Genomic DNA, 144,179 nt, shown 5'->3' with positions numbered 1-144,179 from the left:
ACAATTTAAATGCATATTAAGTAGTAGTCGACTTTCACACAACCTGAAGGCGTGTTCCCATACAACAACCAGATAATGTTCCAGAGATTACACGCTCTCTCCAAATGCTACACTAATTTTAAGCAACAGAATTCTACGTAAAGAACTTCCGATGCACACAAGCCGTTTTTAAAAGCGCACACATCTCCCACCTTTTCAGAGCAGCTTGTTTGGTGGGGTAGGAGTAGTTGAAATCGCTGTTGGAACTATAGCTGCTGCTGTCCTCATCTGGGGAAATATTGAACCTTCCCATTTCAGCTTTCTTCATGTTGGGCAGCGGGAGGAATCGGACGCTGAGAGTAGTGCTGGGTTCCTTTTGTCCTTGGAGACGCACAAGCCCGCGCGGCTGCCTGTGAAGGTAGAGGCGGCGCGTCAGGACTGCAGAGCCCGCCCTGGTCACGTGACACCGCCGGGAGGCGCAGCGCGGCTGATTCATCCCCCGCCAGGCGAGTGGAAAAGTACCAGCCGAGCGCGAGGGGCGGGGGAGCGCGCCGAGGGGCGGGGGAGCGCGCCGAGGGGCGGGGGAGCGCGCCGAGGGGCGGAAAAGTACAGACCGCGGAGCCGCCGAGAACAAAGATGGTCCCACCGCAACGCTGCGCCCGCTGAGACCCGCGCCCCCCGGGACCCTAAGGACCCTCTCCCGCGCAATTTAACGTTTTGCCCTCTCTATTAGCCCAAGTTTTACGAAAGGGACGTGGGGGGAGCTCTGTATCGCTTTTCCCGCAGCCTCCTTGGTCGTGCACAGGCACGCAGGGCACACATCCCACCCAGATATTTGGCTAGGTGTGCACTGCATGTAGCCCAGGCACACAGCTCCCCGTTTCCAGCATTTACAATAGCAATGCCGCGTAATCCTTTTACGCCTGGAGCCCCCAGATGGGGAAATGCCTCTGCGGCAGACAGACTCGAAGGGGGCGTTAGGGCGGACACTAGTTTTCTCCCGAGAAGAGGAGCAGAGGGCGCGCAGAGCGCCGAGGGTTTGTTTACACGCGCACGCCCGTGCCCTCGAGCACACCCGTCCACTGGCATTTGACTCGCAAGCTCTTCGCCCGGCCGGCCCCTCCTATGCCCGGAAAGGAAACTGATGCAATATCGATCGCCGATTGTCAAACGTTCCCGGTATGTCTTCCCCAATCGTGGCCTCTGCTACATTAAAAGCTCGAACCCACATCCGCCCTCCCCCAAATTCCAAGACCCATGGATTTAATTTTTATTAACTCAAATCAGTCACCAGACTTGTCGCAGTGGAACCGCGAGCCTGGCTGGCTTCCCCTCCCCCTAACGGGAAGATGCGGCTCCGATCTCGGCGGGCACACGGCCCCCGCGCCGCGCCCCTCCCCCGCCCATAAGAAGACAGTGACCCCCGCTGCAGGCCGGGATAGAAGTCTGGCCAGCAAACCGAAAACGCCCTCCCCGGGAAGAAACGACATCCTCAGCTGCCTTCCCGCCGCGGCCCCTCCCGGAGGCCCCTCCCCCACTCCCGCCCGGTCCCCGCGGCTTTTGCACAGACGCCCCCGCGCGCGTTACCTTGGTGGTCTGGGCTCCTGTATCCCGGAAACAACACGCAAAAGACTTCGGTGAGTTTTTCTCAGTCAACAAAAATCATAAAGAAAAACAGAACAAAACGAAAACCCCAACAAGAAGCAGGAAAATAATTTTAATTAAACAAGGAAATGGCAAGTTGCCGCCCCAATCGTCCGGCGTCCGCCGTCTGAAGGGAAAGGCGCGAGTGTGCGGAGCGCGTGGTCGGGCTGCTGGCGGCGGTGCGAGAAAAGCGCTCCGGGACGGCAGCGACGCGCGGCTCTGGAGCAGCGGGGCGAGCGGTGGGTTTTAGCGGGAGGACGCGTCAATGGGCGGGGCCCCAGCCTCCGGAGCTTGCTTTTTTGTATATCAACACCACCTGGGCTCCGCCCCCGGCCAGCCGGGGCCCGCGAGGCCCCGCCCAGCACCCGCCCCGCCCCTTGCCCCCCTGCCTCCCTGCCCCCCCGCGCCCCTCCCGGGTGGCGGAATCAGGCAGCCCAGCCCCGCCTGCTTCCTCCCCCGCTCCTTCCAGGCTAACTCCACTTTGCCGACTCTGGTCAGCCTGAAAGACCCCCTCCCCTCGCCCGTGCTTTCCCCTATCTGTCCCTTTCAGCCCAGACTGGTGCCAAATATGCTCTTTCTCCAAATATGCTCGTGTCCGAGTTACCAGCAGGCTTTCCTTTCTCCTCTAGGCTCTTTGGGGACACATCCCGCCCATCCAATGCTTTTCTGCATGTTATTTTTATGATTTACAGGGGGATTTTCTCTCGCACTCTTGGGCCAACGGAGCAATGTAGTCTCCGTGGTAGGTTTCTGTTCTCGTTCTTTCTTCTCGTTCCTAGACCTGCTTTCACTCTTCAGAACTAGCCTGATTAGGTCGGTTGGCAGCTCCATATCGGGATATCCTTTTTGTACGGACACGGAACACCCTATGAAGTGTAAAGCGACATCCTGCCCAGCAAGCCAGACTCTTTGCAAGGGTCCCCAGTGGGGGACTCGGCTCCTCCGAGGGGGTATAGGATCCCGTTTTTCCTTCCTGGACACGTTTCGCTCATTCCACCACCCCAAATGAAGAGCTCTCCTCGCCCTCCTCGCCTTTCTCTCCTATTTACAGAGGCACTGCCTCCGTTGGAATGCCGGTGCTCCCCTTCCAGTGTGGATGTGTTCTTGCTGAGCCAGGCAACTAGGGGGACCCTTCGCTGTGGAATACTCGGTGCTGCCGGAAAGGCTGGAAACAAAGGCCTCTTAGGAGAGAGAATTGTTGGTTGAATGAATGAATAAACAAACGACCTGACCTACTGCTCTCTTCCTTTTGGAGACGTGGGAGAGACTGAGCAGGGTTGGGTGTGATCACAATTTTTGCTTTCTGTGTTTTCCTGAGGAAATCTGTACAACTGTCTGTTTCCATGACACGTGAGGCTGCGGGTGCCCTTGGCCTGCACCAGTGTGTATGATTGACATGGGAGGACCCAATTCCACTTTACACTCCTTTCTTCCCAACCCCTTCAACTGGTCAGACCAGTCTCACCTAAACAATACTCTTACTTTAGTACCCAACTTCCCATCGCCGTCACTCAGGGCTTAGTCACTGAGCCTCTGGAAGGCTTCCTTCCTCAGCCCTCTTATTGCAAGGACTGTTTTCTAAACCGTGTGGTGAAAACGTTTTAGAACCTATGCTGTCTTGTACCCAAAATTGTTCAGGTTTGTGGTCTTGTCCTACCAAGGAGACTGTGAGCACGCCAGGGCAAGTTTGGCATTTGATACACAATTGTGACTTTCACACAAATTCCCCGATAACACTGATCAACTCTTCTAGACTGGACAGCAATCTTAATAGTGGGTTAGGGAGGACTCCTTGAAAGTTCCTTACTGTCAAGTTTCAACTGACGAAAATCAAAAGGTCTTCAGTCACTTCTTCATCCAGTTCAGTCCCCTGCATAGTCTGAAGTGACTGTGGTTGGCAAGTCCTACTCTCAGACCAGTTCTCTTGTCAGTTGAATTTTTTGGTGGCATGTATTATAGTGCAGGGGCTTCCTTTGGTGGCTCAAACAGTAAAGAGATGGCTCAAAAGGTAAAGTGGGGGCTCAAAAGGGCTCCAATGCGGGAGACCCGGGGTTCAATCCCTGGGTCGGAAGACCCTCTGGGGAAGGAAATGGCCACCCTTTCCAGTATTCTTGCCTGGAGAATTCAATGGACAGAGGAGCCTGGTAAGCTATAGTCCATGAGATTGCAGAGTAGAACGTGACTGAGTGACTAATTTTCACTTTCATTATAGTGCATGCTTAAGGGAACCTTTAAATTTGACTCGTGTCTGTGTGTGTGTGTGTGTATGTGTGTGTGTGTGTGTGTGTGTGTTGGGGGGAGGGCTGTAATCTTGTTTTGATTTCTCTATGACAAGAACCTGAACAGTAAATGACAAAAAAAGAGTTGGAGGTGTTGAAACATCGATTTTTCCATTGGCAAGTTTGATTCATGTTTTCAAAGGCCAGTCTGAAGCATATCTGATCGCTCAAGTGGCTTCCAAGTGAGGCCTCATGTGTTTGAGATTTTGCCCTAACACTCTGGGCTAGAGTGCATGGGACATAGTACCCTGACCCAATTTCTGGGAAACTAAACTGCCAAATTCTTGTTGGTCAGAAGTGCTACGATTTTGCTCTGTTCCTAAGCGAATGTTTAGCAGAACAGTGCCTTTCAAACTGCAGAGTGGGCCCCAGGAGTCGATAGTGATCCGATCCATTCAGTGGATTACTACACTTTTTTCCCCTTTAATTCAATAGTACAAATAGAATTTAAAATTTCAGTATGCCATACATGGAAATGCTAAGTACTAATCTATAAAACTTTACTTTTGATTATGTATAAATATGTATATATCCTGAGTTATGATGTAAAATCTGTTTCATACTGTGAACTGGGATCAAAGAATTTTGAAAGCTAGTGAGAGTAAAGACAGGGACATAATCACAAATATAAGTTGTCAACTCTGGATTTTCGGAAATGCACTACATTGTCAAGATAGTTTGGTAGCAGTTTTTAAGGAGGGTGAATAGCTTTCTTCTGTAGAATTATTTGACCTTTATCACCTGATAAAAATAGAGCGGGTCTGTTTCTAAGGGTTCTAGTGAATTGTTTCCTAACCTGTGGTTGAACAAGATCATATTTAGGATGGTCCTCAAAATTTTATTCATCCAGCATTTCAGTTTGCTTGAAGTGGGCTCAAACATTATATTGGTTCTCTCTACACTTTATGGGACTTCCCAGGTGGCACACTGCTAAAGAATCAGTCTGCCAAAGCAGGAGACACAAGAGACATGGGTTTGATTCCTTGGTCTGGAAGAGCCCTGGGGTAGGAAATGGCAACCCACTTTAGTCTTCTTGCCTGGAGAATTCCATGGACAGAGGAGCCTGGCGGGCTACAGTCCACACGGTCCCAAAGAGTTAGACACAACTGAGCATGCAGGCACGCATCCCTCGTGTCCAGCCGTTCTCAGGTTGGCTTTCATGGCTCTCTCTGATGTGGCACTAGTCTGTGGCCTGCGTGCGTGCTCAGTTGCTTCAGTCGTGTCCAACTCTTTGCGAGCCCGAGGGCTGTAGCCCACAAGGCTTCTCTGTCCATGGGATTCTCCAGGCAAGAATCCTGGAGTGGGTTGCCATGCCCTTCTCCAGGGGATCTTCCTGTCCTGGGGACTGAACCCACGTCTCCTGTGTCTCCTGCCCTGTAGCTGGATTCTTAACCCATCAAGCCATCTGGAAAGTCTGGCACTAGCCTTTATTTCCACCCTGATCCCCTACTATTTCTTGTTGTAGGTAGCTTCTGAGATGGACCTCAACGAACCTCACTTGATATTCATACTTATTTGTAACCCCCTTTCCTTGAATGTGGATTGGACCTAGTGATGTGCTTCTATTCAGCAAAGCAATGGTATGTTACTTCTAAGATTAGGTTACAAAGAGTTCTGGCTTCCATCTTGTTCTCTCTTGCTGTCTCCCTCATTTGCTTTGAGGGAAACCAGCTGCCATCTTGTGAACTGTCCTACAGAGATGCCCCCAGGGCAAGGAAGTAAGTCTCTGACAACAGCCCAGGGAGGCCTGCCAAGTCACAAGAGTAAGCATGGAAGCTGATCCTGCCCAGTTGAACCCTGAGATGACTGCAGCCCCAGCTAATACATTCGTGAGAGGACCCAACTAAGCCCAGCCTGGATTCCTGACCCACGGAAATAAGCAATAATAAATGTGTATCATTTTACACCACTAAGTTTTGCTATAGTTTATTACTGGCCATAGGTAACTAATACATTTCCCTTCTTATACCTTATGCTTTTGCCACTGTTCTCACTAGAAACCATTTCTCATTTAAGTGATACCCACTGCTTGGAATATTCTTATACCTCCTTGTCCCTGCTGTTACTATGTATCTAAACTTTTTCCTTTGAGACCCACCTTAAATCAATTTTTCTTTGATACTCCCATTTGAAAGTGGTCTCATTCTATTTTGAACATTGTACTTTTACCATATCTTTTTGTGGCACTTATTTTTGTGTTGTCCATTTACTTGATTTTATGTTAGTTCTTTCCAGGGTTGTTTTTAAGACAGCTCCTAAGCCCCCCAAAATAGTATTAACTATGAGCACCCTGGTGACCTTGGCACATTTTTCTGGTATCAAAGGGTACTCTACTAGGTAGTAATTGCTGTGGAACAAATTATTGCAAAACTCAGTGGCTGAAACTCTCAAACTTTGTATGAATCAGAAATTCGAGAGCAACTCAGTTGTGTGTTTTAGCTTGGAATCTCTTATGAGGTTGTAGTAATCTGACAACTATATGTATAGTTATCTGAGGGCCTGACTAGGGCTGAAAGATCTGCTTCTAAGCTCACACACTCACCTGCTGGCAAGTTGGTACTGGCCAGTTGACTCTCCTCCAAGAAGGCTTCTTCACAAGCCCGACTGGTGTCCTCATGACATGGTGGCTAGCTGATCCCAGAGCAAGTTATCCAAGAGTGATCAAGGCAGAAGTTGCAATGTCTTTATAAAGCAGACTTGGAAGTCACACTTTATAATTCCACCATATTCTCCCAGTCACAAAAGCAAGCCTGGATTCAATGTAGAAGGGGATTATACAAAGACATGAATACCAGGAGGTAAGGATCATTGGAGGAGGCTTTCTGGAGGCTAGGTACCACCCAGAGAGGTTGTCAGTGGCAGAAAACTGTTTATTGTAAGAAACACAATATGCAATTAGAAGTGGCTTAAATAATGACACTTAGTATCTCATATAATAGAAAGTCTACAGATAGAGCAGTCCTAGAATTAATTCTTGGCCTGTTAATCTCCTCAAAGACTGAGAGGTCACCATCTTTTCATTCTGTCATCTTCAGCATACAGAGATATCTCCTGGCATAGGCACATGTTGGCTGCAGTGGTTTCAGAGCTCCTGGGCAGATGGGGCCACGTCCACTGAAAAAGAAAGAAGTGTCAATTCTGTGAATCATTTTTATTAAGAGAGATAATATTTCCTGAAAGTACTGCTGTGGATATCTCTGATCCTATTGGCCAGAATTAGGTAATATAGTCCTGCAAAAAAAACCACTTTATATTGTGAATCTGTATGTTTGCAGGCATTATGTTTTGCAAGTGCACACCTTCTCATCCAGAAAAGGAAAATTATGGTGCCCACAGAAATTCAATCTTCAAAATATTTTTAGAAATATTTAGCTTTACAGACCTGTTATAGGCATACTTAATTATGTCAGGACTGTAGAACAACTACCCAGAGTGTCAGTACTCTGTTTATCTCATTTCCTCCCCAAATAAAAGGGGAAGGAATGACTTGATTAAAGATCTTTTTGTGGTATTTACACAGTGGCCTTTTCCTGAGACCCTGGAAGAGTCCATTTTGGTAGACGTGGTATATACTAATGAATGTGAACAAAACAGTGTCAGAAAGATGACAGATGTTTTAACTGACAGTTCTTTCACTCGGAGAAGGCAATGGCAACCCACTCTAGTACTCTTGCCTGGAAAATCCCATGGATGGAGGAGCCTGGTAGGCTGCAGTCCATGGGGTTCCTAGGAGTCGGACACGACTGAGCGACTTCACTTTCACTTTTCACTTTCCTGCATTGGAGAAGGAAATGGCAACCCGCTCCAGTGTTCTTGCCTGGAGAATCACAGGGACAGGGGAGTCTGGTGGGCTGCCGTCTTTGAGGTTGCCCAGAGTCAGACAGGACTGAAGCGACTTAGCAGCAGCAGTTCTTTAACTGGGTAAGTTAACATCTGCTAATTAGTAGTAAGTGACTTAAAATTTTCACTCATAATTTTCCATAATAAATGATTTTAAAATACTTTTATTTTTAGTTTTTGTTAGCAGTCTGCTTTCTTGTCCAGAGAAAAAGGACAGCGACTGAGTGATGTATGCCTGCGAGCTCAGTGGTATCCAACTCTTGGTGACCCCATGACTGTAGCCCACCAGGCTACTCTGTTCATGAACTTCTTCAAGCAAGAATACTGCAGTGGGTTGCCATTTCCTACTCCAGGGGATCTTCCCCACCCAGGGATCAAACCCATGTCTCCTCTGTCTCCTGAATTGGGAGGCGGATTCTTTTCCGCTCAGCCATTTGGGGCCATGATGGACATTTATTCCTGGTCTTCAGTTTCCCACTCTTTCTTTGCCCAGGGCTATAAGATACTGAAATAAGGTTTTATGAAAATTAACATATGTACAATTCTGGTTCTTAGATGAAAAGCATTTTAATATCTGGGCTTGGTTCTGGGATCTTTACTCAGGTAAAACTACTGTTTTGACTGAAATATTTGGCACCACGTGTCAGATTAAGGTGCCTGGGTCCACCTCCAAGTAACCTCGTCATGGGACACGTAGTGTACCAACGCCACTTCTCAACCCCTCTCCCCATTCAGCAACACCCATTCATAAGAATAGTCCAGGGCCCACCAGTCCCCGAAATTGTTAACTTTTGTTTGCCATCTTGAAGTGAACCATGTACATAACACATCCCTTTTGAGTACCGTTTGTCAGCCCTGGGTGGGTGAAGTTAACTAACTCCCCGAAGTTGCTGTCTCGGGAATACATCTTATTCGTGGCTGGGGAAATTAAGTGGGGAATGTCAGGGACAGAGGAAACAACTTGTTTTCCAGGTGGTGAGCGGGATAAGGGAACTACAATAGAGCTGACGACACGTTGTGTCTGAACGACGACGCAATGCAGGGCGTTAAATGAGTGAAAGCCAAGACGCCCATCGGAACCGTGTCCTCCCTTTGTCTTCTATCCTTCCCCTGAAAGGTGTGGGGGGACCCGTACCACGCGGATCGGAGGTGGCGGGGCCGTGGGGGCTGCGGCGCCCCAAAGGCGAAGGCGGAGGCGCCAAGACGCCGCTCCTTGCCTTTCAGGATGCCAGCGGGGTACAAGCAAGGTCGCGGGCAAGGCCGCACGGCGGCTCGGAGCTCCAAGGTGGGGCGCGAAGGAAGTGAAGACTGCCGGCCGGAGGGCCAAGGCGCGGGCGGCGCCAGCCTGGGGGGCTGCGGCGGGCGGGGCGCGCGGAGCGCTGCTCCCGGGGGAGAAAAGAACCTCTGCAGAGGCGGCTCCGGCAGCCGCCGGAAGGCTGGGGGCCGGGGTCGGTGCGGGGGACAGAGGGGAGGGAGGAGGGGCGGGGCCTCGGACGCGCAGCCGCAGTAGGTCTCTGAAAATTTTCCACTAGGGCCCAGAGCGACCGAGCTGCCGAGGCGCTGCCAGCCTCTGCGCATCCACAGCCACGTGACCGTGACTCAACAGGCACCGCCTCCCGGGTCCCGGGCGGGGTAGTGCGAGGCCGCGGAGGGAAACTGGAGAGAAGGCTAGAGGTGCGGCGGTGGGCGTTTATCTAGGCCCCACCAACCCCCCTCCTCCGTCCCGTTCGGCCAACTGGGAGGCTGCCAAGTGCGCGCCAGCCGGGCTCTCCCGGGACGCGCCCAGCTCGCGTCTGCGACGTGGAAAACCTAGAGAGCCCTAAACATCAGGGCTAATCTGGGGTTCTTTGAGGAAAGCCGCAGGGAGCTTCGCGGCCCCGGGGAGTTTTCGCGGACTCGCCTGGCCGCGTGGGGGGATGCATTGCGGAAGACTGCAGCCTGGAAAGTGATCACGCCCTTTTGGCAGCTGTCGATGCTTGTGTACGTGGCTCCTGCCGTGGGGAACTGTGGCTGTGACAGCCTGCACAGGAGGGAGGGACGAAAGGGTGAGGCCTTGACCCATCCCCTGTGCCTGGGGAGTCCTGAAGTCACTGGTATTTTTCAGATGAAATCCAGGAAATCCTCGAGGCTTTCGGTGACTGTGGGATTTGTCGTGCAGCAGGTTCCAGATGGTCCCCCGTTAAGACTTTTGGAAATCGAAATTGGCATATCAAAAATTTCCTCTGATCCTGCTACTGCGCTGAATAGACGTTACCCAGACACCCCGCCCCACCTCTGCTCTTGTAAGGAAGGAAACGTTTGTTACAGAAATACTCCCAACTGTTTCATCTCTCGTGTTTCTTTTTCTTTTTTTAAAGATTCTTTCTAGTAACTGTGACCGTTTCCTTCTCCCGAAGTCATTCCATCAAAATCTTTGAAGCAAATTAAAAAAAGGAAAAAAGAAAATACTAGACCAAATTAGAAAGTTAAGATCTTTGTTTACCGACTGCTTTGCCTGAAAAGACAGCCTCATGGATCTGCTAGGTTCAGGCTTCCTAACAGCCTCTTCTGGAGGCCTTTTCCTCTCACTCCCACCTTGAGAAAAAAGCCCAGACTGGGACTTGCCCGAAGTTCCTGATTTTCCACACCGGTTTTAACTTTCCCATCAGAACTGCATTTTTTTTTTCTTATAGGCTTCTGTAATTAGAATTATTGTAATTAATAAGAATAGCTAATATTCATATAGTACTTGAGACTGTTGTTTATAAATATGCGATTATTTAATTCATCCACTGTGTGAAGTATGAACTATTATTGTCCCATTATTCAGCTTACTTCATTCCTTAGAGATGAGGAAATGGAGGCACAGTCAAGTTAGATGACAAGGCTCTTTCAGCTTGTAAGTGGAAGAAGTGGGATTTGAACCCAAAACTGAGGTAAAATCCATATTGTGGTCACTGTTATAGAAACGCTCTACTAACAAGCATGATTGTACTGAAACATGAAATTTACATTTTGTTGGAGATTATTTTCCTTTTACTTATTTAGCCTTCCTGAAGTTTATTTTGGAGAAATGTCTGAATTTAATGTGGATAGAAAACCACACATAATTTAAAATAGAAACTCTTGAGAACAAACCATACATTCTGGGGCAGTTTTATGCTTTTCTTACATGTAAGATTATTGAACTTTTTGACCTAGGAGCTTATTTTCGTTAGTAGACTTGTTTGTCTTCATATGTCTTGAGCCCTGAGAAAATGGTGAGCCCTCCAGGAAAATGATAATGAAGTTCTTCAATCATCAGTTTGAAAAATATATATTGATTAAATGTGCTCAAGAAGTGAACACCCTTGAAGTGATCGATGACATAATGCCAAATGAAAAGGAAATTTCCAAAAAGAAACATAAATATTAGGTGGATTCAATAGGGAAGATACTCCAGGGTGTTTTTTTTTTTTTTTTTTTTTCTTTTTTCTGGAACCTTCTCTGCCCTTGAACTGACCCTCCACGACTGGGTTAGAAGCCTCTTCTGTATGCTCCTGTGGCACCTAGAATCTATGCCTGTGGTGGAACATTGTATTCTCATTGCTTGCTTGCCTGACTCTACTTCCCAGGAGATTCTTAAGTTTTTGAGGGGCACTCTGTCCTTGTCAACAGTGTGTCTCCAGATCTCAGCAGAGTTGTTTGTCTTAAGAAGGGAGCTTAGCAATGCTAGTTAAAAGGATGAGTTTACTGGTAAGCCTGGTCTTGTTGGGATGTACTGAGTTGAGATTATAATAGAAACTGTGAGACCAGTAGGTACTTCCCAGGTTGCATAGTGGTTAAGAACCCACCTGCCAATGCAGGAGGTGCGAGAGATGTGGGTTTGATCCCTAGGTCAGGAAGATTCTCTGGAGTAGGAAATGGCAATGCACTCCAGTATTCTTGCCTGGAAAATTCCATGGACAGTGGAGCCTGGCGGGCTACAAAACTGAGCACACAGGAGACCAGTATACCCACTGTGAACACAGTCTCCATCCAAACCCCTCCCACTTTGCACCTTTCTTACATTTCCTTGTTTTCTTCCTCCCTTCCTTTCCCACTAGATATAAACCAGCTGTATATTTTGAGTGTGTGTATAGACCCTATTGTCCGGCTTGTTATTTTGCACGTAACAGTTTTTAATGTTTATTAAATGAGAACAAAACAACCTGAAAAATTTTGTGTCGGGTTAATTAACTTTATTTCTGCACCCAATTAATAATCCCAGCCTTAATCCTGACCTCACAACTTGCAGTCTTTAGAATGACAGAATCCCAGGATTTTCTTTTTTTTTTTTAATTGCTGAAGGAAACCTGATAGCTCTCTAAGACAGCCAGTAGCCACAAGAGAGTATTTAAATTTAAATTGATTAAAATAAAATTAAAAATTAAGTTACTCCATAGCCTTAGATACATTTCAGGGACTTAATAGCACATGTGAGGAGTGGCTCCTTTATTGGTGAGTACTGTAGTATAGAGATTTTCATTATTGCAGAAGGTACTATTGGACAGAGCTGGTAAGTTACAAAAAGTAGCTAAAAGGGCATAGTTTTATTAACTTAAATATATCACTATTACTAAAAAGTATTTCATACTTTTTATGAAATACTTTTTAGTATTTCATGTGATACTAAACAGTATCACAGCAGTTCTTTTACATACAAAGAACAGCACATTCCTCTCTAAGATGTGTGTTATTTCACATAGATAAAGATTTTTCCTTAGTAGTTGTGTTTAATGCACATTTAAACATATTCAGAAGAATATAGATGGTTCAAAAGTATTCCTCTTTGTATACCCCTAATGTGAATATGCACTCAGTCAATCCTTTGGGAATCTTAATTTTTTTTCTGTTTTAAAATACTCTGATCAACTTTGAATCACTGCACAAGTTTGACATTCATTAGATTCGGCTGTGCATTTTAAGCTCGCGTGATTGAGAAACTAGAATACTCAGTAATGTTGGTAAAGGACAAATGCCAGATAGTTTTGGACTGACCAAATATATATTTAATGACATCACACATACCATAGAGACAGTTCTCAATTTGCAAACACTCTATTCAGAAGCAGCCCAAATATAAAACACACTGGTGTACTTTCCTTAATCTCCTCCTTAGGACAGTATTGCCAAGGTAGTCATAGTACAAAAAAATTAGTCAATAAATAAATAAATCTTGGAATTTTTAGAGAATGGATAGCTTCAATTTTAGAGGCAGTAAAGACGCTGAGAAAAACCCTGGGGAATTGATAGAGGTTATTTCTACAGTAGAGCAGATTTGCTTAAGTGGTAATCCCCCTGACAAAAATAGTCTAGCTCCACCTTTTTCCACAAGGCTCTGCCCCTCCATGTTGAATTTCTGTTTCTCTCTCACTCCCCCAGTCTTTTACAGTTCTCCAGTTTAATTTGTAATTCGGTTTTGTGGCCTTACTGCTCTAAGACTCAGTTTTCTGAAATGTAAAATAGGAATAATAACATGCGAATTGTCAAGAATTAAAGGAAAATTTATGTGAAAATACTTTATGGATTAGAAAATTAATGTGAAACAAGAGACTATGATTATATATCTTAATAAAATTCAGCTCACTCAACCCCAAGGTTAAATGGCCCTCGAATGTGCATATGGTCAGAATCTGGTTCATCGGAATATTTAAGCCAGAGTTGATGGTTTGAAGGATCTGAGGCTTGCGGAGGTGTTCTGGGAGATGGAAAAAGATTTAAAAAAGGAAATGGAAGGCTGTGAAAGAAAACAGTTCAAATTTGGCAAGAGTTTGTATAAATACCACCTTTTCCTTTAAGGAATGAATGTAATTGCTTGCATTTTCTCCCTTCTTCCATCTTCTGTTTCATTGATTATTCCTAAGGCTAAAGTTTCTACTTTACATCCTAATTCATCTGACAGAGCGTGTTTTTAAAAACTTACCGTTGCTTACTTTGATTTTCCAGTTGTCTTTTGCTGATGGAGCTTCTGTGAAGGGCAAATTCAAAGTACAACTGACTCCCAAAGCAAAGGGGGAGGAAAATGGTGGTTGTGTTTCTGAGTGGTCCTGGGCAGCTAAGCCTTTAACTCTTGAGGTAGCAGTGCCAGTCACAGCTACTTGCTGGCCTGTGAGGCAGAGGAAGCAGTAGTTAGACCAGAGCAAATCAAATCAAACCAAATAAAGACAAACAAATAAAAATGGCATCGAGGGGTGGGGGAAAGGGAGAGAGAAGAGAGGGAATGAAAACGAGACTGAACAGGGGAGTGGTGGTGGATGAAGAGGAAGGGAAGGATGCCAAAGAGAGTGCTGGGTACTGTCAGTAGTTCTAAGCACAGTACATGTATCAACTCATTAAAGCCTCAGGACAGTCCAATGACATAAGCACTCTTATTTTTATCCCCATTCAGTAGATGAGGAAATTGAGGCACAGAGATGTTGAACAACTGTTCCCAATGTCACACAACTCCTAAGTGGTAGAAAGAGGACTTGAACTCAGCCGGGCTGGCTCTGCAGTTTGTGATCTTAATCACTACACTAGCGATTGTCAAGCTTTCTGGTCTCAGGACAACCCTCCCTCCCCCCAACCCCCCGCCTCAACACACATACTTTCAAAAATTATTGAGGACCATGAAGAGTTTTGTTCATGTGAGTTAACTTATTGATATTTACCATATGAGAAATTAAAACTTTTAATGAATAGAGTGCCCTGTGCAATACTGTATGTTCTCATTAGTTATCTATTTTATAGTGTTGATAGAGTATATATGTTAATCCCAATCTCCCAAATTTCTCCCTCTCATCCCCCATTTGCTCTTTGGTGTTCATACATTTATTCTCTATGTCTGTATCTCTATTTCTAGACACAAATAAAATCATCTATACTATTTTTCTAGATTCCACATATATGTTTTAATATACAACATTTGTTTTTCTCTTTCTGACTTACTTCACTCGGTATGACAGTCCCTAGGTCCATCTGCATCTCTGCAAATAACCCAATTTTGTTCCTTTTTATGACTGAGTAATATTCCATTGTACCACATCTTCTTTATCCATCTAGTCAAGGCTGTGGTTTTCCCAGTGGTCATGTATGGATGTGAGAGTTGGACCATAAAGAAATCTGAGCCCCAAATAATTGATGCTTTTGAAATGTGGTGTTGGAGAAGACTCTTGAGAGTCCCTTGGACTGCAAGGAGATCCAACCAGTCAATCCTAAAGGAAATCAGTCCTGAATAGTCATTGGAAGGACTGATGCTAAAGCTGAAACTGTAATACTTTGGCCACCTGATGCAAAGAACTGACTCATAGGAAAAGACCCTGATGCTGGGAAAGATTGAAGGCAGGAGGAGAAGGGGATGAGATGGTTGGATGGCATCCTCGACTTGATGGACATGAGTTTGAGCAAGCTCTTGGAGTTGATGATGGACAGGGAAGCCTGGCATGCTGCCGTCTATGGGGTAGCAAAGAGTCTGAGCAACTGAACTGAACTGAACTGCCTACTTTAATTTTCAATGGGTTGTTTGGATTCTTTCTCTCTATATATATATGTGTGTGTGTGTATACATGTATATATACATACATACATTTATATACATATGTTTACACATATATACATGTATTTGAGATTCAGTAAAAAACTGAATATAGGATAACTTCTGAATTGGGAGGCTTCCCTGGTAACTCAGAGGGTAAAGAATCTGTCTGCAAAGCAGAAGACCTGAGTTTGATTCTTGGGTCAAGAAGATCCCCTAGAGAAGGGAATGGCAACCCACTCCAGCATTCTTGTCTGGAGAATTCCATGGACAGAGAAGCCTGGCAGGCTGCAGTTCACAAAGAGTCAGACACAACTGAGCCACTTGCACTTTTTTCTGAATTGGGAGGGACTTTAGAGATTATCTGCTTAGTCTTATTTGATGGCGGGAAGCATCTGAGGCCAGGCAGAAAGATGACCTACTGCAAGACTGGTGGCAGAACACATGTCTCCTGTATTCTCATCCACTTCAGAGAATCATGGGTATTAATAAGCTGTGTTGTTCAGCCATTAGATAAATCTGTTTCTACCAGAAAACCTGTGATTTGACAGCCGTAAGGTCTATGGCACATTCACAGGCTTCATTGTTGCCACGGTGAAAAATTGCCCTTCTCTTCCCCAAATTGCCTCTCCCCAGATATCTTGCTATGGTGGATATTTTGTCAGGATTTATTACCACTCCTTGCTTATTGCCTTTTGCTTTACAAGTATTGCTGAGGAGAATGTAGGCTTGATATTGAAAAGAGGGTAAGGATGCGTGAGAAGCAGCCGTTCTGAGACATCTGAGAATCCTGACTGTCAGCCCCGTTATCTGCAGGACTTGCTTTTCTTAAGGATGAGCATATTTGGCTCTGAAGGTTTCCAAGACAAGCACATTCCTGCCAACATGATCCCTGGACAAGCCGTTCTGGAATTTGAGCTTGCTACTGAAAGGGGTTAAGTCCAGGACACACACACTAGTTTCGGTGGGGGGTGAGCCATAGTTGGCTATGTTCACACCTCATTATACAACAGTTCCAGAGAAAGTGATTCCAGATGTGCTCTCAGAAAGTACCTAGCACTTAATGTTTTTAACTCATTAAGCCAAAAATCTACCTTTTCAATTTTGGAGAACCAGAAGTTAGTTGATTTACTAGTAATTTCTAGTTACTTTGTAAAGTTGATTCTAAATTGGCCTTACTTTGCAATGTACTTCAAGTTACCTGATTATAACCAGAAAAAACATATATTTACACATTGTTGTTGTTGTTCAGTTGCCAAATCGTGTCTGACTCTTTGCGACCCCATGGACTGCAGCACACACAGGCATCTCTGTTTCTTACCAGAATTTGCCCAAGTTCATGTCAGTTGAACTGGTGATGCCATCCAGTCATCTCATCCTCTGTCACCCTGTTCTTCTACCTTAAGTCTTTCCCAGCATCAAGGTCTTTTCCAATAAGTTGGCTGTTCACATCAGGTGGCCAAAGTATTGTATATTTACACATACGCCCAAGTAATCATGGGCTTCCTGGTGGTGCAGTGGTAAAGAATCTGCCTGCAATACAGGAGACCCAGGTTCAATCCCTGGGTCAGGAAGACCTTCTGGAGAAGGAAATGGCAACTCACTCCAGTATTCTTGCCTGGGAAATCCCATGGATGGTGGGCCAGACAGAGGGTTGGACAGAAGCATGGACAGATACTCCATCAGGTCGCAAAGAGTCAGATATGACTGAGCGACTAACACACACACATATGTTCATGCATACATATATCTTTGACAGGCAAACCATTCAATATCACAGTTATCCAAGTCTATGCCCCAACCAGTAACACTGAAGAAACTGAAGTTGAACGGTTTTATGAAGACCTACAAGATCTTTTAGAAATAACACCCAAAAGGGATGTCCTTTTCATTATAGGGGACTGGAATGCAAAAGTAGGAAGTCAAGAAACACCTGGAGTAACAGGCAAATTTGGCCTTGGAATGCGGAATGAAGCAGGGCAAAGACTAACAGAGTTTTGCCAAGAAAATGCACTGGTCATAGCAAACACCCTCTTCCAACAACACAAGAGAAGACTCTACACATGGACATCACCAGATGGTCAACACCGAAATCAGATTGATTATATTCTTTGCAGCCAAAGATGGAGAAGCTCTATACAGTCAACAAAAACAAGACCAGAGAGCTGACTGTGGCTCAGATCATGAACTCCTTGTTGCCAAATTCAGACTTAAATTGAAGAAAGTAGGGAAAACCGCTAGACCATTCAGGTATGACCTAAATCAAATCCCTTATGATTATACAGTGGAAGTGAGAAATAGATTTAAGGGTCTAGATCTGATAGATAGAGTGCCTGATGAACTATGGAATGAGGTTCGTGACATTGTACAGGAGACAGGGATCAAGACCATCCCTATGGAAAAGAAATGCAAAAAAGCAAAATGGCTGTCTGGGGAGGCCTTACAAATAGCTGTGAAAAGAAGAGAGGTGAGAGGCAAAGGAGAAAAGGAAAGATATAAGCATCTGAATGCAGAGTTCCAAAGAATAGCAAGAAGAGATAAGAAAGCCTTCTTCAGCGATCAATGCAAAGAAATAAAGGAAAACAACAGAATGGGAAAGACTAGAGATCTCTTCAAGAAAATTAGAGATACCAAGGGAACATTTCATGCAAAGATGGGCTCGATAAAGGACAGAAATGGTCTGGACCTAACAGAAGCAGAAGATACTAAGAGGTGGCAAGAATACACAGAAGAACTGTACAAAAAAGATCTTCACGACCCAGATAATCATGATGATGTGATCACTAACCTAGAGCCAGACATCTTGGAATGTGAAGTCAAGTGGGCCTTAGAAAGCATCACTACGAACAAAGCTAGTGGAGGTGATGGAATTCCAGTTGAGCTATTTCAAATCTTGAAAGATGATGCTGTGAAAGTACTGCACTCAATATGCCAGCAAGTTTGGAAAACTGAGCAGTGGCCACAGGATTGGAAAAGGTCAGTTTTCATTCCAATCCCAAAGAAAGGCAATGCCAAAGAATGCTCAAACTACCACACAATTGCACTCATCTCACATGCTAGGAAAGTAATGCTCAAAATTCTCCAAGCCAGACTTCAGCAATACGTGAACCGTGAACTCCCTGATATTCAAGCTGGTTTGAAAAAAGGCAGAGGAACCAGAGGTCAAATTGCCAACATCCACTGGATCATGGAAAAAGCAAGAGAGTTCCAGAAAAACATCTATTTCTGCTTTATTGACTATGCCAAAGCCTTTGACTGTGTGGATCACAATAAACTGTGGAAAATTCTGAAAGAGATGGGAATACCAGACCACCTAACCTGCCTCTTGAGAAATCTGTATGCAGGTCAGGAAGCAACAGTTCGAATTGGACATGAAACAACAGACTGGTTCCAAATAGGAAAAGGAGTACGTCAAGGCTGTATATTGTCACCCTGCTTAGTTAACTTATATGCAGAATACATCATGAGAAACGCTGGACTGGAAGAAACACAAGCTGGAATCAAGATTGCCAGGAGAAATATCAATAACCTCAGATATGCCGATGACACCACCCTTATGGCAGAAAGGGAAGAGGAGCTAAAAAGCCTCTTGATGAAAGTGAAAGAGGAGAGTGAAAAAGTTGGCTTAAAGCTCAACATTCAGAAGCATCTGGTCCCATCACTTCATGGGAAATAGATGAGGAAACAGTAGAAACAGTGTCAGACTTTATTTTTTTGGGCTTCAAAATCACTGCAGATGGTGATTGCAGCCATGAAATTAAAAGACGCTTACTCCTTGGAAGAAAAGTTATGACCAACCTAGATGGCATATTCAAAAGCAGAGACATTACTTTGCTGGCTAAGGTCCGTCTAGTAAAGGCTATGGTTTTTCCTGTGGTCATGTATGGATGTGAGAGTTGGACTGTGAAGAAGGCTGAGTGCCGAAGAACTGATGCGTTTGAACTGTGGTGTTGGAGAAGACTCTTGAGAGTCCCTTGGACTGCAAGGAGATCGAACCAGTCCATTCTGAAGGAGATCAGCCCTGGGATTTCTTTGGAAGGAATGATGCTAAAGCTGAAGTTCCAGTACTTTGGCCACCTCGTGCGAAGAGTTGACTCATTGGAAAAGACTGATGCTGGGAGGGATTGGGAGCAGGAGGAGAAGGGGACGACCGACGATGAGATGGCTGGATGGCATCACGGACTTGATGGACGTGGGTCTGGGTGAACTTCGGGAGATGGTGATGGACAGGGAGGCCTGGCGTGCTGCGATTCATGGGGTTGCAAAGAGTCAGACACGACTGAGCGACTGAACTGAATTGAACAATTAGAAATTCATTTTGAGTACTGACTTATGATCACTAAGTTCCTTTGTCCTGGAAATTTCATTATGAAAAGTAAAGAGAACATATATCTGAAAAGTAGTCTTCTAGTTTCCTTCTAAGTAATCACAATGTGATTCTGAAATTTCATGAAAAGTCTTCGTTAAAACTCTTCCCCATCACTCATGTTTTTTTCTTTTAACACAACTTGAAATTTTTTTCTTCATAAACTTTGTAACCTGAATTTACAAAGTATTGAAGAGAAAAGTTGCTGAATGCTTTCTCTGACAAGTCAGATGATTATTAAGAGTGGGATTTTTGCATCCCTTGGTCCCAAAGAGAGGGAAGATGAAGGTGAGTGTTTTATCTTGCTTTAAATTATTTCAGATTGCAAAAATTATGGTTTCTGTTGAATACAAAGCAGATCTTAGCTGGTCTCTGTTTACTTGAGAACATTGTATCCTGATATACTCTTTTGATAAGATATCTAAAACATTAAAAAAAAAAAAACAAACTAGGTATTATATCTGGCTTCAAGGACCACAGCATTTATTTGCCAGACTTTAACCTAGGGCATTATTTACAACATGGAAGGACTGGAAAATATGGTTTTCAGAGGTGACTGTTTTGCTGCAGATAGAAGGGCAACTGTGCTGTGCTTGTGTCAGACTTTTTGCAACTCCAGGGACTGCAGCCCCTCAGGTTCCTCTCTCCATGGGATTCTCCAGGTAAGAACAGTGGAGTGGGTTGCCATTTCCTAATCTTTCCAAGGCAATCCAGACCAAGGGATGGACTCTGGGTCTAGACAGACTATCTTGATTCTTGGTTCTGTTTGTTAATAGCTATGAGCTTCGGTTTCCACAAATGTAAAGTGGAATAATAACTTCTGAGGATTTAATGAGTTTGTACTTGCAAAGAAAGCGCATAGAATCCTGCCTAGCTCATGTTAACCATTATGCTAGTGTTGTTTTTAAGCAAACAAAAAAATCTCAAATTTTGTCTTCACCATGTCAGAGATGCTAATGTCAAGTGGCAGTTTAAGCAATATATCACTTGTTACAGTTAAAAGGAAGATGAGCCTTGTGATTTATCCCCTCTTATGAAGCACCTCCTAGGTGTTTCTATCAGACTGGGGCTACAATCGGAGGACAAGAAGATGAGGAACACATAGCAGTGTGAAGGCTATTGCTTAGAGCCCTAGGTGGGGAACTTGCTACATACTGATTTGTTTATATTATTTCCAATTGGAGATAAAGGCCCTTGGTAGTACCCTTCAGTGTGAGATGGGCCTTAGTCAGTGTGTGGAGTGTCAAGCAGTTGTAGTTTGATCATGTGAAAGGCTTACTCTGGAGAAAATGGAAAAAGTCAAGTTTTTTCCCAAAATCATTTAGGGACTCACTACTAAGTCAGTTAGGTAAGGCCCACTAGTCTTTATGACAGTTTAGTGACAGCTAGCCTTGCAGCCCTTCAGACTCTTGGGCTTTTGATTTGGAGAAGGCTCCCTTCTTCCTGGGCTTAGAGGTTAAAGCGTCTGCCTGAAATGTGGAAGACTTAGGTTCGATCCCTGGGTCGGGAAGATCCCCTGGAGAAGGAAATGGCAATCCACTCCAGTACTCTTACCAGGAGAATCCCATGGAGGGAGGAGCCTGGTAGGCTACAGTCCATGGGGTCGCAAAGAGTTGGACAGGACTGAGCGAGCAAGCCCATCCCAGGGTGCAGGGCTTGACAAGTGGAATACAGGCTGGATTTCAGCCCCCACCCCCACCTCCACCCAGGATTTGGTGTGGTACACAGATTGCACATTGAATGTGGTAGCCCTGAAAGCAAGTGTTTGAATATTACCTCCTATACCTCAACTCAGATGTGCTGAGCATTTGGTTTGATCATAGTCTACTTAAGTAGTTGGAGCTGGGGAAGAGACGGTTGAGTGGTTTTTGTCATTGAATCCATTGGGCAGTTGTTAATTACTACTTAAGATAATCCACAAGCATCTTGCTGACAGTCCAAAACTGTTTTCTGTCAGAGGTTTTACTAAGGTAGTTAATTAGGGTTAAGATCCTGCTGAACTCTATATGTGTCTAAAAATGAGGAGAAAGGCATCAGAATATTAGACCCTTTTAGCCAGAAATCATATTTCTGCAATGCCGTTGGTTTGTTTTATCTACATGCACTTACAATTTAAGATGATGCTTTTTATTCTATTTCCAATGATTTACAAGCTGAAAGACCAAGTATTTGGTGAAGGCCCTGGCTAACAACCAGTCAGTCTACTGACATAAAATCATGTCAAGAGTGGCCTCACAAGATTTGTGGGTTTTGGCCTCGCTTGCTTCTCATTCAATATATCTTTTCAGTATTATCGTCAGTTAAATTCCTCATTGGACAGGCAATAGATTAAAATCACATTAAAGTCTGGACTTCAACCAAACATAGCGGAAAGTCTTGACTCTTTGACATTACCTCCACAGATTCTTCTATTACAGTTTCAGTGGTCATCGTCTCTGGAATCAATTAATATCTCTACTAGCCCGTCAGGGAGAGTGCCGCATGTAAAAAGGCATTTCAGAGTTTTATTGTCCCAAATATATTTACTCTCATTCTCAGAGAAACTTGAAAGAACTTCTATTTGTTCTATTCTTATCCTTTTTTCATTTAGAAACCTTTCCTTTCCATTCCCATCTCCTGCCCTATGTTTTTTTAATATTCTGAAATGAGTAGGAACTCTGCTTTTTAGCTCATTTGTGGTATAAGCATAACTCTAGAAACAGTTGTTTCTATTATCAGATTTCTATGCATTCAACACATTACAGTTTCTAAAGTACTTTTCAAATGAGTTATCACATTTAATCAGCCTGAGCGTTTGAGAGGGCTATGATGATTTTCTTCATTTTTACAAACTGGCAAACTGGAGTGCTGTCTACTCTGCTACCTAAAGGATATAGAAAGAGAAACAAGCTTTGTTTTTTTACCTTTTATTGATTAAAAAAAGATATTTGTCTCCCTATTTCCCACTAACCAGTATAACAATTTAAAAACATCTCTCACTTGCTTAGTTATGTATAGCACAGTTCATGTGGTGGGAAACACATACCTTGGTAGCTAGCCTGTGAATTTGATCCAATTTATTTAGAGAAAACTTTTGGAATGATTTAAAATTCTTGGGATTTTCAACTCAGACTAGACAAAGGACAGTAAAACAACTCTGGAGCAAATTTTAAGTAGTTAGTATATCTAGCCTTTCCAAGTAAATCAGTCAGAAAACCATGAATTTCTGTTTTGTTTTGCATATTATGTGCCCCAGTTAATTTGACATTTTCACTTTTTCTAACTTTTTTCCAGGTGTGTTGACACTTAGGTTAATTCTGAACTGCTTTTAAGGACAGCCAGTGCCTAGCATATTATAGGCATTTGATGCATTTCGAGTAAATGATTGAATTGTTCAACATATGGACACATGGCGGTTTGTAAATACATATCCCTAAATACAAATAATCACATTATATTTATGGTTTTAAACGAAGGTTTTGACACAGTCTGAAGTGGTGAGGAAGAAGCAAGGACTTTGGATTCTGGAAAGATCTGGATCTGAATCTTCACCCTAATATTCACTGCTTATTATTACACTTTCTTTAGGCAATAACTTCTCTGATCTTCAGCCTCCTTACTTGCAAGTTTGGGATTTTATGGCCTACTCTGCAAGATTGCTGTAGGGATCATTTGAAACAGAACATGCAAAGTATACAAGTATGCGTAAACTGTGCTTTGAGTTTATGGTCAGCAGTTGATGAAGACAGAGATAACTGTCATGGGAGATAACTGTCAGGCAGAGATAACTGCTCTACATTATTGCACTTTGATAAAGATATTTTTGAGTTCCAGTAGGTGTTAGACATGTGATAAGAATGTGAAGATAATATATAACATTCTCCTAGCTCTGTAAGATTCCTACGCTTGGGATGGAGGCAGTGACGAGCCTAAAGTTTCCAAAGAAGTACAGACTAATTTAAATCCTATCTCAGAATTTGTGTGATTCATGTTGAGGACTCTGAAGGGCAAGCAGTTTGGAGCAGTGCCGGGGAACAGTATGGATGAAGTGGGACATTCTCCAATCTTGCCTTGCACACTGGCCAGTGAAACAGTGCTGGGACTTTCTCCTGTGTCATCAGGAACTGAAGACGCTGCTGCCAGCTACTGACACTAATCAGGAGGGGAAAGAATCGTTGGTCACTGATTGCCATTATATAAAGCAGAGCAAGGTGGCCAAGTCTCATATCGATGAAAGACCCAACATCTGTCAATATTCATAATTAACCAATGTTTTACAGCAATCATTTTTTAATATGATTTGGGGATATGGCACTTTTCAAATGTGTATATGTAACTTATTAGTATTTAAGCTCCCACTGATCAGATGGTACATATCTATTTAACCTTTGTTTGTAAAAATCAGCTGCACAATCCATAGCATAAAATGCTCATGAGGACAGTAGCAGTTCAACAAATTATTTTAAATTTTGCACAGGAGAGCAAAAAGCCAAAAATAGTTAAGATAATTTTGAAGAATAATAGAATTTTGCTTTAAAAGAAGTGCAGAATTTTACTTTAGTAGATATGAAGACTTACTATGAAGCTGTAGTAATCAAGATAGAATAGTAATGGCAAAGGCTTAGATATTTATGCTTGTGCATAGAATGTAAAGTTTAGAACCTCATCTACACATATCAAGTTTTTATATATGTATAGACCAGGTTCAAAACTTGGCATATATGAGAGGTCACATTGGAGAAAGTTTGATGGCTCAGTAATGGATTTTGTTATAACAGGAAAAAAAGTAACATTAGATTCCTAAATCATACTATACATAAACATCAATTATAGACAGAGTAAAGGCTTAAATGTGAAAATCATATGTTTTAAATATCTAAAAGAAAATATTTTATGAACTTGGATAAGTAGAAATTTCTTAAACAATGTATGGACTGGGTAAATAAACTTGACTATGTTAAAATTAGATCCTTCTGTAACCAAAAGACTCAAATGAAAGAGAAGTGAGCAAGTAAGAAAGAGATTTAAACATATAAAAAAATTCATGCCCAGAATATATAAATAATCCCTCAAAATCAATATGGAGAAGACAATCCAATAGAAAAATGGGGAAATGATAAGACCAAGTAGTGCACAGAAAAGATTACCCCCCATGGCTAGTAATCATGAGAATGTGGTGATCATGGTCATGCAGTATGAAAACTGTCAGAAGTCTGGTCCCACCAGAGAGCAAGTATTGGTGAGGCTGTAGAACAAAGAGAAATCTTAGGCATTGCTTGTGGGAGAATTTCACTGGCATTACCATTTTGGAAATCACTTTGACAAAATGTAGTACAGTTGAAGATGAGCCTGTCATACTACCTGTATCTGCATTGCTGGGTTTAATCCATGGAGGAAGTCCCACTGTACCAACCATAGTCCACGTAGGAGCTCAGTGTATAGAACTTACAGGAGAGAAGGAAGGAGGGGTGGAAGGAGGGAGGAAGGAAGAAAATGTATGTTTTTGACTTCTTTTTCTTTGTTCTGGGTGTTGAGGAACTGCTTCTTCCTTGCCAGGGTGGTCCCAAAGTGTCCTAAAATTTTGTCAACTCCATTGCAACTTTGGGGAGCTCAGAAGATTAGCCTCTATATCTCTGAGAATCTACTGTGAATGGAAATAATGATTTTCATAACTGATGAATTGAGTACATTCTATAAATGTATTTTTGCATAGAATTCACAGTGGTATGAATACTGAGCTCTAATTGCATATTTAAAATGAATCTATCTAATGCATGAAATGAGATGCACCAGTACATTATGGGTAGCATAAAATATGAGTTATTACTTGATCCTTAACAATTCTATTGGCAAAGGAAAATGAGACCTAATGCCCCTCAAAGATAAAAGTTTGGGGCTGGATGATTTGGGCGTTAATTCATTTTGCTGTACAGCAGAAACTAACATGACATTGTAAAGCAACTATCCTCCAATAAAAGTTAATTTAAAAAGAGAAAGGCAGATGAAAAAAATTCCGCTGGTTTATGAAGAAATGGGTGCTCTTTTAAAATAGTAAATATTCATATACACTAAGCCAATCCTTTTATAGCATATATTCCTAAGAGCATAGAAAACATGGCAGCTCTTCCCATAGCTGGAAAAATGTGTGGTTACCCTGGCAACAGCATCTTAGTTCATGCCAAGTACCACCTGGTGATTTCAAGTCTAACAGCTGTGCAGCATCTACATTTCCATTGAGGAAATAAAATGCGTTCATGCATCATCTCATGGCACATTTAAGAAGAAACAAGCTTGCAAATTTGGGGAAGGAGGGAAATAAATAGCACTACATACTAGCAGAGGTTTGAAAACCCTAACTGCAGTCTTGGAAACATGCCCAAAGCAGTCAATGCCACCTAGGGCTGTAGGATCTCGAGGCAGAGTTTTCATCAAAGCTCTAACACTCACTTAGGTCCAGTAGCTTGAGAATATTTTTTATCCCTTACTTAAAATGTGTACATTTAAGTGGAATTCTCACTCTCCAGCCTAACAGGCATTTAAACAAAATGATTGTATACCCATTACTATGACAAACAGAGGATTATGAAATAAAGTGTTCCCAGTTTCATGATTTCTCAGTGCTCCTAGTTTTACTCTGAGTATTGGGACCTTCCTGAGATCTAGCCGTATTAAAAAAGCCAAGTCCTACAGTAATTACTACTAGAATAAATTTCGTGGCCACTTCTGAATCAGGTAGTTGAGTGCTGCTGCTGCTGCTGCTGCTAAGTCGCTTCAGTCGTGTCCGACTTTGTGCGACCCCTTAGACTATAGCCCACCAGGCTCCTCTATCCCTGGGATTCTCCAGGCGAGAATACTGGAGTGGGTGCAGTGGAGAAGAATTGCATTATTAGACTGCAGGGGCATAGTCAGATAGGAAATAATTTCCTGCTCTCTCAAAAAACCCAAAGACTATGAACAAACAATTTAAGATATATATATAATTTTTTCCCTTTCCCCTTTTTCTGTATTATAATTCTACACATATGTTATGGAAATTTTAGAAATAGTAAAAATTATATAGAAGGAGAAAAAAATCCCTGAAGATTCTAACCTTGTTAATATATTGGAAATTTTCTTTTATTCTTGTTTATGCATTCTATTTGCCTTTGTGCTGCATTTCAGAAGAGGTACTCAAGTTATCCATCCATACTACAGGCGATTTTGTGCAGGACCAAGTGTAATCATTACTACTTCAGGGGAAGACTTTCATTCTGATATGGCATTTTGAATTCCCTTGCATATTTTTTTTTCATTCTGTTTTTTTCCCTTTCATTGTAATCTATTCATTCTTGAATATCTGTCCTCTGATTTCATGGAGATCATGTTTTCATACACCTCTATTTAGGACACTAAAGACATCGACATTTTCCCTGGTACTGCGAAATCTTTTCAAAGGTATCGAATTGCTTTTGTTCTGCCTCATCTTTGGTCAGGGAGAGTTCTACGTAGCCCAGTATAAACAGAGTGTACTGAACGGCCCTAGCTCTGTTCTGACAACTTTTCCTCTCTCACTAAATGCTGAAGGCTGGCTATGTGCACAGCTTCTGTCCAGTTTCCAGGGCTTAGAATTCTTTCATTCAGTTACTTTTCTAAATACCTGGATCCCTACTATGGGCAGACAGTGCTGTAGGTGCTGAGGATAGGGCAGTGGACAAAACCAGTTAATGTAAATGAGATTAACCTGTAAGTGTGTAATTATATAAGATATATTACAAGGGCAATTGTAATATTAATCTTCTGGTAAGGAAAGGAGGGGCTTCCCAGGTGGTGCTAGTGGTAAAGAACCTGCCCGCCAGTGCAGGAGACATGAGAGATGTGGGTTTGATCCCTGAGTTGGGAAGATCCCCTGGAGGAGGGCATGGCAACCCACTCTAGTGTTCTTGCCTGGAGAATCCCATGGATAGAGGAGTCTGGAGGGCTACCATCCAGGGGGCCGCACAAAGTTGGACAGGACTGAAGCAACTTAGCACAGCACAGCACAGCACAGCACAAGGGAAGGAGTGGGTAAGGGAGGCAGTTATTTTACCTAGGGAAAGACCCTCAGGTTGATAAGGTAACATTTGAACTAATGGAGATGAGGGAAGAAGTTTTGTGGTTATCTAGAAGACCATTCCCAGAAGAGGACTCCAAAAAGGCCTTTAAAGCCATTCTAAGGTTTTTATTCTGAGTGAGCTAGAATACCATTCTAGGGTTCTAAGTTGAAGTCCCAGAAGGTGAGTGAATCAAGTGTTTTCAGAAAGAAGCAGGCCTCCAGTGTGTAGCTGATGGGGTGGGTGAGAGAAGGGCTGGGAGCTGACCCTGGGTATAGCAACATGAAGGTCATCTGTGATTTTGAGGAACTATGTTGATGAAGTAATGAGGCTGAGAGCAGTTTGGGATGGATTCCAGAAGGAATGGGAGGAGCTGGACAGGAGGCAGGCTCTAAGGCTACTCTTTACAGGAGTTTTACTCTTAAGAGGAAGAGAAATGGGGTGGTAGCTGGAAGAGGATACGGGCCCAGGAACGTTTTACAATTTTATTAAGTGGGAGAGATTCTGACAGCACATTTGTGTGCTGGGAATGACTCAATAGAGAATAACAGCTCAGTGATGCAAGAGTGAGTATACAATTTGGAGCATTATCTTGGAGGAGGTGAGAGGGACTGGGCCCCAGTGCACAGCGGCAGAGACAGGAAGCGGTCAGTTATGGCCACAGGGTGAGGCAGGGTTGTGGGCACAGAGGGCCCTGTGCTGGGGGAGGCCCAGACGTCCACTCAGTGTTGCTCATGAGGACTCTGGCCAGCAGCTGATGTATTCGACAGGCTGAGGTGCCTTTTGCTGGCCTCTGTCCCATGCGCACATGTGCTGTCTGTGAAGGTCCACCTCTCTGCCCCTCCTTTCCTAGGCACACGAGTCCAGGGGATGTTCCCTGGCCTGGGCTCATTCTCCGCAATTTGTTTAAGCAAATACTACCTTTTTGTCCATTTTGCCGCTTAAAAGACTTGGGCTCACACAGGATCCAGCGATCGCACCTCTGGGCATCTATCCAGACAGGTCAAACAATAATTTGAAAAGATACATGCACCCCTATTTTACAGCAGCGCTATTTACGATAGTCAAGACATGGAAGCAACCCAACTGCTCCTCAACAGATGAGTGGATAAAGGACACGTGGTACATAAATACAATGGAATATTATTCAGCTATAAAAAGGAATGAAATAACACCATTTGCAGCAACGTGGATGGACTTAGAGATTACAATCCGAGGGAAATATGTCAGACAGAGCAAAGACAAATACCATATGATATCACTTATATGTGGAATCTAAAATATGACAAAAGGAGCCAATCTATGAAGCAGAAACAGACTTAGAGAAATAGAGAGCAGACTTGTGGTTGCCAAGGGGAGGCATGGATGGGGGAAGGAAGGACTGGGAGTACAGGAATAACAGATGCAAACTATTATATATAGAATGGATAAACAACAAGGTCCTACCATATAGCACAGGAAACTATGGTCAATATCCTGTTATAAGGCATAATGGGAAAAGGAAAGACTTGCGCTCGGACCAATTTAGTTACTGACACAAGGTCATCTGTGAGTAAATTGTAGAGCAGAGAACTGACCCAGACACTTTGACTGTTTTTGGGTTCTTCCGCACCATCATCAGTGTGGATGGAGGAGACAGAGAATGGAGATTTTACTTCCGAAGATTCAGATTCCACATCTTTCTCCCGCTCCTGTCTGCACTGGGGCCCACCCCAGGGGTGATTGTGTAAGTTCAAGTCCATGCAGACTACCACATGTTTCTTCATCATGTGGAGGGGGTGCCAGTATGTGCAGGAGATGGGGATACATGCCCCATGCTGAGTGGAGTCTCAGAGCACTCCAGAGGCTCCCGCTCTCCATAGCTTCTGAGGGACTGCGCTTGGGCGGCACCTCTCTGCCTGCTCAGCCTTCCACCACTTTTCAGTAGATGCTCCACTTTTTCCTTTTGTGTTTTAGATCTGGGGAGAAGCAGTCTTTTAATGCTCGTTCAATTGCCCCTAGAAGGAGAGCAGACTTTTGAACTTGGAAGGAACCATTCCAGGACCTCTGCTGTAACCCTCTTCTTATGTACCTTGCTTTATTCAGCTTCTGTGTTGGCATGGCAAGCACCACCAAACATCTATTCTAGAACTTTCTATCTCAACTCAGGAAAACACCCCCACCCCCACATTTGCTTGGTTCTCTTCTGGAAGAAGCTCTCAGAGACAAGGTATGAGGATTTGGCCTGAAAACAACTCTCCTGCTCTTCCAAGCACTGTCGTTGGAATCATTTTTGGGGGCCCAGGAGGTAGGGTTTTAGCGTGCTTCTGGCATTACCTTATTTATGATGCATTCTCCTCAAAATGGGGCTTCTCTGATGGCTCAACTGGTAAAGAACCCTCCTGCCAATTCAGGAGAAGCAAAGATGTGGGTTTGATCCCTGGGTCAGGAAGTTTCCCTGGAGAAGGAAATGGCAACCCACTCCAGCATTCTTGTCTGGAAAATTCCATGGGCAGAGGAGTCTGGCAGGCTACAGTCCATGGGGGTCACAAAGAGTCAGATATGACTAAGCAGCACCCACAGGGATGCACTCCTCAAAATTTGCTACATTGTGTCAGATGCACTGTACATTCCAAGCAGCAGGTGTTTTCTATTACACCTATTAATATACACGTGTTCAGTCTCTGTAAACAGTGGTGTCATGTCATGGCTGATCCGTTCAAATTCCTAATTGTAATGAGGTGTTATTAACAAGGTTCAGTGCTATAGATGAATGAAAAGGGCATTTCAGGTACTGGCATAAGACACATGTAATAACGAGTGTATTTAGATGACACTTAAAAAATCCTTAAAAATTAAAGTTTAGAAAACAAGTGTTTAGAAAAAAAATGGTAAATTGTAGAGTGTTTGTGTATATATATATATATATATATGCCTATATGATTATGTATGTAAATAAGATATTTTGGCTCAGCTGGTAAGGAATCCTCCTGCAATGCCAGAGACCTGGGTTCAATCCCTGGGTTGGGAAGATCCTCTGGAGAAGTGAATGGCTACCCACTCCAGTATTCTGGCCTAGAGAATTCCAAGGACTGTATAGTCCATGGGGTCACAAAGAGTCGGACCAACTGAGCGACTATCACTCAGAAGCATACCCCAGGAAAACGTCTCGGAATGAAAGACGTTTAGTTCTCTGCTCTCACAGAAGGTTCTGCATAGGTGCTCACTCTGCTTTGCTGCTCATTGCCCCAAAGGTCCCCTTCTTTGTGGAGAAGCTCAGGCATGGGTATGGGGAGAATCCATCATTTTGGTGGAATGAGATGACAGCTTTGCTAAGTGTTCCATATATGTTGAACGTCTGGTGGGGGTAGGGGTGGAGGCGGAGGACTAGGCAAAAGCTAGAATTAGTCATATGAATTATGTGCTTGTTTGGACACTGGGCCACTGCTGCCCAGAGCAGTGCCAGCAAACCCTGCAGACAGCTTAACACCACTGCTCTGTTTCTGTCCCACTCGTATAAAATCCCACGCCAAGGTACAAACCACAATCCTCCCTTTCTTGGTTTTTCATGCAAAAACTATTTTAGAAGAAATTTAAATGTCAAACCTTCAAGAACTTTGAACAGAGGAAACTTTAGCTCACTCACTTTATAGCATGGCTAAAGAAATTTTTTTTTTTAATTCTGATGAAAGTACTAACATTTTAGTGGTGTCTGTTTTTCACTGAATTTATGTTTCAGAGAGAAATAAAATCACTATGTTGGAAGAATAGGATTAAAGAAGAAGCAGTGAGGAAAGCATACATATCAATAGCAGCACTTTCATGCCCAGGAGAGGCCCCGAGACCCCGTGTGTGAAGGGCATTGCGAGACTGCTTTATGCAGTATGTCAATAAACCCCACACCATTTAAAATATTCAACATTGACCTAAGCAGGCACAGACAGAAAATGCCTGTCCAGGCAGACATTGATGAATATACACATAGAACATATTGGAGGAAGAACCTGATGCTCCCCTCCACCCCAAACATTTTATTAGGTACAAATTTCAGATTAAATACCCAGTCTGAGCAATAGAAAACATGTTTCAAAATCAGTCCTAGACAGCAGAGAAAACCTTCTAAAGGAGTTCTAAGAGGTCTGTTCTTCATTTAAAGTTGTTTATTGATAATGTGTTAACAAACTATTCCAAAACATAGTGGCTTAAAAAGCAATGACTTATTGGGACTGTGAATTGACTGGGCTCAGCTGGGCAGTTCTTCTTTTTCACATGCTGTCTGCTGGGATCATTCCTATGGCTTGAGATTTTGACTGGGACTAGAAGGTGATGGACAGGGAGGCCTGGCGTGCTGCGATTCATGGGGTCGCAAAGAGTTGGACATGACTGAGCGACTGAACTGAACTGAACTGACTGAGAAGGTCTAAGATGGCTTCACACATGAGTCTGGTAGCCCAGCTGGGGTGACTGCAGTTGGCTCATCCCACTTCTGTGTGGTCTCTCATCATTCTGTAAGACTACAGAAAGCCGGGGCTTTCTTATACTGTGCCTGGCCCCCAAGACAGTGGGAACAAAAAGCTGCAAAATCTCTTACAGTCTAGGTCTAGAAGTCACACAGCATTCTTCGTGCTCCATTTTATAGGTTTAAGCAAGCGACAGGACAAGTCTAGGTTCAAAGGGAGGAGAAAGAGATTTGTATATTTGAGGGGAGGTTAGTGGCACTTGTGTTCAGGGGTGGAAGGAATCTTTGGCAATCATTTTGTAAACAATCCACCCCAAAAGGTAAGTAAGTAAACAATAGGACAAGTTGTAGCAGAGATGCCAAAAATTGTAGAGGTGTTACTTACATGACTGATATTTAGAAGACACTGTATTAACCTTACACCTAAATATCACTGTAGACAGTCTGTAGACAGACAGGTTTTAGTAGCTAGAACATACTAAGCACAGTGCTACACACAACAAGATTAAAGAAAAAAGATAAAACATACAAACTTGCCCTAGAATTGCTTATATTCTAGTGAGGGAGACAGGTGTGTCCCCCATAAATAGCTATAACAAAATAATCAGAGTGCATATTGTAGTAAAAGGTTTAAAATACAGGGCCCTGATATTTTATACCCGTGTGAGAACACATGGATTTTCTTGGACTCATGACTTTGATCAAACTCTTGAGAAGGCGTGAGACCCTAAAAGGACCTAGAAAGCACTGAGTGAATCAATGGGCACAGTGGTGTGATGCCCCAAGATGACAGCCGCTAACTGTAGTGGGAAGGAACAGGCTTCACATCAGTGGTAACTCCTACATGTGCGAAGGAGGGACGATTGAGGAGGGCTGCAGGTGGGAACCAATCAGATGCAGCAAGGGGGTTGTGCCAGTGAGACGCGTGGAGAGGAAGAAGGAGGAAAACGGTGCAAGATAGGAATGTGGGAGCTGGAGAAAGGAGGAGAGGGTTAATTCCCAGAAGACGGAATTCTCCAGCTGGGGAGAACGGTAGAAAGAATAAAGATGTTCTGGGAACATCTTTCCTGAATTCAGTTTTTTTTCCAAGTTGTAATCAAACTGCCCACATGATAAAAACTAACCAACAATTGAAAATGCAGATCTGAAACTGACTACCTTGTACCAGGCTCCTTGATAGAAACTGGGCATGAAGCAGTGAATATCCCGAGAGAGGTGATGCCTGTGTTCCCATGGAGCTTACATTCTGGTGGGGTTGAGGGGAGGGGAAAAGTGGGGAGAGAGGCAATTCATATGTAAGAGAGTTCAAGTAAATTTTGTGTGCACGTGTCTGTGCTCAGCCGCTTCAGTTGTGTCTGACTGTTTGCGACCCGATGGACTGTAGCCTGCCAGGCTCCTCTGTCCATGGGATTCTCCAGGCAAGAGTACTGGAGTGGGTTGCCATGCCCTCCTCCAGGGGATCTTCCCAACCCATGACTGAACCCACGTCTCTTAAGTCTCCTATATTGGCAGGCAGATTCTTTACCACTAGCTCCACCTGGGAAGCTCCCACATAGATTTTACCTAATATTAACCACCAATAATAAAATAAATCTACTTAATGGAATTAGAGTGTTGGGGCAGTTGCTTTATGTAGGGTAGTGTGGTAGTGAAGGCAGCTTTAGGAAATACAACTGAAAGCCAGAAAGGAGAACTACACTGTTGTAGCTGAATAAGGTAGGACAATTGTCCTAGCAGGAAATTAACCTTGGCAGTGTAACCTTGTTTTACCCAGAGAGCTGCTCACTGTCAGGGACCTTCCCTCACTGCCTCCGTCCACAGAAGTCTGTATCTTCCCCGTCTCACAGCAGCACCACGTGGAGTAGATCATGAGGATAACTGAGAACACACTCGGATGGCCAGGAGACCAGAGATGGGAACTTACAGAAAGACAAGAACTGAAGGAGAGAGAGGATGTATGGAAGATTGGCAAGAGGGAGTTACTCACAGACCCTCAGTGGTGAGGCCATACGGGGCTCCTATAACAGAGACTGAGGCCTGCTCCCAGAGTTAGTACTAGGAACGAGTTAGCTAGGCTAGAGACCTCACCCTCAACTCCTCATCATACTTGGAATGTTGTACACAATGGGTTACAACACCTGGACTTGAGTGAAGACCCTGTACAGTCTTCTGCCTTTTGGGGGTGCTGATCAGAGTCAGTGGTAGGACCTGAACCTCCCTAACCATACACAGAGAGAGTTGTCTGGACCTTTCTCGGGGGAGTGATGGGCTAAGAACAGAGTTGCCTCTGGATCAATCTACCACCGGTGACACTTTGACTTGTGATTATTCTACTCCATCTACACTAAGGTATAGTTAATTTTTGAGCAAATTATATTTTTTAGTCACCCATTTCTGAACACCTCTCCCCCCATACATCAAGAATGGTACAATGTTAAGTAAACCAGTCTCTGGCAGTCACCACATCTACTTTGGCTGGTGCCAGGATGTCCCTCTAGATTTAAGTTGAACGAGGATAAATTAGTTTATGACATGTGTTGAGATGATAGAATCCTGTAAAAGAAGACCTTCAGTGATTGGAATGTATCATTATTTTAGAGCTTATAAAGATTTCAAATATTGGATTGGCAAAAAAATAAAATAAAACAAATGATTGGATCTGTTATTTTTTTTCAAACCTTAGTTAAAATATAATTTAAAAAACCACAGCCTTTGAGTATTGCTAGATACTGTGGGTAGAAGAAGCTGTGATGATCTGGTTTCTACTTGCCACAGTTTCAGACCTCATTCTGAGAGAAGAGGTTTGGGTTTGGGAACAATTTTAGACTATTACTTTTCTGCCATTTGCTGCTATCACCTTGATTCAATCTATTCACTGGGGTGTTGTTCAGAATACAAAATATTCTTAGGGAAGAATCACTCCGTCTGACACAGGCACTATATAGGGTGCTCTAAAATGCTAAAAAGCTTTAACACATTGCAGAAAATTTGGAGAAAATGTGGGGTTGGTATCCTGGAGCTGTCATCTTCCTTTATCCCATTGTTGTGACCTTGACTCTTTGAGTCACGACGTAAACGTGTGGAATCAAATCGCTGACATGTTTATGACTCTCTCATCCCATTTGGTAGTTATTAATACTGTAGAGGTGGCACGCACACGTTCGACACACAGCTCCTCCTCTCAAGAGAAAGTGACACCCTTCCAGTAAAGTCCCCAGAGCACCGGCTTTGTCCTGAGAGTAGAGACTCTTCAAGTGTGGATCTGAACTAGTCACTCTGAGCCAAATATAAGGGAGGGAAAGATGACAGTGTTGGAATCCTTGAGTTGGTGACAGAGAAAACTACTCTTACCACTACTGCTACTAGCAGTAATAACAATACAAATGACAGCTATTACCTGGTGCATACTATGTGCTAGGGACTAAGTGCCTTCCCTGTGTTAACCAGTCTAATCCTCACTATGAGGCGACTGAGAGGTCATACTTCTGAGAGGTGGAGGAGCAGGGACAGGTGATGGTGCTGGCAGGTGAATGATACTGATAATTAAACTGCTGCTGCTGCTGCTAAGTCACTTCAGTCGTGTCCGACTCTGTGCGACTCCATAGACGGCAGCCCACCAGGCTCCCCCGTCCCTGGGATTCTCCAGGCAAGAACACTGGAGTGGGTTGCCATTTCCTTCTCCAATGCAGGAAAGTGAAAAGTGAAAGGGAAGTCGCTCAGTCGTGTCCGACTCTTAGCGACCCCATGGACTGCAGCCTACCAGGCTCCTCCATCCATGGGATTTTCCAGGCAAGAGTACTAGAGTGGGTTGCTATTGCCTTCTCCGATAATTAAAGTGAAGAAGGTAAAATTGTTCTGTGAGGTGAAGAGAGTCATTTGGGAAAAGGCTGCTCCATTTTTGTAGCCATTGCTAACCGTGAGGTGAGAGAGTGGCATCCACCTCCCTGCCTCTGGCCTTTGGGAATGGGGATGCGGGCTGAGGGAGGTTCCACTCCACTAGGATGAGAAGGATCAGGAGAAGGGCTTCGTGGGGGCAGCTGCTGAGACTCTTCTCATGCACCACCATGCATCCCAGAGTCATAAAATGTTTGCGCTGGGAAGATAGTTGGGGTTACATGAACACCCCACATTTTATAGAGAGGTCTCTAAGGTACCACATGGACTTAATAAGTTGGGTTGCCAGGGACACCTTTACTTTGATCCTAGGAAAGTCAGCATTCAGGGGCCAATTAACTGAGAAAGCATCTGGAGCCCAGTTTATCTGTGTCTTTCTTTCTTTAAATTCTACTGAAGTATAGTTGATTTACAATATTGTGTTAGTTTCAGAGGTACAGCAAAGTAATTCAGTTATACATATATGTATACTCATTCTTTTTCAGATTCTTTGCCCTTGTGGGTTATTACAGAATACTGAGTAGAGTTCCCTGTGCTCTAGTGGGTCCTTGTTTGTTCTCTATCTTATATATAGTAGTGTGTGTATGTTAATCCCAAGCTCCTAATTTACCTCTACTTCCTAAGTTTCCCATTTGGTAACCATAAATTTGTTTTCAAAATCTGTCTGTTTATGTTTTCTCAGTGAGTTCATTTGTATTCATTTAAAAAATTAACTTCCATATAAGAGTGATATCATATATTTGTGTATTTCTTTACTTTCTGTTCCTGACAGACAGGAATGACAAGGACAAAAGCTAGGATAAAGGGAAGGAGATCCTACCAGATTTTATGAAGAAACATGTGAATAGGAAGGAGAGTTTCAGGCAAGGCTTGTTTATAGCACTGTGGGGGGTATGGATTTGTGTTTATGGGTATGGACATTCAGGAACTATGAGCTTAGATTCTTTTAATGTTCTTTGTAGGTGTCCTGGTGGATTCATTATTTTAGCTTTCATACTGATGCTCTTAGGAAAAGCCACATTTCCTCCTAGAAACTCCTGCTGGCCCCTCTTCAGGAGGGCTACTAGGCTGGGCGTTCTTTCACACTGAATATTTTGGACATGGAGTCCTCACTGTTACCTGGACTCTTTGGATGTGGACTGAGGGATGTCAATTAGGCAAGTTGGAGAGAAGGCACTTTCCATTGCTTCTGTATTTTGCCCCAGCTTCTTGTTGGTGTGTCTTTTCTATCTCCTAATTATGCCTCTAGGTCCTTTCTGGGAAGGGTGACGTTTTTCTCTCGACAGGCAGTATTATAGTCTAGAACTATCCTTGTCACTTTTCATTGCTTTTAATAACTACAGAATCTCTCACAAGATGTCTAGAGTTTCATAAACATGTGCTGATGGTCCTATTTTGTCAGCCTTCAAATGGTCAAGGTTACAGACAATGTACCAGAGGAAGGAAGGCAGTGAGCACACTGTTATTAACAGATGTGTAGCTTGAAGATACACTTTCAGACATGGGGATATTAGCTGGCAATCGGAAGGAAGTGATGGCAGGAAGTAATAATTCTATATTACTTAGGGAATTCTCCATATGTGTGCGAAATGCTTGCTGTGTTTAATCTGATGGGCATCTTGGCATGTCAGAGGTTTAAACCTTTATTGTAGTTATTTCATGACAGTCAAAATTGAATTAAAAGATAAGAATGGAGCAAAAGTACAGCTTGGATAGTTGAAAGTTGGCATAGGATAATTTTAATTTAGGAAATCTAAGTGGGACACATAAGGACAATATACCTTGGCTTTTGTCATTCTGAATTCTTAGAAAACACAAGCTCTGGGGGACCCTTTTAGGTAGAGTTGAAATATTAGTACTGAATTTCATTCCCTTGCCTCTTGATAATCTCATTCATACTCAGAATGTATATATGTATATATATTTTGTACTTGAAAGGGTTGGAGTATTTTAATAGCCTTTAGGGATAGAAATATTTTTCTTTGACATTTCAAAACGAGGAAAGTGATAGTTTGTTAAAGGTTAGTTGCAATGTGGAAGTAGAAACCATATCTATAAAACCTTTTTATTCTGTTAACTAAAATCTATTCATCTATTTGCATTTTGTTTATCTTATTTTCTGGTTGTTCATTGCTAGTTTACAGAAATACAACTGATTTTAGTATTTTGATCTTGTTGTATCCTGCAAGCTTACTGAACTGATTTATTAGCTCTAAAAGTTTTTATTTCTCTGTTTTTTTTCTTAATTTTTATTTTACTTTTAACAGGTATATTTCAACAATGAAATATCTGAAAAGTTTATCAGTTTTGATATCTGGTGCTCAAAATTGTCCCCAAGGCCTTGGTTTAGACTTGTGGGTGTATGGGCTCATGATTTGTGCCTGATGGACCTCAGAACTCCCAGGATCTGGAGAGAGGGGAAAGCAACAAAACAAAAGTATCACCACAGAAGGCAATAGCACCAAAAATAATGTCAGTAGTGTTCACTAGTAGGCATACACACTAATGTTAACCCTTTCAGTATCCTGTTTAGGCAGGTATTATAACCAAGACTTCCCTAGTGGCTCAGATGGTAAAAAATCTGCCTCCAATGTGGGAAACTCGGGTTCGATCCCTGGGTCAGGAAGATCCCCTGGAGAAGGGCACGGCAACCCACTCCAGTATTCTTGCTTGGAGAATCCCACGGACAGAGGAGCCTGGCAGGCTGCAGTCCATGGGGTCACAAAGAGTCAGACACGAACGAGCGACTAACACTTCCACTTATAAGCATAGGCAAGGATTAGCCCTTGGATAAGTTCACTAACTCCTCTCAGAATTGCCATTTTTCATCTCTAAAGGAAGAAGTATTATTACTTCTAACAATAATTAATACTACCCTGACTGTTCCCCCCTGAAGATTAGTACCTATTTTATGGTTGCTAGTTATCATCATCATAATCAGTGTTCCATTTTTCAGATGAAGTGACAGCTCAGAGATTCAGGAAGCTGGGAAATAGAAGGCAGGAATCCAACAGGGAGGCGCCTAACTCTGGACCTCCTGCTGATTGATGGCCCACCACCATATTGCATTAGGAAGGAGAAGGTTAGATTAGACAGAGGAAGGCATGGGACTGAAGCTTAACTTTTGACTGGGAATCTAACTCTCCTTTGGGGAAGAGGTGGCAGGAACATGGGGGAAAGCAGTTATTTATAGTCGGGGCCTCAGAGACCTCAGATAGCTGCCTCTATTGGCACTCTCTTCTCTGCTGGATTTCTGCCTTCTCCCAACGGTGTTGCCCTTTCCATGTATCAGTTCCATGTATCAGGGTTGCCCAACTCTAGACAAATGTTTCTTTAGTTCATTAACCCAGTTCCCCTTTCTCTGAACTCGCTTCATTTCCTGGAAAACTAAAAGAAGGGAAAGGGAATCTCCCTTCTTATGACCTGGGAGACCCTAGACAATTTATGCAGCTTTAAGGGTAGCATCTTTTGGGAAAGGCACAACCCGTAATCTTCTTGAGCATTCGTCTGTTAAAATTACCTTCGTGGAACTCTCAGGACCAATAGCCATGCCAAACTGAGTCTGAATGAAGGTGTTATTGATGAGATTTGTAACATCTTTAAAGTTCTTTCAGCAGTCCTCACTTCGATATGGCTTGGATTGTCCAAAAGTCAGAATTACCAGTGGTATAGTTAAGACTAGAGAAGGCAATGGCACCCCACTCCAGTACTCTTGCCTGGAAAATCCCATGGACAGAGGACCCTGGTAGGCTGCAGTCCATGGGGTTGCTAGAAGTCAAACACGACTGAGAGACTTCCCTTTCACTTTTCACTTTCATGCATTGGAGAAGGAAATGGCAACCCACTCCAGTGTTCTTGCCTGGAGAATCCCAGGGACGGGGAATCCTGGTGGGCTGCTGTCTATGGGGTCGCACAGAGTCGGACACGACTGAAGTGACTTAGCATAGGTAAGACTAAAATGATCCTGGTGCTATCTCCAACCCAGGACAAGGATACTGAGCCACTGAGATCATCAGATACATGCTGGTATGTGTTGCTCTTCCTGACTAAGAGGTGGAAACATAGCCTTATAAGAAGTTCCTCTGATCTATTTAGTTCCTCTTGTGCTAAAGAATAAGCATTTTTCCTGTGCAACAACCTACCCCTTGCAAAAAGGAGAGATGCTTTTTGAGGTTGAGGATTTTTTTGTGTGGCATCCAATAAATCTTTATTTTGTACTCTTGTTTATTGAAGTGTTTGTAGAAAAAAATTTTTCTATGGTATAATCTCCTGGTGGGGATTGGCAAACTCATTGAAATGTAATCACTTGTCCCTTGGTGATTCTCCCTTGCCTTAGATTTAGTTGTTGTCAGGCATGCTTTCCTCTGCTGGAGCAGAGGCTTCCTGCAGGCAGGATGAGGCTTCCTCCTCTTTGCTTATACCTGGAACAGTGCACTGCTCAGCAAACATCAGAGGATGTAGAGGCAGTGGATTGCTGTGGACTAATTTGGGCTCAACCTTCTTGCTGACAAAGGAGTGAAAAGGAGAAGGGAACTCATAGCCTTGATTCCACAAGACAGAAATAGTTTCAGCAAGTCAGGCTCTTCAGCTTTGGCAGTCATTAATTGATACTGGCACAGAATGTGGAGAGGGTCAAAAGGGGGAAAAAAGGGGGAGAGGGCAGAAAGTTGAAGAAGGACCGGAAGGAGAGAAAGAGAACAGGGTAGGGAACATATTATTTCACCCGGTTCCTAATCCCTGTCTTGGGCCAGTGTGCTTTGCCATCACTCTGCAAACATCTCCATTTCTTTGTTTATTTTTAAAGCTTAATCAAGAGTGAAAGTGAAGCTGCTCAGTCATGTCCAACTCTTTGTGATCCCACGGACAGCAGTCTACCAGGCTTCTCCGTCCATGGGATTTTCCAGGCAAGAGTACTGGAATGGGTTGTCATTTCCTTCTCTAGGGGATCTTCTGGACCCAGGGATCGAACCTGGGTCTCCTGCATTGCGGGCAGATGCTTTACTGTCTAAGCCACCAGGGAAGATTGGATTTCAAATCAGAAAGAGGTGGGAGTTGAAACTACTTAGGCAGTGAAACATGTATCACTATTTTTCTTCCTTTAGTCAGGTCAAAGGTTCCAGTATTAGCAGGGAGTTGGAGATGGTAAATCAGATTCTCTGATCTCCCAGATTGAGGGTCATGTGTTTTCTTTCTAGAGACTTCTCTGAAGAGAAAGGAAGGTGCAGGAAAAGAGAAGAGGAAAAATAATGGGCAATGAGTAAAGTTAAAAGGAAACATTTTTTAAAAAGTGCAATACCGATTGCAGTGGATAGATTTGATTTTGGTTGTAATGGAGAGTACAGGAACATCTTATTCCCAAAGAGGAATGCAATTCAGTTGGCTTATTCTGCATATGCATGGCGATAGGCAGCTTGGATGTATGGCCAGCATTTCAGAATCACTCCATCACGGACCTCAGGGATGATGAGCAACGCAGCCTTCCCCTCCTGTTCCCAGTGTCTTCCATCTGTGACACTTTCTGTCACTTAGCTTCCAATTTGCCTGAAATAGTTTTATTTACTCTAAAGTAGGATGGTGCTGATGTTGCCAGTGATGATCTCTGTGGCTCCCTCATTACAGAAAATGCTATCAGTGCAGTATTGGAGAATAAAAAGCTAACAGGTGGAAGCTGGGTAAAGCCAGCAGCAGGCACAGATGGCAGTGCAAAAACCTCAACTGTATTCTACTTGGGGCGTGCTTTGTGCTCCCATACTCTTGCTAACGTGGCACAAAGCTACTGTGAGCCAGACTCTTTGATCTGTACTCATGGGAGAGGCGACCCTAGAGTTTGATTTGGGGGGTTTGGTTTCAGCATTTGTTTCATCCTCCTGTGACATCTGTTACCTACTTTGCTAAGGAGTAGTGCAATAGGTACTAAAGATCAGGGACACTGGCCCAAAGTCGCAGCTCAGTAAATGTTTATTGCTTCCTCTTACTGCGTTTGTAATCCTGGGGTTATAAAGTTGATAACAGCACAGTTCCTTATGGCTTAGCCAAGAGAGACAAAGGCAAAGGCAGCCTGGGCTGAGGGTGAGATGCTGCCTATGCTTCATAATATGTGTGGAAGAAATGGATCAAGTGCTAGGTTTCTTGACTCACCAATGCATTTTGGCAAGACAGCTGGAGGTGGAAAGCCCAATGGGTGAGTAGGAAGAAGGGGAAAATCTGGTGATGGAGCTCTGCCACAGTTATGGGAGGGTGAAGGGAGCTTGTTCTATAGAAAACTTTCAGACTGACAGAAAAGTTAGAAAAATAGTGTGAAAAAATACCCTTTTCTATAGGCACTAACCTTTAACAGTGGCTAACATTTAGTTATATTCATTTGCACTGTGTGCAATAGCTTTGAACTATAAAGTAAGTTGCAGGTGGATTTCACCCCTCGGTTGTTTAATAGGCATGATCACACCCTTAAAATAAATAATAATCCCATAATGGCATCTAATATAGAATCCATATTCAAATTTCTCTAGTTGTCCCAAATATCTTTTATAGATTTCTTTTCTTCCCCAAATCATGATTTGATCAAAGTTCACCCATTGTATTTAGTTGTGTGTGTCTTATTTTCTTTAGATTTATATTTTGCTTTGCTGTGTTCCATGATATTGAATTTTTGAAGAATTTAGGCTGATTATATTGGAGAATATTCCTTATGTTGAATGTATCTGATTATATCTTCATGAATAGATTCAGGTTGAACATTTTGTGGCAAGAATCTCACAGATAGGTATTGATGTAATGTAACAGCTTTAAACTGAGGGTTCATAAACCCATTTTATGGGTTTATGTATATGTATGTATCTGTTTTCCACTGGGGGAGGTTTTTAGTTTTATCAAACTTTTAAAGACTCTATGAGCTCCAAAAGTTAAGAACGGGGGAAGAGGAAGAGTAAGTCATTATTATCAGGAGGTTAATCAGTCTTCAGTTTACAGCTATTAATAAATCTTAAAGCATTAGATGTTTTGTACATTTTTAAACCGTATTTTCACTTGTATTTTTAAAGGAATGTGATATATGGTAAAACATTTGAATAACACCAAAATATTACAGAGTGAAACGTGTCCTTGTGACTCCAGTTCTTCAAATACCTTGTCCTTCCTGGCAAAGGTAACCTGTATTCCCAGTTTCTTGAGTGGCCCTTCAGATAGTCTATGTACAGGTAAGTATGTATGTGGATATGTGAAGAGTTTCCCAGGCAGCACAGTGGCAAGAGATGAGGGTCTACCCCTAGGTGAGAATAGGCCTTAGAGAAAGAAATGGCAACCCCCTCCACTATTCTTGCCTGTAAAATTCGATGGACAGAGAAACCTGTTGGACTACAGTCCATAGGGTCACACACCTATGTACTTTTATTTATTTTACACAAGTGGAAGAATTTTGCAGAGGAAGTGTACCATAAATGAATATGACTCAAATCTACTCTATATATCTGAAGTGAAAAATAGAGTTCCCTACATGTACTTAGGAAAAAACAACAACAACAATAACACCAAAATAAAAGAAATTAAAGCAGGAGAAATCCGTGCTGGTGATCTCACCTGCCATTCCACTCAATGACTGAGCAGGAGATGGACACAGCAACCCCTGTTCCTTCACCTGGACTCACTTTCAGCATATGCACAGCCCTGCCCCCAGAATGAGACTGGCTTCTTATTGTACTATGGTAAGAAAACTTAACATGAGATCTGCCCTCTTAACAGAGGGCAATACAGTATTTTAACGGTATAATATATTAATATAGTATTTTAAAGTGGGCAATACAGTATTGTTAACTCTAGGCACCGTATTGTAAAGCATATGTCCAGAACTTAGTCAGCATGCATATACATCGTCAAACTGTATACCTGGTGATTAGCAACGCCTCCTTTCCCCTTCCACCATCTCCTGGAACTTCCATTCTAACCTGAGTCTGACTATTTTAGATACCTCATAGGAATGAAATCATGCACTATTTGTCCCTTTGGGATTGGCTTAATTCATTTAGTGCAATGCCCTCAGGTTTCATCCACGTTGCTGCATGTTGCAAGGTCTCCTCTTTTATGGCTGAAAAAGTTTGGCTTTTTCTTTTTTTTCTGAATATTCCCCAAGTCTAGTTTGTTATTTTTATTTTGATAGATCTAATACTCCAAATCTAATGCCATCAGAGAGTAAAAATAAGTTATTCAGAAGCACAGTCAAACATCAACACCAATTTCAAATTCCTATCATAGGAATTTAAAATACAAAGAGAAAGGGAGAGTTACAAATAAACAGCTCCAAAAAAGCAATCTGCACCTTTTCACCTGTTAGCCATTAGTATGCTGTCTTGAGGAAAACATCTGTTCAAGTCTTCTGGCTATCTTTCAATAGGATTGTTTGATTTTTTGCTATTGAGTTGTATGAGTTCCTTACATATTTTGGATATTAACCTTTATCAGATGGTTTGCAAATACTTTTTTCCCATTCTGTAACTTGCCTTTTCATTTTGCTGGTTGCTTCTTTTGCCCACCGGGGCTTCCCAGGTGGCTCAGATGGTTAAGTGTCTGCCTGCAATGTGGGAGACCTGGGTTTGTTCCCTGGGTTGGGAAGATCCCCTGGAGAAGGAAATGGCAACCCACTCCAGTACTCTTGCCTGGAAAATTTTATGGATGGAGGAGCCTGGTAGGCTAGAGTCCATGGGGCTGCATAGAGTCGAACATGACTGAGTGACTTCACCTTCTTTCACTTTCTTCTTTTGCTATGCAGGAACTTTTCAGTTTGATGTAGTCCCACTTTTGATTTTTGCTTTTGTCCTTCACTTTTGCTGTGATATTCAAGAGAGGCTGACTTTTAGGACTGTATCTGTTACACAACATGACCTGTAAATGATAGTTAGCTTCATCTGATGTGCAACTGAAGAACTAGCAATGTCTTTCAATGCCATAGGAAACACCAGCTCTGTGCAGGATTTATCAAGATGTTTTATAAGCTTCCAAACTGGCATTGCTCCAAGGGGGGATCTTTGAGGAACTTTTCAGCCTTACTCATTGACTTGAGAGCCCATGTAAAGTAGGCTTCCCTGCTCCTCCTGGGAAGAACTTTTTTTTTTTTTTTTAAGCTCTGTGCTTTTAAAAAAGGTAACAGGGTATCTTGGTTGTCCCACACCAGCATATAGAGATCTATTTTATTTTTTTAAATAGTTACATAGTGTTCATTACATAAATATATCAGAGTTTGTCCAAAACCAGTCCTCTATTGATAAATACTGACTGTTTTCAGACTTTTGCTATTACTATTATAATGCTGCAAAGAATAATGTACCTTTTTATAATAATACGTTTTGTGGTGCTCTCTGGTTTTGAACAAACTCTGATATATTTATGTAATGGAACACTGTGTAACTATTTAAAAGAATAAAATAGATCTGTACTCATGACCAAATGCGGAGAAGGCAATGGCACCCCGCTCCAGTACTCTTGCCTGGAAAATCCCATGGACGGAGGAGCCTGGTAGGCTGCAGTCCATGGGGTCTCTAGGAGTCTGACACAACTGAGTGACTTCACTTTCACTTTTCACTTTCATGCATTGGAGAAGGAAATGGCAACCCACTCCAGTACTCTTGCCTGGAGAATCCCAGGGATGGGGGAGCCTGGTGGGCTGCTGTCGATGGGTTCGCACAGTCGGACACGACTGAAGCAACTTAGCAGCAGCAGCAGCAGCATGACCAAGTGACCATTGGAGAATGATTAGAATACTTTTGCTATATTTATTGAAAATAAGGACACTCTTTTTTGGTTACTTTTGGCCTGAAATTCCTATGATTTTGACTTTTCAAATTGACTTTAAAAGATATCCATTACCTTTAAAAAAAATCCCAATTACCAGTTTTAAAATCCACTTAATGACATTAAGATTCTAAAAGATAGCATGGACCGTAGCTGGCCAAGCTTCTCTGTACAAGGAATTCTCCAGGCAAGAATATTGGTGTGGGTAGCCTTTCCCGTCTCATGGGGATCTTCCTGACACCACCCAGGGATCGAACTCCAAACTCTGGATTCTTTACTGTTTGAGCCACTAAGGAAGCCATATTACTAGTAGTGTTTATTCAACAAATATTTCTTGAGTGCCTCTACGTACCAGGATTAATGTTAAGGGTTTGCAATTATATGCCTCCTAGTATCATTGGAATTCTGCTGAAATTTAAGATTTAAAAGTACTTACTTAATAATTGCTTATTTATTCCATTAAATTTATAAAAAGGCATTTGTATACTGGTGACATAGAAAGGAGGGGAAAAGTAATATATTTGTATTGAAAACTGTATTTTAACCTGTTTCCAAAGCAGCAGCTATGGAAACTGGTTCCTTTCTTACCTTTAATTTCTTTCCTATTTAGAAAATACTTATGCTGAGTATTATTATGGCTTAATGTTATATGGTTTTGGAATATTTGAGTGTCCTAGATTCTAGGATGAAGTTTTCAAAATATTGTTGTTTAGTTGCTAAGTCGTGCACAACTCTTTGCAACCTCCTGGACTGGATTTTCCAGGCAACAATACCGGAGTGGGTTGCCATTTCCTTCTCCAAGGGATCTTCCCGACCCAGGGATCGAACCCGTATGTCTTTCATTGCAGGTAAATTCTTTACTGCTGAGGCAGCAGGGAAGACTTTCAAAATATACCACATTATAAACTATTTTCTGTTAAGAAGTATAACTAATCACAGATTATGGTTGTAAATCTAATACATGTAATGGATTGTAGGTGTTTAAATGCAATTGATATATGTTTCCCTTAACTTTGTAGATTATTACAGTCTTCATTTATTCAATTTATATCTGTATATTAAAGTTATTTTAAAGTTTTTGAATGGCTCATACATGCATGTATGTAGTGATAAAAAAATGTAAAACTGATACAAAAGGCATCTAATTCTGTTCCACAGAACCAAGCAATATAGCTAATTTCTTCTGAGATGTTCAGTGCAGTTCCAGACAATCTATGTTTAAATTTCTCCCTCCTTCCATTTCTTCCTTTCTTCTCTCCCATCAGTTTTAATAACTCCCATCAGTTTTAATAACTGGTATGATCAACCCTTCCTCATTCTTTTTTTAAAAAAATTTTTCCTTAGATACTTTTTACTGGCTCTTATTGCTTATTTAGTTTTATACAGGAACTTTAAAATTGGCTTGCCTAGTCTGAAAAAATCCTATCAGCAATTTTGGGAGTAGGATACCTAGTATTAATAAATTACCTTCTGAGAGAATTTACATCTTAAGATGCTGAGTCTTTTAAACCAAAAACATGTTATGCCTTTCCAATTGTTTGAGTTTTTAAAAAAATAACTATTGAGTTTATCTTGAAGAATTTTAACTTTTTTTTCAGTAAATAGAGTGATTTCCTCTACTGTATCTTTTGATTGTTGTTTGTGTATATGAAGACTTTATTTTTCCATATTACGTTTTTCACCATACAAATCTTCATTGTTTGTAATAGTTTTTTAGCTGATTCTCTTGAGTTCTCCACCTAAACAATTATTTTATCTACATAGACCTTCAGAGCAATATTAATTATGGTGATCTTACGCTGTATGGCTAGTAACTTACACCTGCGCACATTTTCAAATAAAGTCTCTCTGGCTAATTGCTTAATAGAAAAGCAATATAAACTGTTAAATATGAACACAGAACAAAACATCCAAACCTACAGTCACCACAAAAACAAACCAAACCAAAAACCAACTAACATAAACTGTTCTCATCTGCAATTACTTGTGAATCAGACATCTCAATTTTGTGTAAACAAAACAAAATGAAATTTTGGCGCACTGAGTGTTAAGATGTGTATCACTATCATGAATAATCTCCAATGTCAAAATTTTTTGTGTTCCTTAAAACGCACCATTTTCATTTATTAATTTTATAATAAATGTATGTGACAAATTTGGACCAATAAAGTATTTTGATAAAATATTGCTGTTATTATCTGTCGTTTTTGTTGTAGAGCCGCATGAGATTTCATTTGCAAACTGAGTTTAGTTGACATGAAAGACAGAAATACTGGAATCACTTCCCCAGCCTCTCTCTTTACCGGCATAGACCTTGTCATTGTAGACTCAGTGTCAGTAGGTCAGTGACCCTACAGTTCCCGTTTTTGTGCTGGAAATATCGCAGAGAGGGAATCTTGGTCTCCTAGGAGTGAAATTCTTAACAATCCTAATTGTTTGCTTACCTGCAATGTATGGATTGTTAAGATAAAGCAGGGTGGAACCTGACCTAACCAGGCATATCTTTCATCTGAATATGAAGGAAATGATTCACTGATGCTCAACCAGAAAGACCTTGCCTGGAAAACACAGATCAGTATTGCATAATCAAGCATTGAAAAACAGTGTCCAAGAAAACAATTTGGAAATCGATTCCCATCACTTTCTCTTATCAGTTAAACTATTTGTGTTGATAGTAGTAATCGCCAATGTGTTTAGTTTTGCCGTTTATTAAATGTCTTCACAGTAACCTTGTGAGGTAGGTATCTTCATTCTCATTTTACAAGCGAGGAAAGTTAAGCTCACACTTGGCCCAGGGTTGTGTAGGCAGCAAGTGGCAGCGCCAGGAATTACTAAATCTAGGTCTGCCGTGGAGGTGGGAGGGTATGGATTATATAACTTCATCTTCTTGAAATTTCTATTATGCTTCTGTGGAATAAGCCTAATAGTCATTTTGCAGTGCTGTTATAAAAATGAAATGAGAAAATGTAAGTAAAACATTTAGGTTAGTATTTAACATATGCCAGGATTTTAACACGTATTTATTTCATTTACTTTCTGCTCTTTTAGTTCCATAGGTCTATAGCTATGGCCTTAGTCACTACACTAAAATTTCCACTGCCTATTTTCTATACTATAATAGTAAATTAGGGTCTTACTGCATTTTATCCTCCATATACTTTTCCTAGAATTAGCTTACATCAAGTTTCTTGTGGTATTTTAGTTACGCTTTCCCCTACTTTTGGGCAAAGGGCCAAGAATATTTTGAAGGGATTAAGATGAACTTACAATTTATTGAATCAGACCATTAAACAGAGTTAGAGTGAAGTTACAATACAGTTATAAGGTGACATATCTAAAGGGGCAACGAACAGTGGGCGTAAGCGAAAATCATAAAAATCCATTTATCTGCCAACACATTTATGTAAGAGATTTCACTACTCGGGAAGGAATTTCTGGTTTTTTTCATTTTTTTTTTTTTTTTTTTCATGGAACTTTTCAATAGCTGGTAACGGGCTGTCTTGCTTCCTCTCCAGGCTTGGCTGTTATCAGTTCCACTCAGATATTCCTTCCTATTCAGTTTGGAGTGCTTTGTGACACTTATGAATGAGTGCATCTATTTTTTAACAATGAGAAAGCTGATTTACATCGCAGAAGGCTCATCATTTCTGCTTCCCCTCACGCAGGACTGTCGTAAGAATTTACTCTTCAAACATACGTTCATTATTTGAACCTTCAGGAAAAGGGCACCATAAAATCAAAAGCCACATGTGAGTTTTATAAAAAATAATTTCCTGCTAAAATAATAGGGAAAGGTAGCAATTAAGAAAATTTCCTAGGTAAGTGAGGAAACACATTTGAGTATTTCTAATTACATAGAAAAGGACACACGAAAGGGACAGCATTGTGAAGAGAATATTTCATGTGAGGCAGAAAACCAGAGTTTGAGACTGGGCTCTGTGTGCATGGTGTGAGCATGAGGAAGACACTCAGGTCTGCCAAGTCTCATTTTCTTCAGCTGCAGAAATGGGTGCTGTATCACTGCTCTTCATCCCTGTTTTATTTTATTAGGGCAAATGACAGAAAAACTTAGTTTACAAATGAGGTGTAAAGCTTTACTCAGGCAACCCTTTTTTAATGGAATTGGATATACGAATTAAATTTGTAGCTATTTCAATGTTTGTACCAGTAATAGGTAATATAAATATAAAAGAAATAAGTAGATTTAATGTTTTCTAATTTCAACGGTGAAACATGATTTTATATTTTTCTTTAACAGATAGATTCAGCAATAGCTGACTCAATGAATTATTTAGGCCTCTAGGCCTCAACCAATTTGTCTTCTTTTCTTTTTATTAATTCTACATCAACAATCTGGCAACAAAGAGAAAAAAAATTAGTATTTTCTCAAAATGACTTTAGCATCAGCTGTCCCCAGCTAATGTCAATTGTATCAAGTCAAATATTTGAATCATATCAGATAATTTGATACTTAAATTAAAATTTCTGTAGCTTATATGGGCCTAAGATTAAAAAATATTTTTAATATCTTTTCTTCCTGACTGTTAAAATGGAATTAATTTCCAAAATATTAAGTATGGGATAAACACAGGGACTCTATTAAAAAACTTCACTATGCTAATAGATAAAAGGAGAAAATGAACCAGAAATAAGTATGTTTGGAAAGAGATGGCAAAGTTTTCACTATCTGAGGGTATAGTTGTCTATTTGGTGAAACTAGAAAGTCATTTAAAATACTTTTAGAAGCAGTAAAGGAATTTAGTAAAAAGATCAAAAGTAAGTACATAAAACTCCAAAGCTCTTTTATATACCAAATATTACCAGTTAAAAAATATAAGGGAAAAAAGAATTCCATTTTCACTAGAACACAAAGACCATGAAGGGAGAGAACAATTTTTGTTCACTATTGCTCTCCCAGCTCCTGAAACAGTGCCTGACATGTGGGAGACAACAATAAACATTTATTGAATAAGTGAATGAATAATAATGAAAACATACCAAAATGACTAGGAGCAATCAATATAAAATATATAGGGCCCTTACATAGAAAATCATTAACCTACATTGAGGGATATAAAAGAAGAGTTGAAAAAGTAAATAACTGAATCTTACTTGGAAGTATCTGAGACTGTAAAGCTGTCAATTCTTCCTAAAATAATCACTTTATTCAACACAGTAATCCAGTCTATGCCCCAACCACTAATGCTGAAGAAGCTGAAGTTGAATGGATCCATGAGGACCTACAAGACCTTCTAGAACTAACACCAAAAAAAGATGTCCTGGGAACTCATGTACACCCGGGGTGGATTCATGTCAATGTATGGCAAAACCAATACAGTATTGTAAAGTAAAATAAAGTAAAAAAAAAAAAAAAAAAGATGCCCTTGTCAGCATAGGGGACTGGAATGCAAAAGTAGGAAGTCAAGAGATATGTGGAGTATCAGGCAAGTTTGGCAGTGGAATACAAAATGAAACAGGGCAAAGGTTAACAGAATTGTGTCAAGAGAATGAACTGGTCAGAGCAAACACCCTCTTCCAACAACACAAGAGATAACTGTTCACATGGACATCACCAGATGGTCAATACCAAAATCAGATTGATTATATTCTTTGCAGCTGAAGCTGGAGAAGCTCTATACAGTCAGCAAAAATAAGACTTGGAGCTGACTGTGGCTCAGATTATGAACTCCTTATTGCAAAATTCAGACTTAAATTGAAGAAAGTAGGAAATTCATTAGACCATTCAGGTATGGCCTAAACCAATTCCCTTACAATCATACAGTGAAAGTGACAAACAGATTCAAGAGATTAGATTTGATAGAGAGAGTGCCTGAAGAACAATGGACAGAGGTTCATGACATTGTATGAGAGGCAGTGATTAAGAGCATCCCCTAGAAAAAGAAATGCAAAAAGGCAAAATGGTTGTCCAAGGAGGTCTTACAAATAGCTGAGACAAGAAGAGAAACGAAAGGCAAAGGAGAAAAGGAAAGATATACCCATCTGAATGCCCAGTTCCAAAGAATAGCAAGGAGAGATAAGAAAGTCTTCCTCAGTGATCAATGCAAAGAAATAGAGGAAAACAACAGAATGGGACAGACTACAGGTCTCTTCAAGAAAATTAGAGATACCAAGGGAAATTTTCATGCAAAGAGGGGCACAATCAACGACAGAAATAGTATGGACCTAACAGAAGTAGAAGATATTAAGAAGAGGGGGCAAGAATACACAGAAGAACTATATAAAAAAGATCTTCATGACCCAAATAACCACGATGGTGTGATCAGTTACCTAGAACCAGATATCGTGGAGTGTGAAGTCAAGTGGGCCTTAGGAAGCATCATAACAAACAAAGCTAGTGGAGGTGATGGAATTCTAGTTGAAGTATTTCAAATCCTAAAAGATGATGGTGTCAAAGCGCTGAACTTAATATGCCAGGAAATTTGGAAAACCCAGCAGTGGCCACAGGACTGTAAAAGGTCAGTTTTCATTCCAATCTCAAAGAAACGCAATGCCAAAGAATGGTTCATTCTACTACTGCACCATTGCCCTCATCTCACATGCTGGCAAAGTAATGCTCAAAATTCTCCAAGCCAGCCTTCAATGGTACATGAAACGAGATCTTTCAGATGTTCAAGCTGGATTTAGAAAAGGCAGAGGAACCAGAGATCAAATTGCCAACATCCATTGGACCATCAAAAAAGCAAGAGAGTTCCAGAAAAACGTTTACCTCTGCTTTATTGACTAGGCCAAAGCCTTTGACTGGATCAGTTCAGTTCAGTTCAGTCATTCAGTCACGTCTGACTCTTTATGATGCCATGAACTGCAGCACGCCAGGCCTCCCTGTTCATCACCAACTCCTGGAGTCCACCCAGACCCATGTCCATTGAGTTGGTGATGCCATCCAACGATTTCATCCTCTGTCATCCTGTTCTCCTCCTGCCCTCAATCTTTCCCAACATCAGGGTCTTCTCCAATGAGTCAGCTCTTTGCATGAGGTGGCCAATATATTGGAGTTTCAGCTTCAACATCACTCCTTCAGAACTGATGATCAAAACACCCAGGATGGATCTCCTTTAGGATGGATTGGTTTGATCTCCTTGCAGTCCAAGGGACTTTCCAGAGTCTTCTCTGGCACGACAATTCAAAAGCATCAATTCTTCTGTGCTCAGCTTTCTTTATAGTCCAACTCTCACATCCATACATGACTACTGGAAAAACCATAGCCTTGACTAGATGGACTTTTGTTGGCAAAGTAATATCTCTGCTTTTCAATATGCTGTCTAGGTTGGTCATAACTTTCCTTCCAAAGAGTAAGCGGCTTTTAATTTCATGGCTGCAGTCACCATCTGCAGTGAGTTTGGAGCCAAAAAAAAAAAAAATAATAATAATGTCAGCCACTGTTTCCACTGTTTCCCCATCTATTTGCCATGAAGTGATGGGACCGGATGTCATGATCTTCGTTTTCTGAATGTTGAGCTTTCAGCCAACTTTTTCACTCTCCTCTTTCACTTTCATCATAGGCTCTTTAGTTCTTCTTCACTTTCTGCCATAAGGGTGGTGTCATCTGCATATCTGAGGTTATTGATATTTCTCCTGGCTATCTTGATTCCAGCTTGTGCTTCCTCCAGCCCAGTGTTTCTCATGATGTACTTTACATATAAGTTAAATAAGCAAGGTGACAATATACAGCCTTGAGATACTCCTTTTCCTATTTGGAACCAGTCTGTTGTTCCATGTCCAGTTCTAACTGTTGCTTCCTGACCTGCATACAGGTTTCTCAAGAGGCAGGTCAGGTGGTCTGGTATTTCCATCTCTTTCAGATTTTTCCACAGTTTATTGTGATCCACACAGTCAAAGGCTTTGGCATAGTCAATAAAGCAGAAATAGATGTTTTTCTGGAACACTCTCTGCCGTTTCTAAAACCAGCTTGAACATCTGGAATTTCACGGTTCACGTATTACTGAAGCCTGGCTTGGAGAATTTTGAGCATTACTTTACTAGGCTGTGAGATAAATGCAATTGTGCAGCAGTTTGAACATTCTTTGGCATTGTCTTTCTTTGGGATTGGAATGAAAACTGACTGTTTTCAGTCCTGTGGCCATTGCTGAGTTTTCCTATTTGCTGACATATTGAATGTAGCATCATCTTTCAGGATTTGAAATAGCTCAACTGGAATTCCATCACCTCCACTAGCTTTGTTCGTAGTGATGCTTCTTAAGGCCCACTTAGTCCATCCTGGACTTCACATTCCAGGATGTCTGGCTCTAGCTGAGTGTGAGTGATCAGACCATTGTGATTGTCTGGGTTGTGAGGATCTTTTTTGTACAGTTCTTCTGTATAATACACACACCTCTTCTTAATATCTTTTGCTTCTGTTAGGTCCATATCATTTCTGTCCTTTATTGAGCCCATCTTTGCATGAAATTTTCCCTTGGTATCTCTAATTTTCTTGAAAAGATCTCTAGTCTTTCCCATTCTACTGTTTTCCTCTATTTGTTTGCATTCATAGCTGAGGAAGGCTTCCTTATTGCTCCTTGCTATTCTAAGTGGGGAAAACCACTAGACCATTCAGGTATGACCTAATCAAATCCCTTATGACTATACAGTGGAAGTGAGAAATAGATTTAAGGGACTAGATCTGATAGACAGAGTGTCTGATAAACTATGGATGGAGGTTCGTGACATTGTACAAGAGACAGGAATCCAGACCATCTCTAAGAAAAAGAAATTCAAAAAAGCAAAATGGTTGTCTGAGGAGGCCTTAAAAGAGCTGTGAAAAGAAGAGAAGTGAAAAGCAAAGGAGAAAAGGAAAGATATTTACTGTATGGTTCAAAACAAAACTGTGGTAAATTCTTAAAGATGTGGGAATACCAGACCACCTGACCTGCCTCCTGAGAAATTTGTATGCAGGTCAAGAAGCAACAGTTAGAACTGGACATGGAACAACAGACTGGTTCCAAATTGGGAAAGGAGTATATCAAGACTGTATATTGTCACCATACTTATTTAACTTAAATACAGAGTACATCATGCTAAATGCTGGGCTGCATGAAGTACAAGCTGGAATCAAGATTGCCAGGGGAAATATCAATAACCTTAGACATGCAGATGACACCACTCTTATGGCAGAAACCGAAGAGGAACAAAAGAGCCTCTTGATGAAACTGAAAGAGGAGAGTGAAAAAGCTGGCTTAAAACTCACTGTTCAAAAACTTAAGATCATGGCATCCGGTCCCATCACTTCATGGCCAATAGATAGGGAAACAATGGAAACAGTGAGAGACTTTATTTTCTTGGGCTCCAAAATCAGTGCAGATGGTGATTGCAGCCATGAAATTAAAAGACACTTGTTCCTTGGAAGAAAAGCTATGACCAACCTGAAAGCGAAAGCGAAGTCGCTCAGTTGTGTCCGACTTTTTGTGACCCCGTGGACTGTAGCCTACCACAGTCCTCCATCCATGGGATTTTCCAGGCAAGAGTACTGGAGTGGGTTGCCATTTCCTTCCCCAGAGGATCTTCCCGACCCAGTGATTGAACCAGGGTCTCCTGCATTGTAGGCAGATGCTTTACCATCTGAGCCACCCAGGCTGCTTGTGTGACAAACCTAGACTGCATATTAAAAAGCAGAGACATTACTTTGTCAACAAAGGTCCATCTAGTCAAAGCTATGGCTTTTCCAGTAGTCATATTCGGATGTGAGAGTTGGACCACAAAGAAAGCTGAGTGCTGAAGAACTGATGCTTTTGAACTGTGGTGTTGGAGAAGATTCTTGAGAGTCCCTTGGACTGCAAGGAGATCCAACTAGTCCATTGTAAAGGAGATCAGTCCTGAATTATATTGGAAGGACTGATGTTGAAGCTGAAGTTCCAATACTTTGACCATCTGATGCGAAGAACTGACTCATTGGAAAAGACCCCGATGCTGGGAAAGACTGAAGGTAGGAGGAGAAGGTGACAACAGAGGATGAGATGGCTGGATGGCATCACTGACTTGATGGACATGAGTTTGAGCAAGCTCTGGGAGTTGGTGATGGACAGGGAAGCCTGGCATGCCGTAGTCGCAAAGAGTCGGACAGGACTGAGCAACTGAATTGAGACTAATCAAAATTTCATGGGTTTACTTTTTTGACCTGGTCAACCTAATACTATATTTCATGGAAGAATGGTTGTGTAAAAAGAACTAATGAAGTCTCAAAAAAAAAAAAAAAAAGAGTAGTGATTGTATGTAGTATGTTTTTCTCTACCAGATAGTCATTCATTCAACAAATATTTTTGAGAATCTATTCTTTCATTGACAGTGTTCCAGGCACTGGGGATACAAAAGTGAATACAAGAGAATAAAATCCCTGTTCTCATGAAACTTGTCATCTCGTAGAACTCAGTAGAGAGATTACAGATAATAAGCAAATGAATAAATATAACACTTAGGATGTCAGATGGAGACATGTGCTAAGGAGAAGAATAAAGCAAAGAAGAGACTGCATTGTGGCAGGGGGCGGGCAGGGGAGAGGGGAGAGGAAAACTGCAATTGTAAGTAGGCTGCTTGGGAAGAATCTCACAGAAAAGGTGGTATTTGGGTAAAGACCTGCAGGAGGTGAGTCATGGGGTTATCTGGGATATTAAAAGCTGCAGTAATTAAAACAGTGTGGTCTTAGCTCCAAAGAGCCACAGGGGGAAAAAATGCAACAAAATATTGAGTTCAGGAATTGGCCCAAATATATGTGAAGATTTAGCATGTGATCAAGTGGCCAAAAAGATCAACTGTTTATAAACAGTGTTGTAACAATTTGCTAGATATTTGTTAAAAAAAAAAAAAGTTGAGATCCTACCTTTATAGACAAAAATTGCAAATGGATTAAAGACTTTAATGTTGAAATACATACCCGATGGGTCAGTGGGTTAAGAATCTGCCTGCAAGCAAGAGCCGCAGGAGATGCGGTTTCAATCTCTGGGTCAGGAAGATCTCCTGGAGGAGGAAGTGGCAACCCACTCCAGCTATCCGGCTTGAAAATTTCCATGGACAGAGGAGCCTCAGCCTTATAGTCCAAAGAGTTGCAGAGTCTGAACCAACTGAGCACAGGACAGCCTATATACATTAAACCACAGGGTAAATATTTAAGTAAATATATTTGTACTCAAATGCTTTGACTAGAGAAAGCCTGTTAAAATGTGATAAAGCAGAAAATAAAATAGAAGGTCCACAGAGTTGACCATACAAAAGTTTAATGTAGCAAAACAAAACAAAATAAACAAAAAATAAAATCCTCACTTATGAAAGTTACATTTGTTGTTTTAAAACAACACACATCACAGAAACACTGAATTTCCTTTTTCTATTTTTTCACCCTTCCTGAAATTTGTATATACATTTAATGTTATGTTTCTTTCCCCTTGTTCTTAACAGTGGTTAAACTGATAGTACATATTCTTATAAGCTACTTATTAGAAAGCAGAAATAATATATATAAAGAGTTTTAGGAAGGAAAAAAAAAGGTTTTTTGCATATTCAAACAGCACAAGTGAAAGGAAAATGAACAGAATTAACAAAGAAAGAGATAGAAATAATCAACAAAGTTGAAAAAGTGTTTAACCCCTTGAGCTATTAAAGAAAGATAAGCTGAAACACATTGAGAAGCAATTTATTACTTGTTGGATTGATAAGGTAGAAGAGGATTAATTATGAGAGACAAAGGGGAAACAGCATTTTCATTTACTTCTAATGGGACGGTAAACTTGTATAATCTTTCCTCAGAATACATATGAACTACATATGCTTTACAAATTTTCTCAGATTTTCCCCCAGGTATAACTAAACATGCGATCAAAGATGTATGTATGAGAATGTTTATCTCAGCATCATTTGCAGTAGTGAGAAATTAGAAATGACCTTGAGGCCTATAATAGACAAATGGTTAAATAAACTATAGTATAGAATATGGAATACCAAGCAATTATTATTTATTTATACAGAAAGATGTCTATACTAAATTTTTAATTAAAATGCAGGCTACAGCAATCATTTTGGAAGACAGTTTGGCAGGTTCTCACAAAGCCAAACATGGTCTTATCATATGACTGGCAATCACACTTTTAGGTGTCTATCCAAAGGAGTTGAAAACTTCTGCCTGCACAAAAACCTACACATGCCTTTTTATAGCAGCTTTATTCATAGCTGCCAAAAACTGGAAGCAACCCAGACATCTTTCAGTAAATAAATAGATACATTAACTGTGGTACATCCAGACAATGGAATGTTATTCAGCAATTAAAAAAATAAACAACTATCACATCATAAAAAGATAGAAAAGACACAGAGGAAACTTTAATGTATATTGCTAGGTGAAAGAAACTGATCTGAAAGGCTACATGCTATATGATTCCATCTATATGACATTCTGAAAAAGGCAAAACCATGGAGACAGTAAAACGATCAGAGCTTGCTGGGGTTTGGGGGAGGAGTGAGGACTGCTGAATAGGTAGAGCACGGGTGACCCTTAGGACAGTGAAACTTTCCTGTATGCTACTCTGATGGTGGATACATGACACTATGTATTTGGTAAAAACCGTAGAGGAGTGAATCCTATTGTAAACCTTAATTAATAATAATATATCAATATTGTTTCACCAGTTGTAACAAATTTACCATGCCAAGATGTTAATTGCAGAGGGAATGGGTGTATGTGTAGGGAGGAATGTTGCTGTTCAGTCCTCAGCTGTGTCGGACTCTTTGTGACCCCATGGTCTGCAGCACGCTAAGCTTCCCTGTCCATCACCAACACCCAGAGCTTGCTCAAACTCATGTCCATCAAGTCAGTGATGCCATCCAACCATCTCATCCTCTGTTGTCCCCTTCTCCTCCTGCCTTCAATTTTTCCCAGCATCAGGGTCTTTTCAAATGAATCAGTTCTTCGCACCAGGTGGTCAAAATATTGGAATTTCAGCTTCAACATCAGTCCTTCCAATATTATTCAGGACTGATCTCCTTTACAATGGACTAGTTGGATCTCCTTGCAGTCCAAGGGACTCTCAAGAGTCTTCTCCAACACCACAGTTCAAAAGCACCAATTCTTCAGCACTCAGTTTTCTTTATAGTCCAACTCTCACATCTGTATATGACTACTTGAAAGCCATAGCTTTGACTAGATGGACCTTTGTTGACAAAGTAATGTTTCTGCTTTTTAATACCCTGTCTAGGCTGGTCATAGCTTTTCTTCTAAGGAGCAAGCATCTTTTAATTTCATGGCTGCTGTGACAATCTGCAGTGATTTTGGAGCCCAAGAAAATAAAGTATGCCGCTGTTTCCATTGTTTCCCTATCTATTTGCCATGAAATGATGGGCCTGGATGCCATGATCCCAGGTGTTTGAACGTTGAGTTTTTAGCCAGCTTTTTCACTCTCCTCTTTCAGTTTCGTCAAGAGGCTCTTTAGTTCTCTTTGCTTTCTGCCGTAAGGGTGGTGGCGTCATCTCCCTGCACCTTGGGTTTGTTGTTTCTCTAAGCCTAAAATTGTTCTAATGAAGTCTATTAGCTTAAAAGAAGACACACTATGAAGCACATGTATGTTTGATTCTGTTTCTGTACTGTATGAATGCGTGGGAGTGTAGGGGGACTTGTGTAGAAATAAGTTCAGAAGGACTACACCAAAATGTTAACAGCAATGTCTGCCAGTAGGGGGTTTTGACTGATTTTTGCTTTTCATTGGGTGTCTTTATGTACTACCTAAATATTTTACAGTTTTTTTATAATCAGGAATAAAAAAGTATTTTTATTTTGAAGACAAGACAACACAGCAAAAAGAAAAATAAGCAACAAAAGGAAAATTAAATAGATAAAAAAATTCCCATAATCCCACCACCTAAAGATAACCACTATTAATGTTTGGTATAACTCCTTTCAGGCTAGCTAGAATACAATATGCAATATGTAATATATATATATTACATACATATATATATTATATATAATATATATTACATACATATATATTATATATTATATATATACATACATATACACACAGAGATATACACACTGCATGTAATTTTGCAACATAATTATATGTATTGTTCCTTTTGTATTAAGCTTACTTTATTAGTATTAACATTCAGCATGTTCTTAAAAATCTTTTGAAAGTATCACTTTATGTTGCATAATATTCCATCCTAGGCTATATGATCACTTACTGAATATTTAGTTTCTCCCCCTGTATTTTGATGTTTTAAATAGCATTGTGGGTGAACATCATTATATAAAGAGTTTGCATTATGTTCTTATTATTTCAGGACCAACCATATTTCATAGGGATCAATTCAAATAAAGGGCAGCAAGGTAACTAAGCATTTAAGATGGGAAGAGATATTAAGAAACCATTTCCTTCCATCCCTGTTTGCATGGAAGCAATGCAACCAACCAGCTTAGGACCACATTTCCTTCTAACCTTAAATTTTTCCAAATATACATGATGCCTTTATGAAAAAATTCCAAAAAGTGGAAATCTGAGCTTATATACATTAGAAGAGGATATTTCATTTACAAAAATATGTGATCACAGTTCAGTCAAGATACCAAAGTATGTTAGAATGATGTATTTAATTTTGGGAGTGAGGCATGAAAGAAGAGAAAAACCAAAGATCCTTTGGAGAAACTCATGAAAATTATGGCCCCTCAACTCAAAAAATGTCCATGGACAGATATATTGATGGTTTTGCATACCAAGGTGACAGTGACGATGGTCCATCAGTGACTCTCAGGTTAAGAACTCGCACTGTAGCAGTTGAACCTTCTCAGGACGTCAGTTCACTCAAATAAAATTACTTGTGTTTTATACAATATTTTGCAAAATTCTTTCCTATTTGAAGTTTCATCCAAGCATTCCAACCTTCTGAAATAAATCAAGGGTATAATATTTATTCTTATTTCAATGACTGAGAAGATCAAGTGCTTTGTTTGAGGCCTCTCTGTCACTCAAGTCTGTTGTTTTTTTTTTTTAATTTATTTATTTATTTTTAATTTTTACTTTACAATTCTGTATTGGTTTTGGCATAGATTGACATGATTTTTTTTTTTTAACTTTAAATCCAATTCTCTTTTCCCTCTGCTCTGGTCTACCACTCTACAGGCCTGGAACTCTGTAGAGTTTAGCTAAATAGTATTTAGTAGGGCCTTTGTAGTCTCTGATTTGGTGTTACTATAGCACAATATTTTCATCTAAACAGAATAGGTACCCAATCACGGTTTATTTAGCAGCAAATTCTGGTGTTGGTAAACACTGTCACATGTATCTACACAACTCTATGCAGAGTCAAAATTTTGGTAGTTATCTGGTTTTTTTGATCTAGGCATGTACCTGCTAACAGATGCTTTAAAGGCATCATTTTCCCTCCCCTTCACCACCGAATTATTGGACTGTGAAATCATGGAAAATTAAACAGTAACAAACACAATATGTACATATTTGGAGATAGATTTTTAAATAGTTTTACTACTGCGTTTTTATCCTTGTCAAATGTTATTTATGAATAATGTTAAGGGCAACTGGAGAAGAAAAATGCCACAGAGAACAATTCCCTTGGGTTGAGTCATGTTGTATATTAGTTGCCTCTTGTCAGTGATGCCATTTCTTCTTTCAGTAAAGCAAAGCAAGATTTCTTTGACCTATTTGAGTTGTTTATTGGCATCAGAGAGGTCATTCCTGATGTATGTTTATTCATATTTTTTAAGAGTACACAGTACAAAGTTTAAAATACGCAGTACAAAGTTCTTGTGGGATGGAAGAAATTGTCCACAGAAACCTGAAGTTTGAAAGTATTTCTTTTAAAGATATTTATTGACTTTTGTGGTTTGGGGGATTAATGGAATCTGCCTAGAGACCAGTTTAGAGGAGAAGACAAAGGGGATGGAATATAGTGTGAATGGGGTAGAGACGGAGGAGGGCCCAAAAGCTGTCTAGGAATTGGGGCATGAGAGCAGCTGGAAGGATGTAACTGCTGCTCCTGAGATTTTCTGTGCTTTTCCTGATCCGTGCTAAGCGCCCTGCATACAGCTTCTCATTATTCTTCTTAATAAGACTACGAGGGGGCAGATATTATTATCTGTATTTAAAAATGAGCAAACTGGCTCAGAAAGATTTAGGTAAATAACCCAAGTTGTCACAGCAGATAAACAGCAGAGTCAGGATTCCAATTCGTGAATGTTTGGGCTCCAAGTCTTTGTGTTGTACCGTGATACATATGCCGGTCAAACAACACTGACTTTACAATAATTTCTCCCAGTTTGGCTTTGGTGAACTGCCCAGAATTTTTTTTTTTTTTTTAAACACAAGTGGCACATGCTCCAGTTTATTTTTATTCTAAGATAAAGGTCTGTAGAGAGATGTAGTTCCTTTTGTGGCCTGTTGAATTTTAGCTTGTATTTAGTCCTTATTGTGCATCAGAAAGACATTATGAGTTGAAAATAGAATCTTTTAATTCCTGTGTTGTTTGTTGTTTAGTCACTAAGTCATGTAAAACTCTTTTGAGACCCCATGCGTTGTAGCCTGCCAGATTCCTCTGTGTCCATGGGATTTCCCAGGCAAGAATACTGGAGTGGGTTGCCATTTCCATTGGAACCTGAGTCTCCTGCATTACAGGTGGATTCTTTACCCCTGAGCCAACAGGGAACTTTCCTAATTTCTGTGTAGGATTGGGAAAATGTACTCCATAAGTCTCTAATTTATCTTTTTCCTGGAGTGGGGTAATTTGTATTTGTCTTTATTCCTGTATGCTTCTGGCAGTAGCCAGAGACTTCAAGTAACAGACATCAGTGAGCTACTGTATATGATTTTCTGTATTGTATAGGAGGAAAAAAGTGGTCTGGGGGACCGATCTGAGTGATGTGAGATTTCAGCTGGACCCTTAGGTCCCTCTGGGAAGCACTGCAGCAACCTGAAGGGGTGTAAGATGGCACACTGCTGCTATTGGTTTACTTGGAAATTTTGACAAAAGGCACAGGAAGAACACTCTTGAAGGACCGAGTGATCTCCTTTTGAAGGACAGAAAAATTTCAAAGTTGGAAACTATGAAAATAACCCCATATCTGATAATCCATTATTCATCAAATATTTGTTGGGTAGTAGATGCTGGAAGTACCATGATGAATTAATCATTGTTCCTACTTTCAAGGAACTCACAGACCAGAGGGAAGACAATATATTATTAAATTTCAGTATGAGAGAGATATCAAGGGCTGTAATCACAGGGCCTTATGAGAGCACAAGTAACAGAAATTGTTCCAGGGTAGGGAACATTGGGTCTGAACAGGACTGGCTACATCATTTGTGGAGTCCACTGCAAAATGAAAAGGTGGCCCACTTGTTTAAAACTATTAAGAATTTCAAAATGGGGACAACAGAGCAGTCAGTCAGACACAGGTGTTTCTAATGAATTTCCTTCCGCTTAGACTGTGACACCCACGGTGGGAAAATTCCAAAGCACTGTTTAACAAAATAAACCTGGTCTGGGCACTCATGCCATTTGTTTCTTCTGAAGTATTATTATGATGCAACTAACATCTGTGGATCTAAGAGAATATTTTCGAATCAATTTTGTGTGGCTATAACAATTTTTGGAAGAACCATAGGATATTACGATGGCTCATGAATGTTTATTATTTATTGTATTACCACCCTCCCAAAAGGACAGGGAACGTCAGGGAATATTTAAATACATTCACCAGCAGCCTAAGCCTCTGAAGAACTGATTTGGGTAAATGATAAAAAACGAATGCTGTGTTTGTTGGAAACGGAGTCTACCTGTTGATTACAAAAAGCAGAAAACACAGTATCTGTGAAATACTGTATTGTTAATCTCAATCATTTGCTGCACTGTTTCATAGTTTGATACATGCCTGTTAGTATCTAGATGATTTATAGGGCCTCTCTGTGGGGTGAGTCTGCCTCCTGGTCCCAATGACATCAGGATTGACTACCTGATTTGCTTCGGGCAACCCACTGGGAAGAAGCAGTGTGCGCATGTCTGAATGAAGTTCCAGACAAACACTAACAGCCTTTACATTTGCCACTCTCCTCTATCACAGGCCTCCTCCCCTCTAAAGAAGCCGTTCGTTCATCTTTGATCCTGAATGGAGAAACTGCATGGAGCAGAGCCACAGACTACTTATAAAACGTGAAAGGGAAATAAATCTTTGCTGTTGAAAAACTGCTGAGATTTGGGGATTATTGCCTCTTGAGAAACCTATATGCAGGTCAGGAAGCAACAGTTCGAACTGGGCATGGAACAACAGACTGGTTCTAAATAGGAAAAGGAGTACGTCAAGGCTGTATATTGTCACCCTGCTTATTTAACTTATATGCAGAGTACATTGTGAGAAACGCTGGGCTGGAAGAAGCACAAGCTGGAATCAAGATTGCCGGGAGAAATATCAATAACCTCAGATATGCAGATGACACCACCCTTATGGCAGAAAGTGAAGAGGAACTAAAAAGCCTCTTGATGAAAGTGAAAGAGGAGAGCGAAAAAGTTGGCTTAAAGCTCAACATTCAGAAAACGAAGATCATGGCATCCGGTCCCATCACTTCATGGGAAATAGATGAGGAAATAGTGGAAACAGTGTCAGACTTTATTTTTGGGGCCTCCAAAATCACTGCAGATGGTGACTGCAGCCATGAAATTAAAAGCTGCTTACTCCTTGGAAGAAAAGTTATGACCAACCTAGATGGCATATTCAAAAGCAGAGACATTACTTTGCCAACAAGGTCCGTCTAGTCAACGCCATGGTTTTTGCAGTGGTCATGTATGGATGTGAGAGTTGGACTGTGAAGAAAGCTGAGTGAAGAAGAATTGATGCTTTTGAATGTGGTGTTGGAGAAGACTCTTGAGAGTCCCTTGGACTACAAGGAGATCCAACCAGTCCATTCTGAAGGAGATCAGTCCTGGGTGTTCATTGGAAGGACTGATGCTAAAGCTGAAACTCCAGTACTTTGGCCACCTAATTTATTACATATATAACGTGTATTATATTATTATATAATACATAATATTTATTGGATTATTTTAGTATATAAGTTAGTATACTACATTTGAACTAAATATATATCTATATATTATACAAAATATATAACTATATATATAACTATAATATATGACATGAAAGTGAAAGTTGCTCAGTTGTGTCTGACTTTTAGTGACTCCACGGCCTATACATGGAATTCTCCAGGCCAGAATACTGGAGTGGGTAGCCTTTCCCTTTTCCAGGGGATCTTTCCAACCTAGGGATCGAATCTAGGTCTCCCATATTGCAGGTGGATTCTTTACCAGCTGAGCCACAAGGGAAGCCCAAAATATATAACATAAACTCCAATATATAATTTAGTGTACTACATTATAACTATATTGGTATACACTGTGTTGGATATATATGTATTGCCGACTAAGGTCTGTCTAGTCAAGGCTATGGTTTTTCCTGTGGTCATGTATGGATGTAAGAGCTGGACTGTGAAGAAGGTTGATCACTGAAGAATTGATGCTTTTGAACTGTGGTGTTGGAGAAGACTCTTGAGAGTCCCTTGGACTGCAAGGAGATCCAACCAGTCCATTCTGAAGGAGATCAGCCCTGGGATTTCTTTGGAAGAAATGATGCTAAAGCTGAAGCTCCAGTACTTTGGCCACCTCATGTGAAGAGTTGACTCATTGGAAAAGACTCTGATGCTGGGAGGGATTGGGGGCAGGAGGAGAAGGGGACGACAGAGGATGAGATGGCTGGATGGCATCACTGACTTGGTGGACACAAGTCTGAGTGAATTCCGGGAGTTGGTGATGGACAGGGAGGCCTGGCGTGCTGCGATTCATGGGGTCGCAAAGGGTCGGACACGACTGAGTGACTGAACTGAACTGAACTGATACATGATCCAGAGGAGTCTGGCAGTCTATAGGCTGTAAAGAGTCGGACACGACTGAGCGACCAACACTTTCAATTTCACATAATTAAAAAAATATATATATATAATCATATTCTTAATATAGGGCACAATAATTAGCAAAAATATTACCCTTTCTTTTTAAAAAAAGGTGAGGAAAAGCACCTTTGCATCTGTGAAGTTTTTAATTATTTTCTGTCATTTGCTAATTTTTTGTAATTGTCAGTATGAATTAGGCCCTGTGCTAGGAACCAGGATAACAGGACAGAAATGCACTGGTCCTCTCTGAGGTTACCTCCTAGTGGGAAGAGGCAGAAAAATAAATATTTAAGCAAATAAATATACACAGTTACAGACCGTAAGAGTCACATTATCTAAGAGTCCTTAAGAGGACTCTTCAATGAATGAATAAGAATGATGAGAATGATGGTTAACACGTCTGTGTCAAGGAAGAGAAAGAGTGTTTATTGAGCACCTGAGTTTCAGCTAGTTTATCTGGATTACTTAATTTAAATCTTACAATAATCCTGTGGGTAGTCCATTTTATATATGAGAAAATTCAAAGTTCATGGCTGTCAACCAACTTTCCCAAGATTATCAACCAGTAAATTGAAGAGTGGACTTTTAATTCTAATCTCCTACTTCTTCCTTATTCCTAACTATCTTTTTCAAACTAGAAAAACCCTCTTCTCTACATATCCTGTTATGCTATTTTTTAGGCAATAAATTATTTTATCTTAGAATAAAGTTAAATTTCAGCTTTCTCTCCCCCTTAAGAGCAGTACTCTTTATTAAACAAAACATTGAATTTAAGTTTTGGAGGACTACCTTCAAACCACAGTTGTACTACTTGATAGCTGTGTGATTTCGGGCAAGTCACTTAACCTCTCTGAGCCTTTGTTTCCCTATCTGTAAATGGAGTGAGTGCCAACATTCAGGTTTTACAACCTCAAATTTTAAATGAGTGGGGTCTGTCCTAATGAATTTGACCACACTTTGCACACTGACATTTTTCACACTGATGCAGATTCTCTGCCTGGTGGTGTGCACAAGGGTGAGCGTAACTCGGATCACTTCCTCAGGGTGAGTGGTGGGCCGGAGTCCTTGGAGGACTAAGGACCCGAATCCCTGGGCCTGTGCAAGGATCTCCTTTTCCTCTGATTTTCACCCTCAGTATTTTTTCTGACTGAGGAAAAGTGGTTCACTCTGCCCTTGAGGCTAAAGGGGGCTCAGAGTGACTTTGAAGCTCCTCAGTGAAAGTGGAAGCACTAGGAATGGTCATTTTCATTTTCTTTAGCTGCCTGACTCAGTGCAGCTGTAATAGAGTGCAGTTCAGGAGGCCAGCTACTTTGGAAGAAGACTGGAAAGTGATTCAATTTCAAATCACAAGATCAATTATGTAAGGTTCTAGAACAACTGATACTGGTATTACAGCAGGTCTGTGGCACAGGTTCAGAAGGTGATTCAGGATGTCTCTTTCCTGACTTTAAAGCCCATTACCTGAAAATGACTCAGCCTTAGAGGAATCTTAAGTACCCAGCCCAAATGGCACAATCCTACCTGAAATACCAAGATCTCATGATAATGAATGATGTAGAAAGGGAAAGGGCACTTGTCTGGGTTAGAGCTCATCGATTTGATAATTTCCAACCAAGAGCACACATCTCTAGGTAGTTATATGTCTGTAATGGCAGGGATCTGTGGACTTTTGTGTGCTTAGAGCAAACCATCTCAAGAAAACGAGGCAGCAGGTAGAGAAGGGGGAATAAATTCTCACTTTTTAATGTTCTTGCCAATAAATACTCTCAGACAGAATAGGCTCTATTTGATGATAATTTCTATTCTTACCTGCAAATTGGGAATATTAAATTCTACCTCCCAGGGGCTGTGATGCGGGCAGCATGAGATCACAGAAAGACTTCACATGCTGTTTGGCATGGAGCAGGCGTGGAGAGGAGTCACATCTCTCCTCACGCTCTGTTCATTGCACATTTATCTGATGTCTGTTAGGCGTCAGGCTCTGTGTCTTACAAACCATACGGAAGATGTAGCAGCTTGCCCTCAACGAGCATGTGGTCTAGAATGAAGGTGAGATGCAGAAATAGATGACTACTCATGGGGCTTGAGGAGGCCCAAGAAATAGCTGCCCCTTTCCTGTCAAAGTTGGGAGCCAGGAGATTGAGAGAGTGACGCGGATGGATTCTGGAGAATATGGCATGGATCTGTCAGCCTAGGGCACCCCCTGATCCTTCAGTAAGGCTTTGGGTGGATGTACCCAAGTGCAGGAACTGGTAACCTAAAGAAGCACAGTCTCCTGTGGGAAGCAGGAAGTGCAGCAGGCTGGTCCACAGAGAGTGGTCAGAGGTGCTGCATGGAACCATGAGATAGGACAAAGGTATAAGGAAAACAAACCCCAATCAAGTTTGCTCTCAGTTTAAATTGAAGGATTAAAAATAACTGGCAGAAATACTAATACCTCATTACTGACTCATTTATTTGCTTCCCTGATTGTTGGCTTCTCACTCTGTGTCAGAATCACCTAAACAGATTGAAAAAGTTACCAATGCCTGGCTCTCCGTGGGAATTCTCCGTGGGAAGATTGGGGATGGGGCCCAGGAGACAGCATAAAAACATGACCTGACCTTCCATAAGTCATTCTGACACACCCAGGGTTTTGACACACCATGTTGAGCAATGGTGGGCTTGGTTAATCTTGGGGAAAAAAAAATTCTTCGAGAAGGAACTTCCAAATAATTGCATTATGCTTTTGTGAGAATAACACCCTCAGATTTATTTGATTGTTTTCCAAAACAGATAAGAGAAGCTCAAGAGAGTCAGCAGGTAAATTAACTTCTGTATAGTTTTATGTAGAAACGACCCCACAGATTTATTTTTGCTTATCTTTGTGCTGTACTTTGAATTTGCAAAGCCCAAATTTCAAAGGGTGGACTTCCCTAGAAACATAAGTAGGAACATAATAGATTCCTTTGCAGATTTACCTAACTTTTATTACCTATGTACTATGTACTGGGCTAAGTAATCTCGTGTATGTTTCCTCAAAGAGTCAGGCTATTAATGACAACGCTGTGAACTCGTGAGAATGTTCAGGCATCATGACTTCATGAAGGTTTATCTGCACATGATACTCAGTATCATATGGTGATGTGTAGCATATACACATCATTGGATACACTGAAAATTGGTTCAACTTTTTTAACATACATTTGGTTATATATCTTAAGAACTAGATCTATGTAACTGTTCTTACCATTTCACTTGTTAATCCAATTTCTGGGAAGTATCTTAAGGAAATATATATTTTCAAACTACAGGTAGGAAGAGCATAATTACTTTATTTTAAAATTATAACAGCAGCTGGAAATTGCATAAATCACTAAGGAAATGATTAAGTAAATTATTGCATAATGACTAATCACAGTTGAATCTTATATGGTCCCTTAAAACTGGTCATTATAAAGTCTATGTAGCAACAGGTAAAATGCTTATGACAAAATGTCAAACGAAAAAATATGTGCCAGGATACTATATAAAAGTTATTCACTAGCACGGCCAGGAAATGTGAAAGTGGCAAGTGGTTTGTGTGTTGAAGTAGTAGAATTTGGAGTGGTTTTCCCGTCATGGTTGTGGTAGACAGATACTGTTCCAGTTATCCAACAACTCTTCTCTACATGGACCCAGGAGGGCAAAGGAACTTCCCATCTCTGGCTAATGAACTGAGATGATGTATGCTTGGAGTTGTTGGTGGCTTTGCCCCTTTTTCTCTCTGCCAAACGGAGAACACTTGCCTGAAGTAAGAGACAATCAAAAGCTAGGGAGATAGATCGGAAGTCAGAGAGATGGACATGTGGATGCATAAAGGAATAAATAGATGAAAGACCCACCTGACGACAATTTACATGTCTCCAAGACAAACCTCTACCCTTATTTATGCAAGCCCATAAAATTCATTTCTTATAGCAGTTAACTTTGCATTAGTCACCTATAACTGAAAGAATTCTGACTACAACACTGATTCAATTTTAAACAGTTTTTATTCTGTGTTAGAATTTGTCAAGGTTGTTGTTTGTTTGTTTTAAAATAAGCCATTTTACTTTTTGAAGTCACTGGAACATTTTGTACTTGTGTGTAAATACTGCATTTGTGAATCATTTCCCATTACATTACTGATAGACTTTTGGACCCTATTGAACCATAATTTCCTTCCATGTCTCTTTCTCAGCTTTTCCTGCAACATCAGCCTCGTTAACTGTTTCCCCACATCCTGTTTCTGACAATAGCCGCCCTGAGAATGCTTTCCAAAGGGTGGTCTGAACCACAATGCGAATTCAAATCTGTACAAGGCAGGAATGTATGGGGAATTCTGAAATAAATCAATAAACATTAATGAAGCTCCTACTCTATGCCAGGCACTGGGGTTACAACAATGAAAATAAAAGTAGACACAGCCCTGTCCTTAAGATGCTTCTCTCTGTGGACGCATGTGTCTGTTCACCGGGGTAGGTACACGGGAGATCCACTCTGGGAGCTTAGTTAACACTTATTACTCATTTGCTGAATATCAAAAGCACAGGATAATAACCAACGCTTATTGAACTTTTACTCTGTGCCACACCCATATGCATTAATTATTATTTTCCTCATTTACTAGATGAGGAAATTGAGTGCCATGAGGATATTTAATGTGCCCAAGCGGCAGAAGTAGATTTAACCTGAGGCAGTCTGGCAGACAATGCTGGCTTACCCAACGTTAAAAGAAAGCTGCTCTCAAATGCTGAATCTGGTCCTTAAATCAATTTTTAAATATTTTGGAAAAAATATTTAAAAGTTTATTAAACCGAATCTTGGTGGTAAAGTTTCCAGATAGCTGGCCAGGATAAGATGAAGGGAGAGTCTCTTCTCACCTTGTTAGACTTTGAACCATGGAGGAAAATGATCTGAAAAACTGAGTTCATTTGTACATGCATCTACTGAGAAAATTTTGTAGGATGCCCTCAGTTTGATAAGGGTAGATGAAAAATAAATCCTTGACGTTTATCACAGTGCGGTAAGTCCTGTAATCAAGGAATTACAAAGGTACTGTATATTTTGGGAGCTGGAGGGAGGGGAAGGGGAAGAGGAAATGCCATGGAATAGCTGACAAGTAAGCTGACCATTGAAATATGAGTAGAAACTCTTAGTAGACAGAGCGGCCAGGTAGGGGTGGTGCTGGAAGAAAGGCTTCTGGGGGAGGATTCACTTCTAAGCTTACTCAAGAGTGTCTTGAGAATTTCAAGTGGCTCTAAGTACAGGGCTAGAAAGACAGGTGGAAGCTATACAAACACAGGGAAAGCATTTGGACTTACCTTCAAGGTCAGGGATATATAAACTGTTTCAATTGTTAAAATAGCCTGTCCTCTCCAACTAGGTAGTTATTTAATAATTTATATTGATATTTAATTGTTTATGTACATGTACATCATACTAGTTTATTGTATCTCTTACAAAATACACAGAAATAAGATTACATAGACAACATTTAAAATTTTTACTCCCACAAAAATATTATTAAATATTAGCATGAGCAATGTGTTTGAAAATGTTATATATTTTTGAAAACTTTTGTGTGATACCTTGTGATAGGGTAATTTGAAGGACTGGTTTTAAGTTCAGTTTATTTTAATTTCTAGTTTTAATCAAAACAAGATACTATACAAAGAGAGTTTCAACAGGAGTGTTTGTTAGCAGGATTGACCAAATCATGACTCTATTTACTTTGAGCACTATATTCAGATCTTTCTTGAAGTTTAATTAATAACTTCATCTTCTCTGGTGTCAATCATTCATTCATTATTGAAAACTCTTTAGGAGGTGTTGCATTTCTGTATTTTTAGCAGTTGGTTCAAATCCATTGATAATTTTATCTGGGATTTTAAAAAAATAGGCTAGCGAATTCTGTTTCTATTTTTTTTTTTATGTGCAGATGGGAGAGTTTTTTTTTCTTCTTTTATTTAATGAAATGCATTTATATGATTTTCAGCCATCAGCTCATTGATGATTGGAAAGCTTTCTCCAATTGCATGAGTTATCTATTGCTGTGTAACAAAGTATCCTTAAAATTAGTGGCTTAAAACAGCAGACATTTATTATCTCATGGTTTCTGTGGTCAGGAATCTATGGGTGGTTTTGCTGTGTTCTTCTGTCTCAAGGCTGCAACTGGGGTGGTGGCCAGTTCTCCAGGCAGCTCAAGGCTGGGTTGGGGGCAAATCTGCTTCCAAGTTCACTCATGTGCCTGTTGGCAGACCTCTCTTGAGACCTCATGGCTATTGCAGAGAGAGTACTTCCTTACCAGTTGGCTTTTCTGTAAAGAAAGCAACCATAAGACAGAAATCACAGTCTTTTTGTAGCTTAATCTCAGAGGTAACCTTGCTATGGGCTTCCCTAATGGTTCAGCAGTAAAGAATCCACCTGCAGTGCAGGAGACACAGGAGATGTGGGCTCAATCCCTGGGCTGGGAAGACCCCTGGAGAAGGAAATGGCAACCTGTTCCAGTATTCTTGCCTGGAAAACCCCACGGAGCCTGGTGGGCTATCCTCCATAAGGTTGCAAAAGAGTTGGACACCACAGAGCAACTGAGCATGAACTCGACCTTCCTATATTCTCTTTGTTGGAAGTGAGTCCTGAGGTCCAGCCCACACTCAAGGGGAAAGGGGTTACACAAGAGCATGAACACCAGGAAGAGGGGATGGGAAGGGGGAGGGGCAACCTCAGAGACTGCCTACCACACCCATTTTCAAAATAGTAAATTATTTTAGAAAAGCAGTTACATTCTGATTCACCATCAAAAGGCCATCTTTACCTTAAAGAGATTGACCAAGCATATTCCTTTGCCTGAAAATATCTGCATAATTCTGGCAGCCACTAGTTCTCACATGAAAAAGTCTGACAACTTGGGATCCTTGTCATTTGCAAAAGGAAAATATGCAAATCATCTTGCAGTGGAATAACTCTTTTTAATTATTTGGATACAAAATAACTAGCAGACTGGTATGGGTGTGAAATTTTTCATCTAACTTAAAAGAATTGCAAAGAATCTCCTTTATGAAGGACTCAGTTTTCATAACCTAACCATCCATGGCATCTTACAACCTATAGAATGCAAATCATGATCATAGGCGAAGGTGAAGAAATGAATAAGGAGGCAGCATCACCCCTTGTTTGTGGAATTTCCTTTCTTTTTAGAGAACCTTCGATGTGTTAGGTAAAAGCCAGACAGGGCAAGAGTGCCAGTGTCATTTCATACATTCAGAATCAGTATACATTTAAATAGCCTCCTAATCTTATTCTTTTAGTTTTGTTAAAGACAAAGAATATGTAAACATAAAAATGCTAACAGTTGTTTTCTCTGTACCACCATGGGCCATCTAATGTATCTCCAGGGTACACGCACACCCCTTTAGTGACTTCTGCTCTAGACCAAGGAAGAAATTCTTAACTCAGGATTTATTATTTATCCTGAGTGATTTGCTTTTAAAGAGTGACAAAGAGTGACCAAAACTCTAATCAAATGTCCCAAACTATTAAGAACCTCTGCTCTAGGTCATGGATAGCCAATTAAAAGTTTTAAGGGGAACATTAAGAGATTTAAAATTTAGGATGCTACTTGGGTATCAAAGCGATAGGGTAGGGTGGCATGGAGAGGGTGAGCCTGGAGCATTGGAAAGCAGTGGCTGCCAATCTCTCTGAAAGGCAAAAAGTAAAGGTGGGATTAAACCAAAACAATGCAAGTGGAGGAGAAAGGGCATGGGTCCTGAAATTCAGGATGTTTTCTAAGGAAAGGGATCATTAAGCCACTGTGGAGCACGTGTTCATAAATGCAGCTTAGAAAGAAATCATGCTTCAAAATGGAATTCTGAAATCAGAATTCAGATCTAAAGCCTTCTTTCTTTTTGATTCTTTCCTTTATATCTGACTTTACTACTACTATTATTATTTTTCCTAGAGATTCAAACTAGGAGAGAGGAAGAAATTTAAAAAGATGATTATCAATATTAAAAAGATCTAGCAAAAAAAAAGTAATAGAAGAAGGACTTTGAACATAGAATTTGGAAAGAGGGACTGTCGAATAATATGCATTCCCAATACATTTGTAGCTGGATAAACATTTTCTGTGTTGGAAAATACAAGTGATGTGAATTCAGAAGCTGTGCCTTCTTTACAAAGGATGCAGTGTTAAATATTAATCCCCCTTTCTTCTAGATTTTTAATTTCTTCCTATTGTGATCAACATTACTTTGGCTTTGTCTAGGCTCTACTGTATATCCTGGCCATCTCCTGTCTCACAGTATAAAGTCACAATGTCACAGCTTCACACTTCACCCAGCCCCTTCACCTACACCTTCTTAAAGAGTGTAGAATGGCTGGCATTGTCCAATTGTGCTAGAAATGCCATCCCTGGGGCGTGTTGGTCACAGTGAATTCCCAAGGTGGTGACTGTGGTTTTTCTGGGGTTCAGGTAAGAAGATGGGGAGTGCAGGAGCAGTGGGCGTCACCTTGGAAGTCAGGCAGGACGCAGGAGAGGCAGCCCCGTTTCCACCCGGGCCTCTGCCAGTCCCCAGGCGGCCTCCTAGTTCCCGAGGTCTAGACTTGCTCACCCAGCCAGAAACAACAACTTGAACACACTGGCTTTTCCCCGCTGCTGCCTCGGTGGAGGCTGCTGTTATTCCTGCGCCCGGGCCAGGCACCCTCCTGGGGGCGAGGATGTGGAGCCAGCGGGAGGCCAGGCCGGTGTTGGGGTTGGCGGCTCCTCTCCGCCCACAGGCGCCTCCTCCTGCCAGCCGAGCAGGGGCCAGGGTGGGCGCGGAGGCGACTGTACCAGATCCATCTTTCTCAGAGGCAAATGTCTCAAGGATATTATGGATTGTTTCCTATGAGATTGTCTTGACTAGTAAGATTGATTTTAGCTGTCAGTGGCAATGAGGTGAGAGCTCAGACTGCAATTATTTTCAACCTCTGGTGTCAGACCTGGAGAGCAGAACTCCTGGCAGGCTGATGGGATGGAGGCCTTGGGGTGCCTGGAGAAATCTGACCTCCTTTCCTCAGGGGATGGGTGGGGGAAGGGCTCTTAGTTGTGGTTTAGAGTCGAGTTCCAATCTTACAGTGGTAACTGTTGGGGCTTATTTACTGAGTATAATTTTCTATTTGAAAAACTATCTACAGGTCTACAAAGATAGTTTTTCTCATTTGGGTTTTTTTTTTTGTTTGTTTGTTTAAAGCATAAGTTTAAGAAATTTCTTCGTGTAATCTGATTCTTAGGTAAGACACCCTCTCCCTTGCCCAGCCTTGCTGTGGAATTCAAGAGAGCTGGACTGTAGTCTCCTTTCCATGACTTATGCAACTTGGGAACACGGTCTCTCCTTCGAAGCCCCTGTTTTCTCATATCTAAAGACATCTGCTTTATTACAGGGTGGGATTCCTTAATTAAGGATTGGAGATGATGAGGAGGAAGGCACTAGAATAGTGTCTGTCACCTCGAATGTGCTCCTTAAAGGAGATATTATTTTACTATTATTATATAAATTGTCACCCACATGGCCCACAGGGCCTTCATGGAGGATCTAGTCAAAGTTTCTTGCAAGGAATATGCCTGTGAGTCTTATGAGCTGAGTCAAGGGCATGACCAGCTTAGTCAATGAATATTTTTATAAAAGTCTCCACTGACTACACAGTACTGCTGGATTAGACATTGTTGTTCAAAAAGTAAAACTGTAAATGTTCTAGTCATTAAAAACTTGCCATCATATATGGCAAGCCATGTTAACAAAACCATTTCTGGAAGTTTATTTTTCTTTAAATTATAGGTAGTTCTGTAGTTAAAAGAAGTTCTACCGTTCCTTCTGGATGCTTCCAGTTTTCAGTAAGCCATGTGAGGCTAATAATTCACTTCTGGGGTTTTGAAGTTGTTTGTATGACTTTGGGTTTGGGGCATTCACATTCCCACTATGATAAGTGTTAAGTAGAAAGTTAAATACCATTTGTCTGTATTCCACATTTAATACAAACGAACATGGAAGGGGGAAAATGGACAACATAATTATGTATGATTCTAATTTGCCATACTCCACTCTCTGGTTCTCTCTGACTATGTAGGTGTCAAGGGGTCCTGGAGAAGTTGGCAAATCCCTTCACTTTTGCTCTCTGCTCTCCAGTGGTCACTTTTTCTGTTCTCTCCTGCCACCTCTGCTCTGCTCCCTCTTGTCAACTCTGACGTCTGCCTGTCACCCCACTGCCCTTCAGAACTCTTTTCCTTGAAGTGTTTCCAAACAGGTGTTGTCTTGCTTCCCTCTTGACCGTCGTCCCGCTAACCCCTGTGTCTTATAGATGTTCACCCTTCTGAGCACTGACGCGCCTGTCTTTGTATAGCCCTGACTGCCTGGGCATCTCCATGCCCGTTACTGCGTGTTTCCCAGCACTTATCCTAAGTCCTCCAGGGGAACTCAGAGTATCCCCTGTCTCTTTCATGGAGTGCCTTGCATGGTTATGGATTAAAGGAATTACAGAGACAATGCATACAGGGTGTATTGGGGGAAACTCTCAGTACGCTTCTTTTTGCTTTTCAGTTTAGTAATTCTCATCTTAATCTGGTATCTATTAACCAAAAACTTATTAGGCTAGGTTCTGAAGTTTTGCTTGCAGAAGATGTACAAGTTTGGACAGGTGGATGACTCATAGACCCTAAGGAATTTAAAAGCCATGGTTTAGCAAGAAAGCCTCTCTCTCTCTCTCACACATACACACACACACACACACACACACACACACACACACACACAGAGTTAGGAAACCTCGCACACAGAGTCCGCTAAAAGTGGCCTTGTAGGGCACCTGTAACTTACCCATAACTCTCATATTGATGTGGTTCAGATGGCATGAGGTGCGTGCCCTGAGGCCATCTGATGGGAGAAGAAAGAAAAAGCGGCAGAAGTATTGATACTTTTCTCACTCCCAGCCTGGTGTAATCAGTAGTAGCGCTGACTGCTTACACTTACTCAGTCCCTTACTATGTCCAGATACTATGTTATTATTATTATTTTTTAAGTGCTATCTCATTTAATCCTCATAAACCAGCTCTGAGGAATTTTCACAGTTTTACAGAAGAGGATGTAGAAGCCCAAGGTTACACGTTAGCAAAGTGTAGTCAGATTATGTATCCAGGTCTGTCTAACCTTAAAGCCTGTCCAAACCTTGTCCTTACCTAGGACCCTGTACATTTTGATCTCTCTCTCTCTCTCTTTTTTTTTTTCCATTGAGGGGAGCGAGGAATGTGTTTTAGCAGATGAGATTTGGCCATTCCTCCTGGGGCTTAGCCTGCTAGGTTCTCAGTACATTTTGGCTGAATGAATGAGGCAGTCTGTTCCAGTTGCTCTGGGATGGAACACGCGATGAACAGAACAGTGTCTGGGAGAGGGCCGTGGTCATTAGGTGGGAAGGAGGCCTCTCTTATTAGCTACGTGACTTCAACTCTGTGGGCCTGGGTGTCACCTGTAAATCCCAAGGGGGTTGAGGGACAAACAGTGTGTCAGCTGCACATGCCTTTGGGCACGTGTGTCACAGTAGAAGAGAGGACACAGAGTCATCTGTCCTTGCCTGGGATTCAGGAATTCTGCTCTCTCTTTTTATCTCGATGATCTGTATTTGTGATTTTTGGTAAACTTGGCTGTTTTCCTATGCTATTTTTCCCATTTGACAAGGAGATACAGCAACACATCCATCCTTTATTGCTTAATATATTTGTTTTGATCCTTAAAGTTTTGTAGAAGATGAAAATCTAGTTATGTGATGAGGCTTAATGATTATAAAAAGTCCATTGTTGTTCAGTTGCTCAGTTGTGTCTGACTCTTTGTGACCCGATGGACTGCAGCACACCAGGCTTCCTTGTCCTTCACCATCTCCCAGAGGTTGCTCAAACTCATGTCCATTGAGTCAGTGATGCTATCCAATCATCTCATCCTCTGTCGTCCCCTTCTCCTCCTGCCATCAATCTTTCCCAGCATCAGGGTCTTTTCTAATGACTCAGCTGTTCGCATCAGGTGATCAAAGTATTGGAGCTTCAGCTTCAGCATTAGTCCTTCTAATGAATATTCAAGATTGATTTCCTATAGGATTGACTGGTTTGATCTCCTTGCGGCCCAAGGGACTCTCAAGAGTCTTCTCCAACACCACATTTCAAAAACATCAATTCTTCGGTGCTCAGCTTCTTTATGGTCCAGCTATCACATCCATACATGACTACTGGAAAAACCATAGCTTTGACTATATGGACCTTTGTGGACAAAGTAATGTCTCTGCTGATTAATATGCTGCCTCGGTTGGTCATAGCTTTTCTTCCCAGGAGCAAGTGTCTTTTAATTTTGTGGCTGCAGTCACAATTGCAGTGATTTTGGAGCCCAAGAAAATAAAGTCTGTCACTGTTTCCATTGTTTCCCCATTTATTTGCTATGAAGTTACGGGACCGGATCCCATGATCTTCGTTGATAAAAAGTCCATAAACATCATCTAATGAAAATCCAGCCATAGCATCTTCCTCAGTGGGAAATGCTGAATTGTGATGGTTTAACTACAGATGTTTTAATCCTGAATGTATCAGTGTTAGTAGCAGTTAAAGAAAGGCTTCAAATATATATTGATTTTTCAGACATGAAATACAATTATCTCCACATCTTTATTATAATTGAATTCACTAACAATTCCTAAATTAAAATAATCTTTAATCACAAAATTATTCTTGTTCTATAAATTCTTTTAGTGAGAAACTATAGACTTCAGAGAGAGATAAATATTATTCACATCATATAATTCACTGTAAACAGTGTCAGACTTTATTTTGGGGGGCTTCAAAATCACTGCAGATGGTGATTGCAGCCATGAAATTAAAAGACACTTACTGCTTGGAAGGAAAGTTATGACCAACCTAGGCAACATATTCAAAAGCAGAGACATTACTTTGCCAACAAAGGTCCATCTAGTCATGGCTATGGTTTTTCCAGTGGTCATGTATGGATGTGAGAGTTGGACTGTGAAGAAAGCTGAGCGAAGAAGAATTGATGCTTTTGAACTGTGGTTCTGGAGAAGACTCTTGAGAGTCCCTTGGACTACAAGGAGATCCAACCAGTCCATTCTAAAGGAGATTAGTCCTGGGTATTCATTGGAAGGACTGATGCTAAAGCTGAAACTCCAGTACTTTGGCCACCTGATGTGAAGAGTTGACTCATTGGAAAAGACTCTGATGCTGGGAGGGATTGGGGGCAGGAAGAGAAGGGGATGACAGAGGATGAGATGGCTGGATGGCATCACCGACTCGATGGACGTGAGTCTGAGTGAACTCCGGGAGTCGGTGATGGACAGGGAGGCCTGGCGTGCTGCAATTCATGGGGTCACAAAGAGTCGGACACGACTGAACTGAACTGAACTGAAAGGGCCAGCTTTGTCCAACTCATGGTCATTTTCTGAGATTCTGATGATGGAAATTTATATCTTCCAGAAGCCTTTAGTGTGAGTGACCAGATACAGGAAGAAGAAAGGCTATATATTGATTGCTGGATTCTTTGTTATTTGGATAGCATCAGGAGAAGGCATGGGTAGGCTTTATGAGGGGAGCAGGCAGAGAGCAGTGGAGTTACGAACACAAAGCTGCACAGGACACTGAGTAGCAAGAGCAAAACAAAACCCCCTGATCTTTTGAGCTTCTCTTTAAAGTGCTTGTTTACTCTACCACTCCCTAACCTTGTCCCCTCTTTCTGTGACCGCTGGCTGCCACTTCTTGGATTGGCAAGTTTAAGATGGAGGAGAACTGGTAAAATTCTCCCCATTGCTTAAATCATTATTAATTAATCACTTCACCCTCTCATGAGAGATGGTTGGAAAGGGGTAGTGCTTTGGAGAAGGTGAATGCGGTGAAAAGCAGAGCTGTGAGAAATCTGTTCCTGGCATTATATTCTGTACTATAGCAATTAACACACAAAACAGATAATGGTGAGGTTTGCACTGGAGGGCGAGGATGGAGGGATTTAGGGGAAGAGTGTTTCAAAATCGCAAAGAAGGATTTTGAATCTTCTCTTCTCAAGGTCCCTCACTGGGCAGAAACCTATTTCCTTGTCGAAAATCCTAGTTTGAGAAAGACTTGTGACAGATCTTACTTCAGAGATCTGCGTGGTCTATTCTTTCTCCTCCTGTGTTAGCTTTCTCATGTTCAGAAGGTCCTTAATATATCTGACCTTCATTCTCTCTGCTGTAACTTAAGCTTATGCCCTCTCTTGTTACTGTTTAAACTGATCCCTCCAACACTCGTTAACCCCCAGAGAGAGCTTTAGACAAAAGAGCCTCTTGGAACACCCTCTTTTGGCCTTATTTGTCTTTGTAATCCCTTTTATAGAGGGCAGGTTATTTGGTTTCTCTTACAATTGGTGTGGAAGCCTGCTCAGCTGCCCACGTCACTCAGCTCTCAAGGGTCACTTTTGTCATCATTCAAATATTGAAACAGGTGGAACCTGCCACCTGTAATGTGAGCCACAGTGGAAAGAAAGTGACTCAGTCCTGGCAGCTCAAGTCAGGTTTGAGAGAAGTGACTGCGGGAATCCAAATGTTTCCTTGTGGCTTTTGCAGCAAAGGGTGTCTGAATGGCTTCCTTCTTGAAGAATGTGCCATTCCAGTGTCATCAATGTGACCGGTTTGGTGCAGTCGGACATTCCCCTCTGTAGTCTCCTTGCATAAAGCCTCTTGCCCCGAGCTGGCGGCTGCAGAAGCTGGCCTTCCAGCTCCTGCAACAGCATCTCCAATAACATGGAGGAGAACTCGGGCTGGGCAGGCACGAGGCACACACAAAACACAGGGCCTGAGCGGAAGCCTCAGATGAAACTAACAAGGAAAGAAGTTTGTTAGAAAACACTTCTGTTTCTCAACTTCTCTTACACAGCTTGATTTGACTGTCTTGTTAATAGTAGTTACATGTAGCTCACTGAATATCACAAAACATACACTGTTCTCTGAGCCTCACTTTTTCTTTCCAGCCTCAGAGCCACTGCTGGGCCACATTAACCCATCCTCCAAAAATGTTCTTGGAATTTGCCCAGGTAGTCTGTCCTGCCCAGTTGTCAACCTGGCTGCTCCCTTATGTGAAGGAAAAATAATCCAGTGGGAAAACACCCTACCATATTAAAGAAGATGTGAGTTATAAGGCAAGTTTCCTAATAATAGTTGGTCTTTTGGGGGCAGGTCCCTTCATCCCCTAGTACCTCCAGTTTTAATTTTGTAGGATAAAGATAAGATCCTAGTCCCATACCTATTATGGACAGACATGCTCTGAAAATAAATAAACCAAGGCATGTCAATCCAAGAACTACTTTGAAGTAAATCCTATGTAAAGTCAGAAAATTGAAGCTATTGTTGCAATGATGTAAGTAGGTGTAAATGCTCAGCAAGTCTTAACTACATAAACATAAGGAAGTGGAAGAAATGTGGTGTTGTGCCAAAAAGAATAAATGATTGACACCTCCCCCACCCTTTTCTCCTTATTTCCAGGGTGTATGCAAGTTAACATTTTTTTAAGTGCCCAATTCCTTCTTGTGAAGCTTTTGCTAAAACCAGTAAGTTTAGACTATCTGGTGAAAAACCATATCCTCTTGTTATTGATGTTTTACAGCATTTAAATATTTTGACCTAAATGCTAAAGAACAAAGTCAATTGTTTAACTAAAAAAGGCAGAATATAAATATTTAGCTTAGGTATTCGGAGTATCTATTTTCACAATCACAATACTTCCTTGCACATGTTTGAGAGAGAGTTGTAATATGGCTCTTTGAAAACCGTGGGAAATTAAAGATGAAATAAAAACCTGACCACGGATTTCCTTCCTCAATTTTAAGTGAGATCTCAATAAGGCTCTCTTATAGTTGGACGTGGACTTTATTAGCTTTTTATGTGACTTCATACTACTTATTTTTGGAAAATAATCATCTCATTTTAACAGAAATGTGGTTCACAGTGGATTAAGTGAAATGTATTTCTTGGAAAGTTAAAAAAAAAATATTTGGTTTCCATTTTACTCCTCTTTGGAGGCATTTATTTCCAGGCCCTGCAGATCATTTTGAACTTTGTAATTTTGTTATCAGTCATTCACTTTCTTGTTTGAACTTTTGATCATTTATTCCAATTTGTTTTAAAGCACATCCTGAATGCTGGCGAGACATATGCATCTGCCTTAATGATAGTAAGTGGATTTCTACAACTCAAGTTCTTAGCCATACTGGGGAAGGCAGGCCCTGGGCAGTAATGAAAATAGTTTATACAAGCAGAAGCCTGCCATGGGCACCACTTGGTGCTAATGACAAGTGTTTTCCATGAATAAACTAGTTTAATCTTAATGATAAGCATTCACCTTCTCATTTTAGAGAGGATGAAACGTAGGCAAAGCCCCTCAGCTTCAGTAACATTTTAAAAGATACAGAGCTTTTTAAATGTTGGATCCGGAAGAACAGTATTACACACCTTAAAGTGTTTTTGTGAAAATTAAAGCAGAAAAATCACATAACTTGATAATATTTCAATAAGCATGAAAAAAAGACCATAGAATAATTATTTATGTGTAATCACACCACATGACCACTTTAAAATGTGGCCGCTCTTGGGGATTTGAATCTACCACCTACAAGCTCTGTGACCTTGAGCAAGTTGTTTCACTTCTTAGTGCTTCTATTTCCTCGTCTGTCAACTGAGGAGAGTGGTTGAGGATTAAATGAAATAATAAATATAAATAATTTAGCATGTGTCTGGCACATGAAAAACACTGACGACTTATTAGCTGAGCCCAGATTTTATTTTTTGAGGAACCTATGGAAAAAAAGCATGATGCAGACAGGGTTCATATTTCAGTCCTGCCCTATTAGCTGTGTGACCATATCAATATATTTAACCTTCCAGAGCTGCAGTTTCCTCATTTGGAAAATGACCATGATTCTTGCTCTACCTAACTAGGGAATTATGAGGCTCCACCAAGGTAAGGGATATGACAGTACCTAAAGGGCTATGCAGAATTCTGTGAATATAGTGAAATTTTGTAGCAGTGTCTGTTTTTAAAGTTCTTACTCTTTGCTACTTAAAAAACACGTGTAACCTGAATGGTATACAGAGCACGTTTTTCTTTGTGTGGTCATTTTTCTTTTTTGTAATTACACATTTCTGGGTTCCTGCTGATTCTTTTGTAAACCACTTCCTTTTGTTGAAATCTTGAACTAGTCTTGGTGTAGAAACTGTCTGTTGGGGCAAGGGAGAATGAGCCAGTTTATTAAAATGATTGCCTGATCTTTGGAGAATCGTGGTCCCTTCTGACTTTTTGTCATAGATGGCAACTCTCTCCCAATCATAGAAACTTCACCCTTTAATACTTTTAATTGACTGCATCTTGTTGTTCCGTAATTTTAGCTTGCAAAATAAGCTCTCCTAAATATATCCTCTGATGACTACTCTAGCTTGCTATGCTTTCAATTTCTCACATCTTGGGTTATTTGAAGAGGTTTATATTTACCTAATCCCTCAAGCAGCCCCAAGGGAAAGCAGGCTGCCCCCAGGCTTTAGGCATGCTGCCTGCATACCTTGGCCAGAAAGGACAGGACTCACATCCCTTGTTTTTCACACAAGTCACTATGGTTCTGACACAGCCACACAGTTCCTTTGTTATACTCTTACTTGAATCATTGCTGCCCTTGATACCCAAATGCTGGGTTATTTTTGTTTGCCTCTTTGTTTTCTGCTCATTGGAAAGTCTAATACCTTGCCCTTTTATCTTCCCCAAAGAGTAAAACCCAATATAAACTGATTTTCAGGTTCTGCAACTGCGGATTTCATTAGTACAATTGTCCTTGTCTCACAGGGTTGGGGAATTGAAGGAGGGAGGAAGAACTGGAACAAAGTTTTACTTCTATGTTTGAAAACAAAGTTATACTTCTCATTTTTCTCCCTGTTCTTCGAAGCAATGTGTCTTGTACTTCAGAGCTAAAATGCACCCTCCTCTCCTGAAATCTTGGCTATAAGCCCTGGCTCAACCATTCTTTTTTCTTTTCCAGGAAGATACTTTGTAGCCAAAGCGATGTTGGGTTGACCAGCATGGGCTGGGCAACCTTTACTGTTGAAGGAAGATCCTGATGGGAGGATCAAAGCTTGGATTGTGCTGTGATGTCTGATCCACCCACGCCTCCCTCCTCCTTTCACTGTTTCCTCTTTATCCCCTCCTGACTTGCAGTGTTCTTCAAATGCCTTCTCTTCTGGACAAGTGGGATCTAGGCCTCCAGCATGGCGCCCCTTTACCTTACAGCGCCCTCAGCACAGTCCCGTCAGCCTCGGATGGAATAGTCTGGAGCTAGAGGTCTCTCTAAACAGCCAGGCTGCCCTGAACAGGATGTTTTGGTGTGTTTGCATCAGCTTCCTGTTGCAGAGTTTGGGAAGCGCATCTGGTAACTGCCTGAATGAAAACACTTCCCCTTACTCTCTACGTCAAAGAGAAGTTACTTGAAAGGGATGCCAACTTTTAGGAGTGAGGACAAAGCTCTGAATTTTGAGGAGGCTTCACTGAATAGGAAAAGAACTCGGCTTCACCATCTGGACCTGGTTACACAACCATCTTCACCTCAGTTTCCTCTTGCATCAGATGAGGAGATTCTATCTCCCTTGCCCAGCGGTTATGAGACAGCAACGAGACAATTTAAATGAAGCAGCCATTTTTCCTAGGCAGAATCAGTTCTGTTTTGTACACATGCTACGGACTCGGCCTCTTTGAAGCTTGTTTTGTGAGCTGCACCCATGTGACTCTTATTTCTAGTCCAGCCCCTGTACTCTCTGCTGCTGCCAAGTCGCTTCAGTCGTGTCCGACTCTGTGCGACCCCATAGACGGCAGCCCAGATCCCCCGTCCCTGGGATTCTCCAGGCAAGAACACTGGAGTGGGTTGCCATTTCCTTCTGCAACGCATGCAAGTGAAAAGTGAAAGTGAAGTCGCTCAGTCGTGTCCGACTCTTCGCGACCCCATGGACTGCAGCCCACCAGGCTCCTCCGCCCATGGGATTTTCCAGGCAAGAGTGCTGGAGTGGGTGCCATTGCCTTCTCCGCCCAGTGCTCTCAGTAGGTGTTTATTCCATGCCCCAGCTCCTGGAGGAATGGGGGCCTTGTGGTGCTCTCCCTTGTGCTGGAGTAAGGGCTACAGAAGTCAGAGCCTAAGAACTCAGGCTGGAGCTGGGCCATCTGGGTTCCAGGGCTTCTCTTTAGAAACTAGCCTTGTGACCTCAGACAAATTACTCAGCCACTCTGTGCTTCAGTTTCCCTCATCTGTAGAACAGAAATCATAGTGGGGGGGAAAACCACAGAAAAAAACACACAGGCAGGCTCATAGGGGCTATAAGAATTTAAAGAGAAAATCCCCAAACGTGTAAAAGGCTTAGGGCAGCACTTGGCTCCAGGTTTGCTGTGACTGCTCGCAGGACCTCCCCGAGACTGCTCACCTCGTGATGCATGCTTTCCACATGCGGCCTTGCAGACAATAGGCAGGAGAGCCCTGCTCTCCCCCTGCCCGCTTCCTCCGCAGGGACCCCACATAAATGTGCAGACTGCACAGGCTGATAAGAGTCACAGAGTACTGAGTAGAATTCTGCTTCCGGTTTCTGGGTGAGAAGTGGCCAAGAAGGTGGAACAGAGTCTGGCTCACACAGTTCGGGAGCCTCAGAGCACTTCCTATCAGCATCCTTAATGTCACAGCATGGCTGTCGCCTGCAGATGGTCACTGCCTGCCCTCACACTGGGCACCCAGGTCAAGGGGAAGGCCCGTGTGGGCCTCTGCCTAAACTCAGGCTGGGCGTCTTCCGCTTCGGCTGCCAGAGATGTTGTTTCTCCTGTTCTCTCCCGTTCCCCAACACTGCTCCTCGCCCCCGCGTGCTCTTCCTTCATTTGGAAAATTCTTACTGCCCTTTAAGTCTCATCCTGGATGAAACTTCCAGAAAACATGCAATGGTCTCCAATAAGCCTCCACAGGCCCCTCTAATTCCCTCCCATTGGGAAACCCAGGGCTCCAGGCCACATCCATTTTGGCGGTCAGTTCTGACTTGCTCTGCTTTACCTGTAACTTCTCACCTCGGGCGGAATAGATTCTAAAAATATGTTTAACAAATGATACCTGGAATACTAGAAAGTGCTATGGAACGAAGCAGTTTGCAGGAGACATTATCCGTGCACTCTCTTGAGGGGTGGGAAGGGGTCGGGGGTGGGACTGTAGAGAGGCTCAGGAACATGGCTTTATTTGGAACATTCCCCTATGTTTACAATTACAGGAGCAAATAGGCTCATTAACCTCTGATTTAGAAACCAGTCCTATTATACTTAATGTTAACCCCATACCTCAGCGTTCAATTTATGGTAGAATTTAGGGTTAAGAACTGGAGTTTCTGCACAAAAAAATGACAAGTTAATGACTTGTAAAAAATATTGTACATTTTTCTCAAAGATGTCTTATAATAGCTGTTTCTTGCCTATTCATTGATGGTCTAGCTTTAAAAGAAAGACTGGGAAGGCTATCCCATTGTATTTTTAGAAGTACTCAAGTGAACTCTAATAACCTGAGAGTCATGGCAACCTCCAGGACTTTTGGTGTCCCCCCTAACAGATGATATATTCCTGCCTGCCGGTCTCAGTGTCTTTGAAGGAATTCTGCCGATCAAGGGCCAGGCCTAGACAGGAGACTTGTTCTAACACAATCATCAGCTGGGCTGGAACAACGTTTGAAACATTTCTAGGCTTGCTGAGAACACCGTGTATAGATACTCTTTCACTCACCCCAGAGTTTTTGTCCTCTGCATCTTTGAGCTGTTTCCTTGGGCACCAAGCCCCCATATCATACATGATACCTGGCAGGGGCATGGTATACCTAAGCTTTTCTGCTTTATCAGGACATTTTTTTTTTTAAAGAAAAGAAAACTGGAGATTATCATACTCAGTGAAATAAATAGGACAGAGAAAGACAAATGTATATCACTTATATGTGGAATCTAAAAAAATCATACAAACGAACTTATTTACAAAACAGCAACAGCAGACTTACAGACTTAAAAAACAAACTTACGGTTATTAAGGGGGTAAGGTTGAGGGGGGGGATAAATTGGGAGTTTGAGATTGGCATATACACACTACTAAATTTAAAATAATAACCAACAAGGACCTACCATATAGCACAGGGAACTACTTAATATTCTTTAATAACCTAAATGGGATGGGCTTCCCTGGTGGCTCAGACGGTAAAGAGTCTGCCTGCAGTGCAGGAGGACAGCTTTGATCCTTGGGTCAGGACGATCCCCTGGAGAAGGAAATGGTTACTCACTCCAGTATTATTACCTAGAGAATTCCATGGACAGAGGAGCCTAGTAGGCTATGTTCCATGGGATCGAAAAGCGTCGGATACAACTGGAGCGATTAACACAACCTAAATGGGAAAATAATTTGAAAAAGAATAGATTTATCAATATTTATAACTGAATAACTCTGCTGTACACCTGAAACTAACAAAACACTCTAAATCAATTATACTCCAATATAAAATAAACATTAAAAAAAGAGAAAATTATTGTTTGTCTTTGATTCTAGGCTTGTAAAATCATTTACACCCCCAAGGAACTTATCTTCCAGAGATAATGTGAATCGCAGTGAAAATGGTGACGTGTATCAAGTCTTAAAACACGCTGTGACTTTGGAGCCATCCTGAGGCTTTATTCAACTGTATATAGTTTTATCATTTTAACAAATAACATGAAATTTTATACTTACTAGTGAAACTCCTAGTTCTTATTTTTCTCTCTCAACCAGAGGAAACTAGAAAAAGTAAAACATTTTTGCTTTAGAATTGGATTTATTTTTGGCTTATTTGTTGATTCTGGACCCCTTACAAGCCTCCATGTGGAAAGTAAGGTCCTCAGTCTGCAGACCAGGCTTCCCCTGCTACCTCTGGTGCTGACTAGGGCACATACAGGGACATGTCACTTAACTTTTGATGGGCAGTCTCCTAATCTGAAAAGCACAGGTAACATATCTCCCTCATACAGTTGATGTTCAGCACATATTGGGCAACAAGAATTTTTAAATATGAATTTAGGTTGTTTTTTAAGATACATATTTGTAAGAAGAAAACTGGAATTGAGCCGTAAAACCAGAGTCTGGGTTTTGCTACTTCTTAGTCTGAATATGTTAACTTGGAAACAGAATCTTTAGGGTCTAAGCCCCTTGTCTTGCAAATGATGAAACTGACATCCAGAAAACTGAAGGGCTTTGCCTAACGTCATGCAACGAGCTAGTGACTGGGTGTTGACCATAAATCAGGAGTCAAGGGGTACCTGGTCCCAGGGTTTTCCAGTCATACTATCCTGCCTTTGGTAAAGTGTTAGTCACTCAGTCGTGTCTGACTCTTTGTGACACCATGGACTGTAGCCCACCAGGCTCCTCTGTCCATGGAAGCCTCCAGGCAAGAATACTGGAGCGGGTAGCCATAACCTTCTCCAGGGATTGTTCCTGACCCAGGGATCAAACCTGCATTGCAGACAAATTCTTTACCATCTGAGCCACCAGGGAAGCCCTTTGGTAAAGAGCTGTGTACGTTCGTTATAATGTATTAATGCTTTTCCAGTGTCCACCTAATTTGATATTATGAGTTCCAAAAAAAAAAAGGTGCTTTCGATACAAACAGGAAAATGGGCAACTGTGACCAACCAGTAGGGAATTATAGAGCCTTAGAGTTCAGATCTATCAGAAATTTTGAGGCTCAGAGAGGGGATTGTTAGTTTGGACTCACACGGGGACACACAGGCTAGCTCCTGATTCCCCTTCTTTCCTCTCCCATCGCAGCTGCCTCATTTTGCTGGGAAATGGAAAGGTGGCACACGCACCACATGTTGGAAGCCTTCACAGTGCCTGGCAAAATGGTTGACACGCCATAAGGCCCTCTAGATGCCTTCTGAATCATATGAAAAACTGCCACCAACATAGAATATAGGGTGGGATTTACAAACAGAATGCACCCATGTGATCACCACCCTGATCCAGAAACAGAGCATTATCAGCATTCTAGAAACATCCTGTATGCCCCTCATCAAGGTGGGCATCCTATCCTCACTTCTGATAGCATGTTAGTTTTCTCCTGGTTTTATACCTTAAGTATAAATGGAATAAAGTAGGCTTCTTTTGGGGAATATTTTGATGTTGACTTAGATCTGACAGAAAATGGGGGGCTCAGTGGAGGGAAAAAAAGTCTTTTGTATATTGCAGTTTCATATTAATGATGAGAACTGGTGTCAATATAGCAGTTGATTAGAAAGAGTGTTGTAGGTATAACTGAGTTGCAGCTTGTCCTTATTGGCAAGATTTTTGTGCTTTAAATGATTCATTTGACACTAAATTATAATTTTTAGTTAGGTCAATTGATGGAAGTAATACAAAATTGAGGAAGGAAAGTGAAAAATATAAAACTCTCTTGTGTCCTCTTCAATTTATTGTTTTTAAATATGTTTTTTGTGTTATGGTATGTTCAGAAGAGAATAGTGAATTTTCTAAGTAAATATTCTATTCTAAATAAATAGGAACTCTTGAATAAAGAGTCCAGATGGTTCTGTCTTAGTTTTCTTTTTCTTCCTATTGTCTAACTAAATTCCATCATATAGTAGGTATTTGATAAATAATTGCTCCTAGAATGGGCTTCCCCAGTGCCTCAGCAGGTAAAGGATCCACTTGCCATGCCGGAGCCTCAGGAGACATGGTTTCGATCCCTGGGTCAGGACTGCAACCCACACCAGTATTCTTGTCTGGAGAACCCCACAGACAGAGGAGCCTGGTGGGCACAGTCCATGGGGTCACAAAGAGTCAGACACGACTGAGCACATGAGCACAGCTCCTAGAATAAATGAATGAGTAAATAAGTTGAAACAAGACGGCAAACAAAGTGCCACAACTTCCTTATTCTAGAGAATATGGACCATCAGAGTAGTGAGGAAGAACAAGAGACTTAACATTTTTTCGAGATATTGGAAGAGTTTTGGAAGTAGTTTTGCTTTTGGGCTCTGGAGTCGAACAGCTGTAATCAGTGGTGGAGAGTGCTAGTTATCTCCTAGGGTCCCTTTTCCTTTGCTTCTTTGAGTGATGAGATTCCTGAGTATTAGCAAGGCACACACATACTCAGGTCGAGACAATAATTCATAGCATCCTTTGCAGCTACAAGACTAAGTTCTTAATAATGGGAAGTTAGCAAAAGTGAGGTGATATCTTCTGAATATTACTTTTAAAAGACAATTCCTGCTGGGTGAGAGAGGGTGACACTCGAACAGCTAAAGGGCACCCAGAGATGAAGGTCACATATTGGTAGCAGAGTCTTCCTGCTTGCCTCTGCACTGCTAGGTGAAAGAGAAGCAAGCTTCTACATTATGAAGACATTGTATTTTGGGATTTCTTTTTCTAAATTTAAAAAAGATCTTAGCATGAATCCAAATTTTTTCAGATGTCACCATTGAAATCTTTATTAAAAACAAACCAGCAAACAAACAAAAAAATCCTCATGTCCCAAAAGAATGAAAGTTAACAAACTGTATCAACTGCCATCACACAGAGACCATGAAACCTTATGCGAGGCTTTTCATGCAGACACATAACTAACACATCACAAATTTAAAGGTGAAAATTAAACAAGTAAAGAGGATCTGGCAGTACAACTGGAAGCGTTCAAAGACATTGCTGTGCAATATTTTTAAGCATTAGATTGTGTAACAAACAAGAAGAGAACTACAAACCTAGGTTAAAATGCAAAAAGTTCCCTAAACATATAATTTTGGAACTATCTGAGACAATTGAACAGTGACATTTGCTTAAAAAGAATGAATAAGCATGTATCCAATTAATACAGAAATTGGTACCAGGAATGGGGTGTGAGCATTTAAAAAACCTAAATTTTGTGACACTGGATAGCAACAGGAAGAGGTAACGTAGGCACAGTATTTCATTTAGGAACATTGGTATCACTTGTTATTTTGTGACATATCATTTGCTAAGACAGTTACCTATTATAATTGGGAAGACAGGTCATGGGCCTCATGACCTCTAGCTCAAGGAGAGCAATTAAGAATATAGGTATATATTGATTGCCACTCACTACTGTTAATAATGTATTATAAGAGGAAAGGGAAGTCAGGTAATTATTGGTCAGTAAGTGGAGATAGAAGGGAATATAGCTCTGATGAGGGAGGTTTTCTCATTTATGGATTGCAATCTTAAATATCTTAGGGCTTAAGTTTGGACCATGCAAGGCTGGAAGATCTGTGTCCCCAGACAACAGTAGATAAGTTTGATGATGGAGGTCTTTCTCGTAGACCCTCTGTTCAGTATTTTCCTTGGCCAGAAAATGGAAATCAGCCCGAAACAAAGACTGGATAAAAGGCACTGCCTTCTTAATTATTTCAAATGGCTGCCACTAAAGGTAGCCAACATGAAATAGAAGCAAAGAGGGAAAGGATAAATAGAGAGGCTAGTAAAAAAAAAAAAAAAAAGAGGAATCTTGGCTCAAGAGCTGTGACCAGAGAGGTCATTGGCTACTGTTTCTTTCACATGGATGCCAATAGATTAGAATTCCACTTAGGTTGTGCGATCTATTTGCAGAAATAAAGGGAGACATGGATATTGGACCAAGGGGTAGACATGGAAGAGAGTGCTGCTGTTGCTGCTAAGTCACTTTAGTTGTGTCCGACTCTATGCGACCCCATAGATGGCAGCCCACCAGGCTCCCCCGTCCCTGGGATTCTCCAGGCAAGAACACTGGAGTGGGTTGCCATTTCCTTCTCCAATGCATGAAAGTGGAAAGTGAAAAGTGAAAGTGAATTCGATCAGTCGTGTCCGACTCTTCCCAACCCCATGGACTGCAGCCTGCCAGGCTCCTCCATCCATGGGATTTTCCAGGCAAGAGTACTGGAGTGGGGTGCCATTGCCTTCTCCAGATGTTATACTAATAACCATTTTTTTCTTCTTTTTTCTAACAAAATATCCAATTCTCCCCATGCACCCCTCCCCAGCGCACCCATAAGTATTAGCAGGGTACACAGTTGCCTACCTAGTCTCTATATTCTCTCAGCTTTCTTTGGGATTAAGTTTGCTTTGCAACTCATTTCTAGCCAATGGTATGTGAGGAGTTTTGTATGTGTTTGAAAATCATTGGATATTTTCTATTCACACCTGCCTTCCACGACTTTGAAATAGCCTCATATTGGACCTTCCCTGGGCCAAAGGGAAGAGTTGCATATTGATTACAGTAGAGCTATCCCACCTGTGTGATATCACCCAGTTCTGTACTATCACGTGGAAGAAAAATAAACTTGGTCTCATTTAAGCCACACTATTTTTTGAGTACCTTTGTTTCAGCTTAACCTGTAGTCTAATGAACACATGGGCTTTTGCACACTCTCAGATTAGATATAAGAAAAGAGAAACCACTTTCAGTATTTTAAACAGTTAGGGATTAAATACAGGGGACTGAGTCTGTCCTTGCCAAGTCATTTCAGTCATGTCCGACTGTGTAACGCTATGGACTGTAGCCTTCCAGACTCCTCTGTCCATGGGATTCTCCAGGCAAGAATACTGAAGTGGGCTGCCATGCCCTTCTCTAAGGGATCATCCCAACTCAGGGATAGAACCCTGTCTCTTCCCCTGTATTGGCAGGCAGCTTCTCTTCCATTAGCACCACCTAGGAATCCCAATAGGGGGATTGGTGGTTTTTGGTTTAGGTGCTAAGTTGTGTCCCACTCTTTCGACTTCATGATCTATAGCCCTCCAGGCTCCTCTGTCCACAGGATTTTCCAGGCAAGAATACTGGAATGGGTTGCCATTTCCTTCTCCAGGGCATCCTCCTGACATGGATCAAACCCCAGTCTCCTGAATTGCAGGCAGATTCTTTATCGACTGAGCTATCAGGGAAGCCAGGGGATTAGGCAGTTACAAAAGCAATAGAAGGGTTGAAGAAACAGGTTCTGAGTTGTTCTGAAATCGTCCAGGAATGACTGCAAAAGTACAAAACTACCTCTGAGACCAGCAACAAAGCTCTGCAAGGATCAAGAACTTGCTGCTGTCTCTAAACATCAATGTATCTATAAAACGGATGCTGGAACATGGTGCCAAAGAGTCTTAACTTGCTTGCTAGAAGAAGTAGTCAAGAAGGAATAAAAAAAAATGGTTTCTGCCTCAGTGTGCCTTCTATATTGTCATGTCTCACTTGTGTGTATTAACCTTTTGGGACAGAATTTTCTTCCAGAACCCTAGCTGCAAGGAAATATGGGAAATTTAGTTTTTGTCTTTACAACCTGTGAGAGGGAATGGAAGTGAGCAAATTCAGTTCCAGCACCCAGTAATCTCAGCTCTAGGGTGGAAATGTATGTTACCTACCACAAATGGCTCATGGGAGAGTTAGATGAGATTTAATATATGTGAAGTACGTATATATGACTGGCACATATTAAAAACTCAAAAAAATTGTAGCCGTTATCTCAGAAAATCATCTGGTAGCTTAAAATGTATGCCTGTTCATCATATTCATGTCCCTTTCAACAAAATGATTGATTGGTTATGGATTGATAAGCTTATAAAGATGCTTTTTATGTATAATAACATAAAAGTATCCATCTCCTAATATTACAAAAGCTAGCTGTTATCTGAAAACTAGGAAAACATAAATTTTCTTTAATGAATTTTTCAGAAAGTAAAAACATACCATGGTTTGACAATAGGGTTGGGCATAAGGTAAGAGAAAGCAGTAAGAGTCTAGTCATTTTTAGACCCTCTTTGAGGGTCAGCACTGTATTTTAGAGCAGTGGGAACCTATTGAAGGATTTGAAGTTGGGGAGAGGCATTATAAGACTTGCCTTTAAAGGAAGCTCCCAGATTGTTACCCCAGAACCCTATCAGGGGGATTTTAGGGTAATGAATAAATTTATGTTTTAGATTAATATATACAGAACGTCTGTAGGTGCTTTTGAATACTTATTACCTGGTGTGAATTAAAAGCCTGATTCTGATTCATATAAATAAATGAGAGGAAAGAAAGATGATGTCATCTTCTGTCGGTTTGTAGCTATGAAGGAAGCAGGTATTACCTAACATTTTCTGTGAACTGGCTCCAAAGTTCTCCAGTAGTTATTTAATGGTTGAGTGTGAGAGACTTTCAAAGCACAATTATGCTGCACTGTTACCTATTAGTGACCGGAATGTTGGTAAATTGCTTAATGTTATGTGACCAGACATCGGAATGATCTGGACGTTTTACTAGGGTTCTCATAATGAGACACCTCACACAGGGAGACCTCACTCTGATGGACAGAGGATGGTGTAGCTACCTACGGTGAGGATAATCCTGCTGGATCAGTGCCAGTCCGTTCGCTGGTTTGCATCGTCAGTCAGGGATAACAAAACTATGGTAGCCTTTTCACAATTTCTTCTAAAAGGAGTAGATTATAAAGTAGGTATGCCTTGTTTTAAAATCAATGATGTCCGAAGTAACTCTAGGACATCGCACAACTACAGGGATAGATATCAGGTCAAATGAAAAGAAGCTTTGCTGAGCAAAGCGTGTCTGTCAGCTCTGCTCCACGTCACTGGTGGCACATGCCAGTATTGCCAGTATCATTGCAGGTAAAAGGTCACATTCCGACTACTTTAGTCTTGACTGTTTCCTGTGCAGTCTAAAATTACACTAGGAGAAAGTAGGCTGAGTGCACTGGCTGGGCGCAATCTGTTTCACTCTGAGGAGAAGCCAGACTTTGTTCATTCAGTATCCAACTGTGGAATATTAAAAGAAATTGTCATTTAAACAACCCCAAACTCTACGATTATATTAAAAGAAGTATTGGGATGGCCACAAAATTCATTTGGGTTTTTCCATAAGATCTCAGGGAAAAACTCAAATGAACTTTCTGGCATAACCCAGTTGTTGTTGGATTTGATGCTTCTAAAGGTGTTCCTGGTTCTTTTCCTTACACTCATAATCTAAGAGTTAGTTTCCATCCTCCTACTTTTCCTTGAATCCAGTGGAAAAAGTATAATTCAGTGTAAGTGTGACTTTATGAAACTGTATCTTTGCACTGTTAAGATGTTTAGACGTTTAATTACTAAAGATGTCTGTGAGTCTGGTCAGTACTTTTACCAATTTGATATACTTATTGAATATTCATTGAGTACCTACTGTGTGCTGGGCTCTCTTGAGCAAAGTTTTTCAAGTATGTACTCTGCTGAGGACAAATTTTTTTGAATCCTCACAGTCTTTGTATTACAGACATGGAAACTGACTGCTGCCCAGCCAGGAAAAATGAGTTACCCCATAATGACAGAGAGGGTCACTTGACTAGAGTTCCATAGATGAGCCAGATGAATGGTTTACCAACCTACCCCTTTTCATTAGTCATTTTCATGCCATACTTACATGACCTGGAATAACATAAAATAGCTACAAGACCTAAAACATTACTTTAAAGAGGTATTCTTAAAAAAAAAAAGGCAGTATTCTTATGTTTTACAGTCTCTAAGAATGTTCCTGTTTAGATTAGATTCTTAAAAAGAATACACAAATAAACAGATGATATTTATTAATCATTAAGTTTATTAACATTTTTCAGAAATTATTTCCAGCTTTAAAATCATACAAAAATGATAAAAGAGGGAAAAGTAGGAAAATTTAGGAATTCCACAAATCAATCAAAGTGATACACTACATTAAAAAAAAAATGAAGGATAAAAATCCCTTCACAGTAGATACAGAAAAAGGATTTGACAAGATTCAACACTGATTCATGATCAAAACTCTCGACAAAGTTGGTATAGAGGGAACATAGCTCAATATAGCAAAGATTTTTTTAATGAGAAATCTCAGCTAACATACTCAGTGATAAAAAGCTGGAAGCTTTTCCTGTAGATTCAGGAACAACACTAGGATGCCTAGTCTCATCGGTTATATTTAACATAGAATTAGAAGTCAGAGTCATAGCAATCAGACAAGAAAAGAAATAAAAGACATATAAATTGAAAAGGAAGAAGTAAAACTATCACTGTTTTGCAAATGATATGATACTATATCTAAAAAACCCTAAAGGATCTACCAAAAAACTATTAGAACTAATAAATTTAGTAATGTTATAGGATACAAAACTAATAAATGGAGACCTCTTGCATGTATATACACTAATAATGAACTATCAGAAAGGACTCAATAAAACACTCTCATTTACAATCTATTCAAGAAGAATAAAGCACCTAGGAATAAATTTAACCCAGGAGATGAAAGACCTGTATTCTGAGCCCTATAAGATATTGATGAAAGAAATTGAAGATGACATAAATAAATTGAAAGACAGTGTGTTTTCATGAAAAAATTAATATTGTTGCAGAATCCATATTATTTTTTTAAAATCTACAGATTCAATGAAATCCCTGTCAAAACACTCATGGCATTTTTCACTGAACTAGAACAAATTAATCCCCACATTTGTATGCAACCACAAAAGATCTTGAATAGCCAAAGCTGTCTTGAGAAAGAAGAAAGCTGGAGTTATTATGTCCCTTGACTTCAAACTATACTACAAAGCTATAGTAATCAAAATAGTATTGTACCATCACAAAAATAGACACATAAAATCAATGGAACAGAACAGAGCACAGGAATAAATCCATACTTACAAGGTCAATTAATCTATGACAAATGAGGCAAGTCCATACATTGGGAAAAAGACAGTCTCTTTTAAATAAGAGGTGAATGGAAAATTGGGCAGCTGTTAGTATGTGTAAAAGAATGACACTAAAATATTTTCTCATATCATATACAAATATAAGCTCAATATGGATTAAAGATTTAAATGTAAGATCTACAACCATGAAATTCCTAGAAGAAGACATGGGCAATATACGAAACAAAAGCAAAAATAAACTAATGAGACATCAGTAAACTTACAAGCTTTTGCACAGCAAAGGAAATCATCAACAAAACAAAAAGAACCTATAGATGAGATCCAGGCATGTTCAGGGTGGTTTGTCTATAGAAAAGACAACCTACAGATGGGGAGACATTTTTTTTTTTTTTGCAAATGATGTAACTGACAAGAGGTTAATATCCAATATATTTAAACAGCTCATATAACTCAGTATCAAAAACCAAACAACCCAATCAAAAAATGGGCAGAAGACCTAAATAGATATTTTTCTAAAGAAGACACACAGATGGCTAATAGGCACATGAAAAGATGATCACCACTGCTAATTACTATAGACACACAAATCAAAACCCACAATGAGATGCCACCTGACAATGATCAGAGTGGCTATCGTCAAAATAACAAGTACTGGTAAAGATCTGGAGAAAAGGGGACCATGGTACACTGTGGGTGGGGATGTAAACTGGTAAAGCCATTGCTGAAAACAATATGGAGATTTCTTAAAACATTAAAAATAGGACCACCATAGCATCTTACAATTCTGCTCCTGGGCATTTATCCAAAGAAAATAAAAACACTGATTTGAAGAGGTAAACGCACTCCAAAGCTTATTGCAGCATTACTTGTAATAGCCAAGATACGGAAGCAACCTAAGTGCCCATCAACAGCTGAACGGATAAAGAACGCAATGGAATATCACCTAGCCATAAAAAAGAATGAAATCTTGTCATCTGTGTCAACATGGATGGATCTGGAGGATATTATGTTTAATTAAATAATTAAGATAGAGACACATATCATACATTTTCCCTTATATCTGGAATCTAAAACACAAAACAAACACATATAACAAAACAGAAACAGACTTATAGATACAGAAAACAAACAATGGTTACTAGAGGGAAGAGTAGTGGGGAGAGAAATGAAATATGTGAGTGGAGATTAAGAGGTATAAACTACCAGTTACTAAGTAAATAAGCTATAGGAATGCAATGTATAGCACAGGAAATAAAGCCACTATTTGATAATAACTTTGCATGGTGTGTAATCTATTAAAACATTGAATTATTGTGTTGTATATCTGAAACTAACGCAATATTGTAAGTCAACTATACTTCAATTGAAAGAGTTTCTACGGTGCTCCCACCCCAGCAAGGATGCTATGAGTGGAATAGGATGAAGTGCGTCTAGATAGCATAATTGAAATGGGGCATTAGAAGAATGAGCGTGACATATTTTAAGCACTCTTTTCAGATTTTCCCATTGAAAATATTAAAAAAAAAATCCTGCAAACAATTAAAATTGCATTTCTCAGTTTAAAAAGCAGAGGTATAGATCAAAAATAACAACACATATATCTTGTTTGGGTTAGTAGGAACTCCAATTAATTTCTAGGTGAAACAAGTCTGTTTCTCTGTTTCAAGGAGAAAAATTATCATTTTAATGAAGCTTATGTGTAAATTTAAATCCTTAATTTTGATACTCATTTTTATTAAAAAATCTTTTCTGTTTTATTCAATTGTCATTTAATGTGTAAGCTCTTTTGTTTTTCATAATTTTCAAAATGTTTTTTTTTATTTTTTAGCTTATTTAAAAATTGAGTTTTATTTGTTTTTGAGAATTTTAATGTTTCCCAGTGTGTTTAGTTCAATCTTGTTATTGTTATTTCACTTTTTAAATTTTCCTTTGGCTTCATTTGTTATTTTTCCCTGTGTGAAATTCAATGGATGTTTAATTTAATTCTTGTCTCACTTTCATTCCTAATGACAAAGAAACTATATTTCTAAAAAAATGCTTAACAGCAATAAAATGTCTCATTAGAATAAGTTTTAACTCTTCAAAGTGCCTTCCTATCTGTCTTTTCATTTGATCCTCAGATTGACCCCTAAAGTTGGAGGTTATAATTATAATTTATCTCCACATGTCAGATGAAGAAACAAAGAGGCCAGTAAGTTATATAAATGACTTGTTCAAGGTACATAGCTAATTAGTGACAGTATACATCTCATGACAATTTTAAAATTAAAAAATACTATAATAATAATGCAGATAGTCTATTTTGGAAACCCTGACCAAAACTGTAATGAATATATTTTTTTGATCTAAAGGTGTTCTTATCCAGTTGTGAGCACTCAGTTTATGCATGCTAACAACTCTCACATTTCTATTTCTGCCCTGACCTCTCTCTTGAGCTCCAGTCTCACATATTCAAAGGCTTACCTGATGCTCCTCTTTGATGCCCCATAGTCATCATGATTGGAACAGAAACAAACAATGGGTCCCGGCCCCACCCCCAACATGTTCTTCTTGCAGAGTTACCCATAACAGTAAATGGCAACTTGGTTTCTCCAGTTGCTTAAGATAAAAATCTTGATGTTATTTTTGCCTCCTCCTGCCCCTCCCCCCCCCACACACTAACACATCTATCAGCAAATTTTGTTGGTTATATCTTCACGACATATGCAGAATATGAGCAATTCTGTTATAGGTTGAGATCCCCGGAAGCTGATTCAGGAAACCATTAGCAGGTAAAAAGTTATTCTCAAGACCTCTTGGGATCATTGTCTGTGGATGGGAGGGGCTGAAAGTAGGATCAGGCAGGGGGCAATTAGTCGACAACTCAGGGACGATCTCAGCCACCTCTGCAGGGAGATCTGAGACTGGGATGACTTCAGAGATCCTTCACTGTGGAGAATGGGCTCTTTTTTCTACTGTTGCCTGGACCAATTAGTGGATACAGACTGACCATAGGAAGGGGGTGTAACCCTGGATGTGTCAGCTCTCTCTAGCTGAGAACAGTTGAAGGAATGATTACTGCTATGGAGGGAATTTCAGGGTGATGCAAACAAGAGTCTGGGATTGAGAGCCTACTTCAGAAAGGAGGGTTCAGAAGTGCTTTTTTTGGGAGCACTGACATTGAGTTGAGATCTAGAAAACTGAATGGTGGACAGGATCTAGCCCTTTCAAGTGCTGGTGAAAGAGAATAGGGTGAGCTTGGTGAGTGGAAGGGTCAGAGTGAAAGCCACAGTGGCTGGAGGGTCATGAGGCAGGGAGGGTGTTAGCTGATGGAGTTGGACATGTAGACATGGGCTTGATTGTGAAAGATCAGGCCAAGGAGCCTGAATTTTATCTTAAGTGCAAAGGAGAGCCATGAAAAGTTTGAGTTACATAACAGTCTCTGTGGTTGTTATTGGAGCATGGCTTTGAGGAGGCAAGAGGAAATCTGAGAAATAAATTTTGGCAGCTATTGTGGTAGTTGAGGAGAGAGGTGATTTGACCCTGATTAGAACATTGGCCAGGGAACTGAGCAAAGGTGGGGAAATACAGGATCTATCTTAGGTTAGAGCTAATGGCAGATTGGGTGTGGGAAGCAAGGAACCAAGGAAACTATTAACAATAGTTTTGGGCTTGAACAACAGGGTGAATGGTAATTTGATGGAAGGGTTGGTGACCATGTATGCAAATGTATGTTAATGATATATTATAGCTAATATTTATTTTGATAAAAATAATTAGTAGGTTTTTTTTTTTTTTGTAGTTCCAGATATTTATGTCTCTTACGAAACTTTAGAAAATTGGTGGGAACTAGCTTACATTAGATTTTTTTCTCCAGATGTGGAGGCCAGTAACAATAGAAACTAGCTGTTTATGTTTAGAACTCACAGGCAGTAACTGCCTGACTTTCTTGCTTTGTCTAGGATCAAGTTTACACTTCTACATCAATTGAGTAACTCTGGAAATTTTGTCAAAACGATATAGATTCACCATAGTGAACGTTTCAGACATGTCTACATTCCAAGATCTGTACTCCTGACTACAGTGTGGTTCATTGTGTATCTGGAAAAAAGGAAGGAATCTGCTATTTTGTATGGATCTCTCGAGAACAGGAAAAGAACTTGACAAACCCCAGAAAGGGCTGTGGGAGAGTCCCCTTCCCATGGTACTTCTGCTGACTCTTCTTACCCAAAACCTGGATGTGGTTATCTCACTCATAGGATGAAAGCGTGACTCTGAAGGGCTCTCAATAATGGCCCAAGTTTGTTCAAAGATCTGACTGAAAAGTGCCACAGTGATTGATGCTAATTGCAATGTTCGTGTCAGGAGGTTTGCCTGATGTCCCTGAAGACAGTCTTTTCTGTGGAGCTATATGGCATGTGTGATAGTATCAGAAGTGTTCTCAAGAACAGGTCTGTGTGTGGGCTCTGAACTGATTTGTTAAGTAGCTGAAGGTGGGTCATCATCGTCAGCCATACTCTTTTGAGCTTTGGGTCTTTTGCTGAATTCTTGATAAACTGTGTGATAGGTATTAACAGCACCGAAAGAGTGACCCGAGCAAGAGAGCTCTTATACAGGTTTCTGTTGCCAAGGGAGGCAGCACGGTCCATTTACTTGATGGCTTTAGCGTATCCTTCCTGGCACCTCAGAGATGAGCAATGCAATGTTACGTCCACTCACATACCTGGGTATGAGTCAGGGTGATTTGGGTGGACACAGAGTAAAACACGGAGAGGGACGACAAGTACATTTCGAGGCTTGTGCGGTGACAAGTCATATCTCAATTTCCCATTTATAGAGATTTGCCAAAGTAACCAAATTCAGTCTCATGAACATAACCCACCTATCAGTAAAATATTTACTGATTTCTTGCCAAATTAAAATTTTAACAAAACTAAATCAAAGATAAAGAGCTTTTATGAGATTCCACAGTCTTTATTGTGATTTGGGTCTGATCTTTTGTAGGATTCTATTTACCTGTTTTGAAAGGAGCTATTACTTCTTCTTCTTTTTATTATACACATAATGTCCAGTTTCAGAGTCTTTTGCCTGTGAATTGAGAGACAGAGAATCATAGGAGACTCTGGGTTCTGGCTCTCCATCTCCTTTGCAGTCTTCATTCATCTCTGACCTCCTTACTCCTATCTGTTCAGAAAAGACAATGACCCATTAAGGGTCACAAAACAGTCAGGGACAAAGATTGCAATATCTTTTTTCAAAGCCAATCAGTCAACAGCAATATCCTGTGCCAGCTAAGCACTGAGCCAGGCTCAGGAGATGCAGAGGTAAAGACAACCATGATGGCGAAGGAGCAATTGCTTTTACATGAGGTTACTTGGATGGCAAGGGAGACGGAATGAGAGGAGACAGAGAACTGGCAAATCATTTATATTTTCAGTTAGATTTAAAAATACGTTTAAGACTTTGGATTCAGCATCCCATATCTAGAATAAGGAGCCAAGCAGGCCTTTGCTTAATTTATTGAGATCATGGGTAGAGTGTTCATATGGGGTCCTTTGGGAGGAAGATGACTGTTATGAATAGAATAGGATGCACAGCAGCAGACGAAGCCACACAAGAAAAGGAAGAGGGAGAAAAAAGGTCCCCAAAGCATCTGTTGATGCCAAAGAATTGATGCCTTCAAACTGTGGTTCTGGAGAGGACTCTTGGTAGTCCCTTGGACTGTAAGGAAATCAAAACAGTCAATCCTAAAGGAAATCAACCCTGACTATTCATTGGATGGATTGATGCTAAAGCTGAAGCACCAGCACTTTGGCCACCTGATGCGAAGAGCTGACTCATTGGAAAAGACCCTGATGCTGGGAATGATTGAGGGCAGGAGGAGAAGGGGATGACAAGAGGGTGAGATGGTTGGATGGCATCATCGACTCAATGGACATGAGTTTGAGCAAGCTCTAGGAGATGGTGATGGACAGGGAAGCCTGGTATGCTGCAGTCCATGGAGTCACAAAGAGTTGGACACAAGTGAGAAACTGAACAACAAAGCAAGTATATGGTTACAGTGGTGCAGTTTTATGAAGTTGTCTACATACACAGAACAAGTATGTTTTAAAACAGACTACTAACTGTTAGAGCCAGAAATGACTTAGAGATCATCAGATTTAAAGATTCTCTAACTTGGTGTGCATCAGAATCTCTTGGGGAGTTCTTAAAAAAATGCAGTTTCATAGACCGTATTCCAGTGGCCAAGATACATGGTCCCTAGATAATTCCAGAACATTTTGTGCTTTCAGAAGGACTTATTTGTCCAGTTTTCTTAATTTATAGAAGAGGAAATTGGCATCCTGAAGGGTTAATGTGCTTGTCCAAGGTCATATGTTTAATGACTCCCACCAATTTAATCTTTATTGGCTGTATGCCCAGGCAAGGAAAAAAAATACGTCCACTTTGGGAAGTATCCAGAGATAATTTTTTTCTTGTTTTATGGTAGAAAAAAATGGAAATGTGCAAGCAAGTTAGGAAAAAAAATGACTACATATGTGAGTATAGTTGAATAGTTATTTTCTTAGCTATAAAATTTTGTGATAGATGAAATTATATATTTTCTGCTTTCTATTTTTGCCTACAACTTAAAAAAGGTATTTATTTTATGAGCTACTTCTACCAGAGTTTATGTGGCATTAGGCACAGTAAACTGAATTTCACTACAGCCCTAATATAGGTAGTCAAGGCTTAAACTTTTAGATGAGGAAACAGAGAAAAGCAGTGTAATATCTCACTCAGTAAGACTGGACTTACTGTAATGGAAAGAGAAATTGTTTGCTACACGTGTGTGCTGGGTGCTGGACTCGGGACCTCACTATTCATTTAAGATCTAGAGTCCAAGGTACTGAATTTTATTAAAGTAACTTTAGATTTAATCTCATCAACCTGTTTGCATTCTACTCTTGCCTTTCTGACAATGATTAACACTAGTGTTTAGTGCATGGTCTAAAGTATGTTCTTCAAACTCTCTTACCAAAAGGAAGTTCTTTTGTAAGGAGCCAGCCCCTAGGTATTTGAAGCACAGGGCATTGCTTCTCCAAGGGTAGAGATACAGAGCCCAGCGGCCAGGAGAAGCAGCCACTTCCTAATGTAACTGCTCAGAAAGGTTAGAGGAGAAAGCGCAAGAAATAAAACTGCTTCCCTGTCTTATAGAAATTGTCAACTGTGTTTTACAACAGTGTGCCAGAGCTCCAAATCATTCAACTTGAGTAACTGTGGTTGCACGTCATTGTTAAGTTTACTTGGGGATCACATTAATCCTTGTCTTGAACATCATGTGCCAGATTTCTGTGATGACAAGCAATCCACAAAGGGAACTGAGTCCAGTCTTGGGAGCGAGGTTTTAATCAGACTTAAAAATAACTCAGAGGCCGTTTTGGCTTTTCCTGGGAGAGGAAATGCTCCCTAGTTTGATTCAGGAAAATGTGGGGGAAAGGTTTTCCCTTTGACTGTTTTACTTTTTGTGATCATATTTATTTTGAATTATTAAAAAATCAATTTTCAATTAAGATTGAAACTAAGACAGAGTCACATAATGGTGGTTGGTGAGGAAACATTCTTGACTGATATGTCCGTTACTTGGATTGTTTTATTCTGCTCACCAGAGTGGTGTGGCTACTGGCCTCTGCGAGTGTATATTTTCTGCACCTATAAGAATGTTAAATTGTGATGTTCAGCCAGAATTCATAATTAGAAATGAACTTCAGGGTCCCATTATTTAGATTCTAATCTTTCAGAGGTGATTCCATAGGATCACTGATTAGAATTTCTATAGTTTTATACAGTGTTAAGTGAGCTTTGTGGTTATGGGAGTTGGTAGTACTCTTGTTTAATTTGCTGGACTTTTAATTTTTAACTGGTTGAAAGTGAAAGTGTTAGTTGCCCAGTTATGTCTGTCTTTGCGACCCCATGGACTATAGCCCACTAGGCTCTCTGTCTATGGACTTCTCCAGGCAAGAACACTGGAGTGGGTAGCCATTCCCTTCTCCAGGGGGTTAACACCTACAAAGAATTCAAAACATCTTGCAATATATATATATTTTTTTCTGAACTGGTTTCCTAAAGCTGAGGAAATACAAGTGAAAATAGACAAATTGGACCTAATTAAACTTAAAAGCTCTTACACAGCAATGGAAACCATTGACAAAATAAAAAGACAGCTTGCCGAATAGGGGAAAATATTTACAAATGGTATGACTAACAAGGGGTCAATATTCAAAGAGTATAAACAACTCATACAGCTCAACATCAAACAACTAAACAAACCAATTAAAAAATAGGCAGAAGACTACACAGACATTTTCCCAGGGAGGATGTGCAGACGGCCAACAGGTTCATGAAAAGATTCTCAACATTGCTATCATCAAGGAAATGCATATAAAAGTCACAGTGATATATAACACCTTTCAGAATGGCTATCATAAACAAAAAAACAAACACAAATAACAAATGTTGGCGAGGATGTGGAAAAAAGGGAATCCTTGTACATGGTGGGAATGTAAATTAGTGCAGCCTTGGTGGAAAACAATATGAACATTTCTCAAAAAACTAAAAATAGCACTACCATGTGACCCAGCAATTCCACTCTTGGGCATTGTATCTGAAAAAATCCTCTACTTATTTGAAAAGATATCTGCACCCCAATGTTCACAGCAGTGTTTTTTACAATTGCCAAGATATGCTGCTGCTGCTAGGTCACTTCAGTCGTGTCTGACTCTGTGTGACCCCGTAGATGGCAGCCCATCAGGCTCCTCTGTCCCTGGGATTCTCCAGGCAAGAATACTGGAGTGGGTTGCCATTGCCTTCTCCGATTGCCAAGATATGGAAGCAACCTAAGTGTCCATCTACAGATGAATGGATAAAGAAGATATGCTTTATCTCATCCTCTGTCATCCCCTTCTCCTGCCTTCAATCTTTTTCAGCATCAGGGCCTTTTCTAATAAGTTGGCTCTTCACATCAGGTGGTCAAGGTATTGGAGTTTCAACTTCAGGATGAGTCCTTCCAATGAATATTCAGGGTTGATTTCCTTTAGGATTGACTGGCTTGATCTTGCTGTCCAAGGGGCTCTCAAGAGTCTTCTCCAGCACCACAGTTTGAAAGTATCAATTCTTTGATGCTTAGCCTTCTTATGGTCCAACTTTCACATCTGTACATGACTACTGGAAAAACCATAGCTTTGACTAGATGGACCTTTGTTGGCAAAACAATGTCTCTGCTTTTTAATATGCTGTCTATTTTGTCATAGCTTTTCTTCTAAGGAGCAAGTGTCTTTTAATTTCATGGCTCCAGTCACCATCTAGTGATTTTGGAGTCCAAGAAAATAAAATCTGTCACTTTTTCCACTTTTCCCCATCTATTTGCCATGAAGTGACGTTACCAGATGCCATGATCTTACTTTTTTGAATGTTGACTTTTAAGCCAGCTTTTTTCACTCTCCTCTTTCACCTTCATCAAGAGGCTTTCTAGTTTCTCTTCACTTTCTGCCATTATAGTGGTATCATCTGCATATCTAAGGTTATTGATATTTCTCTTAGCAATCTTGATTCCAATTTGTGATTCATCCACCCCAGCATTTCTCATGATGTACTCTTCTTATAAACAAGCAGGGTGGCAATATGCAGCCTTGATGTACTCCTTTCCCAGTTTTGAATCAGTCTATTGTTCCATGTCTGGTTCTAACTTTTGCTTTTGACCTGCATATAGGTTTCTTAGGAGGCCGGCAGGTCTCATTTCTTGAAGAATTTCCCAAGTTTGTTGTGATCCACAGATCAAAGGCTTAAGTATGGTCAATGAAGCAGAAGTAGATGTTTTTCTGGAATTCCCTTGCTTTTTCTATAATCTAACGAATGTTGGAAATTTGATCTCTGATTCTTTTGCCGAAGAATTGTGAATCACCATATTTTACACCTGTAACTGATATAGCATTATACATCAACTATACTTCAATAAAAGTTCAAAATATTCATGTAGAGAGGTTGAATAAAAAGCCTTCCCTTATCTTCTAGCCATCTAATTCCTCCCCCAATTACTGTCACTTTTAATATATATCTTTCTAGAGATCTGTTACATATTTACAGACATATACATATATATGTATATATACTTTCCTAAGATAAGCACAGAGTACATCATGAGAAATGCTGGACTGGGTGAAGCACAAGTTGGAATCAAGATTGCTAGGAGAAATATCAATAACCTCAGATATGCGGATGACATCACTCTTATGGCAGAAAGTGAAGAGGAACTAAAAAGCCTCTTGATGAAAGTAAAAGAGGAGAGTGAAAAAATTGGCTTAAAACTCAGCGTTCAGAAAACTAAGATCATGGCATTTGGTCCCATTACTTCATGGCAAATAGATGGGGAAACAGTGGAAACTGTTTATTTTTCTTTAAGAAAATAAACAGTTTGAGAGACTTTATTTTGGGGGGCTCCAAAATCACTGCAGATGGTGACTGCAGCCATGAAATTAAAAGACGCTTGCTCTTTGAAAGAAAAGTTATGACCAATCTAGACAGCTTATTAAAAAGCAGAGACATTACTTTGCCAACAAAGGTCCTATCTATTCAACACTATGGTTTTTCCAGTAGTCATGTATGGATGTGAGAGTTGGACTGTAAAGAAAGCTGAGCACCAAAGAATTGATGCTTTTCAACTGTGGTGTTGGAGAAGACTCTTGAGAGTCCCTTGGACAGCAAGGAGATCCAACCAGTCCATCCTAAAGGAAATCAGTCGTGAATATTCATTGGAAGGACTGATGCTGAAGCTGAAACTCCAATACTTTGGCCACCTGATGCGAAGAACTGACTCATTTGAAAAGACCCTGATGCTGGAAAAGATTGAAGGCAAGAGGAGAAGGGGATGACAGAGGATAAGATGTTTAGATGGCATCACTGACTCAATGGACATGAGTTTGGATAAACTCCGGGAGTTGGTGATATACAGGGAGGCCTGGCGTGCTACAGTCCATGGGGTTGCAAAGAGTCAGACACAACTAAGAGATTGAACTGAACTGAAGATGATAATTATATGTATATATTTTATTTGTATACAGATGGTAGCATACTCTATACACTGTTCTGAAGAATACTTTTTCCCCTTAACTGTCTCTTGGAGAGCTATCCATTCCAATGTGTAGTAAAATCTCAGTCTTCCATGGAAAGGCATTTAGATTGTTTCCAATTCTTTGATATTATGACAAAGGTACATTTTTACCTGAGGGAATACATTTGTGAGGCAAATATCTGTGAGTCGACTACTGGTTTAACTAATATAAAAAATTTCAATTTTTTTGTGATTATTGTCACTTGCCTTCCAAGAGGTTAATTTGTATTTCTACCACAAACTCAAGAATGTGTCTGTTTCTATAAATACTTGCCAGCATAATATTTTCAAATATTTTGATCTTTGCCAATCTGATTGCTGAATGCTGGTCTCTCATTGTACCTTAAATTTGTATCTTTTATTATTAATGGTACAATGCATCTTTTCATACACCTAAATCATTTGTTTATCCTTTTCCATGGACTATCTGTTCCTATACTTTGCCCTTTAAATTTTTTCTGCTAATTGATTTTTAAGAGGTCCTTATGCACGGAGGAAATCAGCTCTTAGTCTGTGACATAAAGCAAAATTTCTATGCTCTTGCCCATGGTATTTTAAGCTATTTTAAAACTTTTATGTAAAATTTTAGAAATTTTATTTGGCTGAATCTATCAATCACTACTTTTGTGGTTTCTGGGTTTTATGGAAAAATCTAAAAAGTTCCTCTCTACTTTGAGATTTTTAAGACATTCTCCTGTTTTTTTCCCCTCTTAGTTCTTTTCTGGTTTCATTTTTCTCCTGTAAATTTTGATATATCTGGATTTTGTGTGGGTATGTGGTGTAATGTACAGATTCACCTTTCTCCCTGGGTGCCTGTGAAAATCTTTTGTATGTTTACTAAGCTTTTTGCTTTGGGCAGCCCTGGGCAAAGCAGGATACGGCTGCAGCATGGAAGATGTGACCCTGCCTTGAAGAGCTACACTGGGCTCTGGACGCACAAGGTAGCATGCTGTTTTATTGTCAGTGTGTTTGCAAATAAAGACATGGGGATCGGCAGAGGAACTGCTCAGAGTGTTATGTGATGAGGAGAATATTGATTCACCGGAAGAGAGGGAGTCAGGTGAGAGGCTATGTGGATAGTAGTATACAAGTGGAACGAACATTTTAGAGAAACAGCAAGGGCTGCTGTTACCATTGGAAATGAAAATCCTTTCAATAATTTTGTATTTCTAGTTCATCCCTACATAGTGATGGTGGATGTTTTTAAATCTGATTTTAAAAATATGATTTAGGACAACACTACATAAGATTTTTAGGGTATGAGATAATAGAAAATGTATTTCTTGGTTTTGCCCCCAGTTCCTGGCACAGAGCTCCTAAAACCCTTGTAATTTCTTAAGTCATTAAAGTATTAGGAGCATCTTGTGTTCTAAAATTTGGTCTTTCATTACATCCCTACACAGGGCTCCTAAAATTCTTATAAATTCCTAAGTGATAGGATGGGGCTGACCACCAGAAAGACCAAAGTATGATTAGCAGCTTAGAATTTTTCAACCCTTCCCCCATCCACCAAGGAGAGGAGAGGGGCAGGAAATGGAGTTGAGAATTGATTGTCCCTACATGAGGAAGCCTCTATAAAAATTCCAAAAGTAAGGGATTTGGAGACCTTCCAGGTGGGTGAACAGGTGGAAATGTGGGCAGAACAGTACCCTCAGAGAGGGCACAAGCGTTCCACATCCCTTCCCATTTACCTCACTCTCGGCATCTCTTCCATCTGGATGTTGATTATATCTTTTATCATATCCTTTTGCAATAAATCAGTCCATAAACTGTTTTCCTAAATTCTGCAAGCCATTTGAGCAAATTATTCAAGCCAGTTGAGGGGGTTGTGGGAGCCTATTGGTTGAAGCACCCTGAGTTTGCTCTAGCCCTCTCAGGCCGGGGACAGTCTGCTGGGACTGAGCTCTTAGCATGTGGCATCGGACCTCCTCTCCAGGTAGACACAGTCAGAATTAAGCTGTAGGACACCCAGCTGGTGCCATGGAGAACTGCTTGGTGTGAACCTGCCTCCCCCCTATACTTGGTGGCCAGAAGTGAAGGGTGCAGTGTGAGCAGTAAAGGAGACAGACAGGAAAGAAACACAGGGTAGGCAAGAAAAGGTTTTTCCCAACTCAGGAGGTAGAGCAAACTGAATTTTTGTAACACAGAGGGCTTGTTTCTCAAACTTTAAGCAAACCTTGTATACTAACAGCCTTTTAGGCACCTACAAGTGGAAGATTGGAAACTTTCAATGAACACATAAAACAAAAAGAAGGGTGGAAAATGGGTACAAGTTTAGTTAAGCAATGGTCACATTGATTATATTTTTCTTCTGCTCTCTACTGGAGGTTTGTTTCTTTCAGCTTTTAGTTTTCACAGGAGGAATGAGGTCAGGTTCTTACGCTGAAGTCCGACGTCTTAAACGCTCAATTAAAGTCCAAGATTATCCAGGCATTTCCAGGATGCTTGTTGACTGGTGTCACTTGGAGTTCATGGGATGCAGCTTCCATGGGGTCCGGGCATGCTGCCCCCCCATTCCTACTTTCCAGGTCAGCTGTGTAGTCCATTTCAGCTGATTAGAGTACCTTTCTCTCAACATTTTGTAGTTCTAACTCCTTCAGGGTACTGTGATGAAGGGAAATTTTGGCTTTCTCACTTAGGAGAACTAGGAACAGGGTTTTGAGGGTTCATGCACATGTAAATGTAGATAAAGGCTTGTTTTTCTTTAAAAATACTCTTTCCAAAGAATAGATCCATGTATATGTATAATCAAATCACTCTGCTGTACACCTGAGACTAACACAATGTTGTTAATAAACTACACTCCAATATACAATAAAAATTACCCTTTCCAGGGAACCCTTTTACACTGTTTGTGGGAATGTAAATGGATACAGCCACTAGGAGGTTCTTTAAAAGTATGGAAGTTCTTTAAAAAAACTAAAAATAGAACTACTCTATCACCCCACTCCTGGGGCATATAACCCCACTCTTGGGCATATCACCCCACTCCTGGGGCATATAACCCTACTCCTGGGCATACACCATATCACCCCACTTCTGGGGCATATCATCCCACTTCTGGGCATATAACCAGTGCTCAGTGAGTTAGTCATGTCTGACTCTTCGTGACCCCATGGACTCCAACTTACCAGGTTCCTCTGTCCATAGAATTTTCCAGGCAAGAATACTGGAGTGGGTTGCCATTTCCTCCCCCAGGGGATCTTCATGATGCAGGGCTTGAACCAGCATCTCCTGCACCGCCTGCATTACAGGTGAATTCTTCACCCGCGGAGCCATCAGGGAAGCCCCGTATACCCAGACAAAACCATAATTCAAAAAGATATATGCACCCCAATTTCATTGCAGCACTATTTATAATAGCCAGGACATGGAAGTAACCTAAATGTCAATCGACAGAAGCATGGATAAAGAAGATGTGGTACATATATACCATCGAATATTGCGCACCATAAAAAGGAATGAAATTCTACCAATTGCTAAGATGCAGATGGGCCTAGGGATTACCATACAGAGTGAAGTTAGTCAGAAAGAGAAAAACAAATATTATAAATTAATGCATATATGTGGCATCTAGAAAAATGGTATAGATGATCTTATTTGCAACGCAGAAATAGAGACACAGGCATAGAGAACAAACATATGGATAACAGTGGGGGAAGGAGGATATTGGGAGGTTGGGATTGACATATATACATAGTATATGTATATGTACTAGTATATGTATATATACTATTTTAGTATAAAATAAACTAATGAGAAACTACTGTATAGCACAGGGAACTGTACTCAATCCTCTGTGACCTCAATGAAGGAAATCCAAAAAAGAGGGGATATATGTAAACATATAGCTGACTCACTTTGCTGTACAGCAGAAACTAACAGTGTAGATCAAAGTCACTTAGTCCTGTCTGATTCTTTGCAACCCCATGGACTATACAGTCCAGAATACTGGAGTGGGTAGCCTTTCCCTTCTCCAGGGGATCTTCCTGACCCAGGGATTGAACCAGGGTCTCCTGCATTGCAGGAGGATTCTTTACCAACTGAGCTATGAGGGAAGCCTGCTACTATAAAAATTTAAAAATAAATTAAAAATTTTAAAGATAAAAATTTTTTATTAAAAAAATAAAAAATCCTTTCCAGAGAAAGACAAATATCATATAATATCACTTATATGTGGAATGTAAACTATGACACAGATGAATTTATCTATGAAACAGAAACAGATTCACAGACATAGAAAACAGACTTGTGGTTTCCAAGGGGAGGAATAGGTTGGGAATTTGGGATTAGCAGATGCAAACTGTTATATACAGGATGGATAAACAACACGGTCCTACACAGGGAACTACATCCAATATCCTGTGATAAACATAATGGGAAAGAATCTGAAAAGAATGTGCATATATGTATGGATATGTACTAATGTAACAGAATCACTCTTGTACAGCAGAAATCAACATGTAAAGCAACTATACTTCAATAAAAATAAATTTAAGAAAATAGCCTTTCCATATTTTTTTTTCTTACTTTCTATTCATAGCAGAAGATGTCTCCTGCTTCCCAGAGAAAAGAAGCCACTGGGGAGAAGTTGCGGCAGCCTCCTGCTTCTAGTTTGTCTGGACCCATTTCTCAACCTCCCTTTCCTCCTCTTAAACCAGAGAGGGCGGTCCTCCCGTTATTCAGGGCCGTCTCTCCGTCTCTTTCCTGGATTTCGTCTCCTTCCATCAGCTCAGGAACTGTTTACGTCAACCTCTCCCTTCTCATCAATATATTATCATGCTCAGACCGTTCTATTTTGAAAATAAATCGGTAGTGACTGCCTCCGACTGCAGAGTCTTTCTTCCGTTAGAGCGGAAGTGTACGTCCACCTCCCCTTTTCCCTTCGGCCTTCAGGGATAGGTTCCCAGTCACTTCACTGAAATCATTTTTGCTAAAGTCTTTAACAATCTCCTCACGGCTAACTTGACTATAATTTTCAGGCTCCATTTGCCTTGAAACTTGGACCCTTTTGTAGCTCCCACCACTCCCTCCTTTCCGAAAGCCTCCCTCTCCTTCAGGAGGTTCCTCTTTTTCAGACTCTTCCTCCTTTGCTCATCCTCCAGCGCCCGATTTCCTCCCAGTCCTCTGAAGACTCCTCATCTCATCTTCCGTTACAGGAGCCAGTCACACCCGTGCTTAAGATCATGGGATGTCGAGCCAATCAGATCCAGATTTGACACTGAATTTCCAACCCTTTCAAATTTTGTCTTCTGGACAAGTTATTTAACTCTCATAACCTCCATTTTTCTCAACTTTAAAATAAGTATAGTAATTCCCTCATCAAGGGGTGTGAGTTGGGAGTCAGCGGAATCAGGTAGACTATAAAACATTTTATTGGTTGATTGATTCCACAAAAAATAAGTCCACACTAGATCCCCTGGAGTAAGGAATGGCTACCCACTCCATTCTTGCTTGGAGAATTCCAAGAACAGAAGAGCCTGGTGGGCTACAGTCCATGTGGTTGCAAAGAGTCAGACACAACTGAGCTACTAACACTTGCACTTTTTTTTCATATTACAGTTACTATGTACAAGGTTTTTTTGGACTGTGACATACAACATGAAATATAACTTATAATGTTGTCTAGGACATACATGCATAATATGTATTTATGTAATATGTAGTTTTTGTAATTTATGCATGTGTAATTTATGCATAATTGTGTAATTTATGCAAAATAAAATTTCCTGCAGAGATCCTTACTCTTCTTAGTTTAATGTTATATGCTTTGTTATTTTCTACTCTATTTCACAAACTTGTACTGATCATTAACTACTGAATATTCCAATCCTCAATATAGCCTATAGTTTAGAAGACGTTCTTCTAGGCTCTTGGGGTATATAAGGATTGATAACATGGAACTTTCTTTCCAGAGATGAGCTGTCCATTTGTATTTTTCTTCAATGGTGGAAATGTTCTATAAGTGTCTTGCCCAATGCGGTATTTGTATTGTATTTGTTCAGTCACTCAGTCGGGCCCGACTCTTTGTGATCCTATGGAGAGCAGCATGCCAGGCCTCCCTGTCCATGTCCATCACCGACTCCTGGGGTTTACTCAAACTCATGTCCATTGAGTTGGTGATGCCATCCAACCATCTCGTCCTCTGTTGTCCCATTCTCCTCCTGCCAATCTTTCCCAACATCAGGTTATTTTCCAATGAGTTGGCTTTTCGCATCAGATGGCCAAAGTATTGGATATTCAACTTTAGCATCAGTCCTTCCAATGAATATTCAGGGTTGATTTCCTTTAGGATTGACTGGTTTGATCCCCTTGCTGTCCAAGGGACTCTCAAGAGTCTTCTCCAACACCACAGTTCAAAGTCATCAATTCTTTGGCACTCAGCCTTTTTCTTCGTCCATCTCTCACATCCACACATTACTGGAAAAACCATAGCTTTCACTATAAAGACATTTGTCAGCAAAGTAATGTCTCTGCTTTTTAATACCCTTCTAGGTTGGTCATAGCTTTTCTTACAGGAGTAAGCGTCTTTTAATTTCATGGCTGCAGTCACCATCTGCAGTGATATTGAGTCCAAGAAAATAAACTCTGTCACTGTTTCCACTTTTCCCCTACCTATTTGCCATGAAGTAATGGTACCAGATGCTATGATCTTCATTTTCTGAATGTTGAATTTTAAGCCAGCTTTTTTTACTCTCCTCTTTCACCTTCATCAAGAGGCTCCTTAGTTCCTCTTTGCTTTCTGCCATAAGGGTGGTGTCCTCTGCATATCTGAGGTTATTGATATTTCTCCTAGCAATCTTGATTCCAGCTTGTGCTTCATCCAGCAGGGCGTTTCTCATGATGTACTGTGAATATAAGTCATATAAGCAGGGTGACAGTATACAGCCTTGATGTACTCCTTTCCCAATTTGGAACCAGTCCACTGTGCTATGTCCAGTTCTAGCTGTTGCTTCTTGACCTGCATGCAGGTTTTGCAGGAGGCAGTTAAGGTGGTCTGGTATTTCCATCTCTTGAACAATTTCTCACAGTTTGCTGTGATCCACACAATCAAATACTTTAGCATAGTCAATGAAACAGAAGTAGATATTTTTCCGGAACTCTCTTGCTTTTTTGATGATCCAATGAATATTGGCAATTTGATCTCTGGTTCCTCTGCTTTTTCGAAATGCAGCTTGTACATCTGTAAGTTCTTGGTTCACATACTGTTGAAGCCTAGCTTGACTAATTTTGTGTGTTACCTTGCAAGCATGTGGAATGACTGCAATTGTGCAGTAGTTTGAACATTATTTGGCATTGTCTTTCTCTGGAATTGGAATGAAAACTGACCTTTTCCAGTCCTGTGGCCACTGCTGAGTTTTCCAAATTTGCTGGCATATTGAGTGTAGCACTTTCACAGTATCATCTTTTAGGATTTGAAATAACTCAACTAGAATTCCATCACCTTCACTAACTTTGTTTGTGGTGATGCTTCTTAGGGTCCACTTGACTTCACACTCCAGGATGTCTGGCTTTAGGTGAGTGATCACACCTTTGTAGTTATCTGGGTCATTAAGATATGTTTTGTATAATTCTTCTGTGTATTCTTGCCACCTCTTTTTAATATCTTCTGCTTCCTTTAGGTCTATACCATTTCTGTCCTTTATTGTGCCTGTCTTTGCATGAAATATTACTTCGGTATCTCTAATTTTCTTGAAGAGACCTGTGGTCTTTCTCATTCTATTGTTTTCCTCTATTTCTTTGCATTGTTCACTTAAAAAGACTCTTGTATCTCTCCTTGCTATTCTTTGAAACTCTGCATTGAGATGGACATATCTTTCCTTTTCTCTTCTTCCCTTTGCTTCTCTTCTTTTCTCAGCTACTTTAAGTCCTCCTCAGACAACCATTTTGCTCTTCTTGCATTTTTTTCTTGGGGATGGTTTTGATCACCACCTCTTGTACAGTGTTATGAACCTCTGTCCATAGTTCTTCAGGCACTCTGTCTATCAGATCTAATCCCTTGGATCTATTTGTCGCTTTCACTGTATAATTGTAAGGGATTTGACTTAGGTCATACCTGAGTGGTCTAGTGGTTTTCCCCACTTTCTTCAATTTAAGTCTGAATTTTGCAATAAAAAAGTTCATAATCTGTGCCACAGTCAGCTCCCAGTGTTGTTTTTGCTGACTGTATAGAGCATCTTCAGCTGCAAAGAATATAATCAATCTGATTTTGGTGTTGACCATCTGGTGATGTCCATGTGTAGAGTCTTCTCTTGTGTTGTTGGAAGAGGGTGTTTGCTATGACCAGTTGCATTCTCTTGGCAGAACTCTATTGGCCTTTGCCCTACTTCATTCTGTAGTCCAAGGCCAAACTTGCCTGTTTACTTCAGGTATCTCTTAACTTCCTAATTTTGCATTCCAGTCTCCTATGATCAAAAGTGTAAACCAGTAGCTACATGTGATTTCAGTGTTTGAAATGTGGTTGGTGCAAATGAGGTACTAATTTTCAAATCTTTCTAAATTTTAATTTATTGAAATTTACAAAGCAGCATGAGGCTATGGTATTGAACAACACATATAGGTGGGTGACAAACAAGAAAAGAATAAATAAAAGAGTAGATGATTTCTGATAGTTATCATTTGTCAGGGGAGTGATAATCCTATTTAGGATGGAGTGATTAAGCATGACTTTGGGGCAAGTTTAGGTTGAGCAGTCACAGAAGACCCCTCGATGGAGGTAATATCTAAGTTGATATCCAAATTTGGCCAGATTTGGCCAGCTGAGGTAAGAGGATCCCTGTTGGAGAGAACAGCATATGCAAAGGCCTAGAAGAGGAAATGAGTTTGGTATATTTGAAGAGAAGAAGACCTATGTGGCTGGATCATAGTGACAGTGAGTAAGTACTCTAGAAAGGTAGTTGTGATGACAAGAAAAGATTCAGGTCTTATTAATCAACTTATCCATGAATATTTCCTCTGGAGAATCCTGCAGGCATTTCAGACTCAGCTTATTCTGTACAGAACATCCAAATGTGTTCCTCTCCTGTTTTCTATTTCAGTGAGTGGTACCACCATTTAACTTGGCATTATCTTCTTCCACTCCCTCTTCCTCACTCTATCAATTGTCAAGTCTTGTCATTGTTCTTCTAAATATCTCTAGAATATGTCCACTTCTCCACATGCTTGTGGGATATTTTCTTGATTCATAGACTCATAATGGTTTCTTTGCCTCAATTTATGTTTTACATGGGTTTCCCTGGTAGCTCAGCTGGTAAGGAATCCCCCTGCAATGCAGGAGACCTCAGTTTGATTCCTGGGTTGGGAAGATCTCCTGAAGGAAGGCATGGCAACCCACTCCAGTATTTTGCCTGGAGAATCCCCATGGGGTTGCAGAGAGTCGGGCATGACTGAGTGACTAAACACAGCACAGCACATTCTTTACACAGCAGCCAGAGTGATCAATCTAAAATACAAATGCAACCATGTCACTTTGGCTTCAAATCTTACCATGCTCCCCAAGGTAACAAACACTAGGATCCTTATCAGCCAAACCTGTTTTCAACAATTTGAAAATGCCTTGCTCTCTATTATTTGGGCATCTGTGAAGAGTGTTTCTTCTGCATAAGATTTTCTCTTGCTCTTGCTTCTCCAAAGTTTGGATGACATACTTGTCATATAGCTTAAGCAGCACTTCCTCCAATAAACCTTCCATGACTCCCTGGCCCATGTTTGATGTCCTCAGGTCTTCTCACTCTGAATTTCCCCATATAGCACTTACTTCAGTTCAGTTCAGTTGCTCAGTCATCTCCGATCCTTTGCGACCCCATGAACTGCAACACGCAGTTACAGTTCCCTGTCCATCACCAACTCCTGGAGTCCACCCAAACCCATGTCTTTTGAGTCGGTGATGCCATCCAGCCATCTCATCCTCTGTCGTCCCCTTCTCCTCCTGTCCCCAATCCCTCCCAGCATCAGGGTCTTTTCCAATGAGTCAACTCTTTGCATGAGGTGGCCAAAGTATTGGACTTTCAGCTTCTCCATCAGTCCTTCCAATGACCGATCTCCTTTAGAATGGACTGGTTGGATCTCCTTGCAGTCCAACGGACTCTCAAGAGTCCCTTCTCTAACACTGCAACTCAAAAGCATCAATTCTTCTGCACTCAGCTTTCTTTATAGTCCAACTCTCACATCCATTCATGACCACTGGAAAAACCATAGCCTTGACTAGACAGACCTTTGTTGGCAAAGTAATGTCTCTGCTTTTTAATGTGCTGTCTAGATTGGTCATAACTTTCTTCCAAGGAGTAAGCATCTTTTAACTTCATGGCTGCAATCATCATCTGCAGTGATTTTGGAGCCGCGAAATAAAGTCAGCCACTGTTTCCATTGTTTCCCCATCTATTTGCCATGAAGTGATGGGACCAGATGCCATGATCTTAGCTTTCTGAATGTTGAGCTTTAAGCCAAATTTTTCACTCTCCTCTTTCACTTTCATTAAGAGGCTTTTTATTTGTTCTTCTCTTTCTGCCATAAGGGTGGTGTCATCTGCATATCTGAGGTTACTGATATTTCTCCCGGCAATCTTGATTCCAGCTTGTGTTTCTTCCAGTCCAGCGTTTCTCATGATGTACTCTGCATAAGTTAAATAAGCAGGGTGACAATATACAGCCTTAACGTACTCCTTTTCCTATTTGGAACTAGTCTGTTGTTCCATGTCCAGTTCTAACTCTTGCTTCCTGACCTGCATACGGATTTCTCAAGAGGCAGGTCAGGTGGTCTGGTATTCCCATCTCTTTCAGAATTTTCCACAGTTTATTGTGATGCACACAGTCAAAGGCTTTGAAATAGTCAATAAAGCAGAAATAGATGTTTTTCTGGAACTCTCTTGCTTTTTCCATGATCCAGTGGATGTTGGCCATTTGATCTCTGGTTTCTCTGCCTTTTCTAAAACCAGCTTGAACATCTGGAAGTTCATGGTTCATGTACTGCTGAAGCCTGGCTTGGAGAATTTTGAGCATTACTTTACTAGCATGTGAGATGAGTGCAATTGTGCAGTAGTTTGAGCATTCTTTGGCATTGCCTTTCTTTGGGATTGGAATGAACACTGACCTTTTCCAGTCCTGTGGCCACTGCTGAGTTTTCCAAATTTGCTGGCATATTGAGTGCAGTACTTTCACAGCATCATCTTTCAGGATTTGAAATAGCTCAACTGGAATTCCATCACCTCCACTAGCTTTGTTTGTAGTGATGCCTCCTAAAGCCCATTTGACTTCACATTCCAGGATGTCTGGCTCTAGGTGAGTGATCACGCCATCATGATTATCTGGGTTGTGAAGATCTTTTTTGTACAGTTCTTCCGTGTATTCTTGCCACCGCTTCTTAATATCTTCTGCTTCTGTTAGGTCCCTACCATTTCTGTCCTTTATCGAGCCCATCTTTGCATAAAATGTTGCCTTGGTATCTCTAATTTTCTTGAAGAGATCTCTAGTCTTTCCCATTCTGTTGTTTGCCTCTATTTCTTTGCATTGATCGCTGAGGAAGGCTTTCTTATCTCTTCTTGCTATTCTTTGGAACTCTGCATTTAAATGTGTATATCTTTCCTTTTCTCCTTTGCTTTTCACTTTCTTTCTTTTCACAGCTATTTGTAAGGCCTCCTCAGACAGCCATTTTGCTTTTTTGCATTTCTTTTTCTTGGGGATGGTCTTGATTCCTGTCTCCTGTACAATGTCACGAACCTCCATCCACAGTTCATCAGGCACTCTGTCAGATCTAGTCCCTTCAATCTATTTCTCACTTCCACTGTATAGTCGTAAAGGGATTTGATTTAGGTTATACATGAATGATCCAGTGGTTTTCCCTACTTTCTTCAATTTCACTCTGTATTTGGCAATAAGGACTTCATGATCTGAGCCACAGTCAGCTCCCAGTCGTATTTTTGCTGACTGTATAGAGCTTCTCCATCTTTGGCTGCAAAGAATATAATCAATCTGATTTCGGTGTAGACCATCTGGTCATGTCCATGTGTAGAGTCTTCTCTTGTGTTGTTGAAAGAGGGCTCTTGCTATGACCAGTACGTTCTCTTGGCAGAACTCTATGAAACTAAGCCATGCCATGTGGGGCCACCCATAATGGACAGATTATGGTGGAGAGGTCTGACACAATGTGGTCCACTAGAGAAGGGAACGGCAAACCACTTCAGTATTCTTGCCTTGAGAATCCCATGAACAGTATGAAAAGGCAGTCACTTCACCACCCTGTAAATGTCTGCTTACAAATCTGTTGGCTGCACGAGTGCAGGGATCAGTCTCCCATGTTTGTTGGTTCATCACCAGCACTTAGCACAATGCTGGACATCAAGTAGATGCTTAGTAAACATTTGCTGGATACATACAAAAGAAATAACATGAATTCAGATATTTTTATTGACAATCATCACCTATTGATTAGCAACAACAGCTAGCATTCATTGAGCATGCTTAGCAGTTTATTCAATCTCCTTTGTCTCTTCTACCATAACCCACTAAAGGAGGCATTCAATTCAATTTTATAAATAGAAAACTGAAACCTGTATGGATTTAGAATAACTTGCCTGAAGTGACACAACTGGTTAAGTAATAAAATCAGGAAAACCCTGGTGCCTTCCAAGTAAAAAAAACAAAATCCATTTTCTTTTAAAATATTTTTTTATTTGTGCAAGTCATGTTCTAGCTGCAGCATGTGGGATCCTCAGTTGTGGCATGTGGGATTCAGCTCCTGACCAGGGATCTAACTTGGCCCCCGCCTCCCCCTGCCAACATCAGAAGCACACAGTTGCAGTCACTGGACCACCAAGGAAGTCCCTACAGTTCATTTTCTTAACTCCTACACCAGATGTGATGAGCTTTTTGAATTCCTTTATTCTAATAGAGACTTCACAGGCAGCAGCGGGTTTGTAACTGGAGAAGGAAGCTGCTTATGTCAATTTTCCTGAGCTGAGTCATTATCCTAGACTTATGAAGCCGACTTCCATTTGCTGGGCTTGAAGTGAAGCTCAAGACTAAACTAGTTTCTTCAGTTTGGTTGGGTGTATCTTGAAAAGGTTTTCAGAGAGTAAACTCCAAGGGGGTACTGGCTGAATGCTCTGGCAGTGGGCTCTGGGGCAGCTGAGGGTCTTGATGGGTGGTCTCCATGGAAAGAGGGAAGCCAGAAGCCTGGGAACTGGGGTGTTGACCATCCTGTGGCAGAAGGCATTTTACATTTTCTTTGTCATCAGTAATCCATCTGGGGAGTGGCTTTGTTTTCCAAAAATTTCTGGAATTGCCACATTGAATTGTGACCTATAGCTTGGAAATTCTGATGGACTGTTGTTTGAGGGCCATTTGGGGGATTTGTAGTCCAGTGGTTTGTTGTGACTTTGGGGATTTTGATTCTGTCATTTTGGCCTCAGCCTGTCATGTTTCTGGTGGGTTGAACAATCAAGTGGAGTGTCTTCCTCTTGCAAGAGTCCAGGCACTGGCCAAATTTCATCTTGCTTATTTTTCACTACATTTGTCTTTGGCAGGAGAGTGGCAATTGTTGGCAGAAGGACAATAGGGGCCAGAGAGGTTTATTGGCTTACCTTAGTGAAACATCCAGGTTAGAGTAAATGAAGGCCATAGGATTATGTTTCTGAGTTAGACTGTTCTTACTGGGGAGGAAATGCATGTTTCATATTTAAGGATCCATATACTCCATATATATTCATTCTTTCATTCAACAATTAGGCTTCCCAGGTGGTACAGTGATAAAGAATCTGCTTGCCAGTGCAGGAGATAAAGGAGACACTGGTTTGATCCCTGGGTCAGGAAGATCCCCTAGAGAAAGAAATGGTAACCCGCTCCAGTATTCTTGCCCGAATACTGGAATACTCCATGGACAGAGGAACCTGGAGGTCTAAAGTCCATGGGGTCACAGAGAGTCAGACACAACTGAGCAATTGACCAGTACTCAACAATTATTTATGAAGATCCTACTTTGTACTAGGAACTGGGGTTATAATGAGAAATAAGACAGACATGCTATCAAGAACTGACATTGCAGTTGAAGAGGGAGACAGAAGATGTAAACAAATACATGAATTTTTCATTTTGAATGATAATTTTCTACAGAGAAAATAAAAACAGAGGAAGTGTATGTAGAGTGCTTGGGGTGGGTGAAGGAAGGATCATCAAAAGGCTTCTTCCGTGAGATTGTGACATGTAAGCTAATAGCAGAAGGATGTACAAGGGCTAAGCTTGAGGAATCTAGGGAAGAGCACTCCAGGCAGAGGGAACAGCAAGTGCCAAGGCCCCGAGGCTAGGGTGAGAGTGTTATGTTTGAGGGTAGGAATGCTGAGTCTTTAGGGGTTTTTAAGCAGAGGAGTGATGGGATGCTCATCTTTAGTATTCAAGATCTCACTATTTTCCATGCAGAGGGAAAGTGAGGGAAATAAAGGATAAAACAGGGAGAAGAGGAAGAGATTACTACAGGGGTTCATTGTTGCTGCTGCTGCTAAGTCGCTTCAGTCATGTCCGACTCTGTGCGACCCCACAGACGGCAGCCCACCAGGCTCCCCCGTCCCTGGGATTCTCCAGGCAAGAACACTGGAATGGGTTGCCATTTCCTTCTCCAATGCATGAAAGTGAAAAGTGAAACTGAAGTCGCTCAGTCGTGTCTGACTCAGCGACCCCATGGACTGCAGCCTACCAGGCTCCTCCGCCCATGGGAGTTTCCAGGCAAGAGTACTGGAGTGGGGTGCCATTGCCTTCTCCAACAGGGATTCATTAATCTGTATCAAATCTGTTGCATCATTTAATCCATTTTTACTCTATTATTTATTTGATTTTCATGCTTGTCTTCATTGCCTTGATTTGAGCCAATTCAACTATTTCAGTTGTTTCTTCTTCACTTCTTGATTCCAGCCAATCCCTATCCCCTCCAGTTTGTTTTCCTCCAGCCTCTAGGCTTAGTTCTCATCTTAAACCAGAGTTACATTATGCATGCTCTTCTTAAAGATCATTCTGCGATCCCCTTTGCCCCCAGAATCAAGTTCATGATCTTTAGTGTAATAATCAACTCACCAGTATTGAGTCATTCATTTGTTGGTCAGCAGATTGCTTGTTAGTGTAGCACTGGACTTATTTATTTTTGCAGCTGATAACTCTTAGCGCATATAACCAGTCATGTGAAGAGGAAAGTTAGGAACATGAAGTCCCCCTGATTCCGGATTGAACTGTTTAGAAGCTGCACGAACCATGCTAACTAATCAGTGGGTGAGACACAGCGTTCAAGGGCCAACAAGGTATTTCCATAGCCTCCTGGTAGAGTCTGTTGACTCAATAGCTCTGGGAAGTCACTCAGCTGGATACATTGTTGTTGGAATGACTTGCATGAAAGGGCCAAAAGGAGGGACGTGAACTCTAAGCAAGATAAAGTCCAACCTAATCACAGACTCCCTTAACCTCTTAATGGCATTCTAGAGGGCAAAGACAGCCAGTTCTTATGGATAGAAATTATTTCATTTAAAAAGTGGAAATATCTGGTCAGAAGGAAATGCCCATTCAGTGTGAGATTTATCCTAACCCTACTTTGTGTTTTTATAGGCAATACGGCCTTGTGAGTGAAACACCATATAACAGAAGGTTAAGAAACAGAAAACTTTGTAGTTATTTTCTGAGTTGAATTTGTAGACTAGTAATGCAATGATTCAACTCTGACTGTCAGCACCCAGCAAGGATTCTGTCTTTAAGCATTTGTAGTCATGAGGCAAATATATGCTGAAGCATTTTCTAACCTAGACTTACTAAGGATTCCTTAAACAGAGGGTAGTTTCTCTAGACTGGTTTTCTGGTCTACTAGATAATCAGAGGGAAAATTTAATAAAAATTAATTTTGATCTATCATTTTTCATTGAAGAAAATAAGATTTTTGAGGTTGTTGCCCGTGATGCCAAAGGAGATAAATGAAATTTGTTTCTGCCAATTTTAAGAGCCATGCTAGAAGTTTTTTTTTTGTAGAATAAGTAATCGTTTTAAAAGATAGAATGGTAGAATAGCTCAATATTTTCTGTATTCAACTTTAAGGTGGGATATAACTTTTAATGTGTATACTACAAGTGAATTATAATTTTCCACCATATTTTAAGCATAATACAAATGTTTAGCTGACAACTATATTGTACCAACAATACCATAAGAAGTACCATAGAAATCAAATGTGAAAAAAAGGAAAGGAAAACATTTCTCTAATTTTGCCATTTTAAAACCAGCTGTTTTAATATTTCCTTCCAGTTAGTCAATATGTTACCTAATTTTCATATAGTTACAATCATAACCTAGACAAGACTTTACAATCAGGTTTTTGTTTCTAATGTTACATAAGTCTTTTTTCTCAGTCACTTTGCATTTTGAAACCCTAATGTGCCTTTGTAATAGAATTTCTAGGCAATAATGGATCTCTTCAAAAAGGTTATCTAAGTTCTGGAAGTGAAAGATTTTCATTGCTGTTCTCAAAGTTACCATATTGTGGGTAATCTTTATTGTTTCAACTAAGACAGCAACTTGCCAGGGCCCAAACAAAGCTCCTAAGATTAACAGTCCTGGGAGAACAGGGGATGGGTCACAATCTGTGAGTGCTAAAAAGATGCCAATTTTCCTTTCCTGTTCTATCAAGAGTACAAAGCTCTTAGATTTTACACTGAAGGCATCGAAACTACTGCTCAATTTAATGACAAGTACAGGGAATGCACATAGGGCCTTGTGGTTTGCTGCCTTTACAAGGTATTCAGTAGAAGAAAGGCCACAGATAACAGCATAAATTCTAGCTACTGTTAATCATCTGTTCCATCAAGGGAGAGAACACACTGATATTAGAAGCAAAGGGAGGCATTAATCAAAGTGTTTGCCTGCTGTAGTAAAGGTGATCTGTATGGAGTTATAGGGATCTTTTATCTGCTTTTCTCATATTTGTCCAAGGTTGTACAGACTTTCCCATGGATTTAGTATGTGCCCAAAAGCAGACACCAAGAGAATTCTTCAGAAAATATTTTCTGAACTAAAATATTCTCCTCAGAAGTGACCTGGAGGAAAAGTGATGTGGAAGGAAGGGAGGATGTGTTTTGCCCCTCGAGCCTGTGAGAAAGCTGCAGGGCACACCCCGGGGAGGGGTCCAGTTTGATGTCTGTGGCTGTATCCACAACACAGAAAATTAAGATGGGCTAAAGGGTGCAGGGAAGGTGGCTCTTCCCCAGCATTTCTCACTTGGCACACGAGATAACTTTCCAGAGCTTCTCTTCTATTCTTTCCACTCACTAGCCCAACGTGTTCTGGGACTGAATGTGCTAACATTCATAAGCCTTGTTAATTACGAGAGGATCCTCATTGTCGTCATCTGCCTCAGTCATGGATTACCAAATGTCCTTGGTCAATGAGGCCTGCACAAATATGGATTTTACTCCAGAATCATTTGGTTTCTTAAAAATATATATTGCTAATAACAAGCTCAGAGGTTAAAGTGTGTGCCTGCAATGGAAGAGACCTGGGTTCGATCCCTGGGTCGGGAAGATCCCTTGGAGAAGGAAATGGCAACCCACTCCAGTATTATTGCCTGGAGAATCCCAAGGATGGAGGAGCCTGGTGGGCTACAGTCCACGGGGTCGCAAAGAGTCAGACACGACTGAGCAACTTCACTTTCACTAATAACAATGTACTGGTTTTCACAGATGAGACGACACACTGTTTATCTGGCCCTCCCTAGAGACAGGATGCAATGGCTAAATGACAGAATACTGGGTTGTCGCCTAGAAGATGAGCTGAATGGGCCAACCCTCACATGCTCCAACCACCGCTGGGCCATGTCTGTTACTTGTTTGCTCACTCACCCACTAGGCTGGTATTGGTTGACTCAGTTTGGCTGGTTGTTGTTCTTTGTTCAGTTGCTCAGTCATGTCCGACTCTCTGCAACCCCATGGACTGCAGCATGCCAGGCTTCCCTGTCCTTTACTATCTGCCAGAATTGCTCACACTCATGTCCACTGAGTTGATGATGCCATCCAACCATCTCATCCTCTGTCATCCCCTTCTTCTCCTGCCCTCAATCTTTCCCAGCATCAGGGTCTTTTCTAGGCTATTTGCATGAGCTAAGGAGGCAGAATCTATAAGAGCCTTCAATCTGGCAGAGAACACAGACATAACCTAAAAATCTCTTAATAAATGCAAAGTTAAATCGGTCATGGGTGTGAAGAAAGGAGGGTACAAGGGGGCTGCGAGTGCCGATTGGGGGTGGTGACGTGGTCAAGAGCTATCCCCAGGAAGGAATGACTGACTTACAGTTGAAAACAAGAATAAGAACATTGGCTGACAATTGCCAAGTGGTTCCTATGTACCAGGCCCAGATTTTAGTGCTTTATATGAATTTTTGGTGAGTTACAGACTCATGTTAACATATAGGCGAGAAAACTCAGGCTTGGAGATAGTAAGTAACTTGTTTAGGATCATGCAGCTTGAGTAGAAATACTGGAACTCAATTTAATTGCAAAGTCTGGAGTTTTAACCAGTCTGTTGTACTGTCTCCTGTCTTGCTTGAGATATAACTTAAGCAGGTGAAGAGAATGGTGGATGGATGGCAGGCAGGTGGAACAGCTTGTGTGGAGCACAGAGGTGGAAGAGAAGAGAAGCAGGGTGGCTGGGGTGATGGGGGAAGAGAAAAGAAGCATGCAGAAGAGGGTGCGAGGTGAGGCTGGGAGGTGGGCAGAGCCAGGCTGTCTGGAGCTGGAGAGCCAGGTCAGACTCTGGCACTGCCCAACAGGAAATCACTGAAAGGTTCTAAGCAGGGGTAGATGTGATCAGACTAGCATTTTGAAAAAGTCACTCTAGCTGTAGTATAGAGCTTCAGTTCAGTTCAGTTCAGTCGCTCAGTCGTGTCCGACTCTTTGCGACCCCATGAATTGCAGCACGCCAGGCCTCCCTGTCCATCACCAACTCCTGGAGTTCACTCAGACTCACATCCATTGAGTCAGTGATGCCATCCAGCCATCTCATCCTCTGTCGTTCCCTTCTCCTCCTGCCCCCAATCCCTCCCAGCATCAAAGTATTTTCCAATGAGTCAACTCTTCGCAGGAGGTGGCCAAAGTACTGGAGCTTCAGCTTTAGCATCATTCCTTCCAAAGAAATCCCAGGGCTGATCTTCAGAATGGACTGGTTGGATGTCCTTGCAGTCCAAGGGACTCTCAAGAGTCTTCTCCAACACCACAGTTCAAAAGCATCAATTCTCTAGCACTCAGCCTTCTTCACAGTCCAACTCTCACATCCATACATGACCACAGGAAAAACCATAGCCTTTACTAGACGGACCTTAGTCGGCAAAGTAATGTCTCTGCTTTTGAATATACTATCTAGGTTGGTCATAACTTTTCTTCCAAGGAGTAAGCATCTTTTAATTTCATGGCTGCAATCACCATCTGCTGTGATTTTGGAGGCCCAAAAAATAAAGTCTGACACTGTTTCTACTGTTTCCCCATCTATTTCCCATGAAGTAATGGGACCGGATGCCATGATCTTAGCTTTCTGAATGTTGAGTTTTAAGCCAACTTTTTCAGTCTCCTCTTTCACTTTCATCAAGAGGCTTTTTAGTTCCTCTTCACTTTCTGCCATAAGGGTGGTGTCATCTGCATATCTGAGGTTATTGATATTTCTCCTGGCTATCTTGATTCCAGCTTGTGTTTCTTCCAGTCCAGCGTTTCTCATGATGTACTCTGCATATAAGTTAAATAAGCAGGGTGACAATATACAGCCTTGACGTACTCCTTTTCCTGTTTGGAACCAGTCTGTTGTTCCATGTCCAGTTCTAACTGTTACTTCCTGACCTGCATACAGATTTCTCAAGAGGCAGGTCAGGTGGTCTGGTATTCCCATCTCTTTCAGAATTTTCCACAGTTTATTGTGATCCACACAGTCAAAGGCTTTGGCATAGTCAATAAAGCAGAAATAGATGTTTTTCTGGAACTCTCTTGCTTTTTCCATGATCCAGCAGATGTTGGCCATTTGATCTCTGGTTCCTCTGCCTTTTCTAAAACCAGCTTGAACATCAGGAAGTTCACGGTTCACATATTGCTGAAGCCTGGCTTGGAGAATTTTGAGCATTACTTTACTAGCATGTGAGATGAGTGCAATTGTGAGGTAGTTTGAGCATTCTTTGGCATTGCCTTTCTTTGGGATTGGAATGAAAACTGAACTTTTCCAGTCCTGTAGCCACCGCTGAGTTTTCCAAATTTGCTGGCATATTGAGTGCAGCACTTTCACAGCATCACCTTTCAGGATTTGAAACAGCTCAACTGGAATTCCATCACCTCCACTAGCTTTGTTCGTAGTGATGCTTTCCAAGGCTCACTTGACTTCACATTCCAGGATGTCTGGCTCTAGATTAGTGATTACACCATCATGATTATCTGGGTCATGAAGATCTTTTCTGTATAGTTCTTCTGTGTATTCTTGCCACCTCTTCTTAATATCTTCTGCTTCTGTTAGGTCCATACCATTTCTGTCCTTTATTGAGCCCATCTTTGCATGAAATGTTCCCTTGCTATCTCTAATTTTCTTGAAGAGATCTCTAGTCTTTCCCATTCTGTTGTTTGCCTCTATTTCTTTGCATTGATCACTGAGGAAAGCTTTCTTATCTCTTCTTGCTGTTCTCTGGAAGTCTGCATTTAAATGTGTATATCTTTCCTTTTCTCCTTTGCTTTTCGCTTCTCTTCTTTTCACAGCTATTTGTAAGGCCTCCCCAGACAGCCATTTTGCTGTTTTGCATTTCTTTTCCATGGGGATGGTCTTGATCCCTGTCTCCTGTACAATGTCACGAACTTCGTTCCATAGTTCATCAGGCACTCTATCTATCAGATCTAGGCCCTTAAATCTATTTCTCACTTCCACTGTATAATCAAAAGGGATTTGATTTAGGTCTTACCTGAATGGTCTAGCGGTTTTCCCTAGTGGTTTTCTTCAATTTGAGTCTGAATTTGGTAATAAGGAGTTCATGATCTGAGCCACAGTCAGCTCCTGGTCTTGTTTTTGTTGACTGTATAGAGCTTCTCCATCTTTGGCTGCAGAGAATATAATCAATCTGATTTCAGTGTTGACCATCTGGTGATGTCCATGTGTAGAGTCTTCTCTTGTGTTGTTTGAAGAGGGTGTTTGTTATGACCAGTGCATTTTCTTGGCCAAACTCTATTAGCCTTTGCCCTGCTTCATTCAGCATTCCAAGGCCAAATTTGCCTGTTACTCCAGTTGTTTCTTGACTTCCTACTTTTGCATTCCAGTCCCCTCTAATGAAAAGGACATCTTTTGGGGGTATTAGTTCTAAAAGGTCTTGTAGGTCTTCATAAAACCATTCAACTTCAGCTTCTTCAGCGGTACTGGTTGGGGCATAGACTTGGATAACTGTGATATTGAATGGTTTGTCTTGGAGATGAACAGAGATCATTCTGTCGTTTTTGAGATCTCATCCAAGTACTGCATTTCAGACTCTTTTGTTGACCATGATGGCTACTCCATTTTTTCTGAGGGATTCCTGCCCACAGTAGTAGATATAATGGTCATCTGAGTTTCACCCATTCCAGTCCATTTTAGTTCGCTGATTCCTAGAACGTCGACGTTCACCCTTGCCATCTCTTGTTTGACCACTTCCAATTTGCCTTGATTCATGGACCTGACATTCCAGGTTCCTATGCAATATTGCTCTTTACAGCATCGGACCTTGCTTCTATCACCAGTCACATCCACAGCTGAGTATTGTTTTTGCTTTGGCTTCATCCCTTCATTCTTTCTGGAGTTATTTCTCCACTGATCTCCAGTAGCATATTGGGCACCTACTGACCTGGGGAGTTCCTCTTTCAGTATCCTATCATTTTGCCTTTTCATACTGTTCATGGGGTTCTCAAGGCAAGAATACTGAAGTGGCTTGCCATTCCCTTCTCCAGTGGACCACATTCTGTCAGACCTCTGCACCATGACCCGCCCGTCTTGGGTTGCCCTGCAGGCATGGCTTGGTTTCATTGAGTTAAACAAGGCTGTGGTCCTAGTGTGACTAGATTGACTAGTTTTCTGTGATTATGGTTTCAGTGTGTCTGCCCTCTGATGCCCTCTTTTAGGTGAGGGCGAAGGTTGATTTGGGGAGATAAATTAAAACCCTTTAGAGGTGGAGGGGGGTTTCAGAGGAGTCAAGGTGCTGAGATAAGTTCTAACCTTATGACTTTGCATAAAGATGTCATGTTGAGAAGGGAGCTGTGAGAGATGATGTGGCTTGGAGGGAAAGATCACACATTTGAGTCAGGCTGGTTGAGTCTGAGGTATCTTTCTGAATCCATGTGGAGTTGTCTAGTAGATCATGTTATATATACATCAGGAGCTCACGAAGAGGTTGGGGCAGGAGATATAAATGTATGAGTCACCCCAGGGAGAGGTGGTAATTGCACGCATTGGCATGGGTGAGAGTAGTCTGGGGAGAGTCTTTGTGTTTTCATCACCCCCTCCATGCTTTCTTTCTTCTTTCTAAATTGTCTCTGGGTTGTATGCATCCCTTTCTTTGCTCTGTCACCCATCTGCAAACCTGATTCCTTTGCCCCCTTCCCCGTCCCCACTCCCCGTCAGTCCACCCATCCTCATGCTCATCTGTATTCTCCATCCCTCCATCCGTCTCTTCCTTCTTTCCACTTGCTAACTAGCTGCTGACGCATGCTGATTTTTCTGTTCTCGGCCGCACTGGAGTTTCTTTTTCAAGGCAGCCAGTGACGCTCCCTCACCCCAGCACTGGATCCGATGGCTCATCCTGACCCAGTCTACATCTCCTGGCTTCTCCTCAGCATCTCACTCTTGATACCTCTTCCTTTGAACATTCTCCTGCTCTGTGTTCCCTGGCATGTATCATCTTGACCCTCAACTCTTTTCTGATTTCTCTTGTTTTCCTAAGATACAGGATTTTCTATTGGTTTGGCCAAAAATTTGTTCGAGTTTTTCCGTAACAGCGTATGGAAAAACCCGAACGAATGGCCAACCCAATGCTGCTACCCCATAAACGGATGTATTCCCCAGAAATGTTTTCTTCCTCCTCCTTCTGTACATGCTCCATCAGCCACCCACTTGTGGATAGCACCAAAAACATATCTTTCTAGCCAGCACCTGAAAACCACAGGCCTGACTGTCCAACTGTGGGCTAAACGCCTCCTCTCTGCATCCTACTGGCATCTCAAACTCAGCATGGTCTGTACCAAACATTTCTTTTTCCTTTCAAGAAATTCAGTGTCCTATACTGTCTGTTTTAGCTGGCTCCCCCTTTCTTCATTCTTTTTATCCCTCTTTAACGCTACCAGATTCAGAGCACTGCTGTCTATAGCCTGGGACCTTTGCCTTCATCTCCTACCCAGTTTTTCTTCCAGGTTTCTTCTTCTGAATGAATCCTATGCATTTGCTCTAAATGAATCATGTATTCAACCCACTTCATGTCTCCTCAGCCTCAAATCTTTAATAATCCTCTGTTACCCCTGAAATAGGGCTTCCCTGGTTGCTTAGCAGTAAAGAATCTACTTGTAATGCAGGAGATGTAGGAGATGTGAGTTTGATCCCTGGGTTGGGAAGATCCCCTGGAGGAGGGCACGGCAACCCACTCCAGTGTTTTTACCTAAAAAAAATCCCATAGACAGAGGAGCCTGGCAGGCTACAGTCCATAGGGTCGAAAAGAGTCTGACATAACTGAAGTGACTGAGCACAGCATGGCGCCACTGAAATAAGTACAGCCCCATTAGTCTAGTTTTAGTGGTCCTTTTCACCTGGTCCTGATAGAGTCTCCCACCTTTATCTTCTGCTTCCACCTGATACCCACGTTCTGAGCCAACTATGTCAGCCTCTCCTCCAGGCTGCATGATACTTGAAGGCAGACATCTGTGCTTCAGAATCCTAGTATCGCCTACATTCACACCTGGAACATAGTAGGTGCTCACTAAAGGTTTGGCATGTGCAGTCTGGTGCTTCCCAGACCCCTGCCTTTACTCCTGCTCCGCTTCTTATGTGGAGGGACCTCCTCTCCTTGCCTTAAGAAGTAAGATGGTGTATGTAATGCTGTACTTAGTTGCACGGTCATGTCCGACTCTTTGTGACCCCATGGACTGTAGCCTGTCAGGCTCCTCTGTCCATGGGGATTCTCCAGGCAAGAATGCTGGAGTGGGTGGTCATGCCCTCCTCCAGGGGATCTTCCCAACCAGGGGATCAAGCCCAGGTCTCCCGCATTGCAGGCAAATTCTTTACCATCTGAGCCACCAGAGAAGCCTGATATAATAAGGCCATTTAAAGTTGTGCACTGGGAATTCCCTGGCAGTTCAGTGGTTAGGACTCTGCACTTTCAATGCAGGGGGCAAGAGTTCAATCCCTGGTTGGGAAACTAAGATCTTGCATGGCATGGCCAAAAAAATGTGCATTATATACACACAATTCAACTTTTAGAACTTATTTCTAGCACCTCTTTCTTCATGAAACCATTACTTATACTCCTAAGAATGATCCCTTCTCTGAATCCTCAAGATATTTCTCTTTCCTTAAAAATTTTTTTTTGGGGGGGTACCAGAGTGGGATGCAGGGCTATTTCAAAGGAGATTTGATCCCTAATCTGATATCTTTGTTGAGTTTGATCATTGTGTTTTTATTATAAAACCTTTGATTCTAAACCGTAATATGAAGACTCATCTACCCTATCACTAACTGCCCACAATCCCTTTCCTGCCATAGTTCACTCCATTGAGCTCAGATTTTGGTCCCCTGGGCATCTAGTGCGGTGCCTTGCCCACACCAGTTTCTTACCATTTGTGGACTTGAATTAGGTGAAGTGATGCATATGGCTGCCAATATCGCCCATCATAAGTGAAGAGGGAATCAAAGATGGGAGCTGGGTTTATTTTGCTTCAGTTGCAGTTTGCTTCAGTTGCTTCAGTTACCAGAAAGTGCTAGTTACTAAGCTGTGTCTGACTCTCTGCGACCCCATGGACTATAGCCCTCGAGGCTCCACTGTCCATTTGGAATTCTCCAGGCAAGAATACTGGAGAGGGTAGCCATTCCCTTCTCCAGGGAATCTTCCTGCCCAGAGATTGAAGCCAGGTCTCCTGCATTGCAGGTGGATTCTTTTGTCTGAGCCACCAGGGAAGAGAGGGAAAGCAACAGTGCCTCTCTCACAGGACCAGGAGAAGCAGTAATGGAGCTGTGTGCCCCCGTGAGTAGCTATTTCTGCCACTTAGTTTGGGGGATACAGGAAATGAAGCCAGGATGAAGGTAAATATTAAATATTAAAGATAAGTATTATGCAAGCACAAGCATGTTTCTTGTGGAGTTAATCTCTGTGTGATCTTTCATTCCCAGCCCTCTGACTCTGCCAGCCAAGCCCAGGGCAGGCACAACAAACCTATCACTATCTTGTCTCTACCACAGAGGTTGGGAAATGAGTTCTATAAAATTATACTTTGTGCTCAGAATCCTGTATTTGTGATTTGAAGTTGGTCCACTCCTCAGTCAGTTCTTGGAGGAGCTATAATTCTTCAATCTTCCTAATTATCCCCATGGATATAAAATGTTGAGGACCTTGTAGGATCTTTCTTTAGGACATGATCCATTTCTTGCCCTTTTGAGAGATAGCCAAAATCTTAGGATGAAAAAATAACTCTTGATGAAAGGGTTTTGGACAGTTCTCCCAAAGCAGCCACTGAATTATGGGAAAAACATTTATGGGGAGAAACCACAGGGCATGGAGGCAGGGTCTAATTCAGTCATCAATAAGTCCATTGTTTCTATCTTAGGAATCTTATTTTTCCATGGAAGTTCTTTAAAAGGGCTAAAGCACTCAGAGAACCACTTCAGTTCTATGTGGGGTCCCAGAGAAAGACTTGGGCAGTGAGTAGGGAGGAGAGTTTTCTGCTGATGAAGGGAGCTGAGTCAGGCATTTCCAGGGGCTTATTTGCAGGTGGGTGGACCATAGTGAGGAGGATACTCTTAGACAGGATCGGGTTTCACGTGAGGGTCAGAAGATCTAAGGAGGACCATCAGCTCCAAGTAGGAAGCAAGTTACTTTTTTTTTGTTTGTTCCCAGAATGCAAAATGAGCATAAGAATACCTGGGCCCAGCCTTCTTAGCAAAGTTATTATGCTGATCAAACCAGAAATGAGGAAGAGGAGGAAACTAAAACAGTTATTAAGCATTTTGAGATGCTAAACATGTTATAGAAATGGCTTTCATTTCATTTTGAAAGAGGCAATAGCATTTTCTGTTTATAAAGTGGCCCACAAATGCTCTGAGCCCTTAAGGCAGAATGAGTATGAACACAGGAACCAACAGTCTGTCTTCTGTGAATTGCTGCTGCTGCTGCTAAGTCGCTTCAATCGTGTGAATTGCTAGTGGTAGTGAAAAGAGGCCCACTTCCAACATCTTCTTCTTAGGTTTGAAGTCTTTGCCTAAACATGATTATGTAATATTTTGGAAGTCAGTTCCAAGCTTACTCGAGTTGCTTATGAGAGATTTTGTTTATTAAATAATTTTCTGAAATTTACCAAGTTTTAGTGACTCACAGATTCATGCAAACTTATGTCTGACATTTATAGAATGAGAGGGGGAGAGATCACCTAATTTATCCTGTTTTACAGGAAAGGAAACTGGGAGCCAGGAAGTCTAAATGACTTGCCTGGAGCTGTATGTTGTGCCCATGGGAAAGCTGGGCTGGAACCCATCTTCCAACCTTCCCAGCTCAGTGTTTATCTTCAAATACACTTTCCATGAATACTCTGGACATATATCCTACTTTCACGGTCTAAGCTAAATCCTTAGAAGAAAGTAAGAATTAATTTTTCCCTGTGATTTCAAAATAAGAGAAACATTTTGTAATTGTAATACACCATGCTTTTAAGAATGTATAGTTCTCTGTAGACTCTGTAGGTCATAAAGTGCTTTCCAACACATTTAATCTCTGTAACAATTCAGGTGAAGATTGTTATTCTATTAATAGAAGTGGCTTGGTCAGTTTTCCAAAAATCAAAATTGGGACTCAGGAAAGGTTTGGGTTTTTAATTCCATTTTGGGAGTTTTTGTTATGCTATAAGAAAGATGACACCTAAGTGCTCTTAAGTATGAGTGATCATTAGTCACAGAGAGGAGACTCCCAGATACCCACCCCGCAGCTTCCTTCAGCTCCACACTGAAGCTAGGCTCTGCCTCAGTGTATCCTAAAATGTTGACACCCAGACTGCTGTGACATGCCAATTCATCGTGGACTGAGTTTTCCAGCTCATCAATCAACAAAAACTCACTTGAGAAAGGCCTAGTTGAATTCACACTAGCAGTGGCAACAATAATAAAAAGAGTTGACGTTTATCAGATACTTATCATTTCTAGATTACTTTTAATTTATTGACTGATTTGATTTTCCCAGCAAGCCTATGACCATTATATTTCAATTTTATAGATGAGCCACAGAGAGGGTAGGTAACTTCAGGTAACACAGCTAGTAAATGGCAGGTAAGTAAAATTTGCATTTTTGTTTTCCTTATTAAAAGTGTTGGGAAGATCCTTTGGAGAAGGAAATGGCAGCCCACTCCAGTATTCTTGCCTGGGAAATCCCATGGACAGAGGAGCCTGGTGGGCTACAGTCCATGGGATCGCAAAGAGTTGGACACAACTGAGCGACTAACACTTTCATTTTCAGTATTTTCATATAGTTAACTCCAACTGTTCAATCCTTTGTTGATGGTCTAAGATTCTCCCCTTACCGAAGCTCAGGTTCTCAGCTCCAAAACCACTGGGTTGAACTAGCAGTTCATTCTAGTACTATCGTCCCCTCACTACTGCTGAGGGCTTCCCCTGTGGCTCAGCTGGCAGAGAATCTGTCTGTAATGTGGGAGACCTGGGTTCGATTCCTGGGTTGGGAAGAGCCTCTGGAGAAGGGAAAGGCTACCCATTCCAGTACTCTGGCTTGGAGAATTCCATGGGGTTGCAAAGAGTTGGATATGTCTGAGGGACATTCACTTACATCGCTTTCACCTACTACTGAGGCAAGAGGCAGAAGGCCCCCACCCAGGGTAAAGCACTTGGATATTCATTCTCTATGGACTGAAACTCCAAGACAAGAATAGCAGGGCAATTGAGGGAAGAAGCTAGGCCCTGCCCAGACCACATACTTCTTATTCTCCAAGTCAAGAGACCTCCCTGGCCACACATACCCAGAAAAGGCTCCTTGGAGGCCAGAGCAGAGTTTTGTCAAGGGATATTCTACCCAGATGCCTTTTTGGTAGGACCCATCTTGACTAAGAGATGCATGTACACACCTGGGAGGATCCTGAGATATACCAGATATGGACTGTGAACCAGGCAAATCAAAATGATTAGTCAAAGGAAACCTGGAAGAAATATCCCATCAAAGTAATTCAAACTGCCACGAGGGTGTGACTCGGTGACTGTCTCCCTCTGAGTCCTCCTGTGTGACTGTCCACACATACTGTACTTTTCCCCTCTTAATAAATGCTTTACTTGCTCCATTATTTTCCATTTTTGTGGAAATTCTTTTCTGCAAAGCCAAAAGATCAGGGCCTATGTCACTGACCACTGGTCTAATTGCGAGGATCTGGTGCTTTCATTGCCGCAACCCAGCCCAGTTTCTGGTGGGGAACCCAAGACCCACTTCAAGGCATTGCAGGCCAAGGCCACTGGAGATCACCACCATATGGTCCATGAACCTAGGCCGTCCCATCACACCCTAGTCTGCTCCACCTTATCCTACATCATGGCAACACACTGCATTAGTCTTGCCTGGGGAATCCCATTGACAGAGAAGCCTGGTGGGCTATGTATGCTGAGGGGTGGCAAAGAGTTGAGCAGGACTGAGCATGCACACACACACAAACAAAAATATCCTTATTTCCAGGGATAAGCAAAAGTTATATCGTTATCATTTGTATTTATATATAAGCATTAAGCTTACGAAATTTCCGGACGTTTTAACACAGGAAAAATGGGATATAAAATATAAAATGGGATATAAAATAACCACTCCTCTCCTCCCTCCACCCTTTACTTCTTAAAATATTCATTTGAGCAAACTCGTTACTCAGTGGTAATACAAAATCTTCCCACAAAAGAATATAAAGTCCCAAATCTAACAGTTCTTTCCTTTGAGTCGACAAGTGTATACAGAGAAAACTAGGTTAAACGAACATAAGGGCAACCTGTGATGCGGCAACAGGAAGGTGACGCCTCCAAGTAAACATCCAGACTTGTGCAGAGACTTCTGCAGAGCAGATAAGGCTTGCTGCCCATGTGACGCTGTGCTGGGTGTGATGCTCATGTGTGCTGTGCTTATGAGCGTGTGCTGGGTGTCCTGTTGTTTGAATTTAAAGTCTTTTTCAGCATCAGCTACTGAGGGGCCACCCTCCTTGCTGCCCCTGAAGTGTTAGGTCCCAGAAATTCCATCTTTCATTTGAGATGCCCAGCTGTGAGTTCAACGGTACACTTGATGCAACTCGGAAATGAATCATCTCAAATGATGATTTCCTCTACTTAGAATCAATGAGCTCTCAAAAACTATTAAAGATGTTGAAATATGTACCTTTTTATATGTGAAAGGCCTTTGTGAGGTGTCTTTACCAGTCCTTGAAATAAAGCCAAGTAGGGGGGCAAAAGAGAAGTTCAAATCGTATAGACAGGATTGATGTTGAAAGAAATGGAAATAATTGTTTACGTTTCCGTTCGACATGCCAACCAGAAAGGGGTTAAGTTCCTGCCTGCGCTGCATTTTCTTCCTTATGAATTAAGCACTAAAATATGCCCACGCCATCATTTTCCTCACACACCTAGCTCTTCCTCTATCATGCCTTGTCTCTACTTGCCTGCAGACAGAGCTCCCCATACTTTGCGTCTGACTCTAAACACCCATGATCACTCATGATGAGAGAGCATCGGTTAATGAGATGGCTGTGAGATGTTGAGAAAGTTCTGTTTGGCTTGTAAAGCCATGACTGTCTTTTATAATGGAACTTTTATCTTCTGACAGAGAGCTTGGAGCTCACATCTTTTTTTTTTTTTGCTCAGCATTTTCATTAGTGGTTGATGGTGACTATTCAAGGATTTCATTCTTCTGTCCTGGAGAGCTGGGTTGAAGATGGGGAGGCAGGCGGACATTTCTTTCTACTGCTCTGTGTGTCCCACAAGGCTTTTACAGAGCAGGGTAATAAACTATCTCCTGAAGGAGAGGAAGGTTTATCCTTATATCATGAACCTATCATTGTGGCCGACACGCAAGGCAGATACATATACCTCACTACCAATGCAAACGTCACTTTCCCCTTCATTTCATATGGAAATTGGCTTGTCAAATAGGAAGTCGTGTGGATGTTGAGTTAGACACAGGTCATTTCCTTTGGCTACAGAGGAGCCTGCGAAATGAGAGTCACCATGACCTTAACCTGCATTCCAGTTCAATCAATAACCCAGGGGCCAAGGTAATCACTTGATGTACAGTCACTACCTGACTTTTCTGCTTCATTGTTAGAGAAAAAACACATCCCACAACGCAATACGTACATGCTTTCTATCAAGGATGTAGCATAAGTGTAAACAAAGTGCCCTCTTAAGTCAATATTTGCTGGGAAAAGCACAGAGTGTTCTTGGTATTATTATGGTACTAAGGTTTCACAAGCTAAGAAAAACATTGAATTTGCTACATAGTTATGTACAAGTACTATGAAGCATAACAAAAAAGCAGTCATACATTTTAATAAAATCAAATTCATACATGCTTTAATAGGCAAAAAGTTTTGTACTTACATAGACCATGGATGGAGTCTTCTGTCCCGTTTCTCATGGGGGGGAAAGCAGCTTTAAATGTTTTGTTGGGAAATAAAATTGTCTTTTTTGGATTTCCATCAGATGGAAATGAATAGATGAATAATATATATGTCTTCTGCCAATTAAAAAAAAAGGGTCCTGTGATTTGTACAGCTGTGACTGAGAGGAGCCAATTGACACTTGAAGGCAAAGGAAGGTGGAAAATGAAAGAATAAATGAGTGGAAAATTCCACAGCTCAGAATCCCAGTGCTCTTTCAAGGACAAGATTGTTACTTGAGAAGCCTCTGTTGAATTTTTGGCATTCTTGCATTATCTCACTTTGAAGATGGAATGTAAACCATGGTTTTCAGCCAGTATCACTGTTCTCTGAAGTACATTCAGTTAGATTTGCTGGGACTTTTTGGTAATATCAATTTCCCTAAATTTAACTGAACAATTAAGGTTTCAAAAGCTTTGGGCATTCATGATCTCTCTTAGCGGAAAGAGCAGCTGCTCTTTCGGATGTCGTGGTAAATTCCCTTTCCGTGGGACTCTGAGTGTTAACCCAGAAAGAGATCCACTCATTCACAAAGCCTTTAAAGACAATTTTGGCTACTTGAATAGTCTACTGCTACTCTTAGGGAGTATTGCTAGAAGTTCATTTGCTATAGAGATCGTGAGAACTGCCAACAAGTGGGCTTGGAAAAATTGGACAGGTGTCGGTTGCTGGTGACAAAGATACTTTCTTCTGGTCTGTTATTGTGGCAGAACATTTATTAAAACTTCATCTCTTCTTAATTTGTATATTTATTTAAAAAAAAGGGAGGGAAGATTCTGGCAGAGGCGGAGGGGGTAATGTTCGTTTTTAAAGTCAAATACTCACTAAAACTTCTGGAATTTGAGTTTCTGTTCTTGTCTTTGTGTCAATAAATAACATATATTGAAAGTTATGTTTAAACATTGATTGTTGATCACCTTGTTTTCAACCAATTAGAGATCTGTGCCTGATCAAAAAGGGTGGTTTTAGCAGAATTGAAAGAGGCACATGTAACCCAATGTTCATTGCAGCAAGCTTTAAAACAGCTAGGACATGAAAGCAACATAGATGGCCATCAGCAGACGAATGGATAAGGAAGTTGTGATACATATCAGTTCAGTTCAGTTCAGTCGCTCAGTCATGTCTGACTCTTTGTGACCCCATGAATCTCAGCACATCAGGCCTCCCTGTCCATCACCAACTCCCGGAGTTCATTCAGACTCACGTCCATCAAGTCAGTGATGCCATGCAGCCATCTCATCCTCTGTCGTCCCCTTCTCCTCCTGCCCCCAATCCCTCCCAGCATCAGAGTCTTTTCCAATGAGTCAACTCTTCGCATGAGGTGGCCAAAGTACTGGAGTTTCAGCTTTAGCATCATTCCTTCCAAAGTAATCCCAGGGCTGATCTATTCAGAATGGACTGGTTGGATGTCCTTGCAGTCCAAGGGACTCTCAAGAGTCTTCTCCAACACCACAGTTCAAAAGCATCAATTCTTTAGTGCTCAGCCTTCTTCACAGTCCAACTCTCACATCCATACATGACCACAGGAAAAACCATAGCCTTGACTAGATAGACCTTAGTCGGCAAAGTAATGTCTCTGCTTTTGAATATGCTATCTAGGTTGGTCATAACTTTTCTATACACAATGGAATATTACTCAGCTGTAAAAAAGACATATTTGAGTCAGTTCCAATGAGGTGGATGAAACTGGATTATAGAGAATGAAGTAAGTCAGAAAGAGAAACACCAAAACAGCGTATTAACAAATATATGTGGAATTTAGAAAGATGGTAATGACAATCCTATATGCAAGGCAGCAAAAGAGACATAGATGAAAAGAAAAGACTTTTGGACTCAGTGGGAGAAGGTGAGGGTGGGATGATTTGAGAGAATAGCATTGAAACATGTACATTATCATATGTAAAATAGATGACCAGTGCAAGTTTGATGCATAAAGCAGGGCACTCAAAGCTGGTGGTCTGGGACAACCCATAGGGATGGGGTGGGGAGGGACATGGGGGAGGGTTCAGGATGGGGGGGCATGTGCACCCATGGCTGATTCAGGTTGATGTATGGCAAAAACTACAATATTGTAAAGTAATTATCCTCCAATTAAAATAAATAAATTAATTAATTTTTAAAAAGGTTGGTTTTAGGACACTTAAAAGATCCCTTAGCATAAATAGCATGAGTATAAATAGCAGCATATATGGCAAATATACAGAAAAATCAATTAATAGAGACTCACTACTCTTTCAGAATTTAGAAATATTTCTTACTGGTTTGTCACTGAGATTTTCAATGCCTCCTTTAAATTAGAAATTTGAGTTTGCTTTAATATCCAGTATAGAAAGGATTCTGAAAAAAGGGTTGGCATTCAAAACATACTTGGTCATTGCCAGAAGAACCTGAAGAATTGTGTCCATGTTTTCACTTAGGGGTAGACTATATGCCACGGACGCTCCACAAAGAATGGGTCCCCTGGCATGGGCTCCACTGTAGGTCTTTCCTGTTCTTCCTGTAGGGCTGCACTAGGTCCTACAGGTTAGGGCATTAAGTGAGGCTGTTTTCCTGTAAGAATGGTTGAGAAACTTTTCCTTATAGAGGTGTCTCTTTTTGAAATGTAGACTTCTGCTGCTGCTGCTAAGTTGCTTCAGTCATACAGACTTCTAGTATTATACAATCCAATTATTTCCCTTTTATCTAATTAGGCATTCTATCACTCATGAGATGAAATATCCTTAATAATAGAGAATGTAGTTTCTGAGAAATTTGAACCAACAAGGAAAATATAGTATTGACAGTTTTTAGTAACATCGCTATTGTATTATTTAGGAAGATTCTTTTGATGACAAGTCACAGAAAGTGACATAAAAGATAGAGGTTTATTGAAACAATTCTGAGAACTCTCAGAGGCTGTAAGCAAGAGTTGTCCAGGGAGGCCTTGGGAAGGGGAGGCACCATGGAAATTTAAAGAGATCATGTCAAATGACTCAGTCCTCCAGACACCAGGTTAACACCAGATTCCCAGTTCTTGGGAGAAAAAGTCTTATTAGGCTAGTGTGGGTCCCTGTCCACCTTGGACACAGACACTTTCACTTTTCACAAGCAGAAGAAAGGTAAGAAACTGAAGAACTTGAAGCTGGGAGAGAGAACAGACAGAAAGCAATAAAAGAACATATCCAGAAATGTTCAAAATCCCAGAGACAATAGGAGGCATTTTTGTTTGAAGAGCTGCAATTAGAACAGTAGGGATTATGGAGAAAAAGGTGGGAGATCCTTGAAGTGAGAGATAAGCAGAAGTCAAATAATGAAAGATATGGTGAGTTATGCTAGGGGCTTTATATGAAGGACAGTGAGAACTGATAGAAGTATTTTAAATGGGGGATACACAATAATATTTTTTAATTATAAAAATTACTCTGAGGCTGAATCAGAGAAGATAAGACTAGAAGTGGGGAAATGAGTTAGGAGAATAACAGGAATGCAAGAGAGAGAGCTCCATGGGGTCACAAAGAGTTGGACGTGACTAAGCCACTGAACTGAACTGAAGAGAGAGAACAGGGGGCTGAACCAAAGTGGTGCTAGTGGCGATGGAAAAAAGCAGATAAAAACAAGAGCTCAATAGGATGTGTTGTATAAACAACTCATACAACTCAATAACAAAAAAACAAACAACCCAATCAAAAAATAAGAGAAGACATCCAGATGGCTAACATCAAAAGGTGTTAAGAACATCAAAAGATGTACAACATTGCTAATCATTAGAGAAATGCAAATCAAAACCACAATGAGGTATCACTCACTCTGGTCAGAATGGCCATCATCGAAAAGTCTATACAGATAACAAATGCTGGAGAGGGTGTGGAGAAAAGAGAACCCTCTTATGCTGTTGGTGGGAATGTAAATTGGTACAACTGCTACAGAAAACAGCATGGAGTTTCCTTAAAAAACTAAAAATAGAGCTACCACATGGTCTAGCAATCCCACTCCTGTACATATATTCAGAAAAGATGAAAACTCTAATTTGAAAAAATACATGCATCATAGCAGCACTCTTCACAAGAGCTAAGACATGGAAGCTAAGACATGGAAGTGTTTATCAACAGATGAAAAGGTAAAGAAGATGTATGTGTGTGAAAGACACACACACGCAATGGAATATCACTGTCAGTCGCTTCAGTTGTGTCCGACTCCTTGCGAACCCATGGACTTTAGTCTGCCGGGCTCCTCTGTCCATGAGATTTTCCAGGCAAGAATAATGGAGGGGGTTGCCATTTCCTTCTCCAGGGGATCTTCCCAATGCAGGGATTGAACCCAGTTCTCCTGCACTGCGGGCATTACTCAACCGTAAAAAGAAAATAATAATGCCATTTTCAGCAATTTGGATGGAACTAAAGATTATCATATTAAGTGAAATAAGCTAGACTGAGAAAAAAATATTATATGATACAGCTTATTTGTAGAATCTAAAATAATGATATAAATGAACTAATTTACAAAACGGAAACAGACCCACAAACATAGAAAACAAACTTATGGTTGCCAGAGGGGAAAGAAGGGGTAGGGATAAACTGGGAGTGTGGGTTTAACAAATAACACAATACCATATGCGAAACAGGTGAACAACAAGGATTTACTCTACAGCACAAGGAACTGTATTCAAAATCTTGTAATAAACTATAATGGAAAAGAATAAAATGAATACACATATATATGTAATTGAATCCCTTTGCTGTACATCTGACACTAACACAATATTATAAATGAATTATACTTCAATAAAAACTTTAAAAAAAAGGTTTGATGAGAAATGGGTAGTGAGGAATAAAGAGTGGGGGCAAGGACAGATTCAGGCTCCTGGTATGGACAACCCAGTGAACAACAGAGTCGGTCTCTGAAATGGGGAGGGGCAAGACAGGGAGGATAGTGAGTTTTGTGTGGTGAGTTCTCGCATGGTATGCTTTAAATGATCATGTGATAGCAAGTGGAGGTTTTCCGTAGTCGTTACAAGTTTGATGATCAGGAAAAGGATGTGAGATAGAGGTGAGGTTTGGGGAGTCAGAAGAGTATACAGAAGTGCACTGAGAAGTGTTGGAGGCAGCCGTTGTCTCTCTTGGTCTTCATAGTCTCTGTGGGGAAAGAGTGTTGGGAGCTTCTGACATGTACCTTTGAGAACAATCCCTGATGAGACTGAGACAAACCTGAACTTGTCAGGAAACCCTCCCTCTGCAAGGTAAATTTCTGGTGATGCAAAGGCAAAGAAGAGATTTCTCTTTCCTCACAGAGTGCTGTGCATGCTCCGGTGAATTGCTAAGAATGGAAAAATATCTTTAGTGTGTGTTCTCTATCCATATGCATGGAACATTGATTGATGATCTGGACATATTAACTTCTGGCACAAGGGCTGGAATCAGCACAGTTGGAATGCTGATCAGGTGGCCAAGGTAAGTTCCCCGATGAGATTATATTTTATCTTCATCCCTTATAGACTCAGATCCTTGACCTGGGGCCAGCAAGTGCTAAGGAAACATTCATTAATTGTATGGAGGTTCTTCCACAGAACAGCTTCATATTCTAGGGATTCCTTCTTGTGCTGTCCAATCACTTCTGATTTCTCAGTGTGGAGTGAGGATGGTCCAGATACTTTTTAGTGAAGCCTATATTTTTGGGGTATAGAGTACTTAGAAATTTTTTGACCTTTTAGGAACCCCAAACTGTGAAAAGCCCCCCTAACATTCAATA

General features: G+C 41.1%; 2 protein-coding genes and 2 long non-coding RNA genes across 5 annotated transcripts in view; all 4 read right to left on the bottom strand.

Moving 5' to 3' along the window:
• The window catches only part of LOC120861340 (sodium-coupled neutral amino acid transporter 2), a 14,378-nt gene extending 12,520 nt beyond the window's left edge, over window positions 1-1,858 (bottom strand). Inside the window, exons 1-2 of one of the 2 annotated variants that reach the window (XM_040236985.1) lie at window positions 1,567-1,858; window positions 192-389 (exon numbers count right to left, since the gene is read on the bottom strand). In XM_040236985.1, coding sequence (XP_040092919.1) covers window positions 192-307 — 116 coding nt within the window. In that variant the 5' untranslated portion in view covers window positions 308-389; window positions 1,567-1,858. The remainder of the gene's footprint in view (window positions 1-191; window positions 390-1,566) is intronic. The other variant, XM_040236986.1, reaches the window with a different exon arrangement.
• Window positions 1,859-6,563: 4,705 nt separating this feature from the next.
• Window positions 6,564-10,070, bottom strand: LOC120861253 (translation initiation factor IF-2-like). Its single transcript, XM_040236878.1, has 5 exons — window positions 10,048-10,070; window positions 9,643-9,762; window positions 9,452-9,535; window positions 8,878-9,256; window positions 6,564-7,016 (listed from the first exon to the last, which is right to left on the bottom strand). The coding sequence occupies exons 1-5, from the start codon at window positions 10,068-10,070 to the stop codon at window positions 6,909-6,911; spliced, it is 714 nt and encodes a 237-aa protein (XP_040092812.1). The 3' UTR covers window positions 6,564-6,908.
• Window positions 10,071-10,096: 26 nt separating this feature from the next.
• Window positions 10,097-13,658, bottom strand: LOC120861339. Its single transcript, XR_005720527.1, has 2 exons — window positions 12,351-13,658; window positions 10,097-12,312 (listed from the first exon to the last, which is right to left on the bottom strand). It is a non-coding gene; the product is annotated as an uncharacterized LOC120861339 (long non-coding RNA).
• A 57,505-nt stretch (window positions 13,659-71,163) lies between these two features.
• Window positions 71,164-138,659, bottom strand: LOC120861338. The gene is made up of 2 exons (XR_005720526.1): window positions 138,397-138,659; window positions 71,164-72,049 (listed from the first exon to the last, which is right to left on the bottom strand). It is a non-coding gene; the product is annotated as an uncharacterized LOC120861338 (long non-coding RNA).
• Window positions 138,660-144,179: the final 5,520 nt, after the last annotated feature.

The sequence above is a fragment of the Oryx dammah genome, unplaced genomic scaffold (assembly GCF_014754425.2).
Source record: "Oryx dammah isolate SB20612 unplaced genomic scaffold, SCBI_Odam_1.1 HiC_scaffold_11232, whole genome shotgun sequence".
In the NCBI taxonomy this organism is placed as follows: Eukaryota; Metazoa; Chordata; class Mammalia; order Artiodactyla; family Bovidae; genus Oryx; species Oryx dammah.
This window is presented reverse-complemented; position numbering and strand designations above follow the sequence as displayed.

Bases quoted from the DNA above. Each gene is read 5' to 3' on its own strand.
- LOC120861253 (XM_040236878.1), bottom strand. From the start codon at position 10,070: ATGAAACAGTTGGGAGTATTTCT. The intron at 9,763-10,047 runs GTAACAAACGTT...CCTCCTGTGCAG, and splicing joins AAACAGTTGGGAGTATTTCT to GCTGTCACAGCCACAGTTCC. The intron at 9,257-9,451 runs GTTGGTGGGGCC...GAAAATTTTCAG, and splicing joins GAACGGGACGGAGGAGGGGG to AGACCTACTGCGGCTGCGCG.